The sequence below is a fragment of the Coregonus lavaretus genome, assembly GCF_964263955.1.
Source record: "Coregonus lavaretus genome assembly, chromosome: 3".
NCBI classification, from domain to species: domain Eukaryota; kingdom Metazoa; phylum Chordata; class Actinopteri; order Salmoniformes; family Salmonidae; genus Coregonus; species Coregonus lavaretus.
In genome coordinates, this window is record NC_139990.1 from 46,202,237 (window position 1) to 46,346,415 (window position 144,179).

At 44.2% G+C, this 144,179-nt stretch overlaps 3 protein-coding genes, 1 long non-coding RNA gene and 2 pseudogenes across 7 annotated transcripts; 4 read left to right on the plus strand and 2 right to left on the minus strand.

The window, feature by feature from the left end:
* Positions 1 to 1,763: 1,763 nt before the first annotated feature.
* LOC311110079 lies at positions 1,764 to 4,332 on the minus strand. The gene is made up of 3 exons (XR_014610673.1): positions 4,263 to 4,332; positions 3,485 to 3,595; positions 1,764 to 2,158 (listed from the first exon to the last, which is right to left on the minus strand). It is a non-coding gene; the product is annotated as an uncharacterized lncRNA (long non-coding RNA).
* Positions 4,333 to 21,523: 17,191 nt separating this feature from the next.
* Positions 21,524 to 27,939, minus strand: LOC311116198 (lipid scramblase CLPTM1L-like). The gene is made up of 17 exons (XM_084157387.1): positions 27,436 to 27,939; positions 27,132 to 27,223; positions 26,730 to 26,910; positions 26,462 to 26,601; positions 26,143 to 26,221; positions 25,905 to 26,022; positions 25,702 to 25,796; positions 25,528 to 25,612; positions 25,062 to 25,165; positions 24,745 to 24,810; positions 24,494 to 24,544; positions 24,315 to 24,397; positions 24,181 to 24,215; positions 23,570 to 23,625; positions 23,436 to 23,480; positions 23,060 to 23,175; positions 21,524 to 22,651 (listed from the first exon to the last, which is right to left on the minus strand). The coding sequence occupies exons 1-17, from the start codon at positions 27,691 to 27,693 to the stop codon at positions 22,573 to 22,575; spliced, it is 1,683 nt and encodes a 560-aa protein (XP_084013513.1). The 5' UTR covers positions 27,694 to 27,939; the 3' UTR covers positions 21,524 to 22,572.
* A 186-nt stretch (positions 27,940 to 28,125) lies between these two features.
* LOC311116209 (magnesium transporter MRS2 homolog, mitochondrial-like) lies at positions 28,126 to 41,502 on the plus strand (the record flags this gene model as incomplete). Of its 2 annotated transcripts, XM_084157388.1 has the most annotated exons (11): positions 28,126 to 28,800; positions 28,922 to 28,986; positions 29,285 to 29,321; positions 29,505 to 29,617; positions 29,840 to 30,016; positions 32,999 to 33,129; positions 33,599 to 33,715; positions 34,062 to 34,214; positions 38,980 to 39,097; positions 39,306 to 39,419; positions 39,640 to 41,502. In XM_084157388.1, 11 exons carry the CDS (start codon positions 28,611 to 28,613, stop codon positions 39,706 to 39,708), a joined length of 1,284 nt encoding a protein of 427 aa, XP_084013514.1. In that variant the 3' UTR covers positions 39,709 to 41,502. The 2 variants fall into 2 exon arrangements, with proteins under 2 accessions (XP_084013514.1, XP_084013515.1); XM_084157389.1 differs by lacking the exons at positions 38,980 to 39,097; positions 39,306 to 39,419; positions 39,640 to 41,502 and adding an exon at positions 35,325 to 35,915 and having other exon boundaries at positions 28,611 to 28,800.
* LOC311117997 (cyclic AMP-responsive element-binding protein 3-like) lies at positions 30,552 to 31,944 on the plus strand (annotated as a pseudogene). Its single transcript has one exon. The product of its transcript is annotated as a cyclic AMP-responsive element-binding protein 3-like (transcript).
* Positions 41,503 to 42,731: 1,229 nt separating the features above from the next.
* Positions 42,732 to 60,194, plus strand: LOC311119447 (syndecan-2-like). Its single transcript, XM_084157745.1, has 5 exons — positions 42,732 to 43,114; positions 55,755 to 55,857; positions 56,456 to 56,613; positions 56,799 to 56,958; positions 57,913 to 60,194. The coding sequence occupies exons 1-5, from the start codon at positions 43,055 to 43,057 to the stop codon at positions 58,074 to 58,076; spliced, it is 645 nt and encodes a 214-aa protein (XP_084013871.1). The 5' UTR covers positions 42,732 to 43,054; the 3' UTR covers positions 58,077 to 60,194.
* A 1,144-nt stretch (positions 60,195 to 61,338) lies between these two features.
* Positions 61,339 to 89,366, plus strand: LOC311121573 (carboxypeptidase Q-like; annotated as a pseudogene). The gene is made up of 5 exons (XR_014615267.1): positions 61,339 to 61,430; positions 62,156 to 62,592; positions 63,165 to 63,371; positions 63,717 to 63,924; positions 88,616 to 89,366. The product of XR_014615267.1 is annotated as a carboxypeptidase Q-like (transcript).
* Positions 89,367 to 144,179: the final 54,813 nt, after the last annotated feature.

Genomic DNA, 144,179 nt, shown 5'->3' on the forward strand with positions numbered 1-144,179 from the left:
TAATGCCCCCCGTGTAGCTCAGTTGGTAGAGCATGGCGTTTGCAACGCCAGGGTTGTGGGTTCGATTCCCACGGGGGGCCAGTATGAAAATGTATGCACTAACTGTAAGTCGATCTGGATAAGAGTGTCTGCTAAATATTTAAAGTACAGTTGATTCCTGATAAGTGCACATTGTATACAGTGGGGGAAAAAGTATTTAGTCAGCCACCAATAGTGCAAGTTCTCCCACTTAAAAAGATGAGAGAGGCCTGTAATTTTCATCATAAGTACACGTCAACTATGATAGACAAAATGAGAGAAAAAATCCAGAAAATCACATTGTAGGATTTGTAATGAATTTATTTGCAAATTATGATGGAAAATAAGTATTTGGTCAATAACAAAAGTTTCTCAATACTTTGTTATATACCCTTTGTTGACAATGACACAGGTCAAACGTTTTCTGTAAGTCTTCACAAGGTTTTCACACACTGTTGCTGGTATTTTGGCCCATTCCTCCATGCAGATCTCCTCTAGAGCAGTGATGTTTTGGGGCTGTCGCTGGGCAACACAGACTTTCAACTCCCTCCAAAGATTTTCTATGGGGTTGAGATCTGGAGACTGGCTAGGCCACTCCAGGACCTTGAAATGCTTCTTACGAAGCCACTCTTTCGTTGCCCGGGCGGTGTGTTTGGGATCATTGTCATGCTGAAAGACCCAGCCACGTTTCATCTTCAATGCCCTTGCTGATGGAAGGAGGTTTTCACTCAAAATCTCACGATACATGGCCCCATTCATTCTTTCCTTTACACAGATCAGTCGTCCTGGTCCCTTTGCAGAAAAACAGCCCCAAAGCATGATGTTTCCACCCCCATGCTTCACAGTAGGTATGGTGTTCTTTGGATGCAACTCAGCATTCTTTGTCCTCCAAACACGACGAGTTTAGTTTTTACCAAAAAGTTCTATTTTGGTTTCATCTGACCATATGACATTCTCCCAATCCTCTTCTGGATCATCCAAATGCACTCTAGCAAACGTCAGACGGGCCTGGACATGTACTGGCTTAAGCAGGGGGACACGTCTGGCACTGCAGGATTTGAGTCCCTGGCGGCGTAGTGTGTTACTGATGGTAGGCTTTGTTACTTTGGTCCCAGCTCTCTGCAGGTCATTCACTAGGTCCCCCTGTGTGGTTCTGGGATTTTTGCTCACCGTTCTTGTGATCATTTTGACCCCACGGGGTGAGATCTTGCGTGGAGCCCCAGATCGAGGGAGATTATCAGTGGTCTTGTATGTCTTTCATTTCCTAATAATTTCTCCCACAGTTGATTTCTTAAAACCAAGCTGCTTACCTATTGCAGATTCAGTCTTCCCAGCCTGGTGCAGGTCTACAATTTTGTTTCTGGTGTCCTTTGACAGCTCTTTGGTCTTGGCCATAGTGGAGTTTGGAGTGTGACTGTTTGAGGTTGTGGACAGGTGTCTTTTATACTGATAACAAGTTCAAACAGGTGCCATTAATACAGGTAACGAGTGGAGGACAGAGGAGCCTCTTAAAGAAGAAGTTACAGGTCTGTGAGAGCCAGAAATCTTGCTTGTTTGTAGGTGACCAAATACTTATTTTCCATCATAATTTGCAAATAAATTCATAAAAAATCCTACAATGTGATTTTCTGGATTTTCTTTCTCAATTTGTCTGTCATAGTTGACATGTACCTATGATGAAAATTACAGGCCTCTCTCATCTTTTTAAGTGGGAGAACTTGCACAATTGGTGGCTGACTAAATACTTTTTTTCCCCACTGTAAGTGCAAAATCTCCATTAATGCATTGTAGCTCAATAGTCCCATTTCAAATACATCCTGGATACATACAGTATGTGCATGTTCTGGTTAGCTCTCACATAATATTACATTATAACATGTTACCATACTTATAATTTAAGTCTATCTGTAATATTTGCTGAGGAGAGAAAGGACACCAAGTGGTAGAAGCAGGAGAGCTGTGTGGATGTGGATGGTAGCCCCACTGCTGGGTTTGGCAGTAGCCACAGCGGCATTGATACACCGATCAGTAATGCAGCAGGTCACTCGGATGCCTTTTCCGGATTCACTCAAACCAGCACCAGCCTTCTCTTGCGTACAGTGTTCAGAACTGACACACTGTTGCATGACTTTCTTCTCACCTATCAACAGAAAACAACATACAGTGAGCTCCAAGTAATCCTGAATGAATCGTGAATAATGATGTGTGAGAAAGTTAGACCCACAAATATAATACCCCCAAGACATGGTAATCTCTCACCATTACAATAACAGGGGAAGTTAGCATTTTTTTTGTGCGTCTAACTTTCTCACTCATCATTGCTCACGATTCATTCAGGACTATTCGTAATCATGGTAGCATCCACATTAATGTAGAAGTGTTTAGAAACATATTATATTCTTATTTACAATAAAAGTGACTCCAAAATGACACAATACATTATTTACCATTCATTTCTATTGGGCATAAATAATCAGAAACACAACCAAAACAAACAGCAAATGCATCCAACTAATTTGTAGAGTCACAAGCTTGATGTTGTCATTGCGTGCTATGAATATGGGACCAAATACTTAACTTTTGACTACTTTAATACACGTACAGTACCAGTCAAAAGTTTGGACACACCTATTTATTCAAGGGTTTTTCTTTATTTTTACTATTTTCTACTTTGTAGAATAATAGTGAAGACATCAAAACGATGAAATAACACATATGGAATCAAAGCTGTCATCAACGCAAAGGGTTGCTATTTGAAGAATCTCAAATATAAAATATATTTTTGATTTGTTTAACACTTTTTTGGTTACTACATGATTCCATATGTGTTATTTCATAGTTTTGATGTCTTCACTATTATTCTACAATGTAGAAAATAGTAAAAATAAAGAAAAACCCTTGAATGAGTAGGTGTGTCCAAACTTTTGACTGGTAGTGTACGTGAATTTGTCCAAATACTTTTGGTCCCCTAAAATAGGGGACTATGTACACAGCTGACAGTCTGCACTTTAAACTCATAGCCATTGTATCTTTTCAAATCCAAATTGCTGGAGTACAGAGCCAAAACAACAAACATTGGTCACTGTACCGATACTTTTGGAGCTCACTGTATGTCTTTTCCTCATGTAAGTCACTCAATCAAGTCCTGTCCAATAGATAGACTATTACTTTAGCTTGTACAAACTAACATTAAGTAGATTTTAGATTAGAGCTATTCAAGGCTTAGTAAATATAGGTTAATAATGAATCAGTTATTATGTATTACATTACAGATTTTCTGGAAAGTCACTGGTGCCCTGTTTTTTCTATGATTGCAGTGTATTAACACATTAGGGTTAGAACACAAGTTTAACATGTTCCACAATCAGTTCAAAATGTTTTATAAAATTATGATATTGATTAGAATGACTCTTGGTTACTACCAGTTTCCAAGCTAATCAATTATTATTCCTCCCATTATCCTTACCCTCATTATTCTCAGTGATCATACACGTAGCATTCTGAGTCAGGCATATTTCCTTATTACAGTCAGCATTGGAGGTGGTTGAATTGCAGACATAGCATTTCAGTGCATCGACTGAAATGACATACAAATTAAATGACAAACTGCAACACACATTTAAAAAATGACAAACAAATGAATTGACAATGTGCAAAACGTATAGCATTTCAGTGCATTAATGACAGGCGGCAGGTAGCTTAGTGGGTAAGAGCGTTGTGCCAGTAACCGAAAGGTTGCTGGTTCTAATCCCCGAGCCAACTAGGTGAAAAATCGGTCGATGTGCCCTTAAGCAAGGCACTTAACCCTAATTGCTCCTGTAAGTCGCTCTGGATAAGAGCGTCTGCTAAATTACTAAAATGTAAATTAAATGACGAACTACAAAGAGCAACACGGAGAGCATTTCATAAATGACAAACAAATAAAATGACAAATTGAAAGGATAACATGCATAGTATTTCAGTGCATCTACTGAAATGACAAACATATAATGTGAAATAATTACAGTGTGAGGAGTCATCAACATCATTATTCAAAAGACACATCCATCCATACAATGACAGTTCTGATACCTGACTTTCTGACATGTCAATAAGATCATGAATGTGGTAAAGCAAAAAAATATATAGAATTACCAAATATGCAAATAAGTAATACATTTTATAAATGTATTTATCACTTAAATAATCAAAAGTCCAATTCATACTGAAACATAACTTTATTATATCATCATTATTATAATTACCTGAGGAAAGGGATAGACTGAGTAGTAGCATAAAGGAGAGTCCTCATGTTTCTGTCCTGTCTTGTGTGGGCTCTTTGGGCATATGTGTTTGAAATAACGTTTTCTCATAAGGTCCACCCATAAGACATGCATACTGTCCAGGGTTGGGCGGAATGTTCTGGTAGCCTAAATCATACATTTTCTCAAGAGGAATCTGTTTATTTCATGAGTTGGATGATTAATTGTAAAACAGGCAAAAAAGATAACGTACTACACAGGGTGGAGCTGTATTGACTCATCAAACATGGCATTTTGACACTAAGATTCTGATGAAATGTGGGATGATTCAGTTCTGAGTGCGGGTTCAGTTCTGGAAAAAATAGTTTTCTGTGGAAAGAAACCAAGGAGAACATTTGGCAGTTTAGGAGATTTCAAATAGATTAGAATAGGAGCGAACAGCTTCCATTCCCAGTGAAAGGTGACTTCAGAGCTGTGTGGCTCAGCTCTGCCCTGGGTACCAGTCTGTTTAGCTAACATTCCACACCTTGTAGGGCTATTTTCAAGTTTCAAGTTTCATTTGTCACAAGCACAAGTACAATGAAATGGTTAACATGCAAGCACTTCCCAACAGTGCAGTATTCAATATCAAAATAGTACAACAACAAAAAAACTGGAGAAATAAGAGAGAGAGAGAGAAAAAACAGGAGAATGTAAGCTCTATACAGGGGTCAGTGCACTAGCTTGGACCCCCTTGTGGCCCCCCTGAATGCGGAGTCTGAAATAATTATCACAGATTTTGTATTTTATTTTTTACATCCGTTATTAGACATTGGCAAAGCAGAACACTAAAGTAACCCAACACATTTTCTAGTGTGACTCCTTCAAGCAGAACACAACAGTATCGTACCACGTGGATCTGCAAGTTTTTTTCTATTCAGAAGTTGAAAGAAATTTGGCGCGAATAATATCATTCAAGCAAGAAGAACGAAATAAAGAGGTGAGCAAAATGTTTAATATGTTGTATTTGTAACATAGTTAACTATTAAATGCATTACAGAAGTGTAACGGTAGATCAGCTAATGTTAACCTGGCCTTTTGTTACTTTCTTTGTGAATTAATTAATGAATTGGATTGAATCCTTGCCTATGTATTCGTTTGCATTGTTTTTGGTTTAGTTTTGTAGCTAATTCTAACAGTCAGGTGTCGGAAATGTATGGCAATATGAAAAATGATATAATATTTGATCATAAACGCATGGTGCTGAGTGCTTTTACTTAAACCACTCTCAGTAAACGGATTGTAACGTTAAAATGTTAGACATGAAAGATAGCTACCTAGCATGTCAGTTATTTTCAGTAAATGAATGAATAAGCTTGGTCCCCATTGCTTTTGCTCTATAGTTCTCACCAACATGAAGAGAAAAAAGGACATAATGTTTCTTCCAAAGAAAAGACAAGGCAGGAAGTCAGACAGAGCCAGAGGGTTCAGGTGTGGAGAGAGCAGAGAGCCTGCAGAGAGAGAGCAGGAAGACTTGTCCATTGAAGAGACAGAGTGAAGGCATAGTAGAGCAGGAAAGTGAAAGATGGAGAGGCTGAGGGGGACATAGAGGCTGAGAGTGAGACACCAACAGAGGAGCCATGTGCGTCAACAAGCAGTGGACCATCAGGTTTGTGATGTTGAATACATCTGTGGTTACTTGTAAAGCAGTGCAATTAGTCCGTTTATATATGTATAGAAATGTGTCGGTTTATGATTGAAATGAATGATCTCATTTAACATGCTATTGGGCTTGTGATATAGATATCAGATGGATTTCAGAAGTTGTCTGGCTAAGGTATGTGTCTAAAGTTACCCAAATAGATAGTTTTAATTATAGTTACATTTCTCAAAGAGAAGTCCCTGTTTCCATTTGCTAGAATGTATGAATCAAATATTGAGGACTTGGGGCATGAACTACATCAGTTCAGAAGAATTTTACAAAGGAAAATACAGAGTGGCATGCAGAGACCCTCCAGTGTAGTAGAGCTAGCATTATTCATTGAGCCTTATAAATACGTTTTCTTTGAGCTCTTTAAACTGCAAAATAGCTGTTTCAATCCCTGTTAGTACCGCTTCTTGTGAACAGAGTTTTTCTGCACTAAAGCTGGTGAAAACGTATCTTAGGTCCACAATGTCAGATGAGAGATTAAGCAATTTAGGTGTATTAAGTATTGAGTCAAGGAGGGCAAAGGCCTTGAATCTAGATGAATTTGCTGATCTTTTTGCAAGAAACCACAAAAACCGTAGAATACAGTTGATGTAACTGATAATGAATATGTAATGCAAATGTAAAAATGTAATGTAAATGCAAATAATAAATAGTTGAATGATTATAAACATGGTCATTTGTCTATTAATGCCTGCAATGCAGTGAAGAAAACGACATGACAACAATAATGTGTAATGTAACTGGCCCCTCTAACAGTACAACTGGCCCCAGCCTGGCCCCTCCCAGTTGGAATGGTCTAGACCCGCCACTGGGTCAGTGCCAGTACCAGATTTACAATGAGCAGGGATACTGGAGTGATAGAGGTAGATATGTACATGTAGGCATGGATTAGCATTGCAGCATAAGTGATGGGTTGGTGTGTGTGTGGTGGTGACTGTATGTGTGTGGGTGTTAGTGTGAGTTGGTGGGTGTGTGGTGGTGAGTGTATGTGTGTGGGTGTTAGTGTGAGTTGGTGGGTGTGTGGTGGTGAGTGTGGGTGTTAGTGTGAGTTGGTGGGTGTGTGGTGGTGAGTGTGGGTGTGGGTGTTAGTGTGAGTTGGTGGGTGTGTGGTGGTGAGTGTATGTGTGTGGGTGTTAGTGTGAGTTGGTGGGTGTGTGGTGGTGAGTGTATGTGTGTGGGTGTTAGTGTGAGTTGGTGGGTGTGTGGTGGTGAGTGTATGTGTGTGGGTGTTAGTGTGAGTTGGTGGGTGTGTGGTGGTGAGTGTATGTGTGTGGGTGTTAGTGTGAGTTGGTGGGTGTGTGGTGGTGAGTGTATGTGTGTGGGTGTTAGTGTGAGTCGGTGGGTGTGTGTTGGTGAGTGTTTGTGTGTGGGTGTTAGTGTGAGTTGGTGGGTGGGTGTGTGGTGGTGAGTATGTGTGTGGGTGTTAGTGTGAGTTGGTGGGTGTGTGGTGGTGAGTGTATGTGTGTGGGTGCTAGTGTGAATTGGTGGGTGTGTGGTGGTGAGTGTATGTGTGTGGGTGTTAGTGTGAGTTGGTGGGTGTGTGAAAGATTGTTAGTGTAGGCGTGATATCCATGGAAACAGGGCTAAATACTTCTGGTAATATATCCATGGAAACAGGGCTAAATACTTCTGGTAATATATCCATGGAAACAGGGCTAAATACTTCTGGTAATATATCCATGGAAACAGGGCTAAATACTTCTGGTAATATATCCATGGAAACAGGGCTAAATACTTCTGGTAATATATCCATGGAAACAGGGCTAAATACTTCTGGTAATATATCCATGGAAACAGGGCTAAATACAGTGAGGGAAAAAAGTATTTGATCCCCTGCTGATTTTGTATGTTTTCCCACTGACAAAGAAATGATCAGTCTATAATTTGAATGGTAGGTTTATTTGAACAGTGAGAGACAGAATAACAACAAAAAAATCCAGAAAAACGCATGTCAAAAATGTTATAAATTGATTTGCATTTTAATGAGGGAAATAAGTATTTGACCCCTCTGCAAAACATCACTTAGTACTTGGTGGCAAAACCCTTGTTGGCAATCACAGAGGTCAGACGTTTCTTGTAGTTGGCCACCAGGTTTGCACACATCTCAGGAGGGATTTTGTCCCACTCCTCTTTGCAGATCTTCTCCAAGTCATTAAGGTTTCGAGGCTGACGTTTGGCAACTCGAACCTTCAGCTCCCTCCACAGATTTTCTATGGGATTAAGGTCTGGAGACTGGCTAGGCCACTCCAGGACCTTAATGTGCTTCTTCTTGAGCCACTCCTTTGTTGCCTTGGCCGTGTGTTTTGGGTCATTGTCATGCTGGAATACCCATCCACGACCCATTTTCAATGCCCTGGCTGAGGGAAGGAGTTTCTCACCCAAGTTTGACGGTACATGGTCCCGTCCATCGTCCCTTTGATGCTGTGAAGTTGTCCTGTCCCCTTAGCAGAAAAACACCCCCAAAGCATAATGTTTCCACCACCATGTTTGACGGTGGGGATGGTGTTCTTGGGGTCATAGGCATTATTCCTCCTCCAAACACAGCGAGTTGAGTTGATGCCAAAGAGCTCCATTTTGGTCTCATCTGACCACAACACTTTCACCCAGTTCTCTGAATCATTCAGATGTTCATTGGCAAACTTCAGACGGGCATGTATATGTGCTTTCTTGAGCAGGGGGACCTTGCGGGCGCTGCAAGATTTCAGTCCTTCACGGCGTAGTGTGTTATCAATTGTTTTCTTGGTGACTATGGTCCCAGCTGCCTTGAGATCATTGACAAGATCCTCCCGTGTAGTTCTGGGCTGATTCCTCACCGTTCTCATGATCATTGCAACTCCACGAGGTGAGATCTTGCATGGAGCCCCAGGCCGAGGGAGATTGACAGTTATTTTGTGTTTCTTCTATTTGCGAATAATCGCACCAACTGTTGTCACCTTCTCACCAAGCTGATTGGCGATGGTCTTGTAGCCCATTCCAGCCTTGTGTAGGTCTACAATCTTGTCCCTGACATCCTTGGAGAGCTCTTTGGTCTTGGCCATGGTGGAGAGTTTGGAATCTGATTGATTGATTGCTTCTGTGGACAGGTGTCTTTTATATAGGTAACAAACTGAGATTAGGAGCACTCCCTTTAAGAGTGTGCTCCTAATCTCAGCTCGTTACCTGTATAAAAGACACCTGGGAGCCAGAAATCTTTCTGATTGAGAGGGGTCAAACTCACACTGTTCAAATAAACCTACCATTAAAATTATAGACTGATCATTTCTTTGTCAGTGGGCAAACGTACAAAATCAGCAGGGGATCAAATACTTTTTTCCCTCACTGTACTTCTGGTAATATATCCATGGAAACAGGGCTAAATACTTCTGGTAATATATCCATGGAAACAGGGCTAAATACTTCTGGTAATATACTTCTGGTAATATATCCATGTAAACAGGGCTAAATACTTCTGGTTATATATCCATGTAAACAGGGCTAAATACTTCTGGTAATATACTTCTGGTAATATATCCATGTAAACAGGGCTAAATACTTCTGGTAATATATCCATGTAAACAGGGCTAAATACTTCTGGTAATATATCCATGTAAACAGGGCTAAATACTTCTGGTAATATATCCATGTAAACAGGGCTAAATACTTCTGGTAATATACTTCTGGTAATATATCCATGTAAACAGGGCTAAATACTTCTGGTAATATATCCATGGAAACAGGGCTAAATACTTCTGGTAATATATCCATGTAAACAGGGCTAAATACTTCTGGTAATATATCCATGGAAACAGGGCTAAATACTTCTGGTAATATATCCATGTAAACAGGGCTAAATACTTCTGGTAATATACTTCTGGTAATATATCCATGTAAACAGGGCTAAATACTTCTGGTAATATACTTCTGGTAATATATCCATGTAAACAGGGCTAAATACTCAGTTCATCACAAGAAGTGTTTCATTTCCCCCAACGCGTTCAAATGTCACAGCCGTTTGAGACTGAAAAGCCCTATACGGATTGACCAACTATGGTTTGCATGCCCTGCCGAAGCACCCTATCATGCGGAATAGGTGGTTGGAGTTCGTTGGTCACAGGGTGTTGTTGAGTATATCAGTAGCTAGACCATAGACTGACTGCTGGTTATGTATATTTTGATATTCATTATGACTATCATTGCTAGCATAGCTGGCGTTAGTTAGCCTACCTCAATACAACTCGGATTTGGCTTGGAAACACAATAACATTTCAAAAGAAGGCAAATAATTTGTAGGAAAACCTTTTGTCATGATTGTGATGTCGCCAGATTGACTTTAGATGCAGTACAACTTCAGCCAGCTAACTAAGATTGAGGGGACCACCATATTTTACCTAGCTAACATTAGCATTGCGACCTATTTTTGACAAACTTCGCTAGTAACAGTAATGGCAACATTGCCATCTCTCTGAGGTAAATTTGACTACATAATATGGCAAAGTTGTTTCCTACTAATTATTTGCCTACTTTAGCAATGTCATCGTATTTCCATGCCACTCTAAATTAGTGCAATTTAGACGAAACAGTCACATTAGCCTCCAAGGTGTAACCCATGTCTAAGGCACAAATAAATATTGGATGCAGCTATGGTGGTACTAGCTAACTCATGTCTGACTACAACAGTGTACTAACTAGCAGCAACAAACTCAAACATTTACATTTACGTCATTTAGCAGACGCTCTTATCCAGAGCGACTTACAAATAGGTGAATTCACCTTATAGCCAGTGGGGTAACCACTTTACAATGTGTTTTTTTTTTGGGAGGGGGGGGGGGTTGGAGTAAAATGGGGGGGGGGGGGGGGGGGGGGGGGGAGTAAAGGGGGGGGGGGGGGTAGAAGGATTACTTTATCCTACTTTATCCTAATCCTTATCCAAACCAACTCAGGGCCATAGCAAAACTTCACAGTTGGTTGCATAGTGTAATGGCATCACTGGACTGAATCTAATCCAATCTGGAGCCAGTCAGTCTACATCTGTAAAGCATAGAATTAGCTTCCAAACGGGATTAGATTATTTCTCGAGCTATGTTTATAATTGAGAGATTATGACAATTGTTGACCCTGTTTTTCTGTTAGACAAAGTGCCCAGTTGGGTGCCAGATTTATGCCCTGGTCATGAACGGACGCCAGGATTTACCAGAAGGCACAAAGGTGGGTATCATAACATGTCCTGCAATGTGATTGCAATGGTTTAGCGACCTCCAAAAAAAGTTGTATTCACTGTTCACTTTCTATTTACCACAGCTTGTCAGGCCAGACCTCAGAATAAAAGTGTGTCATGCAACACAAGTACCCTTGTGACACCTCCTCCGTTGTTGCCAGTGTCCCTTGACTCATGAAAAGGAACACGCCATCATGAGGCCTCTGATAGTGAACCGAGTTACTGCACTTCTTCTTCTTCTTCTTCAATTAGGTTTAACGGCAGTTGGCATCCAATTTGTTGCATTACCGCCACCTACTAGACTGGAGTTCAACTCCCTTATCTTTCCTTGAAAAATAAAATAAACCAAAGCAAAGAAATATCCTACCATCTAACACTACACTCACACCTTCAACACTACAACTAATAATTAACCCCACCTCACTCCTACCTCATGCCCTCAACCTGAATTGATGAGACATCACCACTTAACACTCCCTGTAACTCTTCTGCTGTCAAGTCTCGCACACCCAAATATCTCTCTGCAGCTGCCACCACCACCTCAATTTTCTTCGATTTGCGTTCCATCCCTGCAGTACAATTAATAACCATTGCTATAACCGCTAAAAATCCAATCTTGCTGAACCATATATCACCATTTATCCCTCTGTACTGGTACATCTCTACTACTCACACAATTTCTCTCAGGATCCCTCCCCCTTGACCCATCTTTCTCTACTTTCTTCACTGCCTCCGCATATGACAACTTTTTCTCTACTCTTACCCTGGATACCTCAACCTGCTTCTCTCGCACTGGACATGTCTGATCCCCAGCCCCATGGCCACCCCTACAATTAGCACATACCACCACTTTCCCCACTGCTTCACACTCCTTTGTCTCATGCCCTTCTGCACACTTCTCACACCTTGGAATCTCCCTCCTACACACTGCTGCCACATGCCCATAAGTTTGACACCTGTAACATCTTAAGGTATTCGGCACATATGCTCGCACTGGATAACTTATATATCCTAACCTCACTTTCTCAGGCAAAGACTCAGCTTCAAAACTCAAAAGAACAGACAATGACTCTTCTGTTTCCCCACTCTCGCCACCCTGTTTACGTCGCACCAAACGACGAGCATCACACACACCGGGAATCATCTCCTTCAGTTGGTCAACTTTTACATTCACTGCTACTCCAGTAATCACTCCTCTCAATGGCGCCCTTTTCTTAAGAGCGAAACAATTCACAATTCTTTCCCCGATTTGTTTAACTCTGAGCGCCTTCTCCTTCTACCCAACAGAAACATAAACAATTATCACTAGACCACTTCTGGTTAACCTCACCGATTCCACTTTACCCAACGCTCTTTTCACCCATCTTGAAACCACAATTGGATCAGCCAAAAGGCAAGGATCAATTTTTTCCACAAACTTCACTCCTACTGTCACAGACTCATCTTTATCCTGACCCGCTGTGCAATTTTCGGCCTCCGAGTACTTCACCACACCTACCACCTCCGATACATCACCCTCATTCACTTCCATTTCTCCTCCTGTCTTCAGCTCACTTTGCTTACATTTCCTACCACTCTTCTTTAACAAACCTTCTCCCTTTTTCCCGCCATTTTTAACTGACTCAAACTCACAATCTTCCTCCATCTCTCTCTTAGACCTCCTCTGCCTCTCTTTTTCCCTCCATTCCTCCTCATTCATCCAAGTATACGTCTCCTTATGATAATACTGCATTTCTCCAAACCTATATCTGTTTCTTGCCTTCTCTAAGGACTCCATTTTCCCCCTCCTTTCCCTTCCGGCATCTATTCTATCCTCGGCCTTGACCTCTTCATTTCTCTCCTCTTCTGATCCGCTGTCCTCCTCTCCTGAATCACCATCGTCTTCTGATCCCTCATCCGAGCTGTTATCCTCACTATCATCGGGACTTACTCCCTTTCCAACTGCTCATCTTTTCGCTGAAGACGCCATGCTCCACCCCTCAGTCGGTCAAGCCGTCTTTTGACCAACGTTCTCAATTTTAGTTATACGCACGAGCGCCCTTTACTCATGAGGGCACTGCTGGTTCCAAAACGAACCCCTCTTTTGAAAAGGGTTCTTCAAAGCACCCCTTAAGTCTACAACCTACGTCCATCTCATTCAAGTTACTGCACTGATGACACAGACGTCTTCATCAACAACGACAGGTAATGTGTGTTATGTGAAAAGTTGTATTAAAAAATACCCAGCTTGATAAACTAGTAGCCTAATTCAACAGCCAAGCAAATACTACTAGTAGAATAATTCTGGTTGTGAAGTGCATTAGTAAAAAGCTTTGTCCTTTCTTTAGAACAAAATGCAATTTACCACTTGGCTGTCTATTATATCTCCCTGTCACAGGCCCTCCCAGTCAACAGCACCTCATAACATTAGCCTGCCGAAGTTCTTTGAGAGATGTCCAGTTTGCAGCTGAACATGCAGCATATACAGTGGTGGAAAAAGTATCCAATTGTCATACTTGAGTCAAAGTAAAGATATGTTAATAGAAAATGACTCAAGTAAAAGTGAAAGTCACCCAGGAAAATTCTACTTGAGTAAAAGCTAAAAGTATTTGGTTTTAAATATACACTACCGGTCAAAGGTTTGGACACACCTACTCATTCAAGGGTTTTTCTTTATTTTTTACTATTTTCTACATTGTAAAATAATAATGAAGACATCAAAACTATGAAATAACACATATGGAATCATGTAGTAACCACAAAAGTGTTAAACATATCAAAATATATTTTATATTTGAGATTCTTCAAATAGCCACCCTTTGCCTTGATGACAGATTTGCACACTCTTGGCAGTAATAAACGGAAATATATTTTTTAAAAGGATATGTATATGTATTTATATGTATGTATGTGTATATGTCGTGAAGTTTACATACACTTAGGTTGGAGTCATTAAAACTCGTTTTTCAACCACTCCACAAATTTCTTGTTAACAAACTATAGTTTTGGCAAGTCGGTTAGGACATCTACTTTGTGCATGACACAAGTAATTCTTCCAACAATTGTTTACAGACAGATTATTTCACTTATAATTCACTGTATCACAATTCCAGTGGATCAGAAGTTTACATACACTAAGTTAACTGTGCCTTTAAACAGCTTGGAAAATTCCAGAAAATTATGTCATGGCTTTAGAAACTTCTGATAGGCTAATTGACATCATTTGAGTCAATTGGAGGTGTACCTGTGGATGTATTTCAAGGCCTACCTTCAAACTCAGTGCCTCTTTGCTTGACATCATGGGAAAATCAAAAGAAATCAGCCAAGACCTCAGAAAGAAAATTGTAGACCTCCACCAGTTCATCCTTGGGAGCAATTTCCAAACGCCTGAAGGTACCATGTTCATCTGTACAAACAATAGTACGCAAGTATAAACACCATGGGACCACGCAGCCATCATACCGCTCAGGAAGGAGACGCATTCTGTCTCCTAGAGATGAACGTACTTTGGTGCGAAAAGTGCAAATCAATCCCAGAACAACAGCAAAGGACCTTGTGAAGATGCTGGAGGAAACAGGTACAAAAGTATCTATATCCATAGTAAAACGAGTCCTATATCGACATAACCTGAAAGGACGCTCAGCAAGGAAGAAGCCACTGCTCCAAAACCGCCATAAAAAAGCCAGACTATGGTTTGCAACTGCACATGGGAACAAATATTGTACTTTTTGGAGAAATGTCCTCTGGTCTGATTAAACAAAATAGAACTGTTTGGCCATAATGACCATCGTTATGTTTGGAGGAAAAAGGGGGTCTTGCAAGCCAAAGAACACCATCCCAACCGTGAAGCACAGGGGTGGCAGCATCATGCTGTGGGGGTGCTTTGCTGCAGGAGGGACTGGTGCACTTCACAAAATAGATGGCATCATGAGGAAGGAAAATTATGTGGATATATTGAAGCAACATCTCAAGACATCAGTCAGGAAGTTAAAGCTTGGTCGCAAATGGGTCTTCCAAATGGACAATGACCCCAAGCATACTTCCAAAGTTGTGGCAAAATGGCTTAAGGACAACAAAGTCAAGGTATTGGAGTGGCCATCATAAAGCCCTGACCTCATTCCTATAGAAAATGTGTGGGCAGAACTGAAAAAGCGTGTGCGAGCAAGGAGGCCTACAAACCTGACTCAGTTACACCAGCTCTGTCAGGAGGAATGGGCCAAAATTCACCCAACTTATTGTGGGAAGCTTGTGGAAGGCTACCCGAAACGTTTGACCCAAGTTAAACAATTTAAAGGCAATGCTACCAAATACTAATTAAGTGTATGTAAACTTCTGACCCACTGGGAATGTGATGAAAGAAGCTGAAATAAATCATTCTCTCTACTATTATTCTGACATTTCACATTCTTAAAATAAAGTGGTGATCCTAACTGACCTAAAACAGGGAATATTTACTAGGATTAAATGTCAGGAATTGTGAAAATTGAGTTTAAATGTATTTGGCTAAGGTGTATGTAAACTTCCGACTTCAACTGTGTATATATATATTTATTTATTTGCAAGGGAAAAAAACATGGGGGATTGGAAGTGATGCAGACAATTACATTGATGGAAGTTACAATCTATCTACAATATTAAAGCTGATCTACCCCCAAATGTATTTATTTTTTAAACCACAAAAAATAAAAAAAAGATAAGTGGTCTAAAATAGAAATAGAGAACTACAGATACCAAAAAAAACGACTAACCTCTATGGGATCGGTATCCCGTATACGGGACGGTTGAGCTAACGTGCACTAATGTGATTAGCATGACTGTTGTAAGTAACAGCAAACTTTCCAGGACATAGACATGTCTTATATGGGCAGAAAGCTTACATTCTTGTTAATCTAACTGCACTGTCCAATTTACAGTAGCTATTACAGTGGAAAATACTATACTATTGTTTGAGTAGAGTGCACAACAACAAAAAACGTATCACGGCAACTGGTTTGATACATTCACCTCTGAAGGTAAATAATGTACTTACATTCAGTAATCTTGCTCTGATTTGTCATCCTAAGGGTCCCAGAGATAAAATGTAGCATAGTTTGTAGGAACTGGGTTCTACAGTTTGAACACCTGCTGTCTCTGGCTCCAAAGTACATAACTATAGAGAACATACAAAAATGATAAGGTAATACAAAATGTAAGTTTACACACTCCCAGGAATGTCATACATTCATGGGGGGGGCTCTGGTAAAGACCTCACCTCCAGCCTCACCTCTTGCCTGCTCATCAACAGTCGTCGATGGGGAGAACAGAATTAGGTAGGTTTAGTCTGACCTGTTCAAACTTCAACATAGTATATGTTTGTGTGTCAAATATCACCTATCCCTAACTGCCATTGGTAATAGACCAGTGACTGTGTGTATGTGTTCACAGATGCATGAGATGCAGAGAGACCTGGCACTCAACACATCCACTCAACACATCCACAATGAGGTGATTACTAATAATACAGTACAGCACAAATGTCCAGTAATAGCAACACCCTTTTCATTCCATGTGTCACTGATGAACTGTTTGTGTGTCAGATATTACCTATCCTAACTGCCATTGGTAATAGAACAGTGACTATGTGTGTATGTATTCACAAAAACATGTATGGAGCCAGCACATGGAGACTTGCAAGATGATGTGATGAATTCCAGACTGACAGACAAGCTACTGATGTCTCTGAATGGAGAGAGACCTGGCACGCAGCATAAAAAATGTACTAGACACAACTTTTACTTGTATTGTCTTTTTTATTATTGAATTGAATGGTATCAGTCAATGTGAGGAAGGAGACCCCTGTGTATCCTGCGCCAGGATCAGGTTGTATACAGGACACCACATAGGAAGGTATGACCACTCTGACATGTTTGCCAAGGTAGCCCCATTACCACCAGACAAAATGCAGATAGGCACAGTATCTGTATCGGCTGGGAAGGACAATGAAAGATGATAGGTGCACATTGTTATATTAGCAGAACACTGCTTCTAATTTATTATATTATAAAAGGGTTGTTTATTCTACATGGACCTGTTACTACATTTGAAACACTTAGTTTAGAAAATCTACATAAATTCAGCAATTGCATTCTTCTCATTTACTTTGTAGGCTACTGACCTATTGAAAGCTTCCTCCGGAATCTCACCATACATCTGCCTGTAGTTTTTAAACTCAACCTGCAGGAGGTTTGGTGTTGTGATTGAGTGGTGGGAAACCACTGCAAGCAAGTTTCTGACAGACGGGTGTGTCTTGGTGTTGGACACACCCAAGAAACATCAAACCACACCCCCACGCCAACTCACATTTGGCTTCTGTTATGGCCGCCAGCATTTCTTGAGGAGCAAGCCAAAAAACTAGGCCAAATCAGCTGGTGCAGTTCCCCTTTAACAGACTTATAGCCAGGGGATAGAAGCTGTTTAGGAGTCTGTTGGTCTAAGCCTTGATGCACCGGTACCGCCTGCCTGACGGGAGCATGGAGAACAGTCCATGTCTCGGGTGGCTGGAGTCTTTGGCAATTTTTGGGCCTTTCTCAGACACCGCCTGGCATGTTCGTCCTGGATGGCTGGGAGCTCACGCCTGGTGATGCACTGGGCCGTCAGCAGCACCCTTTGTAGGGCCTTCCGGTCGAGGGCAATGTAGTTTATGAAAGTTCGATACCAGCTGCCCTTCATAGAGCAACCTGTCATCAGCATCTGGCTCAGAGGAGCATTCCTTGGAGACGAGGCCATACCCCAAACGATTTAAAGAGGCGCTGCCATGCCTTCTTCAAGGCTGTTCTAGTGTGAGAGGACCATGTTAAGTATTCAGTGATGTGGACACAGAGGAACTTGAAGCTCTTGACCCTCTCGGCTGCGTCCCTGTGGATGGGGGTGTGCACCCCCCTCTGTTTCCTGTAGTCCACAATCAGCTCCTTGGTCTTACTGATGTTGAGGGAGAGGTTGTTGTCCTGGCACCACACTGCCAGTTCTCTGACCTTCCTGTAGGCTGTCTCATCGCCGTTGGTGATCAGGCCTACCACCGTTGTGTCATCAAACTTGAAGATGGAATTGGAGTCGTGGCCACACAGTCGTGGGTAAACAGGGAGTACAGTCGTGGTCAAAAGTTTTGAGAATGATTGTATTGGTCTTCACAAAGTTCACTGCTTCAGTGTTATGAGATATTTTTGTCAGATGTAGTGTAATTACAAGCATTAGTGTCAAAGGCTTTTATTGACAATTATATTAAGTTTATGCAAAGAGTCAACATATGCAGTGTTGACCCTTCTTTTTCAAAACCTCTGCAATCCACCCTGGCATGCTGCCAATTAACTTACATTTTACATTACATTTTAGTCATTTAGCAGACGCTCTTATCCAGAGCGACTTACAGTTAGTGAGTGCATACATTATGAGTGCATTATCATACTGGCCCCCCGTGGGAATCGAACCCACAACCCTAGCGCTGCAAACGCCGTGCTCTACCAACATCCCTGCCGGCCATTCCCTCCCCTACCCTGGACGACGCTGGGCCAATTGTGCGCCGCCCCATGGGTCTTCTGGGCCACATCCTGACTGATGGCAGCCCATTCTTGCATAATCAATGCTTGGAGTTTGTGGGTTTTTGTTTGTCCACCCACCTCTTGAGGATCGACCACAAGTTCTCAATGGGATTAATGTCTGGGGAGTTTCCTGGTCATGGACCCAGAATTTCGATGTTTTGTTCCCCGAGCCACTTAGTTATTATTTTTGCCTTATGGCAAGGTGCTCCATCATGCTGGAAAAGGCATTGGTCGTCACCAAACTGTTCTTGGACGGTTGGGAGAAGTTGCTCTCAGAGGATGTGTTGGTGCCATTCTTTATTCATGGCTGTGTTCTTAGGCAAAAATGTGAGTGAGCCCACTCCCTTGGCTGAGAAGCAACCCCACACATGAATGGTCTCAGGATGCTTTACTGTTGGCTTGACACAGGACTGATGGTAGCGCTCACCTTGTCTTCTCCGGACAAGGTGTTTTCCGGATGCCCCAAACAATCAGAAAGGGGATTCATCAGAGAAAATTACTTTACCCCAGTCCTCAGCAATCCAATCCCTGTACCTTTTGTAGAATATCAGTCTGTCCCTGATGTTTTTCCTGGAGAGAAGTGGCTTCTTTGCTGCCCTTCTTGACACCAGGCCATCCTCCAAAAGTCTTCGCCTCACTGTGCGTGCAGATGCACTCACACCTGCCTGCTGCTATTCCTGAGCAAGCTCTGCACAGGTGGTGCCCCGATCCCGCAGCTGAATCAACTTTAGGAGACGGTCCTGGCGCTTGCTGGACTTTCTTGGGCACCCTGACACCTTCTTCACAACAATTGAACCTCTCTCCTTGAAGTTCTTGATAATCCGATAAATGATTGATTTAGGTGCAATCTTACTAGCAGCAATATCCTTGCCTGTGAAGCCCTTTTTGTGCATAGCAATGATGACGGCATGTGTTTCCTTGCAGGTAACCATGGTTAACAGAGGAAGAACAATGATTTCAAGCACCACCCTCCTTTTAAAGCTTCCAGTCTGTTATTCTAACTCAATCAGCATGACAGAGTGATCTCCAGCCGACTGTACAGGAGGGGGCTAATCACACACCCCTGAGGGGCCCCCGTGTTGAGGGTCAGCGTGGCATAGGTGTTGTTTTCTACTCTCACCACTTGGGGTCGGTCGTCAGAAAGTCCAGGATCCAGTTGTAGAGGAAGTTGTTCAGTCCCAGGGTCCCGAGCTTGGTAACAAACTTGGATGGCACTATGGTGTTGAACGCTGAGCTGTAGTTGATGAACAGCATTCTCACATAGGTATTCCTCTTGTCCAGGTGGGAGAGGGCAGTGTGGAGTGCAATTGAGATTGCATCGTCTGTAAATCTGTTGTGGCGGTATGCAAATTGGAGTGGGTCTAGGGTGTTTGGGATGATTGAGTTGATGTGTGCCATGACCAGCCTTTCAAAGCACTTCATGATTACAGATGTGAATGCTACGGGTCGGTAGTCATTGTGGCATGTAGCCTTAGAGTTCTTGGGAACCGGAATGATGTTGGTCAGCTTAAGACGTGCAGATTACATACTGGGACAAGGAGAGGTTAAAAATGACCGTGAAGATGCCTGGCTGCTGATCTGCGCATGCTGTGAGAACATGCCCTAGAATACCGTCCAGCCACGCAGCCTTGCGAAGAAAAACGTACTAGAGTCGGCCTCAGAGCGAGATCACCAAGTCCTCTGGGACGGCAGGGGTCCTCATGCATGGCTCGTTGAGCAGATCATGGCTAGGTCTTCCTTTGTAATCAGCAATGGACTGTAGGCACTGCCACATGCGTTGAGCGTCGAGGCCTGTGTAATAGGATGCCACCTTGTTCATATATTGTCTTTTTGCCTGTATGATGGCTATGCGGAGGTCGTAGTGGGACTTCTTGTACTTGTTCCTGTCCTCAGGTGTAGCCTCAGGGTTAACTGTGATAGCCCTGTGAGTGGTAACTCTGTCGTTTAGCTTAGCGGGTACCTCTGTGTTAGTCCAGGGCTTTTCATTGGGAAAGCAGCGAACCTTCACTGTGGGGACAATGTCGGTGATGCATTTTCTGATGAAGGTGGTTAGCTCAGAGATGCTATCGGTGGAGTCCCTGAACATATTCCAGTCAGTGCTAGCAGAGCAGTCCTGCAGCATAGCCTCTGCTTCGGTGGACCATTTAGCTACGGAGCGTATCATAGGTACTTCCTGTTTGAGCTTCTGTTTGGAAGCAGGAATATAGAGTCGTGACCTGATTTGCTGAAGGGGTGACGAGGGAGGGCCCTGTATGCTTGCTTGTGGGTTGAGTAACAGTGATCTAGGACTTTATCGCCCCTAGTGGCGAAGGAGACGTGTTGGTAGAAGTTGGGCATCACGTATCTTAGTGACTCAGAATTGAAGTCACCGGCAACAAGAAAAGCAGCCTCCGGTTGCAAGGTTTCCTGCTTGTTTATAGCCTCGTACAGTTTGTTGTACTGAGGTGGAATATACAGCAGTCATGATAACAGATGATTCACAGCCTACTCTGTGTCATTGTGAAACAGTGGGGCTACTTGTTTTATTATCAGTAGAAATTGAGCATACACACAAATTTCAAATGAAGAACTGTGAATCACACCAATCAGACAAACTCCACTCCAACTGAAGCCAACTGAACTCAAGATATAATTTGTTTGTAAGTTTGTCTCTGTAAGGACTAGTAACTTAACTTGTTGCTAGAATAAAATATAATCACCTTTGCGTTTCAGAAAAGCGCTATAGAAGACATGTATTAATATTATTAAATATTGTCGTAAGGTTTCATTTAGTTGGAAACAGAAGTCCATCCTGGTATCTTAAGTTACTTCAGATTCCAGCCAAGGGTCATGCTGGTTAACAAGCTGGCTTTTAATGTTCAGTCATGACAATGCAGCAGAGATACAGGTAAATCATTTAATTGTAATAATTTAATCAAAGAGGAAAGGCATTTCCTAAACCCTAGTAGACAAATGTGATTCAAAAACATCACGCTAGCCTTCCTACATTTTTTAAAGACCTTACAGTATCTTCATTATTTAAAAGTACAGTTGATTCCTGATAAGTGCGCATTGTAGAAGTGCAAAAACTCCATTAGTGCATTGTAGCTCAATAGTCCCATTTCAAATACATCATGGATACATACAGGATATGTGCATGTTCCAGTTAGCTCTCACATATTACAGTCCAAAGCCATTGAATTTATCAGGAGTTCACTGTACTTCATGTTACTCCATATTTTGTACATGTTTCTATTTCCCCCTTTTAGTACCCATCTGTCCATGTACTATTCTCAAACAGAAAGTAGCAGACTGAAAGAACAAGCAGAAAACCGTACAGCAAGGAGCTGACAACACCGCCTCCTTGTGGACAATATGGAGCAGTGCAGGCAGGGCGAGGGGTAGCTTCCTGTTTCAGTAGTCTACATACTGGTTATATCTGGTATTATGGAGCAGTGCAGGCAGGGCGAGGGGTAGCTTTATGCTTCAGTAGGCTACATACTGGTATTATGGAGCAGTGCAGGCAAGCCGAGGGGTAGCTTCCTGTTTCAAGTTTTAATGTCATGTCCACAAGTACAGTGAAATGCCTTTCTTGCAAGCTCCAAACCCAACAATGCAGTATTAATATGTATCACTAAAAATAAACCAAGGTTCATGCTTCAGTAGGCTACATACAGTCAGTCATAACACATGGAAATATCAGTGGTTAATGATGAACAACACAGGGTTGACAGAAAATAAGCTGTATTCTCTACTTACAAAACTAATGATAAACTTTCCTAAAGGCTTATAATAACCCGCTGCACCCTCAGAGATTCTCCCATGCTGTTTACAACCCCACCATGTGCAGGTATGTTTCCTTCATTCAACTCTGTTTTCTGGTGTTAACCTCAGTCATCATTGGGCTTTGAGTTTCCTGTGGTTGTGGTGGCATGATCCATACTCACGACATCTGGTCTTGTTTGTTGAGTAAAGCCTAGAGGGGGTGGGGGGCAGATAGATAAGTAAATGAATGAGATCACATATTGTCAAAGACTCCAGCCACCCTAGTCATAGACTGTTCTCTCTGCTACCGCACGGCAAGCGGTACCTGAGCGCCAAGTCTAGGTCCAAAAGGCTTCTTAACAGCTTCTACCCCCAAGCCATAAGACTCCTGAACAGCTAATCATGACTACCCGGACTAAATAAATAAAAATTGTAGTCATTTAGCAGACGATCTTATCCAGAGCAACTTACATGAGCAATTAGGGTTAAGTGCCTTGCTCAAGGGCACATCGACAGATGTTTCACCTAGTCGGCTCGGAGATTCAAACCAGTGACCTTTCGGTTACTGGCCCAACGCTCTTAACCTCCAGGCTACCTGCTGCCACCATGTCCCACCCACCTCCTCTGGTAAAGGTAGACAAGAAACAGAATCTCATCCCTGAAGCAGCCCAGCTGGTTGGATGGGTGTGTGCTGAAGACACAGGCGAAGGCATCGTTGACAAATGTATTGACTGCCTGAAGAGAAGAAAGGCACATGAGTGTTTTATTCTAACTCTGAATGAACCCCCAACGACATCCTATTCCCTACATAGTGCACTACTTTTGACCATGGTCCACAGGGTGCACTATGGAATAGAGGGCCATTTCAGATGCATCCACAGTGTCAATGTGAAGAAGAACCGAGAACTTGATGACACTAGATTGACTTTAGGTAAGCAGCTGTTAATCAGCTATAAAACAATATATACCATAAAACGTTTACTGTTGCTACTCACTTTATACATCAATACGTTCCATTGCAAATGGCCCACGGACTTCAACTGAAGAAGAAAGAAAATTTGAAGAATTGTGTCAAAATATAACATTTTACTCAGGGCCCATTATGCTCTAAATTTCAAGTAGGACAAACCTTGAAGTTAATGAACAGCTGAGGAGCCATAGAGAGGAATCCAAAAGCATAAATCCCTGCAGGAGGAAGCCCAGTTTCAGTTGGAAATATTGATATTACACACTAATACAAAATGTAGGATCTTAATTTGACCTATATTGTCACAGCAAAATAATCCTGCAGCAACAGGATTTGAACATTTAGTCCATGTTGCTTGATCGGTGGTTAGGCTATTAGCTGGCCAAAGGTAGACTACATGAAAAGTGCAATAATGTTAATATAACCGTGTGTTAGTGAGGGTTTTCAGTGAATTTATGTAAATCATGAAGCTTATCTGCATTTTGCGCGGTGTAGGAAAATTCTCAGCAACAAAATAGTGATCAAATTAAGATCCTACATCTGTAGCTGCTAATAAAAAACATTGGCTGTGAAAAAGTAGCCTTGTGAAACCAGCCTGATATCTCGATAGCTCACATTCTGTTTCACTTCACAGTGAAACAAATAGTGAGTGCAGCGTTCAGTCTGCTTGACCAGGCTAGTGTTAAAGATCTATATAAAATATGTGTAATAAATTGATATTATATTCAAAACATAACCCCCAAGGAGGCTTGATAGAGTTTGTGTAAACTTACCACTGACAAGGCTGTTGATTAACCATGAATAGTAGCTGTCAAAATACATGTGAATATTAGATACGTTGATGATAAATGTCCTCAAACCTATTTATTTATATTTTAAATACAATTAAATTCCAGAATTGTCTTACCTTTTATACCTCAGGTATACCAGAGAGAATATGGATCCACTAATAGACAGAGGGTACACTAAATAAGACAGGCATTTCATTGCCTAGAAAAGGGAGCGCTGCATTAGAAAATACTTGTCTGCTTGATTTATTGTATTAGTGTTAAGAGGAACCAAACATACAACTAATTCTGCACTTACCTGTGTGTCATGTTGTGTAGTCTTTCTCTCTGATTCATCAAATTTACCAACCTGAAGACAACCAGTTTCAAGGAATAAAGGAATAATTCAGAGTTTACACAACTGTTTTTTACACAGATCAATTTATTTCTATATATTTTTTCTATAACAGATTCTTAATTAAAACCAACATACACTCATTGGCCCTCCATGAATGCAACGTGAATAAACCATTATGAATAAACCATTTATATACATTTTTAAATACTTACATGAACTATAGACCTAGAGGTTCTCCACTGTAGCTGTATTTTAGAAACCTTTTTGACCTTCCATACCTATAGGGGGAGAAGAAGGAATTCATGAGCTCTGGTAAGACATTCATGTCTCAAACCTCACTAACCAGTGGGTTGTCTTATAAAGTTCTGCCATGTACAATATAAACTACTACTATACATTAAGAACAGCAGGCAGGCAACACTGAACCTTCTGCCATCCCCGGCTATGGTTGGCAAAAAGCACCAAAAAGCATTGATTATTTTTATTGATATTCTAAATCCTTTCCAAACTGCTGATTCGTGGCAGATACCTCAATTATGATTCCTATTCCAACAGGAATTAGAACTAGCAAGCTGCTTCGTTCCTCCAGCATTTTCAGGAAAATCACTATGGTGCTAAAGCATCTCCACAGCACTGGAACAGAACAGCATAGAGAAACAGATAGAGCTGGGTTAGTTCTGAGGTAGATGGGAGTAGATCAGTAGATTAGTGTTCGTGGGCGGATGGTGGGATTATCCAGAGGCCCTGCTTGGATAACTATCTGTATGGTAATGATACCCAAATCCCCACAAAGACCAAAGATCTGTCCCAAATGGTACCCTATTTCCTATGCAGTGCACTATAAAGGGAATAGGGTGCCATTTGGAACGCATATCAAGCCTTACACCTCATCTTCCCTAACTCAGTTAGGAAATTGGCATGAAAACTTAGATGCATAAATAAGAACATGAAATGCATTATTATAAAGATGTATTTTACCCCTCCCTCACTCTTACCTGCTTTTCGAGACATGCCCACCATGTTTTTCTTCTTCCTCCAAAAGCTTATGTCATTTTTAAAGGCCAGTAATTCAAATATGAACTGAAAAATTAGACACATAAATGAAAAGTGTAGATGGATGACATGATCTTTGTGATAGAATTAATGTATTCTAATAGAAAATCACTTACATGGAATGCAGTCACCAGGGTAGTCAATGCTAACAGGTACAAGTTGTTGTCCACAAGAACACCTTTGATTTCATCTATATTCACCTCAGTGAACCCTGTAATAAATGAAGCAAAAAAGTTATTTTACAAGAAGTTGACAAACGTACAGTATCTCAGTAGTTTAAAAGGAGGGTTAAAGTTCAGGACTAAAGTAATAAACTAACCAAAATGTTTCAGTGAAAACATTACATCCTGCATGTGGATCCAGAAACGGAATTGCCTCAGCGATAGGCCTTCGTAGGATATTGTAAGAGGTAGTTTGGTTGTGGAGCCGTTAATCTCCTACAAACACACATTGTAAAAACAAGTATCCTCCAAGTCCTCTTTTTGAGGTATGTTTTAATGTTCTTGAAATTAGTATTTATAACTGTAATATATTTTACAAGAAGAGTAACATCTCACCATCATATCCTTTACCCTGACGCTGAGTTCATCAATGTGTAAAAATGGGAGATATACCATCCTGTTCTCATCCTGAAATCTAAAACACGAGACAAAATATCTGAGATACAAAACATCAATATTTCTCACCATCTCTGTAGCTAGCTCTGCATAATGTGAGTGATGCTGTGCTATAAGTTTAGGTCTAATAGTGCACACCCACTCCCCAAATAAACACACTCACACAATACAAACATTTTATATGAGAGACTTACACTCTCATGTAGTGCCGGACGTCACCACACTCACACAATACAAACATTTTATATGAGAGACTTACACTCTCATGTAGCGCCGGACATCACTTGGCAAGGTCCCTCTGTTGAAGGTGAAGTCCTCTGACATCATGTTTAGGGTTAGACGGGACCTCCAGTGAGAGATGGGTCTGTCTACAACTCGAGGAGCAGTGACAGCATGTTTCTGAGAAACGCAAGAACAGGACAAGCCATGAAAGAGAATCAAATGGGTCAACCAAACAGAGCAGTTAAAGCTGATATTTTCCCAGTCCAGACTGAAACATAGACAGAGGAATTGTTTTGTTGTCTTACTTTGAGGACCTTTTTAGCAGAGCTGAGATTTCCTTTGGACAGCATGTAGGTGCTGAGCTGGGCAACATGATGGACCTGCCGGTTATCCTGCAAGGGAGACACTCCAAACTTGTGTACATAAACCAATGTGTGCAGAGTCCCGTTGTTACGTGTTGCCAGTGGCAGGGATACATTCACCACCCTTGAATCAAGAAAAGCAATGGTGACAGGTGAGAGATATCGGCTTCTGTCCCAAATGACACCATATTGTCTATATAGTGCACTACTTTTGACCAGGGACCATAGGGAAAAGGGTGCCATTTGGGCTACAATCATAACCTTATCTTTATAGGGAACGTGACTAAAAGTGACATGCTATTTCTATGCCACATGACTGCAGATTTAAATGGGACTTCGGCCTACCTTTCAAAATTAGAATGTATGTCAAAGTCATCTATCTGGATGATGAGGTTGAGTTCACTGTCGTCAGGCCTCAAACTGGAGAAAATGCTGAGCTGTTAAAATAAATGAGACTTCTCATAGATTCAATTCAATTGATCTTTATGGGCCATGAAAGACACTTCTTGTGCACCATGGTCACTAATCAAATTGTGATGCATGAATTCTCTGACCAAATACAATAGCTAAAGATGATTAATTGTACTAAAAACCTACCCTACATCTAGGTTTTCACTGCAGTATGTGTAAGACCAAGGCCACTAATTACCTGGAGACGGGGTCTTTCTGCAAGGTAGGAAGAAATGCAGTCTCCTTTACCTCTCTCACAAGGCTTGGTGTATACGAAGCCATAGATCACCCAGCAGGTGTGTGACATATACACGACGAACACTCCTAGTAATATCTTTGTCAGAGAAGTCCTTTTGAATTGGTCCTTTGAACTCGTCGGCTTTGAATAGCACGAAGGGAACATACTGGTATGAAATGTAAAAATAATTAAAAAACGACAAAAACGAATAGTGGACATTGACAGCTAAAGCGAACGGTATAGTTCCATAAAAGTGCGTCACCAATGGTCAATGATATCATCAGAAAATATACAATTTCTCAAATCAGGCGCATCATGCCGCAAATGCACCTTCCAGCAACCCAGAACTGTAGCCAGGCAGCTCTGGAAGACGCAGATTGTTCAGTGGCATTGACGCTGAAGACGCCATGATAACGCCTCCTCGTTCTACGTCATGTGAAATACAATGTGAAAACACAGCCCCTCAATTTAATTTATCTCTTCATCATAGGGAAATGAAATTTCGTGGATAAATTGGAAAATGTTTTGTTTCTTTGACTGTGAACATTAACGGAAATCTCAAGTAGGATTTTCTTTCTTTGAAGAACTTCATTGGTTGAAATGGATTCAACCTCTAGTTCAGGGTCATGCACGTGTTACTGTAACGCCAAAACACCGCGATGCCTGCTGGTTGTAGTTGCACAGAGCTAGATACCCCTGTCTGAAGGAGGAATAACGTTTCTTGGATTCAGCTATACCAGCTGTAAGCCTACTATTATTTGCTATTTTACTCACACCTGGCTCTTTTTGCGACTGTACGGCAGGTTGAGAAGTTCGTTCTAGAAGCACGAACTAGTCTCCTGTTAGCAGCATAAAAGTTTGTTAGCAGTTAGCTAACTTGCTAGCTAGCGCCTTGTTTGCGTGCTAACTAGGTAACGTTAGTTAAATAAATGTGCTCGCAACGGTTGCATGATTTTGCAGAACAAACCACTGGCTTTGTCCAGTACTACGTAGCCAGGTGATCAATTCACTAACTAACGTTACCTAGCCTATGTTAGTTATTCAGTTCCGGATGCAACTGATCAGCTGGCTGGACTAGCTAAGTAGCTAAATAACTAAGGACACTTTGCTAAAATGTTGTGGTGGTGAACAAAGCAATGGAAGCTTGTTTCAAGTCGTTCGCGATGGGTGGTCTTCGGAGATCTCTGGAAATTAAATTCAGGGTCCTCACCTGCTGTTTGACCTGCAGAACAGTGAGTTGTTCCAGATCACCTTTAAAGTGCCAACTCTCCAAGCATCTGCCGGTGACTAGAGGGAAAGCAACACTGTTGCAATCATGTCCGTCTGGTAGGTACTGTTATATTTTTACTGTTATGGTCTGTGATTGAAGGAGCCCTAGGTGGCTAGACCTAGCTGCAACACACATGTTGTTGTTGGCTAATGGATTATTATTTTGTTTAATTGGCAGCATATTTCATTCGCCATAGAGTAACTGAGGCGTCCCTCTCCAGTGTGGCTCCTGCTTTTGTTGTGGTAAGTGAGAAGTTTTGGTTGTGTCAATCATATCCAATTTGAAATTGTTATTCTCTCCAAAATGTTTTGTCTGTCGGCAGTATATGGGATATGATCACTTTTGTTCAAATGTTTATCAACATTGACAATGCCAACATTCTACAAAAAGGTTGCTTCTGCAAAATGCAAGAAAAGTAAACCAATGTGTCATTTCAATTGTGACTGTCTATATTGTTCACCTGAGGGAGCGTGTGGAATGTACCTAGAAGCTATACAGCAAGATACTGGCTGTAGCTACAACTGTGCTTTTTTGTCATAGATGAAATTTGACAAAGATGGGAATGTAACCTCGTTTGGTAAGTAATGGAACATCTATTGGCCTCATTAGTTTGCCCATTATTTGTTTTTCTTTAGTTTTCTGTTCTCACAAGCACTACATCAAATGCAATTGTTTATTGTACTTTGTTACTGACAAGTTATTTGTCCTTCCTATACGTTTTGAGTCTGACCTCTGACCCCTGATCTGATTCCTATCTCAGAGAAGAAAAAGCTGGAGCTGTATCAAGAGCTGAGTCTGCAGGCCAGAGACCTCAGGTTCCAACACCTCACCAGCATCAACGCTAGGAACAACAACATCATCATTCGCATGGAGGTAGCTACGTACTGTTTTTGTTTCGTGTTACATCGTTATGCTGAAGGTACTGTTAGCCAAACTGTTGCGTTTGTCACCTTTCGTGACAGCTAGCCTCAAATTATCCTCTAACTTTTAGAGAATGAAAAAATTAAGTAAAAAATTGCACACTAGAAAAGACAGGTGACCAACCTTAACTTGTTTTTGCACCTGAACCGAGTCTATCTGTTCTTGTGTCTTCAGGCCTTGAAGGCAGTAGTGACCCCCAATAGCCTGTTGGTGTTGGATTTCCGAGGTCTGGCATTGGAGAGATGGCTGGTCCTGGAGTTGGCTCCACAGTTGAACGGGGATCATGGAGCTATGGCCACTCATTCACTGCCATTTGAGTTCAGAGCCCTTGAAGCTATTCTGCAGCATAGGGTAAGACACACGCTACTCAATCACTCATTTACTATTCATTTATCACAACAATTGTTCACACTTTATTTGGATTGTTCCATGTAGATGATCTACACATGGTTATACTATCAACAAACTATCTGTTGATAAGCAACTGCTTGCTAGGGTCAGGGTAAGGGTTGAGTTTAGCGTTCGGATCAATCACATTTATTTATAAAGCCCTTTTTACATCAGCAGATGCCACAAAGTACATGTACAGAGACCTAGCCTAAAACCCCAAACAGCAAGCAATGCAGATGTAGAGGCACGGTGGCTAGGAAAAACTCCCTAGAAAGGCAGGAACCTAGGAAGAAACCTAGAGAGGAACCAGGCTCTGAGGGGTGTCCAGTCCTCTTCTGGCTGTGACGGGTGGAGATTATAAGAGTACATGGCCATTAAGGCCAGATTGTTCTTCAAGATGTTCAAACGTTCATAGATTAACAGCAGAGTCAAATAATGATCAGTGGTTGTACAGGGTGCAACAGGTCAGTACCTCAGGATAAGGGTTAGTGGATAGACGGAGGACTTCCTGTCCAGCTTGCTTGAGGGAGAAAACAACATGGCCACCTCCTGTCTCTCCCACTCTCCACTGGGCAACGATAGCGACATCTCTGACGACAGCAGCACTGGCGGCATGGTCGGCCAGAACTTCCTGGCCTGCCCCAGCTCCCAGGGGAGTGACAGTGACCCTGCGCCCAGCCCAGGGTACTCCAACAATCCCTTGATTGCTCCAGGCTGAGAACACTGAGGCCCTGAACGTGCAGACAGACCACAGCTACTCTCTGTTCCAGGGAGAGGACATGGATGCTCTCCAGAGCATGAGGGCAGAGAAGCCTGACATGGATGTCTTTATTGATCTGGATGACCTGGACAGTGAGGGGATGGAAATGGAACAGGATTATTCCAGTGAAGAACTACCCTGCACTCTCTCCATAGAGGACTCTACACAGGACAACAAAGCGGATCTGTTCCAGTTCAAGGAGATCGTCCTGACTGATGAGGAAAAGAGACTTCTTGCTAAAGAAGGAGCAACCATACCGTCTTGCATGCCTCTTACTAAGACTGAGGAGAGGACACTGAAGAGGGTGAGGAGGAAGATCCGAAACAAGCAGTCAGCCCAGGAGAGTAGGAAGAAGAATAAGGTGTACGTGGACGGCCTGGAGAACAGGGTTTCCATCTGCACTGCTCACAACCAGGATCTGCAGAAGAAGGTCCAACTGCTGCAGAAACAAAACATGTCTCTGATAGAGCAGCTGAGGAAACTACAGTCCATGATGAAGATGTCTACCATGAAGACAACCACCACCAGCACCTGTGTCATGGTGTTCCTGCCGTCTTTCTGCCTGATCATCTTCCCCTCTGTCAACCCATTTGGCCGCAGCCCTGGACAGAAGGAGATATACACCCCCTCCTCTGTTGTCTCCAGGACCCTGCGCTCTGTTGCTGTTGATGACACCCCAGACCCTCTACCCCTGGCTTACTCTGAGCCTGGGGAGGAAGTGGATGACGCTGAGCCTCCCCCTCTCAGTTTCCTCCTAGTGGCCAAGGTAGAGAACACCATGGCCGTGTTCACTGGCGGCCAGAACCACACACCAGACTACCAGAAGGTGGAGCAGTCTGATTCTGAGAGTGAGTTCAACAGCAACTCGTCTGCAGACTTCCCCAATCCTGGACAGGCCAAGCTGAAGCCAGGGGGCCGAACCCGGGGCTGGGGGCCTGCAGGAGGGATCCAGTGGGAACGCCTGTGGCCTATGAGGTTCCAGGGACCAAGGAGAACTGGATCGACAGGAAGCCAACATCCATCATTATACAGCAACACCGCTCGGACGAGATGTAAACAGAAGAGCCGGTGGTGAATGAACTAACTAATGGAGGGAGAGGGTTAATCAAAGGTTTCAGTCATTATTGATAGTGTTCATTGAAACTTGGTGGATGAAGAGAAAAGGGTATTGGGACGTTTTGTTATTCCAGTATCCTCTGTCTCTACCTGTTCCTTCTCCTCGTGATACTACTGTTCCTCTTGGAGCACTTTGTTCTAATGCCTTGTTCAAGTGCTAGAATGGACTACTGAGATTTCCATTGTTATGCATTATCATCGCCCTCTCATCAAGGGGGGGAAAGCGCTATGAAAGTGAGTAGTAATGTGTTGACCTCATGATTGCTGAAGACTTTTTAAAACCTGAATTCTCTATTGAAAAACAAAACTGACAACAGTCAATTCTGTCCACCTGTGTGGCGCATCTCCAGTAGGTGTTGCTATGTACCTTGCTAGCGAATTACCAGTTCCTTTCATAGTGTATAGTTAACTTCTCTGGTAGTTTTCAGTCAGCATCCATAGTGAAAATGTATTCTCATGATGCTGGATCAAAACTGTTGATCTTTATACATTGCTTTAGCCATTGCAGGACATTTGGCCATTGCAGATTTTGTGTAAAGAACTAAATAATGTATTTCCCTTGTAACAAGGGTATTCGTGCTTTCTTTTGGTTTTGGGACAAATTTAAATATGACATAGTGCTCTGTAATTAATCCCCATTTTCAGGAGACAGTGGCTGAACCATTTTTCACTAGTTTAGACCTTTTTGGGAGCTGTTTCAGTCCTTTATCCAGTGGTTCACACTCAAGACCTGTTTTTACCCCTGTAAACCTCTGGACACCTTTCAAGTCTGTCATGTGGAGAGGTGAACCCAGTGGTGGTTGTGGTTGTCCCACTGGCTACCCTAAGTTGAATGCACCAATTTGTAAGTCGCTCTGGATAAGAGCGTCTGCTAAATGACTTAAATGTAAAATAGTTAGTTGATATGTTGTTGACAGTTATTGAACATCTACAAACCATCTACTTGGGACTATCCAAAAAAAGTGTTAACCGGCAATTCTAAATGGATTGGGGTATATGATGTAATATGTGATGGCATGTCCAACTGGTATTTGTTTATGCATGTATATGTCTTTGTTTCTGTAAAGGTAAACATCCTTCAGGCTCGGCTGAATGAGGTTCACCCTGTCATCCTGGACATTCTAGAGTCTCTTGTGGATCCTAAACTACTCTCTGCAGATCGCAGCAAACTGCATATACTTCTTCAGAACCGCAAGAAGTGAGTGGAAAAGCACTGACAGTCACATCATGATAACCAGCATTCCCGTTTTTGCGTGTAACGTTTGATTTATCTTATCAAGGCAGATCCTATGTTACGGGCGTTGGGCCAGTAACTGAAAGGTTGCTGGTTCGAATCCCCGAGCCGACTAGGTGAAAAATCCATTGAGTTCCATTGAGCAAGGCACTTAACCCTAATTGCTCCTGTAAGTTGCTCTGGATAAGAGCATCTGCTAAATGACTAAAATGTATTGTAGGTGTAGAAAAGATTGACACCTATGGTCATAATTGGGCCAGGGCTGTTGTATGGATCTAGACATCCTGTACTAGAAGGTGTGGCTGGTTTGGCTCTGTGTAGTCAATCTCATGAACTTTCTCCATCCCGATTTGGGAGTCTTCCAACCAGGATTTCTGGGAATTTTGGGGAAAGTTACCAGAATTGTTCAACCCTACCTGTGTTTTCTGCCCAGCCTGTCAGAGCTGGAGACAGACATCAAGGTCTTCAAGGACAGTCTGTTGAAGATCCTAGACGAAGAGGAGATGATCGAGGAGCTTTGTGTCACCAAGTGGACGGATCCACGTGTGTTGTAGGTGAAATGGCAACATGCATATTTTGTAGACACATGGTACTTAATGAGATTATTTGTGTTCATTGTACACGTTTTTCATTATGCCGGGAGTGAGCTGACAACGGGAGGGTTGCTGTCAGGGGCCAACCTTTAGCTAAACCCTCTGAACTGCTCATTGGGCGCTGCACTGTGGCTGGCCTCTGGTCCAGCCTCTACAACCTAATGTGTGTATGTGAGGGGTTGGTACAGCAGAAGACACATTTCTCTCTTGTATGGATTAATAAAGTCTTCTTTTTTTTCTTAAGAGTTGTTGGATGAAGTCTTTATTGGTCTCTCTTGTTGTTGTGTGTGTCTCTGGAGGCAGTGAGGAGAGCAGTCTGGGCATTGATCATGCTGAGGAGATGGAGCTTCTCCTGGAGAACTACTTCATGCAGGCTGAGGAGCTGGGCAACACGACCAGGGAGCTCAAGGGCCTGATAGACGACTCTGAGAGTGTTATCTTCATCAACCTGGACAGGTATTGATGACTAAACCCGGTCTGCATCCCAAATCGCACCCTATTCCCTATATAGTGCAGTACTTTTGACCAGGACCCATATGTCTCAAAAGTAGTCCATTATGTAGGGAATAGGGCCGAGGACCCCTTTTGTGATAGCAAATTCATCAGGGACCCCTCATAATCAGAAAACAACTAGAGTGAGATAAAAATAGCATACAAGGAGTTTTACTTTGACTTCGGCAGCGCATGGCCGGACGAACCACGTCTCAGGCCCTGGGAAGGAACATTTTAAAGGCCCGTCTATAGGCATCGGAAAGAACATTTAGCCGTTTTCAAGCTAATTTCCTGTAATTCTGCACATTTTGTCACAGGGCAGAGATATTTTTTGTTGTTGCAGCTTTAACACTAATGTCCTGCAATTGTATATGTTTTTCCACGAGGCAGAGAGAAAACGTTGACGTTTTAAAGCTTAAATTAGTGCATTTGGGGAAAACAAGACGTATTGAGCTCCAAATGTATAATTGGTGGAGTACTGTGGACACCAATATCCTTGTGAGCCTCCCAGGCCCATGTTGCTCAGGGTTAAGAACAAAAATTGTAGATTAATAATATTACATTTTCTTGTATTACACACTAAACTTACAATATCGGTCAAAAGTTTTAGAACACCTACTCTTTATTTTTACAATTTTCTACATTGTAGAATAATAGTGAAGACGTCAAAACTATGAAATAACACATGGAATCATGTAGTAACCAAAAAAGTGTTAAACAAATCAAAATATATTTTATATTTGAGATTCTTCAAATAGCCACCCTTTGCTTTGATGACAGCTTTGCACACTCTGGCATTCTCTCAACCAGCTTCATGAGGTAGTCACCTGGAATTAACAGGTGTGCCTTCTTAAAAGTTAATTTGTGGGATTTCTTTCCTTCTTAATGCGTTTGAGCCAATCAGTTGTGTTGTGACAAGGTAGGGGGGTATACAGAAGATAGCCCTATTTGGTAAAAGACCAAGTCCATATTATGGCAAGAACAGCTCAAATAAGCAAAGAGAAACGACAGTCCATCATTACTTTAAGACATGAAGGTCAGTCAAAATGTCAATAACTTTTAACGTTTCTTCAGGTGCAGTCGCAAAAAAAAGCGCTATGATGAAACTGGCTCTCATGAGGACCGCCACAGGAATGGAAGACCCAGAGTTACCTCTGCTGTAGAGGATAAATTCATTAGTTACCAGCCTCAGAAATTGCAGCCCAAATAAATGCTTCACAGAGTTCAAGTAACAGACACATCTCAACATCAACTGTTCAGAGGGGACTGTGTGAATCAGGCCTTCATGGTCGAATTGCTGCAAAGAAACCACTACTAAAGGACACCAATAATAAAAAAGAGACTTGCTTGGGCCAAGAAACATGAGCAATGGACATTAGACCGGTGGAAATGTGTCCTTTGGTCTGGAGTCCAAATTGGCGATTTTTGGTTCCAATCGCCGTGTCTTTGTGAGACGTGGTGTGGGTGAACGGATCATCTCTGCATGTGTATTTCCCACTGTAAAGCATGGAGGAGGAGGTGTTATGGTGTGGGGGTGCTTTGCTGGTGACACTGTCTGTGATTTATTTAGAATTCAAGGCACACTTAACCAGCATGGCTACCACAGCATTCTGTAGCGATACACCATCCCATCTGGTTTGGGCTTAGTGGGACTATGATTTGTTTTTCAACAGGACAATGACCCAACACACCTCCAGGCTGTCGAAGTGCTATTTTACCAAGAAGGAGAGTGATGGAGTGCTGCATCAGATGACCTGGCCTCCACAATCCCCCGACCTCAACCAAAATGAGATGGTTTGGGATGAGTCGGACCGCAGAGTGAAGGAAAAGCAGTCAACAAGTGCTCAGCATACAGTGAGGGAAAAAAGTATTTGATCCCCTGCTGATTTTGTACGTTTGCCCACTGACAAAGACATGATCAGTCTATAATTTTAATGGTAGATTTATTTGAACAGTGAGAGACAGAATAACAACAACAAAAATCCAGAAAAACGCATGTCAAAAATGTTATAAATTGATTTGCATTTTAATGAGGGAAATAAGTATTTGACCCCTCTGCAAAACATGACTTAGTACTTGGTGGCAAAACCCTTGTTGGCAATCACAGAGGTCAGACGTTTCTTGTAGTTGGCCACCAGGTTTGCACACATCTCAGGAGGGATTTTGTCCCACTCCTCTTTGCAGATTTTCTCCAAGTCATTAAGGTTTCGAGGCTGACGTTTGACAACTCGAACCTTCAGCTACCTCCACAGATTTTCTATGGGATTAAGGTCTGGAGACTGGCTAGGCCACTCCAGGACCTTAATGTGGTTCATCTTGAGCCACTCCTTTGTTGACTTGGCCGTGTGTTTTGGGTCATTGTCATGCTGGAATACCCATCCACGACCCATTTTCAATGCCCTGGCTGAGGGAAGGAGGTTCTCACCCAAGATTTGACGGTACATGGCCCCGTCCATCGTCCCTTTGATGCGGTGAAGTTGTCCTGTCCCCTTAGCAGAAAAACACCCCCAAAGCATAATGTTTCCACCTCCATGTTTGACGGTGGGGATGGTGTTCTTGGGTTCAAAGGCAGCATTCCTCCTCCTCCAAACACGGCGAGTTGAGTTGATGCCAAAGAGCTCGATTTTTGTCTCATCTGACCACAACACTTCCACCCAGTTCTCCTCTGAATCATTCAGATGTTCATTGGCAAACTTCAGACGGGCCTGTATATGTGCCTTCTTGAGCAGGGGGACCTTGCGGGCGCTGCAGGATTTCAGTCCTTCACGGCGTAGTGTGTTACCAATTGTTTTCTTGGTGACTATGGTCCCAGCTGCCTTGAGATCATTGACAAGATCCTCCTGTGTAGTTATGGGCTGATTCCTCACCGTTCTCATGATCATTGCAACTCCACGAGGTGAGATCTTGCATGGAGCCCCAGGCCGAGGGAGATTGACAGATCTTTTGTGTTTCTTCCATTTGCGAATAATCGCACCAACTGTTGTCACCTTCTCACCAAGCTGCTTGGCGATGGTCTTGTAGCCCATTCCAGCCTTGTGTAGGTCTACAATCTTGTCCCTGACATCCCTGGAGAGCTCTTTGGTCTTGGGCATGGTGGAGAGTTTGGAATCTGATTGATTGATTGCTTCTGTGGACAGGTGTCTTTTATACAGGTAACAAACTGAGATTAGGAGCACTCCCTTTAAGAGTGTGTTCCTAATCTCAGCTCGTTACCTGTATAAAAGACACCTGGGAGCCAGAAATCTTTCTGATTGAGAGGGGGTCAAATACTTATTTCCCTCATTAAAATGCAAATCAATTTATAACATTTTTGACATGTGTTTTTCTGGATTTTTTTGTTGTTATTCTGTCTCACTGTTCAAATAAATCTACCATTAAAATTATAGACTGATCATTTCTTTGTCAGTGGGCAAACGTACAAAATCAGCAGGGGATCAAATACTTTTTTCCTTCACTGTATGTGGGAACTCCTTCAAGACAGTTGGAAAAGCGTTCCAGGTGAAGCTGGTTGAGAGAATGCCAAGAGTGTGCAAAGCAGTCATCAAGGCAAAGGGTGGCTATTTGAAGAATTTCAAATATAATTAGATTTGTTGAACACTTTTTTTTGGTTACAACATGATTCCATATGTGTTATTTCATAGTTTTGATGTCTTCACTATTATTCTACAATGTGGAAAATAGTAAAAATAAAGAAAAACCTTTGAATGAGTAGGTGTTCTAAAACTTTTAACCGGTTGTGTATTTCACGGATTCCTTGGCCAAAATGTGTTTAACCTGTTGTTGTAAGTAATATTTATTACATTTTTTATGTGCGAACCCTTGGAATAGAGTGGTATTTGGGACGCAGATTATGTATAGTGCAGGGAATGGGCAACTTTGATGGGGGTGGGGGCCACAAAAAAATCTGAATTCATCATGAGGGGTTGCAGTGACTCGCGGGTCTGCGTACCCACCTCCATACCCACACATGCAGTCAGAGCCGGGCCTAGTCTTTTGGGGGCCCTCCCTCCTTGCGAGCAAAACATTTTAGCGGCCCCCCTCTTGACAGCAGAGGGGGAAAAATATGTTTTAGAGTTAATTTCCTGCAATTTTACACATTTTGCCATCCAGCATAGAGAAAATATTGCAGTTTTACAGCAAATTTCCTGCAATTCTACATACACACACATGCAGTCAGAGCCGGCCCTACTCTTTTGGGGGCCCTAAGTGGAATTTTGTGTAGATAGCTGGCCGCTAGACTAACTTACCAATCTAAAAAATGTTAGCTGATATGGGCTAATTGAGTGACTGTCAGTGACTGACATAACAAGAGAAACTGCTGATTGCACTACCAAATATCGAATTTGCACCTTGTGTATTCTAATATTGTAACTCTCAACAGTAAGTTGAGACTCTCCCCCCCCAAAATTGAGCCGCAGGCCTACAAAAGGGGGGCCGCCAGTTAAGCATCTCTGATATAGTGTAATCATCATGCTGCGCCCATACAAAATATGCTGGCAGAATGATCTGTATTGCTGATTTAACTGGCTTTTGGTAGACTTAATTTGTCCTGATGTCATTTGCTGTTCTTAGCTGCATTTAATGCTATCAGGGGAACTAGCCTATTTTTCCAACTGCTGAACATGGTGTTTTCCTTTTCTCCTGTTAATTGGCTTGAACAGCTCTGTTAGTCAGGCCTGGTTTGTCACCATACATTTCCCTCTGTCCCCATGGGCCATGGCACACCCAGTCACCGGAACGTGATGATGCGTCTGAACCTGCAGCTCACCATGGGGACCTTCTCACTCTCCCTATTTGGCCTGATGGGCGTCGCCTTCGGGATGAACTTGGAATCCACGTTTGAGGAGGTCAATGATATGCGTTGATGATAAAGCTTTAATCTTTTAAATTACACGAGACAATTTAACATTGAGTTTGTTAACCTGGCAGCAATGTAATATTGCTGAATGGCAGATTAACCTGAGGTGAAGGATGACTGGCTCAGTGTGTGGTCCATAGAGATATAACTCTGTTCTATCAAGTGTTATATCTATGGTGTCGTGTTTGTTCCCCCAGGACCCCAAGGTGTTCTGGCTGGTGACAGGCTTCATGTTCCTGGGTAGTGGACTAATCTGGAGGAGACTGCTCTCGTTCCTTGGTCGACACCTGGAGCCTACCGTCCCACCACAGGTAATTGAATTGTTCATTTCATGATTTATTTGGATAGGAATGAGTATCTGATGCATACTAGTGTGTAACGTGTATAGCTCACTAATTGTCAATACCAGTCCCTGGGTACTGCATATGTGGCTGACTTCTTGATCATGCTTAGCTCAGTGTTTTGTCTTGAGATTGTTCTGATGATTTCCATGACTTGTGTTGTTATAAAAACCCTCTTTCTCCTCCCTAGATCCCAACAGTTTGGAAGAGAAACCAAATAAACTCAAAAGGAGCAGAGGTGAAGAGTGGACTAAGATGATAGTTCCTTGTTGCACCACCTCTCTGCTGAGGAATCTGGACTGTTTGACTGTTTTCATACTACAGTGTGATTTTCCTCTCATTAAAAAGTAATTGCAGAGGAGTGCTTTTTCCCCCCTTCATAATCTCAGTATCAATGTTTTTTATCAATGTCTTTTTAAAACTGTTGTAAGCAGTGTTCATGTATTTATTATCATGGATATATTATTAGCTAGCACACAGTATACCTCCAGCTGTATTCAAGGATACTGCACCAATTTCTACTGTCCAAAAACATGGTCCCAATCCCCCACAATACTACTGTTCACAAAAGGTTTTCCCTGACTATACAGCTAATAAATAAAGGTATTGAGTACTGAAAAATCTCAAACTTTGAAAGAACTAAAACCAAAGATACACCATATATACAAAAGTATGTGGACAGCTCTTCAAATTAGTAGATTCGGCTACTTCAGCCACACCCATTGCTGACAAGTGTATAACATCGAGCACACACCCATGCAATCTCCACAGACAAACATTGGAAGTAGAATGGCCTTACTGAAGAGCTCAGTGACTTTTAACGTGGCACCGTCATAGGATGCCAACTTCCCAACAAGTCAGTTTGTGAAATGTCTGCCCTGCTGGAGCATCCCCGGTCAACTGGCTCAACCACAACAACGTCTCAACCACGAAGTGCTAGGCTACACAAACTCACATAACTGGACCACTGAGTGCTGAAGCACGTAAAAATTGCAAAACTCACTACCGAGTTCCAAACTGCCTCTGGAAGCAACGTCAGCACAAGAACTGTTCGGTAGCTTCATGAAATGGGTTTCCATGGCCGAGCCTGGAGTGGTGTAAACTCGTCGCCAGAGGAGTGGAGGCTGTTATAGCAGCAAAGGGCGGACCAACTCCATATTAATGCCCATGATTTTGGAATGAGATGTTCGACGAGCAGGTGTCCACATACCTTTGGTCATATATTGTAACTCAGGTTTGTATGTGCCAGTCACATACAGTAATGTAGTATGTATTTATTAGTTGTATCATTCACAACATGATCCCTGCCATGCTGTTTGTCACAACTGTCTTTCAATAGGCCTACTCCTGCATAAAGAAGGAACATATCTTCTAATGATGTCTCAATGTGATACCGTACACCTTTATCATTAAGAGTCGAATGGAGGGTAAAATAGCCAATATGTCCATATGTGAAATATTTAATACAAATTCTGGAAATATAGTGTCATGTGGGATGTTGGCAGGCATTGTGGGTCTACACTAGTGGTTTTATGAATGTTTATAATGTGTTATGTAGATGTGTGCAAGTCGAGAAATGTTTGTCTTATTATTGTATACTCATCAACTACAGCACTTAATATTGTAATGTCCACAGAATTGACATGAACCATAATGTCAGTCGGTGGGGGTGAATACTTTTACTCAACAACATCAGCCCAACATCACTCATCAGAAGAATCAAAAAAGAACATCTCCAGTCAGATTACCTGCTGAAAGTATTAGCTAGGTTGTATCTTAAATTGTCTTTCTGAAATTCCTCACATCCTCTCGCCTCGCTTCCTTCTCAACCGTATTGAAGGAGAAGGTCCAAGATCCCTCCACTCAGACCTTCTCCAATGTGTTTTGAGAATTCGAGGAGAGAGGATGAGAGGAAAGATGAATCCAGAAAGAGCCCTAATCATGCAGATTCCTTCATTCTCTGCTTTACTACTCCTCATTACAGCTTTGCATACATTATACAATTGACCTTCCATAGTACATGATTGGACCTTTATTTGTTGGTCTAAACCAAACCTGGGTCCACGTTTTGGTTTTTGCGTTAGCTCTACACACAGCTGATTCAAATAACCAACTCATCATTAAGCTTTGATTATTTGAATCAGCTGTGTAGTGCTAGGGCAAAAACCAAAACGTGCACCCGGTGGGGGCCCCAGGACCGAGTTTGGGTAACCCTGATCTAAACAGATAATGTGACAGCGGTCATGTTATTCGGTGCCATTTGTGTGTTTTCAAAAAACATCAACCTTTTTGATGCATCATAAAAATGCCTTTGAGCTGTTATGTGTTATTTAATAAAAATCTAAATTACATGGACTTTGATAATGACATTGTCATTCAGGCACATAACTTTAGTGTATGTACGAACCAACTTTCCCCAATAGGGGGAAGCAAAACTGAACTAACCAGACAAAATATTAGATCTAATTTGCCACACCGTGAGCAAGGTATAATCAAAGTATTATTATTTGCATGATACGCTTTATTTTGTTGTTTGATCCCGTCATATTATTACATTTGTATTCATATATTGATGTTTTATTTAAGTAAAGTTTATATCTAAGTATAGACAACAGTGCATCTAAACCACGTGTCAAACTCATTCCATGGAGGGCCGAGTGTCTGCTGGTTGCATTGACATTTTACATTTTAGTCATTTAGCAGACGCTCTTATCCAGAGCGACTTACAGTTAGTGAGTGCATACATTTTTCATTGATGAAGGTCACTAATTAGTAAAGAACTCCCCTCACCTGTCTAGGACTTAATTGAAAGGAAAAACCTAAGACCAGCAGACACTAGGCCCTCCATGGAATGAGTTTGACACCCCTGTTCTAAACAGTTGAGTGGCGCCATCTCTTCATCTGCACTGATGTACAAACAGGGCTCCTCTCCAACCCTGCTCCTGAAGAGCTACCATCCTGTACATTTTAATTTCAACCCCAGTTGTTACTAACCTGACTCAGTTTATCAACCAGCTAATTATTAGAATCAATCATGTATTGTGAGGTGTCATGCTATCCCTGAATGCTGCATTGTGTCAGAAGTGAGATGGGGCTATCATATCCGGATGGTTCATAACCTGTGTAGGCATACAGCCTATCATAACTCATTCACTTGTGGTTATGTCAATTTGCCAATTTAAATGATCACTGCACTCTCAAGTGAAGGATGCTTCTTTATGGTGCGAGTATCTGTCAATCAATTTTAGAAGACACTTTCCTAACTACCTTGTTTCCACCCCTGCGCGAGTTTGTAAATGAATGTTCCGTTCCAAGCTGGGCGCATCAGTACGTGTAATGGTTCCTGAGCAATAGCGCGTGCTTCCGCTGCTCCCTTTCAGTAGAAAAGTACTTGGAAAACGGGAAAGAAACTATTTTATTCGGAGAGAAACATCGAGTGGGGAATCTTGGTTTTCTCGTTTTGGAATAATTCGATTGGGAGAGTATAATCTGTGGGCGAGAGAGTGGGGTGTACAACTGTGAAGATAATTTTTATATTTTCTATGAGCGCTAGCTAATATATCTATTTTTCACCCTCGCCACGGTTTGTTCTTTCCAAAGGAATAATGACGAACACTTGGATGCTCTTGATTTTCGCGGTGGCGACCTGTTTTATGAGTAAAACGGTGAGTAAAGTTGTCAAGACATAAAGTAATATTAAAATGTTTTGTTATACCTCGCGCGGTAAGGAGCTGCTGAAATGTTTTCTAAACGGGCTTTAGTTTCGATGTGGGCTACTTTGCATGCTTGCCTCACTCGCGTTCTTCATAACCTCTGCGAGTTTTAGCTACTTTTACAAGTAAAAAAGTCAATGTAACTATTCCCTTATTTATAATTTATTCCCATTTTCTTTCCCTTGTGCGCTTCCCATATGACTGAAGTCTTATCATATTGTGGCCCCAATTATAAGGATACCTTTTACAGTTGCCAGAAAAGCACGTGTAGAATTAATATTTTTATGAAGCCAAATTCATCATCGAAGAGATTTTTTTTACACAGCTTGATTTCAGTGGTCAAATAGGATTTTCAAGAGGTGGTGTGGAACTATAGTCGTCTCTGTTCCTTGGTCAAAACAGATTAAATGGTTCCATTTAACCAGGCTCAAAACACAGGCATTTCAGTGTTGCCTTATAACAAGTGTCCAATAACAACCTATTGAAAGACACGTTGAGCAACTACTGAATTGTCCAGCAATGGAGATGATATGAGTTTGTTTGTATACTGCTCTATAGGGACATTTCCCCACCCGTCTTCCACTACTGTAGACAGGGCTCTATCGTTGGCACGGTGATGCCGTTGCCTAACTAACATGGCTATTGCTATGAAGCAGCAGTTTTGCACTTGGCTGCAAGGCACATCTGTGTTAATTAGCCCCAGCCTCCCAACCTGGATTGTTTTATAAACCAAAAAGAAATAAAGGCGAGGGCCCTCATCTCTGATTTAAAGTGGAATGGGGGTGCAGGGTTCTATAGTTGTAGTAGTTGTGAGGGTATCAACCTAGGGGCGTTCTACTAAATTGAAGGTGGGTGGATGAATGAAGTTATTTTGGGGGATGTGTGTGTTGTAACTGTGGTGAAGACTGCAAGCCCGACGCTCCCTTCTAACATTAGGTCAGACTCCACTCCTTTAGAGCTGTTGACTGCATTTGGTCCATTCAGCATTTCAGACACCACCATCACTCATCCCCTTCCATTTTTCTTCAGAAAACATAAACACCGTCGCTTTCCTCTTCATTCATTACATATTGGACTGGACTCTTCCCTGCATCAATATCCATCTTTTTGTTAACGCGGGAACAGTTACAGTAATATTTAGCTAAAACTAGAGCAATAGTTTAACTGAGATGTCGTAACCGTCATATCATCACCAACGGTTTGTCACTGAAAGTGCTTAATGTACTATACCACTGTCGCCATGACATCTGGCCTGATTGGTATTAAAGTCAACAGTGAATAAACGTCTGCTGTTAGGTGTAACTGAAGTGACATCACTTGTCATATCATCACCAACGATGTGTCACTGAAAGTGCGTCATACAGATGTACCACATAATAATAATAATAATATGCCATTTAGCAGACGCTTTTATCCAAAGCGACTTAGTCATGTGTGCTTACATTTTTACGTATGGGTGGTCCCGGGGATCGAACCCACTACCCTGGCGTTACAACATCAAATACTAAGGCATGGTTGGGAATAACTTCAACAGTATAGAAACATCTGGAGTTAGATGTACTTAACTGTCATTGATCAGAGCTCTAGAAATATGCATGGAAAACCTGAATGAGAAAAGTAATGAAATAGTAGCCTGACAAATAGGATTTATTGTGAGGATGGAAAATGGTCATGTACAGCAGCTTCAGTACTGACTGTTACTCTCATTCCTCCCCTGCCTCAGTTAGCTTAGCAAATGTAACGTTCTCAGTGAAAACCTGGGGGTGGTTACAGCAAGGCCCTAGGCGGCTGGGTTGTGTGGAGAAAACCTTGTGAGGTAGACACACCTTCTGCTCTGCATCTATGAAGCCCTGAAGTTGTGGAAACTGGATAATGAAACTGTGTAGGTTGTTTGACTCAGATCTGAAGGTCAATAATAAGATGTTAGTTTTTAACCTTTCTGTGGTCCTCTGTAGCTCAGCTGGTAGAGCACGGCGCTTGTAACGCCAAGGTAGTGGGTTCGATCCCCGGGACCACCCATACACAAAAAATGTATGCACCCACGACTGTAAGTCGCTTTGGATAAAAGCGTCTGCTAAATGGCTTATTATTATTGACAAATGTAGCCAATGCATGTAGATTTAGTAAATGCTTTGACTTCTCCCAGTTAATTTTTTTGTTTTGATTTGATTGTACATGGAATTATTTGATCATTGCTACTCTGATCATACATCCTAGAGTGAAAGTTAACCTTAACGTAACATGTTCTAGAAAAGCGTGGACAGTGGTCAAACACAAGATGTTCCATGACGTTGTGTACTATCGACAGCTTGCTGTGGTGTGTTGTTGTGTTGTTGTGGTGTTATGCCAGCCGACATTGTTTACACAGTTGAAAAGCATCAGAGAGAGTACCCCTCTGTCTACTCTTTGCTGATAGATGTGACTGGTGCTAAATGTCCCTTGCCTTGAGTTATTTCCATATGGCCATAACACTTTCCGAAAAACAAAAACACCCACTCCAGATGTTTTTGTACAGTATGTTTCTAGCAGATGTGCTCTTCTCAATAGACAGTGTTATTTTTAGAGACAACTGAAAGCCCTATTTGAGTCAGAGGTGAAGGTCTGAATGTAATGGATATGAAAGACAGAGTGATCTGGACTCTTAATCCACATGTGTTATGTCATTCTGACCCTCTTGGGTTGATTGATACACAGAAGGACAGACTGATAATATCGTTATCACAGCTTGTCAATACAAAACAGGAACTAATCAGTTTTATTTCCTTTGGAACTGCGGTCTCACACATGATCTAAGATGTTCCAGTGGTGTTATTTTCTGTATGTGACTTCATTTGGGAATATTTTAAATAAACAAGTTAATTGTTTCCTGTCAGGAGGGAGGCCCTCACCAGTGTTAGTCATGCATGCAATACACAGGGTACAGCATGTTCTGTAGAGCTGTGATCAGTGCTGAATGGATAGGACTGGTCTGTCTGTCTGGGATTCATGTAGCTTCTGGGTTCTGTCCTCTCTGACAGTATGTTTACTCACTTCTACCCTGCCTGTCTGACAGTCTGTTTACTCACCTCTACCCTGCCTGTCTGACAGTCTGTTTACTCACCTCTACCCTGCCTGTCTGACAGTCTGTTTACTCACCTCTACCCTGCCTGTCTGACAGTCTGGTTACTCACCTCTACCCTGCCTGTCTGACAGTCTGGTTACTCACCTCTACCCTGCCTGTCTGACAGTCTGTTTACTCACCTCTACCCTGCCTGTCTGACAGTCTGGTTACTCACCTCTACCCTGCCTGTCTGACAGTCTGGTTACTCACCTCTACCCTGCCTGTCTTACAAACAGTAGAGCTATAAAGATACACAGCTCTGAGCTCAAAATACTACAAACCCATGGTCTGGGGAGGGCTGCAACCCAACACGTATAAATCAAAGAATTCAACAGTAAATGTGGGATCCTTTTATAGATCCAGAGGGAGCCTGATTTGGCCCACAGCCATCAGAAATGAAGGGGAAACAAGTCAAGATTTATTTTAGTCATTTAGCAGACTCTTTTATCCAGAGTGACTTACAGGAACAATTAGGGTTAAGTGCCTTATTGTTTCTAAAGCTTGTACCTGTGTACAAAACATTAGGAGCACCTGCCCCCCCTCCTTCCCCTCAGAACAGTCTCAATTCGTCAAGGTGTCGAAAGCGTTCCACAGGGATGCTGGCCCATGTTGACTCCAATGCCTCCAACACTTGTGTCAAGTTGGCTGGATGTCCTTTGGGTGGTGGACCATTGTTGATGATACACACGGGAAACTGTTGAGTGTTAAAAACCCAGCAGCGTTACAGTTCTTGACACGATCAAACCAGTACGCCTGGCACCTACTACCATACCCCGTTCAAAGGCACTTCAATATTTTGTCTTGCCCATTCACCCTCTGAATGGTACACATACACAATCCATGTCTCAATTGTCTCAAGGCTTAAAAATCCTCCTTTAACCTGTCTCCTCCCCTTCATCTACACTGATTTTGAAGTGGATTTAACAGGCGACATCAATAAGGGATCATAGCTTTAAACCTCGATTCACCTGGTCAGACTGTCATGGAAAGAGGTGTTCATAATGTTTTGGACACTCAGTATATGTCTGCTGTTTTTTAGTAAACTCGGTTAATAAAATAGTCTGTCCACATGAGATCATTTTTATAGTGAAAACTCCAACTCTATTTCAGGTGCTCAGTTGTCTGCTCTCATTTGGTGTTGATGAGTTGTTCATGATCTAGTTCCTAATTGTTTTAACCCAGTTGTGTGTTGGGGCCAGGTGTGGAGTATGGGCCAGCTGTCTGTCTCATGCTTCAGGACAAATTCTTCTAGCTCTTGAGTGATTGTAGTTGTAGATCTTCTTGGCATCATCAAGGCCCGAATAACCTTTTTGAATAAAATAAGCATTAGTGTTGAACAGGAATATGAAGGCTATCAAATATATACTGTAACAACTGTGTAGTTTATACTTTGGACATAGGCCTCCATCCTCCTACTGGGATGCCAGAGCATTTTTATGTGAGGCATATCATTACAACTGCTATTCACATTGGTATAATTTTCACATCGTAATATTACAAGTCATATGTATTTACAGAATCTTACCTGGATATGGTCGCATCATGTTGACCTTCAGAGGGAATGCCTTGTCTCCCAGAAAGACATATGGGCTCGGTGTTTGGGTCACCGCCATGGACTCTGGCCTTGCTGTCGGCAGATGGCCTGCAATGAGTTGGGAGCTGAACTTGCTTCGCGAGAAGATTCCCACATCTTCCTCCCTCCCAAATGCACCCACGTTGACCATGTTGAAGCGGTACTTTGAATCGCGGACTGCCAGCAGGACCATTGAGAAATATCCCTTGTAGTTGTAGTACTCGCTACCAGAGTTTGCTGGAGCTCGGATCCGAATATGTTTCCCGTCGACTGCTCCTACACAAAACTGATAATTCCAACGATCCCAAAACTCAGGCGATTTCGGCCCATTTTGCTACAGAGAGATAAGCAACCGACTGTCTTCGGGACATGCCAGATAGCCTGGCACAAACTGTCGAATTTCCTAGCTTATAACTCGCAGCGATGCTTTTGCTGTGTGCCGCCACTCGCCAAAAACATCCGAAAGTATTGAAAATGTCTTCCCTCGTCAATGCTTTGACTAGGTCAGACGAGACGTATTCTCAATTGTCCCCCACTTGCAATGTTCAGTGGACCAACATGCAATTTTCTCAGTGAGAAATAAAAACAGATTAGTAGTAAGACCAGGTTAAGCTCTTCCAATTTGGAGGCAGACATGTTTGCTTCTGCAGCTAGTTAAATCCTGAAAGTAAGTTTGTATCTGGAGTGCTAAGGTGTGTGTGTGTGTGTGTGTGTGTATATATATATATATATATATATATATATATATATATATATATATATATATATATATATATATATATATATATATATATATATATATATATATATATATATTTTTTTATCCTTAAAGTAGAGTTGCAAGCATAGAACACCAGACATGTAGCTAGCTAGTATTTGTAACCAGGCATATACACCAGATCCGGAAGTACTCTGGCTCCCCAAGCCCGCTAGTGGATCTACACTACACAAGGCGGACTTCCTCTCTGGGTAGAACGCAACAACGTGTCCGCTGCCCCCCAAATAACGACTCCACCTACGAACATGCACGTGCGTAGATCTACACACGTGAACAGTGTAGAGGCCGTAAAGCTGTGTGTGTGTGTGGTGGCATCACGTCAACCAATACAGCAAACTGAGACAGATCCGTAGCTTCTCTCTCTGACCAAGCCTGGGGTATAGTTTAAGAACTTGTGAAAAGCTATAATTATGACATGATGTCCCAGATGTGCTCAATTGGATTCAGGTCTGGGGAACGGGCGGGCCAGTCCATAGCATCAATGCCTTCCTCTTGCAGGAACTGCTGACACACTCCAGCCACATGAGGTCTAGCATTGTCTTGCATTAGGAGGAACCCAGGGCCAACCGCACCAGCATATGGTCTCACAAGGGGTCTGAAGATCTCATCTCGGTACCTAATGGCAGTCAGGCTACCTCTGGCGAGCACATGGAGGGCTGTGCGGCCCCCCCAAATAAATGCCACACCATGACTGACCCACCGCCAAACCGGTCATGCTGGAGGATGTTGCAGGCAGCAGAACGTTCTCCACGGCGTCTCCAGACTCTGTCACGTGCTCAGTGTGAACCTGCTTTCATCTGTGAAGAGCACAGGGCGCCATTGGCGAATTTGCCAATCTTGGTGTTCTCTGGCAAATGCCAAACGTCCTGCACGGTGTTGGGCTGTAAGCACAACCCCCACCTGTGGACGTCGGGCCCTCATACCACCCTCATGGAGTCTGTTTCTGATCGTTTGAGCAGACACATGCACATTTGTGGCCTGCTGGAGGTCATTTTGCAGGGCTCTGGCAGTGCTCCTCCTGCTCCTCCTTGCACAAAGGCGGAGGTAGCGGTCCTGCTGCTGGGTTGTTGCCCTCCTACGGCCTCCTCCACGTCTCCTGATGTACTGGCCTGTCTCCTGGTAGCGCCTCCATGCTCTGGACACTACGCTGACAGACACAGCAAACCTTCTTGCCACAGCTCGCATTGATGTGCCATCCTGGATGAGCTGCACTACCTGAGCCACTTGTGTGGGTTGTAGACTCCGTCTCATGCTACCACTAGAGTGAAAGCACCGCCAGCATTCAAAAGTGACCAAAACATCAGCCAGGAAGCATAGGAACTGAGAAGTGGTCTGTGGTCACCACCTGCAAAACCAGTCCTTTATTGGGGGTGTCTTGCTAATTGCCTATAATTTCCACCTGTTGTCTATTCCATTTGCACAACAGCACGTGACATTTATTGTCAATCAGTGTTGCTTCCTAAGTGGACAGTTTGATTTCACAGAAGTGTGATTGACTGAGTTACATTGTGTTGTTTAAGTGTTCCCTTAATTTTTTTGAGCAGTGTATTATCTGCTTTACAGTAGCTATATTTTGCACAACTGAACTTTGCTTTTCCTTGGCCACTCCTGAAACTATCCCGCACAAGTCCCCTGTTTTTATGTCTTGGCTCAGGTAATCGCTAGACTATGACAAGTGTCAAACCGTGATTACCAGGATGGAAAACGGAGGCAGAAAATAATGGGTTTTGTTATAAATGATTGTTAGATTTTCTGTTCCCAACTCTTTCATGAACTCTGTCCTCTGAAAACTTCCTAGAATAATAAGATATAAAATTACACCTTTAAAAAAAATCTATTGCCAAGTGTTGAATTAGATATGAAAGTATTATAAAAAAAATTAATTAATTGTTTTATATGTGCAGGACATAGTGGTAATTCCGGAGAGCTACTGCCTAAATCCCGCAATGCAGCTTTGATTGAATATAGTCCTTAACATTAAGGTCAGAGTTGAAGGAGTGGGATCAGCCAGCCCTCACACAGGGTCCCACACCACAGTAAGCTACTTCATACTCACATACTACGGTAGTATTCAATTATGTCCAAGGACCAAAGTTAATGTATTTTGTATTTATTTAATCTGTCTTTGCCTGTCCAGAGGCAAAGACAGCAGTGACAGGCCTTGGTGTATAAGAAGCTCTGACGAGTAGTGGCAAGGTCTCTTTTTTGAAAGACGACACTTGACAAAGTCAAATTTTGTGAACACTGAAACTAGCACGTAATCTCACCATAATTGGGTTTTGTCACTCTCTATAATTTTATAACCACGTACGCTACACCTAGTTCCTCCATTCAGGCTTGTACAGTCCATTTAAAAAAAATCCCCAGAATTTCTCTGACGCCAGTAGTCCGCTCCCCGCCCCCTCCAAGAAGACGTACAGTATTACTGGAAAACCCAGGCCAGTATAATATCCTCTCCTCTCCCCAGCCCCATTGCCTTAGTACAACACCTGTGTTTATGCAATCATATTAAGAATACCAGACATGCCTCTGGTCTGAATGGGCTGTATTCATCCAGTCTCTGCAGCAGCTCTGGTGGAGCCCTGGCACCGTCTAGTAGTTAGTTAATGCTCTTCCTGTGTACTCCTGAGGGGCTGCGAATGTCAGCAGCTGGTTGGACAGCTACTACATCATCAAGGGCTGCGTCCCAAATGGCACCCTATTCTCTATGTAGTGCACTACTTCTGACCAGGGCCCATCCAAAGTAGTGCGCTAAATGGAGAATGGAGCCATTTGGGACGTAGCCTAGAGCTGCTGTGCCCTGCAAGGAGTTGAGCTGAGCCCTTGGCAGATGTGGGTTAATATTGTAACCCACACCTGTAACATCTGTGCTGCTTCCCAGCACTGCGGAAGGAAGCTGGTTACTAGAGAGCTCCTGTATGTACCGTAGGTCCACATGCTGGGTTATTGTCTTGGTAGTCCTGTTTGGTTGCATTCATGGTGTTGGTGTTATTGGGTGATACTGGCAGAGATGGTATATCTTTGTTGTGGAAGGTAATGAACATGTTCCTCAAGCTGCTTGAAACTGCTTCTCAAATAAAATGTACCTCCAAACAACTAATATAACTCCTGGGTTGTGTTCCTGTGATGTAACATCTTCATGAACCTCTGTCAACTTGTTAAAAATGTGTTTGTTGTCCTGTTTGACAGTCTCAGATGTATGATTTAACTGGATAATTGAACCCCCCCCCCCCCCCCATCACTATTAGCTTTGATCGCTAATAGTGATAGAAAATCAAAGGTTATAATAACCCACTGATTTGACAGTTGCAGGAAGTTCCTTTTCAAGATTTCTGATGTTTGATTTGTGTTGTGGGGAGAAATGTCTGCAACCTTCTGGACTGGAGACTGTTTTCCAGGTTAAGAGTATAGTACTGACGCTATCTGGGCAGTGTTGCCGGTAGCGCTGGATGTAATTTAATGTGTGAATGTAAGCAGCACGGAATGTCCTGTTTTCCTCTAGCTGTCTGACTGGGGTATGCTGAGAAACAACACAGCCTTCAGGGCATGGAGGAGGACTTTCAAAGGAAATCCTATGTCCATATTGAGATTACATTCCTATCAGGTAGTCATCCTAGATCTGCCTGGAATGTGTAAAAAATAAATAAGAAACCTCCATAAGTCCAGTGTTATTAGCCATATCTTGGCAGGTTCTCTCTTCCCATCATTACAGCTGACAACTATACCTGTGGAGGAGGGTGATGTGATTAGCTGACACGTCCCCAGTATTTGTTGCTGTGATAGCCACTAACGACAATACCTTAATGATTCTAACCTTTAGATTCTAACCTTTACTAAAGGTCTCACATACAGAGAAGGGACATGTTTTGTTGATGTGAAATGTTTTCCATCAAGATGTCTTTTGTGCCAGAATTAACAGGCTATCTCATTATTTGAACACTTATTTTAGCACACACAATGTTCCGTGAGCAAGAGGCCAGTGACCGTGTAGTGTGGCTGGGCTGGCTGGAAGGAGCTAGCTAGTGAGCAGAGGGAGTATTTCCTTTTCAGTTGTAGACTTGGCACAGCCTGAAAGCTCAGTCCTGAGCTCCTCGGCTCCCTGCACAATACTTCACTTGTGCTGCTACTTAGAACCAGGAATGTGAGGCTCACCTTCATATGTCTGACAGCCGTTTGTTTTGGAATGATAGATATTATTCACCACCACATCATACTGCTGCAAACACCGTTCTCTCATCGCCTCTTCTATCTCTCCCTCTCTCTGAAGAGTTAAGAGGCAGACCCATATGATGCTGTGTTGAAACCCCCATAAACCACTGCTTTAGATAGCAGTTAGGCCTATTCATAAGAAGGTTGTAGGGCTTGTGAAAGTAATTGATCCTCACCTCTAGAACAGTGTATTTTGTCAAGGCATATATGCTACATGTGGTCTAGGTGCAAAAATGTTGTTCAGAGACTAATCCTAGAGAAATAGCATCCTTTGGTGTGTGTGTGTGTGTGTGTGTGTGTGTACACATAGTCCTACTGTATGTACATATTGCCTATCTGAACAAATAGGCCTCTGGAAAACAGACCCTGACACAATCTTACCCTATTCTTAGATACATCCTAACCTAACACTACTATCTAATAAGAATCTGGAACACAGGAAGCAAGGGGCTTTCAGTAGCCAGTCTTACTCTGTACCGTACCAGGACCTGGGTCCTGGACTAATCTTAACCAACAAAGGCCATTGGAGGAAATGGTCAGGGCTGCTTAATGTTTCAGAGTCTCTATTGACGTTGTACTTCATGACGCACTGGCTAGGAATTCAGACTATTAGTAGACTACTACTGTATGGTCACCGGCTGACCCTGAGAGTCTCCATCGTTCTCACAATGTTATCTCTATAGGTTATCTCTATTGGATGTTTTGGGTCAACTTGACTTAATTAGTCATAACACTTAGCTGATTAGCCTCTGAAGCAGTCAAGCAGACCTGGGTCAAATACTTTTAAATACCGGGAAGTGTTTTCAGGGCCGGCAAATGGAAGTAGTGTACAGTAGGTATCAAGTCATTCATGACTCCAGTCATACTCTTCATACCATAGTGTACAGTAGGTATCCGTCATACTCTTCATAGTGTACATGTGGTCTTCTAGGATTAGTCACCACTGAGCGTTGACACGTCACAATGTAACATACAGCGTCGGGTCTTTTTTTTCTCATATTTTCTTGAATACTATTGAACCATTACATGGTAATCAACGCTTGAATAGAAACGTAGCTTACACCCCAGATTTTGGTGCCAACAGTCACTACAGTCCCATTTTTAGTTTTCATTGCAGCCTCGATTGAATGCCACGGTTATGCAAACTGTGTACGGAACACCGTTAGGTAGCACAATGTGATCTTCTAGCATTAGTTGACATGGGAGCCCTTATACATCGTTTTACTGGATTACTTTCAGAGGCTGACTTTGATCATGACTTCCTCTGCCTTATGTTCTGCCTGCTGCGTTCTCTATAGTATGTTGCATAGCAATCAAAAGATGATCCACTGTGTGTGAGTTTTGAAAGACCACTGGAGCACAACACAATGGCACACCAAAGATGTGTTTTTGTACAGACAACAATTACATCCTAAAGGAAATGTTAGTCAGAGGTTGAGTTTTTGTGGCTTTGAACTGTTTCCCTCAGTGATCCCAGTCGGAGGCCAAAAGGAAAGGTCTATATCTAGCTGGGTATACCCTATTTTCAGCCAGCGCCATTGTGCTCTTTGAAGCCTCTTTCTCCTTCAGTGAGTCTGAAATGACATGTCCTCTTATTGTGTACTAGGCTCTGCTTCCTTTGAAGCACGAGTCCTTCCTCTTTATTACATCATCCTTGTCTGGCACTCTTCTTTTTCTCTCCTTCACCAACAAAGACTTGAAAATTGAACCAGACTCCTTAGCGTCAACATTTATCAGCTGAGCAAAAAGGCAGACAAGACGCGCGCGCGCACACACACACTGAGGGTGCAGCCTTAGTACCTTTGTCAGACATATTGCTTTTGTGGGGATTTTGGGAAGCACAATTGTGTGGAAACATCACACGTCTTGGTGAGCATCAGTGGCTGTGACTGGTGGTTTCCATGAGCCCTGCCAGGCTATTTGAAGAGGTAGCACCAGGCTACTGTGGTGGGGCAGAGATTTAAAGGAATGCAGGGGGTTGGGAGGGATGACTAGAAGCACCCAGGGTTCAGAGAGTCAGACAAGACACTGCTCCATCTGCTCTGAGAGCAGCCTCCTGCCCTGAAAAGTAGTTTCTGTTAATTAATTCATTCATTCATTCATTCATTCATCCATCCATTCTCACTCTCGCACAACAACAACAAGTTGCCTTGGGATTGGATAAGCCAGTCAGACAATGACACCTTCCTGTTTAGCCTGCTCCCCACATGCAGAGGGATTACAGGAAGGCTGATACATTGCCTTTGGGTTCTACTTCAGAAAATGGGAAGATTTGATCCAGGCCTTCATAGCTTCTAAGTGGTATTTCAGGTAATGGGGAGGCTCATTGTGAGACGCCTGCTTCTGTTCAGTTTGTTTCCCAGGGAACTGTGATAAGGAAAAGTTGTATTTCTTCAAAAATATGTCTTTATTTTGTTCTTCCAAAACATTTAAGATCTCTTGATTTTCTTAGAATGGTTCTTTCTATTTCTTTGCTCTTGCACTTCTAATGCCTGTATAAAATAAACCATGGATATCCTCCACGGTGAAAAGTGTTTGATTCATGCCCTTAAGATTATACAATCTACACTGGGAATAGTTTGTGTCATGGGGTCAGTTAGAGTATTATTATTATGGATCCTGGATGCTGATCAAGCTGTGGTATATCAGACAATATATCATGGGTATGACGCAAACACTCTTGTTTACTGTTCTATTTATGTTTAACTACTTTATAATAGCAATAAGGCATCTTGGGGGTTTGTGGTATATGGCCAATATGCTAAGGGCTGTATCCAGGCTGTACTCCGCATTGCGTCGTGCATAGCTGTGGTCTATTGGACATATACCACACCCCCTTCGGGCCTTATTGTCTAAATAGCATGTGGGTACCAGTAGAATTCAATTTCTATGGTGGAGACACTTTCATTAATCTCTTGCTCTCTATTGACAGATATTCATCTCGGCGCAGTCGGATTACCTGTACCTGGATGACCAGTCAGGAGACTCTGTAGATGACGACGGTTACAACTCTGGATCAGGTTCCGGTGATATAAGTAAGCAATGGTTACATTCTTATAAAATATTTCACTGTTACTTCCTAATGTAATTAACATAGCAACCTGATAATGCCATTTAAGAGTTCTAGCTGTATGTAAAGCTATAATTGTACTGGCTCTACGAAGGTCATAGACGGTGCACAGAAACCTTTGACTTTGGTTAGACTACTAGGGCACACTGGTACCGCAGGATCACAATGGACCTACGGAGGCGGTGAAAGCACAGATGTTTCACATGCGGCCAAGTGCAGTCGACCAAGACTGTGTTAATTACCCAGCATATGTCATATAGAGACGCCTTCTATAATGAATGAGTCATTATTTCATATACCCTAACCTGAACAGTGATACTGTACCATAGACTGTATAATGTACTGTACAATAACACTCAAACAGATCTGGCTTCCACTCTATTTCTGAGTCTGTATGGCAGGGGTTGTGTGATTATTGGTCAACTCTTTATGAATGAAAAGTGCCTCTATCATTAGTATTGAATCCATTAGCACTGGCATTGTTGTTAGTTTATCATGTTACCCCTGCCTGCAAACCAAACTTCCTTCTGGAGTCGATACATTTTGATTATTTTCCTCCTCAGCTATCGGTGAAGTCACTGAGCCAGTGGTCAAAGTGAAAACGGTGTTCGCTGCTCCTGAAGCAGAGCCAACCCAAGACTCTCTACCAGACCCTTCAACCACCGTGGAGATGTTTGCATTCACTGACCAGAGCACAGAAATAGCTGAGACAGAGACAGAGGTATGCCTCTCTTTATAGCTGACTTTAGTGTGGGCTTTTGAGCCGGTAGTGTGGTTGTTTCATTTTACCTCATCCTTGCCTCGCACCCCCGACATGGCAAGGACTTAATAGTATCCCTGTGATTTCATAGTTGTTGTGAAAATTCTAAATCTGTCTCTCTCTCTCCCTCTGTCTGTGTGTGTCAGACCCAGGTCCCTGAACAGTCTCTGGACGTGACAGAGGAGACTGTTATCAGCAGTGAAGCTCCTCCCAGCACCACCAGTGCTTCCAGGTTGCTGTATGAGGCAGACACACCTTACGATGTGCAATCCGAAAACCTTTTCCAGAGGACGGAGGTGCTAGCAGGTATGTTCTATTTTTTTTATCCTTTATTTATTCAGGAGATCGTGTTGATATTAGCATATCTCTTTTTCAAATGAGACCTGAGCATAATGAAAGCAATAAAATATAATGAGACAACATGTATAAGTTAAACATCACATAAAAAAGCGATCCACAATATGATAATGATTAATCAAAACAGTAATCTGAAATCTATCAGTTCCAATTGAAGAGGTCATTTTTCAATACAGCCTACTATCAGAGATTAGATCTGAAACATGGCCTCTGTTTGAAATATGGGTAACTCTAGACTTTGCTTTCAGAATCAATAAAAACAGACTCATAGCCATGGAGTTTGATAGCAGAGGGAAGGAGACTGAGTCAATCAACCAACAACACTTCGGGATTGTTTTACAATGAAAAGCACGTTATGAATGAAATGTATAATTGTGACTCCTCCTGAGTCAGCTCCGTCTCATATTTGATTAGTCCATTGATCTTAGCTGCAGTATACTGCATCAAGCTATCAGGGTGCCGTTTCCCATTAATTTCTCAACGTGAGTTGTTGCCAAACGTTTGCTACAAAAGGCACAAAGCAATCATAGTTCCCTCCTTAATTATTCATAAAAGTTAACAGAAGGCAATGGGGTTACATTTACTTTACATTTTCGTCATTTCGCAGACACTCTTATCCTGCGTGACTTACAATTAGTGCATTCATCTTAATATAGCTAGGTGAGAGAACACATCACAAACGTATCTTTTAATGGGGTTGGGGTAATTACCTTGCCCCACACACAATCTGTTAAAGGTATATCATATCTGACGTTTAGACTGTTAACACTTTACTTTCTAGCAAGGTTCCACTGTTGTGTTGTCAACGCCAATCACTTGTATTGCTAATGTATTGAATTATTGTGATTGATAAGCATCTTCTGACGTGGTTCTTCTCCCCCCCCCCCCCCTCCACGGGTCCAGCGGTGATAGCCGGCGGGGTTATAGGTTTGCTGTTCGCCGTCTTCCTCATCCTCCTCCTGGTCTACAGAATGAGGAAGAAGGACGAGGGAAGCTACGTCCTTGGAGAATGCAAGGCCCCTAGCTCAGCCTATCAGAAAGCCCCCACCAAGGAGTTCTATGCCTGAAGCACAACCACCCCGTCACTATGAAGAGAAACCTCTGGCGCAACAGAAAGACAAAAGGCTGTGTCCCAAATGGCACTCTATTCCCTCTATAGTGTACTTACTACTTTTGACCAGGATCTGTGAACCATATAGGGAATAGGGTGCCATTTGGGACACATGGAAAACATTTACATTTTAGTCATTTAGCAGATGGTCTTATCCAGAGCGACTTAAAGTTAGTGAGTGCATACATTTTCATACTGGCCCCCCGTGGGAAACGAACCCACAACCTTGGCGTTGCAAGCGCCATGCTCTACCAACTGAGCTACAGGGGACTATACGTACAGCAGGGTCCTCCTCGCATGCTGTTGGTTGAAATGGTATTGAATGAGGAAGTGTTTCAAGGAGCTTTTTCATTAAGCAAATATATATACTTTTTTTTTCCTAAATGAGGCCAAACAGGGCTATTGTAAACATTTCATGTTTTGGATCATTAGAACTGTTGGAGAATGTATTTGTCATGTGAGAAGGTGAAATATATTCATATGATTGTCATGGACTACTTTCTACCTGTAGCGGTACATATTTGTAAGGAAGGAAAAACAACTTTTTTTAAAGGTTGCTGAAATAAAAATACAGAGACAACAGAATATAATTCTCCTATCTATTCTATTTTTGATTTTTTTCATAGCATGTCAAGTGTTTTTTCATTAACTTATGTTTTTCATGTTGAGGTTATGTAATGTTTCTAGTCTCATAAAGCAATCTGGTTTAATTTAAAAAATGTTATTTTTCTTGTCATTGTGTGAAGTGAATTACAGGATTCCATAACTACCCAATGTCATCTGGCCAAAGCAAAGCACATTCCTTTCTAGTAAAAAATTACTGATATAAAGCATTGTTTCCCAACTCCAGTCCTCAAGTACGCCCAACAGTACACACTTTTGTTGTCGCCCCTGACAAACTTGCCTGATTCAACTTATTGAGGGCCTGATGATTAGTTGACAAGTTCAATCTGGTGAGTTTGTCCGGGGCTACAACAAAAATGTGTACTGTTGGAGGTACTTGAGGAGTTGGGAAACACTGATTTGAAATGGTACTCTTTGGGGCAGGGGTGTCAAACTCAATCATGGAGGGCCTAGTGTCTGGGTTTTGTTTTTTTCCTTTCAATTAAGACCTAGACAACCAGGTGAGGGGAGTTCTTTACTAATTAGTGACCTTAATTCATCAAGTACAAGGGAGGAGCGAAAACCTGCAGACACTCGGCCCTCCGTGGAATGAGTTTGACACGTGGATTATATCACAGGAGGTTGGTCGCACCTTAATTGTGGTAATGACTGGAGTTGAATCAGTGGAGCGGTATCAAACGCATGGTTTCCAGGTGTTTGATGCCATTCCATTTGCGCCGTTCCGGCCATTATTATGAGCCGTTCTCCCCTCAGCGGCCTCCACTGCTATATGTACTGTGTTCCAGTTTTTGTTACCCAAAATATAGAGGAACCTTTTCAGTAGATTTCACTACTAGGTCCCTGAATTTTCTCCTCAGATCACAATGGTATTTTAGACTTGGGTGTTTATAAACAAACCTGCAACTATTCTGACCAATTTATGATATAAAAGCTGATTTTCGTTTATATAATCTGCAGCTTTTAAATTATGACTTGCTAGATATGGGGAACTAATGCAAATGAACAGTCACATCTGCGCTCAACTCTTTTCAGTTGACTTTGTAATGACTTTAGTACAGTGATTTACTATAGCCACAGATGGGACACCGGACGCATCTGATATATCCGTTTAAACTTTGACTGAAAATCTATCAGAGATTTGAAAGGCCAGGGCGCTTTCCCAAATGGCACCGTAGTCCCTATATAGTGCACTACTTTTGACAAGAGCCGTATGAGCCCTGATCAAAAGCAGTGCACTAAATAGGGAATAGGGTGTCATTTGGGACGTAGTCCCAGTGAACAGGACATGGTGTACCTTATTACTTCTCTGTTCCCTCTCTAAGGAATTATGAATGTCTACTATAGAACAGAATGGTCCTCTTCCCTAAAAAAAGAACCTCTGATGACTGGGTTGGTGTATTTTTCTCATGGTATGTAATGAATGAATAAAGGTACTAACTGTAAGACTTTCCTTGGACTCGGAACAGTATTTTTGCCATTATGACATGTAACACAATGTCTCATTTACTTTGTTACCTTTAGTCCTGACTATTTTAAAGGTAGACTCAGCGATATGATGCAGATGCATAAAGTAAAACCGCATAGTGTGTGAATTTCCGCAACAACTAAGAGCGTGGGCGCGCGAGGCTAAACTTCCCAGCTGTTTTTGGTGCCCTGGCTACCACATTGTAAGAGCGTGCGGTGACGCGAACCAATGCACATGCGCAAATACTGTGTGCGTGACTGAGAGCAAAGTCTTGCATCTTGCTCATTGAAATATCTGCGGTGCTGCTCGTACAACAATTTCGCTGACTCTACCTTTAAGGCAATGGTGTATCTGTAATGTTAATGTACTATAATTTATACGTATTAATTTATATATATAGAACATATTAGAAGTAATATGTTAGTTCAAGTATCTTAATGTATATTCACAAATGTTTTAAGCCTTTTGAAGTGCCTACCATTCTGAAAGTCTTTTTTTACTGTTAGGGACAAAGGATATATTTTCAGTGGCATGTTGAAGTAGTAGTCACGATCATAAGCGCAGACTGATGGCAACTTAGTGTTACAAAAGCAGTGTTGTATGTTATCATGGGAGACACTACTGAATAAAAAATGTGGCTTAATATTAAATAGTGATCACATGTGGTTTCTTCTCTCTGGGTTGATTGTATTTCTGATAAGACTCCAACATATTCTTTGGAATGTTGACACATGCACTGTTTGTTACAAAGTAAATGTAAGAATATAACTTGCAGCACAAATACCATATCTATGGTATCTCAGATTTCAATGTGCAAGCTGAAATAAAATGTAAAATAAAAAATAGCTTTTGTTAGTTTGCGACCTCTGATCAAAACACATACTAAACAAACAGGCTGCTGTGAGCCAAATGGCTAGAGTAAAGCCACATGTCCGCAAGTAAACATCACCCAGAGTAGTAATTAGTTAAAGCAGACTGTATTATTATTGCGATTTTTTAAATCACAATTTGGTAAAGAAACAAAAACAAAACGGGATGTTCGTCAATGAAAGTGAAAACGCATGACTGTCCCTACTGCTTTGCCGTAGTCATTCAAATATCACGGAAGTGGTTTTGAAATTGATAAGAAATAGCTAGTTGGCTAGAAGGAATTAAATATATGTTGTGAATTATTCCATCTGTCAAGACGGTCAGCAATTGACCAACTATCTGCAGAGGAAGGTTTGTTCTTTGTTTTAACGTCCTAATTTAAAAGTCCTTTCATGTTTCGCTAGTTGGGAATCACAACGACTGACAATTATATTTCGCTAGATATATGGATGCTTGTGGCTTGCTTCCTTGTTGTCTAACTGCATTTCACTGCGTCAATTAGCAGACTAACTCTATGACTGCTATGGCCCGACTGGAGCTCCGACGTCACATTTTTTTAAATAAAAAAAACGAATGATTTCAGCACCCAAAGAATAATAATAATAATATGCCATTTAGCAGACGCTTTTATCCAAAGCGACTTATAGTCATGCGCGCATACATTTTTTTTTGTGTATGGGTGGTCCCGGGGATCGAACCCACTACCTTGGCGTTACAAGCGCCGTGCTCTACCAGCTGAGCTACAGAGGACCACCTCTGTGGTGTAATTGTAGGAATTGTAACTGTGGTGTAATTGCAGGAATAGCCTGCAATTACACAGAACAATGTCTCTGAAATAAGTAATTTAAATTACGTCGGAGCTCAACTCCATCGTAAATCGTGGAGTTGAATTTAATCAGCTATGCCTCAATAGGTTTCTGTTGCCGATAATGAAGTAAACACTGGCACGTGTAGCGTGCTGTCATATTTTAAGCAAGTTAGGGTCATGTAGTGTAGTCTGACCATTAGCGAAAATAGCCTGTTCTCACGAGGAAAATATTTGTAAAAAACCTTAATATGTTCTTGTCTGCCTCCAGATGCAGGACCGACAGATAAAACAATGGCCTTTTTTCACTGACTCTTTTGGCCACATTTCTCCATTGTAGCTGTTTGCAACACAGTACTGGTGGAAAGCCATTTCCAGAGACCACTAAAGAAATTGCCAGCTATGCAAAGGTAGCCCAGAGCATCATAGACTTGGCTGTGTATGGCAAAGCCTAGAACCGCTTCTATGAGAGACTGGCAGACTTCACAGATACAATAGGGAACCGTGTCAGTGGCTCTAAGAACCTGGACCTGGCTATCAAGTATATGTTCAACGCCCTGAGGAAGGATGGGTTGGAGAACGTACATCTAGAACCAGTGAAGATTCCACACTGGGTCAGGGGAGAGGAGAGAGCTGTGATGCTGCAGCCCCGGAACCACACCATGGCCATCCTAGGACTGGGGAGTAGTGTGGCTACACCCAAAGGAGGTAGGCCTATGGGCAATTCCATGGTAACGAAATTACACTGAGACTCGATTTTTCACAAAAAAATGTATACCAAACAAAAACCATTGATTTCAAAGTTTAACAAACTCTATGCACAAGGACTACTTTAACAATTTCCACAGAACATTTAACAAAAATACATTTACAGGAAGAACTGTGCAGATACAACGTTTGGTAACAGAATGAAACTGAGGATGATTTTACTGTAATTCTGTTACCAAACTTTGCATCTGCACAGTTTTTCAGTAATTTTTTGTTTTTTACAGTGTAAATCGTTCAAAGTAGGCATTGTGCATAGAGTTGTATGGTTTGTTAAACTTTTAAATCAATGTTTGTTGTTCTCAGCGTAAATCAGTTACCGTGGAATTGCCCCTATGTTCTGTAGCGATGAGTTGTATCACTCAAGCCTAGACAATGCTGATGGAATTGCCACTATTTGCTAGGCCCCAACTCAAGCCAAGGTGTAGATATTTAGATTAGTCTTCGATTGGTGCACTAATGAATGATCATGCATGTCTTTTTTTTTGTTGCTTTCGGTCTCCTCTTCGGTTCAGGCATTAAAGCAGAGGTGCTGGTGGTGGAGTCTTTTGAAGAGCTGAAGAAAAGGCAGAAGGAAGCCAGTGGGAAGATCGTGGTGTATAACCAGCCCTTTGTCAGCTATGAGGAGACTGTGCAGTACAGGGAGTCTGGGGCATCCAAGGCAGCCAAAGTAGGAGCTGTGGCTACTCTCATCCGTCCGTCACACCCTTCTCCATCAACAGGTACTGGATGGGTCACAATGATCCAATGTATCCCTTCCTTTATAATGCCAATTAGTTGAATGCTTGGCTATGGCTGGTACTGCATGTTGCCATCTCTCTTCCTGTCTAGTCTGACTGCATGTTGCCATCTCTCTTCCTGTCTAGTCTGACTGCATGTCATTTTTTCCTCACATTTCTAGCTATTGATATATTCCATATAGTTGTATTCCTCTAGTACACCTTTTAATATTGTTTTATATTGACTTTTTGAAAGTGTTATCGTAAGTCATATTTATGGGAATCCAAAAGTAGTACCGTGCCCTATTTCTGCTGATAATTTCTAACATGGGTCTCTCTGTGTTGCAGTCCTCACACAGGCTGGCAAGACTACGAGGAGGGAGTGCAGAAGATCCCTACCGTCTGTATCACAGTGGAAGACGCCATGATGATGGCCAGGATGGCTAAGCGAGGACAGAGGATCGTGGTCCGACTCACCATGAACGCCCAGACCTTCCCTGACGCTGACTCTTTCAACACTGTGGCTGAGATCATTGGCAGCAAGCACCCAGAACAGGTAAGCTATGAGAAATGTCCCATTGGGTCTAAACCATTTGTATAAATGGCTATCCCCTTCTTATACAAATGTTTATTTGATCTGTGAAACGTTACAGGGGATCCCCCCCCCCCAAATACATAATAATAATATGCACTTGTCTTCCTACTAGCACTGAGTTTGCTGATGACTACTTTGTTGAGGGAAAATGTACTTGCTACAATTGTGATGTGTTGTTGTCTCACCAAACTTTCTTAAAATGAATTAGAGCTGGGCGATAAGGACAAACATCCATATCACGATAAATTGCCTGAATTTATGCGATAACAATAAATAGAATGATAGGTTTATAACATTAATGGGCACCACAGTTTATAACATTAATGGGCACCACAGTTTATAACATTAATGGGTACCACAGTTTATAACATTAATGGGCACCACAGTTTATAACATTAATGGGCACCACAGTTTATAACATGGTTGTAGCCATCAATTGTCCCATTAATAATCACCCATATTAGCAAACTTATTTCATTTCAAACTTCACATAGGCTACGTATCGTAATGAACGATATCAGCAAAAATGCCTTGGGTAAGTGGTCTGTATCTAAGATGAATGCACTAATGTAAGTCGCTCTGAATAAGAGCGTCTGCTAAATGACTAAAAATGTAAACACTGTAAAATATACTTAAAGGGCCTCCCGAGTGGCGTAGCGGTCTAAGGCACTGCATCGCAGTGCTTGAGGCGTCACTACAGGCCCGGGTTCGATCCCAGGCTGTGCCACAACTGGCCGTGACCAGGAGTCCCAAAGGGCGGCGCACAATTGGCCCAGTGTTGTCCTGGTTAGGGGAGGGTTTGGCCGGGGGAGCTTTACTTGGCTCATCGTGCTCTAGCGACTCCTGTGGCAGGCCGGGCGCCTGCAGGCTAACTTTGGTCGTCAGTTGAACAGTGTTTCCTCCGACACATTGGTGCAGCTAGCTTCTGGGTTAAGCGGGCGGGTGTTAAGAGGCGCGGTTTGGCAGGTCATGTTTTGGGGGACCCATGACTCAACCATCGCCTCTCCCGAGCCCGTTGGGGAGTTGCAGCGATGAGACAAGATCGAAATTGGGGAGAAAAAGGGGGTAAAATACAAATTTTAAAAAAGGTACTAAAGCATGGGTCTACTTTTTGCATTCCAATCCTCTCCTATTTTGCCATTTGTCACGTTGAGATAATACAGAACTGTATGGGGTCTTGGTAAGACCGATGTTCCCCCTGTACGTCCAGTCCAATAAATCCGTAGACAAGGCATCACTTTCCACCAACAGATGCACTGAGGTATGACCATGACCAGGGTAGTCTGTCAGAGGTAGGGAGAGATCTGGAGACTAATTTAACATGGGTTTGACACATGCTCTGTGTGTGCTATAAGGGCAGCGTGAAGGCCTGAATCTCCTCTCCCTTGGGAGCCAATTAGAAGGCAGGAACGGCACGGGATGTCAGTCATAGGAGGGTCATTCTGTAAGGTTCTGTCCAGTTACACAGCATTTGTCCAAGCACACTGTGAGCCGTGTCCATGGAGTTGTCTGGACACTTGTTGTGTCGCTAATGACAACTTATTCCCTATATAGTGCACTACCTTTGACCAGGGTCCATAGGGCTCTGTTCTAAAGAGGTGCACTATGTAGGGAATGGGGTGCCATTTGGGCTCTTTGCAGAGATTTGCAGTTTCATCCTGACTCCGCTATAGCTAACGCTCTTCTGTCTATCTAAGCTTCTAATCTGTTAGCAAGAGGTCTATGAATTTGTTCCGGTAGGATGTTTCTTTGTTTGATTTGACAAGGAGATTCGTCACGTTCTCTGACAGTTTTGTAAGCATTAATCTATTCTGAAATTAGTACTACACCTAAGGGGATCCCACATTGTATCTCATGCTCCTATTATTCAATCCCCTCAGATCTACAGCAGTGACTAGAGAGTAGGGGATGTACTAGGGGTTGATTTAGGAGTTTCGAACTAGCAAGCATCCCTCAACACTTCTATAGCAGATCCAGCCCTCTGAGACTATTCTGTAGTCACTAGCATCCCTCAACACTTCTATGGCAGATCCAGCCCTCTGAGACTATTCTGTAGTCACTAGCATCCCTCAACACTTCTATGGCAGATCCAGCCCTCTGAGACTATTCTGTAGTCACTAGCATCCCTCAACACTTCTATGGCAGATCCAGCCCTCTGAGACTATTCTGTAGTCACTAGCATCCCTCAACACTTCTATGGCAGATCCAGCCCTCTGAGACTATTCTGTAGTGCCATGCCCTGTCAGTAATGCTTCTCTTCGGTGCTCTCCTCTGTTTGAGCTCGGTCCCAGATTGCGTTAGGAGGAAGGAACGTAGCTGTAGCTCTCTCTGCTGATTTAAGAGATTCCTACTTCTCTTTAGTCTGCCTTTTCTGTGATGTCATCTCTACAGAGGAAAAACACAACTGGGATCCCTAGGAAACACTGACACAATATGGGAACACCATTCTGTGTAATAAACCTCACTTCCCATTGTTCTGAACTTTGACTAGGCCTAACACGTTTTCCAATAGAACACTTGGGAGAAACGGTATTGTCTGTGTACTCCGCTCTACTACAGGGCTTGTGCTGATGCGTCATTCTGTTCTGAAGAAGATATCATCTCCGTATCGAAGGTGACTCATTTAGCGACCGCAAAAACAAGCTAAGCCAAGCATACCAGTACCACTTTAATTGATTGAAACATTGTGACAGTAATCCCAGTATGAGTCACAGTGACAGTACACTGAATGGGTGTTTTACTGTATTTAGCTGCTGTGTGTCAGATGTCAATGATGCGTTAGCACAGCAGTGTGAGTGACTGGGTGTGTCCTGTCCTGACTCCGAGTCATCCAGTCATGGGGCAGGGAGGAGCACTCCAATCATGTGCTTCTTGGTAATTGATGTCATGAACAAAATATTCTAAAGAAGAGACCGTTCTGTTCTCTTAAAACAGTTCAGAGTTCTGACCTACATTGCCTAATAAGGAAGTAGCCTTGCATGAGCCTTGGTTTTTGAGAGCCGTAATGGCTCATAGAAGCAGGAGCCTATCACTTCTTTCTGTAGTGAGGCAGCTTGATGTACCAGTACACCCCCTGGACAGGACACTAGTCTATCTCCTGTTTCTGTAGTGAGGCAGCTTGATGTACCAGTACACCTCCTGGACAGGACACTAGTCTATCTCCTGTTTCTGTAGTGAGGCAGCTTGATGTACCAGTACACCCCCTGGACAGGACACTAGTCTATCTCCTGTTTCTATAGTGAGGCAGCTTGATGTACCAGTACACCCCCCCAATCTATCTCCTTAATGCTGAGTGCCAAGCAGAGATGCATTGGGTCCCAGTCTTTGATATGACTCAGTGGGGGATGGAACTCAGGGCAGACACTAACCACTGAGTGGGTGAAAAAAAATAGGACTTAACATTGACTTCTCAAGTCATTTTATGTAGTTTACATGGATGCTTAGATGAGTTGTCAAGGTGGAGCCCTAAAAATGTCTTATGTAGCGTCTCCTCTCCCGATGAAGAGGAATAGAAATCAGTGTCTATGGTAGGGAGGGAGGGACACACTGTCCTCCAAAATATATTTGCTTTGGTTTGGGAGAACGTACCCATTATGTCCTGTAGTATAAGTTGCATAACCTGTTTGAACTTTGCTGTTGACTGTGATTTGGTCTATTCCATCATCAACAGTCTGTTTGACAATTCCCTAAATGGATATAACCTAGAATATGCAGAATGGGCTAGTACAGATCTTGGGTTCCAGTGGTATTGCAATGGAGGGCTTTATAATGGAGACCTATGTAAGGGAAATGTAGGCTTTCACTTTATTCCAGGAAAATATGAGGCCTATATAACATACCTTTTACCCATACCTAATGCATTTGTAGACCCTCACACACTTCAACCACACTTGTCTTGTCCACTTTACTTATTTGAGCCCACATGGCAGTCAAATGCGTTACTGAAGTAGCTAGCCTACATGGGTCTTTACAAGGTTAAAGAAGGATTCAGTCTGACTTGTCACTGTGTCACACAGCCAGGCCTGGTGCTGCTAGTGATGGTGAGAACTGAGGATGTTCCTTCCCTCATTGTTCCAATATTCACGTCCCACAGACGTGTGATGTGACAGACGGACGCCTTCCTTCGTCTGCTGTAATTACAGAGGGGAGAGGGACATATCCTCCTCCGCAGTCTCTACCGACTCCACTGCCATGTTTAATCTGGCTGAGTTATCACAGCTCCAGCTAGCTAAACCCAGAGCAGAGCTAGAAGCCCTGTGGATATACCTTCCTTGGCTCGAAGGGAGATCTAGACAGTCGGCTGCAGGCACGACTCGTTTACAAGTGGCAGGCTATCACAGATAAGTCTGGGGTATATCCTGAGGAGATTGCTACTGAATCCCCACTACCCACATACTCTCCATTCATCTCCTTCTGCCAGAAGCACTTCGCAGAAGGACAAGTAAAGGCCAATGACAGTTTTAAAGCAATCAAGTTGTGACTCGTAAGATACGTTCTCCTTACTGAGTCTTATCAGTAATAGAACTACGTGACTTAACTTCTGTTCCTTCAGTTTGACCTTTCTCAGACCAGCTGTTGTTTTTTGAGCTAGTTATCTGTTGTCCTTCAAGCCCATTTCTTCTGGAGTTTGAAGCAGGGGTTTCTGGGTCAGAGGAGTGGCTGTGCTATAATGATGCGTACACAGACTCTACACTAAAGCCTCGCCCTCCTTTTTTCCTCCTGTTCCGCCTCTCCTTCCAGCCTTTCCCCTCCAGCCCCCACCTAAGGTTCAACAGAACATTTAAAATCTGTTCAGGTAGTAACTCCCAATTTCATAAAAATGTCTCCCTGCTGAACACTGATCTGATCGCAGCCCTGCTCTCTCTCGAAACCCTACACACCAAGAACCCTGTATTCTCTTTACAGAGTTTGAGACTGAACTTAACTCCCCTCATAGAGACACTCAACTCTGATTGCCCTTATCTCCAATGTGTTATCTCCAATGCCCCCCCTCAGGAGACTGAAAAGATTTGGCATGGGTCCTCAGATCCTCAAAAAATTCTACAGCTGCACCATCGAGAGCATCCTGACTGGTTGCATCACCGCCTGGTATGGCAACTGCTTGGCCTCCGACCGTAAGGCAATACAGAGGGTAGTGCGTACGGCCCAGTACATTACTGGGGCCAAGCTTCCTGCCACCCAGGACCTATATACCAGGCGGTGTCAGAGGAAGGCCCTCAAAATTGTCAAAGACTCCAGCCACCCTAGTCATAGACTGTTCTCTCTGCTACCGCACGGCAAGCGGTACCGGAGTGCCAAGTCTAGGTCCAAAAGACTTCTCAACAGCTTCTACCCCCAAGCCATAAGACTCCTAAACAGCTAATCATGGCTACCCGGACTATTTGCACTGCCCCCCCCCACCCCATCTTTTTACGCTGCTGCTACTCTGTTAATTATTTATGCATAGTCACTTTAACTCTACCCACATGTACATATTACTTCAACTACCTCAACTAGCCGGTGCCCCAGCACATTGACTCTGCACCGGTACCCCCCTGTATATATAGCCTCCCTACTGTTATTTTATTTTACTTCTGCTCTTTTTTAATTAAAAATAAATGCACTGTTGGTTAAGGGCTGTAAGTAAGCATTTCACTGTAATGTCTGCACCTGTTGTATTCGGCGCATGTGGCCAATAAGAATTGATTTGATTTGATTTAGAGATGCTTTTAACTTTTTTATTTCTTTACAAATAAAGCAAATGCGGCCGTGTCAACGGAATTTCACGGTGAGAAAGTTCAAAGGCAGCCAGAAAAGCCATTGCAACAAAAAAAGAGAGAGCTTCTGTCAATAGTGCAGAATGTGCTTTTTCTGACTGGAAAGCGCCATTCTAGTTTTAATGTGTGTGTTTTTAAGGCTGTCTTATAAAATCAGTTTGTCCCCTTTTTAGTTGTGTGGTCTATTCTGTTGAGGTCATGTCATAATAGGTCACAGAATGAGCTTTGGTCTGAATACCTGCCACAACTGTGCTTAGCTTCAGTGACCACACCTGTACTTGGTCTGCTCATAGTTGGCTCCTCGCTCAACAGACACATGCCATCCATAATGTAAATAGCTCCCCTTGCTAAAATGTTGTATGCAGTGTTGCTAACTGTAGGCTATGAACATGCCTCATTCATTTGTCCTGATCTGGAGTCTACAGTGCTGTATGCAGGGTATGGTTAGGACTAGAAGTTGTTGTCCTCTATCTAATCCCAGTTTGTGTAGCCTATTCACCAGGGCTGAGGTCAATTCGAATTGAAGGCAGTCAATTCAGGAAGTAAACTTGAATAAAAATTTAAAATGTGGAAAAACGGCATCTATTTTCAATGACTTCTCCATAAACTGAGAAGTAGAAGCTATTTATAAAAATAAAAAAAGTTTTCGAATTTTAAATTAAAATCCCTTTCTGAATTGACTGCCTTCAATTTCGATTAATCACAGCCCTGCTATTCACTCACTCAGTCATTTGTCTTTGACAAAATAGCCTTCAGAAAGGTCTGTATTGTGATTTAATCTGTCACTCAGGCTCTTTTGTCCCGGCAGAACAAATCGATCCTCGGCTGCTCTCTCCTCAGTGTGAAGGCAGCAGCAGTTTGACTGGCAACAGATTCAGACTAGAGTACAATTACCAGGGTATGTCAAGGTAATTATCTTCTCACTGATGGCTAAATTGAAGCCTTAGATTTTGACATTTAGCTGTTCTCTTCTCTTTGCTGAGAATATATCATTATTCCATATACATGTTGGCCTAATGTAATTATGTAACAAAACATATCATGCATAGGCTATATTTTATTAAAACGAGATCCACTTTCCCTATATGGCCCAAAGTGCTGCATTAACAGAATATTTGGGGCCATTTGTTTGTACCTGGCAATTTCTGTGTTATTTGTCATATATATTTTTTTCTCTAATAATAGTTGTTGGCTACGGCACACAGTATGTGACATTAATAGGGCTAATAGTAGGAGATTACCTCTGTTCGTTGGCTGCTAGGCTACATAGAAATGGAATCACTAGAATGGGAAGAGGTTCTATGTCCTTTCTAATGATTCCATTCCTTGGTAGGCTACTGTCCTCTGGGACTCGCCTTGTCATAAACCTTCATTAACTCCACTGTGTTAAACAGCCTCTGCCCTGTAATAACTCTTCATTAACCCCACTGTGTTAAACAGCCTCTGCCCTGTAATAACTCTTCAATAACCCCACTGTGTTGAACAGCCTCTGCCCTGTAATAACTCTTCATTAACCCCACTGTGTTGAACAGCCTCTGTCCTGTCAGAACCTTTCATTAACTCCACTGTGTTGAACAGCCTCTGTCCTGTTAGAACCTTTCATTAACTCCACTGTGTTGAACAGCCTCTGTCCTGTCAGAACCTTTCATTAACTCCACTGTGTTGAACAGCCTCTACCCTGTAATAACTCTTCATTAACCCCACTGTGTTGAACAGCCTCTGCCCTGTAATAACTCTTCATTAACCCCACTGTGTTGAACAGCCTCTGCACTCTCATTAACCCCACTGTGTTGAACAGCCTCTGTCCTGTTAGAACCTTTCATTAACTCCACTGTGTTGAACAGCCTCTGTCCTGTCAGAACCTTTCATTAACTCCACTGTGTTGAACAGCCTGCCTATCAATAATAGCCTTGATACTTTACTAGAAATGGCACAATGTTAGCACAACTAGCGAGAATCGTGAGGCCACTTGTCTTTCAGAAAGGACAGACCCTGCATCCTTGGAGGGTGTTTATGGATTCTAGGGACTAGTCCCAAAAGGGCAAACCCTGCCAATCTGACACTCTATTCATTGCATGCTCCATCAAATCCTCAAAGTATTTGAAAAAGCACATTTAGCTATTTTGACCCTGGGTCTGCTTTCGATCTGCCTGTCGTATCCCTCCTTTCCTAGAGATCCTAGTAACTGTAAATCTGTAAAGTCCCTCGCTGCTGCCATCTGGGTTTTGTTCTGTTCTTGAGGGTGAGTCTGCATCCTAAATGGCCTCATAATCCCTATGTAGTGCACTACCTATGGGCCCTGGTCAAAAGTAGTGCAGTATATAGGGAAATAGGGTGCAATTTGGGACGCAACCTGAGCACCCGGCCACGCAGAGGCAGAGGGCCGCCAGTCGCTCATCTTGATCAATGAACCGCAGAGAGGTGGTTTCCGACCGTGCGTACTACCATTTATTTCTCCATCTTTATGGCAGCTGAGCCAAGACACAGCACAGCCCCTCAGCATCACCATCCTTTCTTGTCCTTCAAGCGTATTTAGGTGCATCATGTGTTGGATGACTGGGTCTCGTTCCGAGGCCCGGTTCTCTCGTTTTAAACATTGATGTCCTCCTTAAAGTATAAAGTGGTTGTAACCCCCGTGGGTTTAGCTGAGGTTGTAACCCCCGTGGGTTTAGCTGAGGTTGTAACCCCCGTGGGTTTAGCTGAGGTTGTAACCCCCGTGGGTTTAGCTGAGGTTGTTGCTGGCTGCTGATTGATGGGTCGGAGCCAGCTGGGGGAAACCACAGTTTATGCTCTCCTCTCTCTGCATTCATCAGTCATGTGATGGTTAGATTCCTGCATGAACACAAACAACTAGCAGTTTAGAGGAGGAATGGACTTAGATGGATGTACAATGTGTAAGTGTCTATAGGGTATGCCAAAACATTCAAGCAATAAAGGTGCTCAAAGTTGTCCTATTTTGCATACCCCACCATACCATGAGACCTACATGTCTTCATCATTGGAAAGGATAAACGGTTGAGATTGACATAATTTAAAAGCTTACAAACAAGGTTGTCAAACTATTTTGTCCATGTGGGTTTGAGTGAGAAAGAGACAGAGGAGAACCAATCAGTAAAAAAGCACATCCCCTTCATTATCAACGCATCGTCCCGACAACATCAACATAGCCTTTCCAGACTCTGAAGTCAGGAGGACTCAGCCACACTAAGAATGACCCACTGGGTTGACTGGAAACGTTGGTGTTGGCCAATCTATATGCTAGCTAGCTATGTGCTTTAGCTGACATGGGTCTCTCTCCTGAGAGGAGCAAATATTCATTGTGTCGGCTCTGAGTCAGCCTGGTCAGGTCCATGGAATGTGTTTTGCGTAACTCCAGGGAACATATTTTATGAGCAAACATAACCTTGAGGCTGGGTCTGCGTCACAGTGTCACAAATGACACCCTATTCCCTTTTATAGTGCACTACTTTTGACCAGGGCCCATAGGGATCTGTTCAAAAGTAGTGCACTATTTGGTGAATAGGGTGCTATTTGGGATTCAAGCTGGCTATTTCCTGAATGGGGTCGAGAGGAGAGGAGCCTCTTCAAACATCAGTCAGCCTATTGGTTACCATTCTCTGTAGACAATGACACAGTGGTAACATCTATCAACTGTTGCTGTAAAAAAGTGATAAAAGCAAGTGCTTCCTGTTTCCCTGTGGTATGATGAATTGGTGTATAAATTCCTTGTCTAGGCATTTGAAGGTTTATAATAAATAATAATATGTGCTAGACTCTTCGACTGAGCTGTGATTTAGATTTCTCTAATGTCGGACCGAATGCCTTTTTCACAGCAAGTCGGTTTTCACTTAGTAATGGCACTGAATCATGCAGAAAACCATACAAGGGTGATGTACAGCACATCAGCACAACTTTAGAAAACCGGTGCTGGGCAAAAAATATACTGTAGATAAAGTATGAGATATGAGCCGTGTATGCTAATTAGACCGGAGTTAAATTCACACCCAAAACATCAGCCTACAAAGTCTGAGTAGCAGCTGTGATGTGTTGAGTAGCCCGCTACAGAAAGCCTAGCTCAGCGTCCTCGACTCTGCTTTAAAATGTCACATTTTATTACGGCAATATGGGGAATAAAACCCCCAAAAATCACAAGGTTATAAAGCACAAGACCCATACAGTGGCTTGCGAAATTATTCACCCCCCCTTGGCATTTTTCCTATATTGTTGCCTTACAACCTGGAATTAAAATTGATTTTGGGGGGTTTTGTATCATTTGATTTACACAACATGCCTACCACTTTGAAGATGCAAAGTCAATACTTTGTAGAGCCACCTTTTGCAGCAATTACAGCTGTAAGTCTCTTGGGGTATATCTCTATAAGCTTGGCCCATCTAGCCACACAGGGATATTTTCAAGGCAAAACTGCTCCAGCTCCTTCAAGTTGGATGGGTTCCGCTGGTGTACAGCAATCTTTAAGTCATACCACAGATTCTCAATTGGATTGAGGTCTGGGCTTTGACTAGGCCATTCCAAGACATTTAAATGTTTCCCCTTAAACCACTTGAGTGTTGCTGTAGCAGTATGCTTAGGGTCATTGTCCTGCTGGAAGGTGAACCTCCGTCCCAGTCTCAAATCTCTGGAAGACTGAAACGGGTTTCCCTCAAGAATTTCCCTGTATTTAGCGCCATCCGTCATTCCTTCAATTCTGACCAGTTTCCCAGTCCCTGCCGATGAAAAACTTCCCCACAGCATGATGCTGCCACCACCATGCTTCACTGTGGGGATGGTGTTTTCTGGGTGATGAGAGGTGTTGGGTTTGCGCGAGAAATAGCGTTTTCCTTGATGGCCAAAAAGCTCAATTTTAGTCTCATCTGACCAGAGTACCTTCTTCCATATGTTTGGGGAGTCTCCCACATGCCTTTTGGCGAACACCAAACGTGTTTGCTTATTTTTTTCTTTAAGCAATGGCTTTTTTCTGGCCACTCTTCTGTAAAGCCTGGGCTCCCGAGTGGCGCAGCGGTCTAAGGCACTGCATCTCAGTGCTTGAGGCGTCACTACAGACCCCCTGGTTCGATTCCAGGCTGTATCACAACCGGCCGTGATTGGGAGTCCCATATGGCGGCGCACAATTGGCCCAGCGTCGTCTGGGTTTGGCCGGTGTAGGCCGTCATTGTAAATAAGAATTTGTTCTTAACTGACTTGCCAAGTTAAATAAAGATAAAATAAAAAATAAAAAGCCCAGCTCTGTGGCGTGTACAGCTTAAAGTGGTCCTATGGACAAATACTCCAATCTCCGCTGTGGAGCTTTGCAGCTCCTTCAGGTATATCTTTTGTCTCTTTGTTGCCTCTCTGATTAATGTCCTCCTTGCCAGGTCCGTGAGTTTTGGTGGGCGGCCCTCTCTTGGCAGGTTTGTTGTGGTGCCATATTCTTTCCATTTTTTTATAATGGATTTAATGGGGCTCCGTGGGATGTTCAAAGTTTCAGATATTTTTTTATAACCCAACCCTGACCTGTTTGGAGAGCTCCTTGGTCTTCATGGTGCCGCTTGCTTGGTGGTGCCCCTTGCTTTGTGGTGTTGCAGACTCTGGGGCCTTTCAGAACAGGTGTATATATACTGAGATCATGTGACAGATCATATGACACTTAGATTGCACACAGGTGGACTTTATTTAACTAATTATGTGACTCCTGAAGGTAATTGGTTGCACCAGATCTTATTTAGGGGCTTCATAGCAAAGGGGGTGAATACATATGCACACACCACTTTTCCGTTATTTATTTTTTAGACTTCTTTGAAACAAGTAATTTTTTTTCATTTCACTTCACCAGTTTGGACTATTTTTGTGTATGTCCATTACATGAAATCCAAATAAAAATAAATTTAAATTACAGGTTGTAATGCAACAAAATAGGAAAAACGCCAAGGGGGATGAATATTTTTGCAAGGCCCTGCACATATTTCTGTGAAAGCAGCTGCTGCTCTTATCTGTGGAGCAGATAAGAGGTTAGATCTTGGCGTATTCACAGGAAATGAAACCGGTGGGATTCTTGACCTTATTTCCTGTCTTTCGTTGGACTGTATGATTCAGTTTCAGTCTCGAGGTCCAGGGTCTGTTTTTAGACACATGACTACCACCAAAATGGCGCTTTGTGGTTCCGTTTAGCTCAATTTCTTCTTGTGCCAATAAAATGCAGTCAGAGCTTGAATAAATAGGCCTCTGCCCACTTAGTTGAGGACCCATGAGTCATGACACATCAAGGCTGTAGTATAACTTCTCATGATAATGGATTGCATGTAGCGCTTTTCTTTAATCCCAGTGCTTTACATTGGATGGGAATTGCACACTACAACACTGCTGTAAACTAGCCTAACAATCTAATTTGGACAATGAGTTGGGTACCACGTGGTATGAATGTGGGGAAATGGAAAAGCATTTGTTGTAGAATAAAAATGGAGCCCATGATGTGTCTCTCCATTGTCTCCATGATGTGCCCTGCCTGTGTTGGGCTGTCACCCATCAGTAGGCTGTAGATTCCCAGAGTCGAACCAACACAATGTGCAGCTGCATCTCTACTGTGGGGGGGGGAAATCGGATTCACTGGCTGACAGTTCCTGGGGGCCGCAACAAATAAAATGCTTACCAAACATAATGTAAATCACATTGCTACAAATAGATAAGGAAGTAGATGGAAACCTAGATCTAACCTCTGTATTTTATTTTAGAGCCTAAAGCTAATCCTTGAAAGAGAATGCATTTGTAATGAATTGTAGTTTTAATTGTAGTAATCTGTTCAAGGTCTGTCAACTTTTAGACTGATTTTTTTGGGATAAACATAGGGCAAGAGAAGGAGACTGTGAAATCTCCTGATTTACTGTGTAGATACGATCTATTTTTAACCTATTTATTTAACCTAAAATGTTCTTATCTAGCTCTGTTTGTAGTTGTTTATTTAACCTAAAACGTTATTCTCTGTTTGTAGTTGTCACACACTTTCACACTGTCCACATAAACTTCTGCTACTCTGTTTCTTATCCATCCTGATTGCCTAGTCACTTTTACCCCTACCTTCATGTATATATTACCTCAACTACCTCGTACCCCTGCACATTGACTCGGTACCGGTACTCCTTGTATATAGCCTAGTTATTGTTATCTATTGTATTACTATTTTTATTTGCAAATTCTTACTTTTTAACTCTGCAATTATTAGGTGTCGCATTTCATGGTAAATCTACACCTGTTGTATTCAGAGCATGTGACAAATACACTTTTATTTGGCCAAAAGGCCAGGGTGATGAGATTTATTGATTTTTGGAAGCATGGAAGGTTGTACACTAGTTCCTGTGTTCCAGGAAATGACAGGGTTTATCATAAGTGAGCCTGTGTGTCTGTCTGGGGGAGTATTTATGTACCCCCCCAGTCACATGACATTTCTAATAATATTAGAAAGCAATCGGTCTCTAGAGTTACGAACGTTAAAGAAGCCTATATGGAACTTTTCCCGTTTGTCTTATTGGACAAAGGGGCACACTTATCAACATCCATGACTAAAAGCATAGCGTTTGCAACTGGCAACTACATTTCCATAGTGCATCTTTAACTGAGCTGTGTTCAACTTTGAAATAGACTAAAGTTTTGGTTGCAGCAGCAGTTCTCAAGCACTGTAATGACTTGGCTCACACGTCTGTTTACACGAATCAACTAATGGCACCTAATTTATGGCTCAACCGAGATGATTAGGCCATTTTGTTGTGTTAAACAAGAGGTAGCCTGTTTGTCCAAATCATTTGAATCTTATAGGAGTTGCTAGGCTAATATCCCTCACTGCTCATTCTACCTTAACCATGCAACATCTGGAATACTGGGTGTTGAACCATTGCATAGACGTTATAGTAGTGAATAAAACCTCTGCCTTATTCTCATTAGTGGTATTAAAGTATTGAACTCGAAAGTGAAGTACTAGTGTGACCCCATAATGTATTTCACAGGCTAACTCACACTCGGTTATTCCTTGGCAACCTATGGCTTGTTCTCATCAAAGCATGGAGAAAGTCTGCTTCTGGTTTGACTTTATTATATTCAGGGTGGTTGTTTTTGACCGGAGAAGATCTTTGGCTATATATGCAAAAATGGTTGTACGAATCACAGATTGTCCCTTTTTTATTTAATCCCATGATTCTGTACCGCTCTACTGTGCCAGTGATGCATTATATACAGTGCATTCGGAAAGTATTTAGACCCCTTGACTTTTTCCACATTTTGCTACGTTACAAACTTATTCTAAAATTGATTAAATTGTTTTCTTTCCTCATCAATCTACCCACAAATACCCCATAATGACAAAGCAAAAACAGGTTTTATACATTTTTGCAAATTTATAAAAAAAATAAACTGAAATATCACATTTACATAAGTATTCAGACCCTTTACTCAGTACTTTGTTGAAGCACCTTTGGCAGCGATTACAGCCTGAAGTTTTCTTGGTTATGACGCTACAAGCTTTGCACACCTGTATTTGGGGAGTTTCTCCCATTCTTCTCTGCAGATCCTCTCAAGCTCTGTCAGGTTGGATAGGCAGCACCACTGCATAGCTATTTTCAGGTCTCTCCAGAGATGTTCGATCGGGTTCAAGTCAGGGCTCTGTCTGGGCCACTCAAGGTGCCTTTTGGCAAACTCCAAGTGGGCTGTCATGTGCCTTTTACTGGAGTGGCTTCCGTCTGGCCAACCTACCATAAAGGCCTGATTGGTGGAGTGGTGCAGAGATGGTTGTCCTTCTGGAAGGTTCTCCCATCTCCACAGAAGAACTCTGGAGCTCTGTCAGAGTGACCATCGGGTTCTTGGTCATCTCCCTGACCAAGGCCCTTCTCCCCCAATTGCTCAGTTTGGCCGGGCGGCCAGCTCTAGGAAGAGTCTTGGTGGTTCCAAACTTCTTCCATTTAAGAATGATGGAGGCCGCTGTGTTCTTGGAGACTTTCAATGCTGCAGAAATCCTGTCTCGGAGCTCTACGGACAATTCCTTCAACCTCATGGCTTGGTTTTTGCTCTGACATGCACTGTCAACTGTGGAACCTTTATATAGACAGTTGTATGCCTTTCCAAATCTTGTCCAATCAATTGAATTTATCACAGGTGGACTCCTATCAAGTTGTAGAAATATATCAGGGATGATCAATGGAAACAGGATGCACCTGAGCTCAATTTTGAGTCTCATAGCAAAGGGTCTGAATACTTATGTAAATAAGGTATTTCTGTTTTAAATTTGTAATACATTTGCGTACATTTCTAAAAACCTGTTTTCTCGTTGTCATTATGGGGTGTTGTGTGTAGATTAATGAGGACATTTTTTATTTAATTAATTTTAGAATAAGGCTGTAATGTAACAATGTGGAAAAAGTCAAGGGGTCTGAATACTTTCCGAATGCACTGTATCTATGAAACTTAATATAACGTAACCTAAAGCAGATTGTGTGAGAAAGGTCCTGTGAAGGGCCAGAACAATTTAACAAGTTGTCTGAATCCCATTATTTACACTGCTAACCCCAGCAGACACCTCTACTCTGACTGCAACTGCTGGCGGGCTCTGCCTGCCAAAAATACCCAGAGAAGCTGCAATTAAAATGTGATTCATATGTTACGCCTTTGTGCATTAAAGTTTTTTTTTTAGCTAATGTTGAATCCCTCGCCCACTTTAAAGTGCTTGCATCCAGGGAAGTCCACCAGTCAAGCAAATGAGTCTCTGTTTCAGTCCAGCAAGATGGGAGTCTGATAGTGACTAGGGAGGTACGCTGGGAATCAAGTTGAGGACTTTAGTTTCTCTGACAAACACTGAAGATTTGGACTTTAGTTTGACTACACAATCTAGGTCTAAGGGACCACACACACAACGCACCGAATGATGATCTGTCGTTCATCTGCTGTTCGTTCGGCGTGGTGTGTTTTAGGGACCACCCGCTGGTGGACGTCTGACTGCCGACATTTCTGCGCGATTCTACATGTAGAATCGGTTAGCAAATTATGGCCAGCACTCTGTTCAAAGCTGCTATGTACTCTGGGCTGGCAAACACTACCAGTGTGTCCAAGCTTTAAGATTATGCTCTTCTGCTACAAATGTCATATAGGCTACTGTTGTCTTACCTACTTCTATAAGGTTCATGGGGCCAGATTCCCAGACTCATAGTATAGATTAGATATCAAGAACCTGACATCGGCAAAGGAGTCTGCGATGAAAGTTGCCTGAAGAGGGACATCCATGTTTAATTTTACTTTGCTTAGTTTCTCTGCTTGGTTTCCTGAATATGTTTTCATCAAAATCATCTCTGCTCAAACCATAAAGAACATCAGAGTTCCCTCAGTGCTCGGGATCAAGCAACCTTTGTTCTCTGTTGCCGTAGCAACTATACCTGAGTCTGTTCCTGAATAAACAGAAGAAGAAACATGCAACAGAATTATTTTCTTAGATGTAGAAAACCAAGGCTAATCCCTGGACATTGGAAGATATGTTGCACACAAGGAGGTTATTTTCCCCCATGTCATTTATCAAAACCTCTCCTTTCTCCTCCTTCCTTTCTGGCATTCATTTATTTTCTCCTCATCTGAAAGGTAGAAATACCGATTGCGTGGTTCAATGGCCTTCACTCACTCAGTGCTGTTAATGCTGGAGGTCTATGCGCCCCAGATGTGTGACTTTGGGAGAAAGGCTCTGGGGCTGAGGATGTGCGGGGAATAGAGTGTAGTTCATAATAACTCACAAATGGAGAAGACGATGGGGTAGATATGATTGGATGATTTATCTGACTGATCGTAGATCTATTTTAGACAGTTCACTGGCGCAATTCAACAGCTTAGATTTTAAGGCTCTTCTCTTTTTCAATTTGTCACAGAGCATAAAAACTGTATTTTCAAAGGAGAAAGTTGTTCCATTTTGATTTAGCCAAATCTTTCAACCTTGGTGTCTGAAGATTCTGAAACAGCAGCTTCGATGATTAGTCTGAAGGGTTTTCTGACGGCATGCTTCTGTTGGCATGGTAACCAAGCCAACTTCGAGGTATTGGTGAAACTGTCAAAATTAAATGTATTTAAGGAATAAGATATTAGGCCTAAGCATTTGATTTCATGCTCTAGTTTTGGGAGGTTCATGGCAAAACCATCAGTGCAAAGTGGTGAAGGTTATTAATGTTGAAGAGGATCATATTTACTCTTCATGATTTAGGGGTTTGGGACTCGATGTCAGGCCTAGTTTCTTTTGATTGGGATTTTACTCATTCAACTATTATTTTGTGGCGTAACGATGGGAGCTGTTGAATCATTTCCTATTGGAGGTCAATCTGGTTATTTTTAGCCACGATCGGTATGTCTATATTATATTCCTACCAAAATCCATGCCAATGACTCTGCATACTCCTGTGTTGTCTCTAGGACAAGAGACAGGTTGAAGTCTTGAAATACTCTTCATGGAAGAAGGGGATATTTTTAACACATGGCACACACTGAGCGATGGGGGGTAGTTGGGTTTATTTTCAGTGTCTGCACAAAGGCGCCTCACCCAATCGGCCTCTCTGTATGGCACACTCCCATTTCTACCGACGACAGCCAACATCTGGAAAAGTTTGTTCTCAAACTTATTTTTCCTTCTAACCATTGTGAAGTGAATTTATTTTATTCATCAGCCTTTTTTGTGTTTCTTTCTATTTATGTTGTGAACACCTTTGACATCCTCCTTAGACATTTTACTATATCCCATAGAGCTCTGGGGAAAAGGAGTGCACTAGATACTGTAGGGAATAGGGTGCTATTTGGGATGCACACTTTGAGTAGGATGCTGACTGTTGACCCCTATGCAGCTACAGTACATTGTAGTCCGAGACAGCCATGGGTGAAATATTGCATTCTTTAGCTTGGAATTTCCGGTTCACCATTCTTGCTTTGAAACTAAACCTGTGACCTATAATGACTGTACTGATCTACAGTATTTAACGTATTACAGAGCCCAGGTCTGCTATCCCTTATTCAGGTGGTGCTGCTGTGTTTTTTAAAATATCTTTGGCATCCTCCTTCGACATTTTATCATTAGTAGGATTCTGCTGGTTGTTGACCCCTCAGTAACTATTGGCTACAGTACATTGTAGTCCAAGAGAGCCGAGGGTGAAACCTGGAATTTCCGGTTCACTTTGAAACAGGTATGTAATAGCACGTTTAAACTTTCTAATGTCGAAAGAACATGTCATACCATGTTTGGTAACACATCCGTTAAGGTATTATCACGTTTGGTAAAGGTTTGATGTGTTAGTTTTGTGTCAAACCGAGTAAGTGAAAGAACGTGATAAAAACTATTTTACAAGTCACATAGCTAGAGATTTTTCGTTTGTCTGAGTGAATGTACATAATTTTCTAATTTTAGTTTAATAAATAATCAATTTATTTGAGATTACTGAGTTCGTTTAGCAAATTATTACTTTTGTGTAAAATTCCCATGCTGGTAAAATGGCGGCTACTCTCGGTCAGCGTCGACGGACTTAAGTGAGGACAGTGCGGGTGCATCAGAGAGACAATTTCACGGTCGCACTACTGTTTTGAAGCTGAATGTAATGATTATCAGTTTTCTACATGTGTACTAATATTCAGACACATTCACTAGTTGCTGTCTTTATCAATAAATGTTGCTATGGTGTGAACAGGAAATACAATTGTTTTTTGATTGAAGTAATACAGTGAAGACAAGGTTCTTCAGGAAATTAGCACACAGTGCTGTCTAAAACAAACTGTAACCTTGTACTAAATGGATTTTGAGTCATGTATGCATTTATCTACTATAGGTTACTGTAGTAGCTAAATACAATATACTTATGCTAGCTAGCCAACGTTTAATTATTGCTGCGTTATGAAAGGAACTAGACACGGACACGAATGATCTGTTTAGTGTGTTAACACACTATTGGTAGTCTGTTGTAACCAAGTATTGGTGCTAAACTGTGTGTTATTGGATGCTAGCATGCTAGTTAGCTATGGTGTCATAGTTAGGCATCGTGGGCTGTTGTGGGTAGTTACTGTAGGTTGGCATTGTCTTCGGTGTAGCACGAAGCTAGCTAGCTAGCCGTTTTTCGAACAGAGTCAACACAGTAGCCATTGTGTGCTGTACTGTGGCAGCTAAATACAATATATTTGTGCTAAGCTAGCCAACGTTTAATTATTGCTGCGTTATGAAAGGAACTAGACACGGACACGAATTATCTGCTTAGTGTGTTAACACACTATTGGTGGTTTGTTGTGACCAAGTGTTGGTGCTAAACTGTGTGTTATTGGATGCTAGCATGCTAGTTAGCTATGGTGTCATAGTTAGCTAGCTGAATAAAGTGGGTTGAGTCTACTCCTTTAAACATTGAACCGCTGTGGTTCACAACAATTCTGATTTCTAAAGGTGGAAGTTGGGAGAGTTTTTTGCTCGGGTGGTTCAGTGAAACAATTATAGTTTCTGAGGTGGAAGTTTTTGTGAGGGAGGCCCTGCTCTCTCCTCTTCCAGATGTTTAGTTCATTTCATTCCAATCTCCTCTGCATTATTGTAGCCATTTGCTACAGCCTGTCAACTATGCCTCTGCCTATCCCTGTTCTCTCCTCTCTGCACAGGCTACACAAACGCCTCACACCGCGTGGCTGCTGCCTCTCTAACCTGGTGGTCCCTGCACGCACCCCACACCTGGAGTTCCAGGTCTCAGGCAGCCTCTGGAACTGCCGTTCTGCTGCCAACAAAGCTGACTTCATCCCAGCCTATGCTAACCTCCAGTCCCTCGACTTCCTGGCGCTGACGGAAACATGGATTACCACTGAAAACACTGCTACTCCTACTGCTCTCTCCTCGTCTGACCATGTGTTCTCGCATACCCCGAGAGCATCTGGTCAGAGGGGTGGTGGCACAGGAATCCTCATCTCTCCCAAGTGGACATTCTCAATTTTTCCCCTAACCCACCTGTCTATCTCCTCATTTGAATTCCATGCTGTCACAGTCACTAGCCCATTTAAGCTTAATATCCTTGTCATCTATCGCCCTCCAGGTTCCCTTGGAGAGTTCATCAATGAGCTTGACGCCTTGATAAGATCCTTTCCTGAGGATGGCTCACCCCTCACAGTTTTGGGGGATTTCAACCTCCCTATGTCCACATTTGACTCATTTCTCTCTGCCTCCTTCTTTCCACTCCTCTCCTCTTTTGACCTCACCCTCTCACCGTCCCCCCCTACTCACAAGGCAGGCAATACGCTTGACCTCATCTTTACTAGATGCTGCTCTTCTACTAATCTCACTGCAACTCCCCTCCATGTCTCCGAACACTACTTTGTTTCCTTTTCTCTCTCGCTCTCCTCCAACACTACTCACTCTGCCCCTACACAGATGGTAATGCGCCGCCGCAACCTTCGCTCTCTCTCTCCCACTACTCTCTCCTCTTCCATCCTATCATCTCTTCCCTCTGCTCAATCCTTCTCCCTCCAATCTCCAGATTCTGCCTCCTCAACCCTCCTCTCCTCCCTTTCTGCATCCTTTGACTCTCTGTGTCCCCTATCCTCCCGGCCGGCTCGGTCCTCCCCTCCAGCTCCGTGGCTCGATGACTCATTGCGAGCTCACAGAACAGAGCTCCGGGCAGCGGAGCGGAAATGGAAGAAAACTAAACTCCCTGCCGACCTGGCATCTTTTCACTCCCTCCTCTCTACATTTTCTTCATCTGTTTCTGCTGCTAAGGCCACTTTCTACCACTCTAAATTCCAAGCATCTGCCTCTAACCCTAGGAAGCTCTTTGCCACATTTTCCTCCCTCCTGAATCCCCCCCCCCCCCCCCCCCCCTCCTCTCTCTCTGTGGATGACTTCGTCAACCACTTTGAAAAGAAGGTTGACGACATCCGATCCTCGTTTGTTAAGTCTAATGACACTGCTGGTCATACTCACACTGCCCTACCCTATGCTTTGACTTCTTTCTCCCCTCTCTCTCCAGATAAAATCCTGCGACTTGTGACTGCAGGCCGCCCAACAACCTGCCCGCTTGACCCCATCCCCTCCTCTCTTCTCCAGACCATCTCCGGTGACCTTCTCCCCTACCTCACCTCGCTGATCAACTCATCCTTGACCGCTGGCCATGTCCCTTCCGTCTTCAAGAGAGCGAGAGTTGCTCCCCTTCTCAAAAAACCAACACTCGATCCCACTGATGTCAACAACTACAGACCAGTATCCCTTCTTTCTTTTCTTTCCAAAACTATTGAGCGTGCCGTCTTTAGCCAACTCTCTTGCTATCTCTCTCAGAATGACCTTCTTGATCCAAACCAGTCAGGTTTCAGGACTGGTCATTCAACTGAGACTGCTCTTCTCTGTGTCACGGAGGCTCTCCGCACTGCTAAAGCTAACTCTCTCTCCTCTGCTCTTGTCCTTCTAGACCTGTCTGCTGCCTTTGATACTGTGAACCATCAGATCCTCCTCTCTACCCTCTCCGAGCTGGGCATCTCCGGCGCGGCTCACTCCTGGATTGCGTCCTACCTGACCGGTCGCTCCTACCAAGTGGCGTGGCGAGAAGCTGTCTCCGCACCACGTGCTCTCACCACTGGTGTCCCCCAGGGCTCAGTTCTAGGCCCTCTCCTTTTCTCCCTATACACCAAGTCACTTGGCTCTGTCATATCCTCACATGGCCTCTCCTATCATTGCTACGCTGACGATACACAACTAATCTTCTCCTTTCCCCCTTCTGATAACCAGGTGGCGAATCGCATCTCTGCATGTCTGGCAGACATATCAGTATGGATGACGGATCACCACCTCAAGCTGAACCCTGGCAAGACGGAGCTGCTCTTCCTCCCGGGGAAGGACTGCCCGTTCCATGATCTCGCCATCACGGTTGACAACTCCGTTGTGTCCTCCTCCCAGAGTGCGAAGAGCCTTGGCGTGACCCTGGACAACACCCTGTCGTTCTCCGCTAACATCAAGGCGGTGACCCGCTCCTGCAGGTTCATGCTCTACAACATTCGGAGAGTACGACCCTGCCTTACACAGGAAGCGGCACAGGTCCTAATCCAGGCACTTGTCATCTCCCGTCTGGATTACTGCAACTCGCTGTTGGCTGGCCTCCCTGCCTGTGCCATTAAACCCCTACAACTCATCCAGAACGCCGCAGCCCGTCTGGTGTTCAACCTTCCCAAGTTCTCTCACGTCACCCCGCTCCTCCGCACACTCCACTGGCTTCCAGTTGAAGCTCGCATCCGTTACAAGACCATGGTGCTTGCCTATGGAGCAGTGAGGGGAACGGCACCTCTGTACCTTCGGGCTCTGATCAGTCCCTACACCCAAACAAGCATTGCGTTCATCCACCTCTGGCCTGCTGGCTCCCCTTCCTCTGCGGAAGCATAGTTCCCGCTCAGCCCAGTCAAAACTGTTCGCTGCTCTGGCACCCCAATGGTGGAACAAGCTCCCTCACGACGCCAGGACAGCGGAGTCACTCACCACCTTCCGGAGACACTTGAAACCCCACCTCTTTAAGGAATACCTGGCATAGGATAAAGTAATCCTTCTACCCCCCCTTACCCCACCCCCAAAAAAAATAAAAAATACATATTGTAAAGTGGTTATCCCACTGGCTATAAGGTGAATGCACCAATTTGTAAGTCGCTCTGGAAAAGAGCGTCTGCTAAATGACGTAAATGTAAAATGTAAATGTAAAAGGTTTGCTTATAGCTATTGACCCTTTGTTCCAAACCTTTTTTGCCTGTCTGGGAGATAAGCTGAGGATGCTTCCTCTACCGACCCTCTGCAGAAGTGCTTTTGACCTTTTTAAAGAGGAAGTAGCACATTATTAGTAGACCAATTGGACATTCAGTTCCACCTGGTCATTTTTGTGGGATTGATCAGTTTCTCAAATAACATTATATATAGAAGTGAAATATGCTGTGTACACCGATTTTAAAAAGAACTAGCGTTGCTATGTAGGCAAACAAATCATTTGGTATGACAGGGAAGAGGAAGTGTGTTATGAAACACATCCCCAATATCGTATTTGCTGATATGTGCTATGACAGCAGAAACTTGTCTATAGACTAAATAAAGGCAGTGTGTGTGTGTGTGTGTGTGTGTGAGTCTCAGCCTACCAGCATGTGTTTACTCTAACCTACGTCAATAACATGGCTTTCATCTGACAGTTGTTTTGGCGTCCCTTGAGATCGTAAAGAAACAATGAAGCTCATTAGGAACCAGTAGAGGGAAATTATGTTTTAGAAGATAATCCTCTAAAATGCACGTTTTTCACAGTATTCATAAAGTGTCTCAGAGTAGGCTAGATGTACTGATCTAGGATCAGGTCCCCCGTCCCGTCCATATAATCTTATTCATTATGATCTAAAAGACTAAACTGATCCTAGATCAGCACTCATACAATACTCTGAGATGCTTTATGACTACAGGCCCAGACCTCTACAGTAATCGGATGTTGATGAGTATGAAAACATGTATGCACTCACTAACTGTAAATCGCTCTGGATAAAAGCGTCTGCTAAAGGACTAAAATGTAAAATGAGTCCACTTCTCCCTCCATCAGTCCAGCTAATAGATTGGCCTCTGACTGTACTCCCCTTAACCCAGAAGCAGTGTTACCACACCTGTATAAATACTTTTTATTAAAAGCTCACCCCTCTACTGTAAAGGAAATGTTTCAGGAATGACATCACCTTATGTCAGTGGAAAAGTAGCTATTCTGGGTGGATGAATGGTGTAACCTGTAGAAGGGCTGTTCACTGTGTGAGGGTTCAAAAAGCCACAATGTTAAACAAATGAATCACTGGACCAGCTGTCCAAACACCTCACTCTCATTTCACCAATGGCAAAACGTCTATGGTTGCGTCCCAAATGTCACCCTATTCCCCATATAGTGCACTACCTTTGACCCATATGGCTCTGGTCAAACTTAGTGCACTATATAGGGAATAGGATGCCATTTGGAATCCACACTAAATGTAATTTAGCTCCATCTAATGACCTTTCACTTCACACATTCCTTCATTTATCCAGTGAAATGTGGTGTTGCTTTTTCTCCCTGTTACAGTGGATTTGGGCACATGGTTGAGACTACAGTTTTTTCCCACATCAGTACCACCATAGCCAGAACATGGCAGGCTCTCTATCAGGAAGAATACAAGACAGAAATCTAGATGTTTAACAGGACATAAGTATCTCTCTATCAGGAAGAATACAAGACAGAAATCTAGATGTTTAACAGGACATGACAGGCTCTCTATCAGGAAGAGTACAAGACAGAAAGCAAGATGTTTAACAGAACATAACAGTCTCTCTCTATCAGGAAGAGTACAAGACAGAAATCTAGATGTTTAACAGGACATAACAGTCTCTCTCTGTCAGGAAGAATACAAGACAGAAAGCTAGATGTTTAACAGGACATGACAGGCTCTCTGTCAGGAAGAATACAAGACAGAAGGCTAGATGTTTAACAGAACATTATATTTCTTCCTAGCAGTACCATGGGAATGTTAGTGTCAGGAAGGGCTGCTATGTGGTGCTGTTTCCAAATGGAAACTGTGCAGGGACCTGATTGGCAAGCTAAAACTAACTGCTACCAGATGCACTTATACTGCTCTGGTTTCCCCTGCTCCTTCTTCCATTCACTTGCAAAATAAATGGGAAAGCATAACATAATGGGTTTGTAATGAACTCTGGGTTTAGCTTTGTCAACAGTGATCATGGTGAGAATGTGATTTGATTAGAATCTCATTGTCTTAGAAGTTAGAATACAGAATGTACTGCACGTTTGATCAGTCATAATGGTACGTTCAAGGACTCAGGGGCACACACACACACACACCATAGTTAATACATTGATGTAACTGACTCCTTACCTGTGCTGTTCTGTCTGTCCTCCAGGAGCCAGCCTGCATGTTGCAGACAGTAAGTACTTCTGGTTCCACCACACTAACGGGGACACCATGTCTGTTCAGAGCCCCATTGAAATGAACCTGTGTTCGGCCCTGTGGGCGGTCGTGGCCTACGTAGTGGCGGACCTGGAGGAGATGCTGCCCAGGTAGTCCACTTGGACTGTCCTGTGTCCCAAATGACACCCTATCCCCTATATTTTTTTTTTGAGGAATAAAAGTATTGCACTATAGGGAATATGCTGGTCCTCTGTAGCTCAGCTGGTAGAGCACGGCGCTTGTAACGCCAAGGTAGTGGGTTCGATCCCTGGGACCACCCATACACAAAAATATATGCACGCATGACTGTAAGTCGCTTTGGATAAAAGCGTCTGCTAAATGGCATATTATTATTATTATTATTATATTATTATTATTATTATATTATTATTATGCTGTCATGAAAATGCTTTACTGAGCATTTATTTTTGATTGATTGTATGTATACATGCTTTTATGTTGTTTGTCCTCCAGAAGGGCTTACTGCAGTAACCAATATCTGTGAAATTATACCCCACTGTGGTTAAGTGGCTAAGGAATAATTCATTGTGTGTATAAACCACACAATGTACATAATGGAATTAAGTATTTATGGCATTATTTGCAGTCAATTTTTTTATAATGAACGCCTAAGTACTGCATGTTTCATGTTGACTGTCATTATGTCCAATCTGTCAATAAAGCTGAGCATTTCTTAGACCATGGTACACGTGTATGTTATGAATACCTCATTCATAGATGGAAGAGACTAACAAGGACTTTTCTGGCGAACAGCCCAATTAGACTAAATCTAAAACTTGACCTTTAACCTAACCTTAACCTAATTTTTACCAATTTGGAAATTCAACATTGGTGTGCTGGTCAGGCACTTAGTTTTTTATGTGCTTGGGAAGTTTAGATACAGGAAGTGATGGGGATACTTCTCTGGTTCCCCCTGCTCCTACTTCCATTCACTTGCAAAATACATGGGAAAGCATAACATAATGGGTTTGTAATGAACTCTGGGTTTAGCTTTGTCAACAGTGATCATGGTGAGAATGTGATTTGATTAGAATCTCATTGTCTTAGAAGTTAGCATACAGTATGCACTGCACGTTTGATCAGTCATAATGGTACGTTCAAGGACTCAGAGGCACACACACATCATAGTTAATACATTGATGTAACTGACTCCTTACCTGTGTTGTTCTGTCTGTCCTCCAGGAGCCAGCCTGCATGTTGCAGACAGTAAGTACTTCTGGTTCCACCACACTAACGGGGACACCATGTCTGTTCAGAGCCCCATTGAAATGAACCTGTGTTCGGCTATGTACTGCATGTTTCATGTTACAGGAAGTGATGGGGGTCTGGTGCCAGACTGGCCTGGTGACAGACAGGATAAACCTGGTTTACAAGGTGATATCTTTATGACTTCCCTCTTCTCACCAGACCGGGCTATTCTATACTGAACAAAAATATAAACGCAACATGTAACGTGTTGGTCCCATATTTCATGAGCTGAAATAAAAGATCACTGAAATGTACCATACACACAAACAAGCTTATTTCTCTCATATTTGTGCACACATTTGTTTACATCCCTGATAGTGAGCATTTCTCCTTTGCCAAGAAAATCCATCCACCTGACAGGTGTGGCATATCAAGAAGCTGATCAAACAGAATGATCATTACACAGGTGCACCTTGTGCTGGGGACAATAAAAGGCCACTCTAAAATGTACTGTTTTGGCACACAACACAATGCCTCAGATGTCTCAAGTTTTGAGGGAGCGTGCAATTGGAATGTTGACTGCAGGAATGCCCACCAGAGCTGTTGCCAGAGAATTTGTTAATTTCTCTATCATAAGCCTCCTCCGTCGTTTTAGAGAATTTGGCAGTACGTCCAACCGGCTTCACAACCGCAGACCACATGTACCCACGCCAACCCAGGACCTCCACATTCGTCTTCTTCACCTGCGGGATTGTCTGAGACCAGCCACCCGGACAGCTGATGAAACGTGTGTTTGCACAACCAAAGAATTTCTGCGCAAACTGACAGAAACTGTCTCCGGGAAGCTCATCTGCATGCTCGTCGTCCTCACCAGGGTCTGGACCTGACTGTAGTTGGGCGTCGTAACTGACTGTAGGGGGCAAATGCTCACCTTTGATGGCCACTGGCACGCTGGAGAAGTGTGCTCTTCACGGATGAATCCCAGTTTCAACTGTACTGGGCAGATGGAGTATATGGTGTTGTGTGTGCGAGCGGTTTGCTGTTGTGAACAGTGCCCCATGGTGGCGGTGGGGTTATGGTATGGGCAGGGATATGCTATGGACAACAAAATTAATTGCATTTTATCTATGGCAATTTGAATGCACAGAGATACTGAATTTTTGTTCAGTGTAGATGTCAGTCCCTCCTCTCACCAGGCCAGACTATTATAGATGTCAGTCCCTCCTCTCACCAGACCAGACTATTATAGATGTCAGTCCCTCCTCTCACCAGACCAGACTATTATAGATGTCAGTATTATAGATGTCAGTCCCTCCTCTCACCAGACCAGACTATTATAGATGTCAGTCTCTCCTCTCACCAGACCAGACTATTATAGATATCAGTCTCTCCTCTCACCAGACCAGACTATTATAGATATCAGTGCCTCCTCTCACCAGACCAGACTATTATAGATGTCAGTCCCTCCTCTCACCAGACCAGACTATTATAGATGTCAGTATTATAGATGTCAGTCACTCGTCTCACCAGACCAGACTATTATAGACGTCAGTCCCTCCTCTCACCAGACCAGACTATTATAGATGTCAGTCCCTCCTCTCACCAGACCAGACTATTATAGATGTCAGTCCCTCCTCTCACCAGACCAGACTATTATAGATGTCAGTCCCTCCTCTCACCAGACCAGACTATTATAGATGTCAGTCCCTCCTCTCACCAGACCAGACTATTATAGATGTCAGTCCCTCCTCTCACCAGATCAGACTATTATAGATGTCAGCCCCTCCTCTCACCAGACCAGACTATTATAGATGTCAGTCCCTCCTCTCACCAGACCAGACTATTATAGACATCAGTCCCTCCTCTCACTAGACCAGACTATTATAGATGTCAGTCCCTCCTCTCACCAGACCAGACTATTATAGATGTCAGTGCCTCCTCTCACCAGACCTGACTATTATAGATGTCAGTCCCTCCTCTCACCAGACCAGACTATTATAGATATCAGTGCCTCCTCTCACCAGACCAGACTATTATAGACGTCAGTCCCTCCTCTCAGCAGACCAGACTATTATAGATGTCAGTCCCTCCTCTCACCAGACCAGACTATTATAGATATCAGTGCCTCCTCTCACCAGACCAGACTATTATAGATGTCAGTCCCTCCTCTCACCAGACCAGACTATTATAGATGTCAGTATTATAGATGTCAGTCCCTCCTCTCACCAGACCAGACTATTATAGATGTCAGTCCCTCCTCTCACCAGACCAGACTATTATAGATGTCAGTCCCTCCTCTCACCAGACCAGACTATTATAGATGTCAGTCCCTCCTCTCACCAGATCAGACTATTATAGATGTCAGCCCCTCCTCTCACCAGACCAGACTATTATAGATGTCAGTCCCTCCTCTCACCAGACCTGACTATTATAGATGTCAGTCCCTCCTCTCACCAGACCAGACTATTATAGATGTCAGTCCCTCCTCTCACCAGACCAGACTATTATAGATGTCAGTCCCTCCTCTCACCAGACCAGACTATTATAGATGTCAGTCCCTCCTCTCACCAGATCAGACTATTATAGATGTCAGCCCCTCCTCTCACCAGACCAGACTATTATAGATGTCAGTCCCTCCTCTCACCAGACCAGACTATTATAGATATCAGTCCCTCCTCTCACCAGACCAGACTATTATAGACGTCAGTCCCTCCTCTCAGCAGACCAGACTATTATAGATGTCAGTCCCTCCTCTCACCAGACCAGACTATTATAGATATCAGTGCCTCCTCTCACCAGACCAGACTATTATAGATGTCAGTCCCTCCTCTCACCAGACCAGACTATTATAGATGTCAGTATTATAGATGTCAGTCACTCGTCTCACCAGACCAGACTATTATAGATGTCAGTGCCTCCTCTCACCAGACCAGACTATTATAGATGTCAGTCCCTCCTCTCACAAGGCCAGACTATTATAGATGTCAGTCTCTCCTCTCACCAGACCAGACTATTATAGACGTCAGTCCCTCCTCTCACCAGACCAGACTATTATAGATGTCAGTCCCTCCTCTCACCAGACCAGACTATTATAGATGTCAGTCCCTCCTCTCACCAGACCAGACTATTATAGATGTCAGTCCCTCCTCTCACCAGATCAGACTATTATAGATGTCAGCCCCTCCTCTCACCAGACCAGACTATTATAGATGTCAGTCCCTCCTCTCACCAGACCAGACTATTATAGATATCAGTCCCTCCTCTCACCAGACCAGACTATTATAGACGTCAGTCCCTCCTCTCAGCAGACCAGACTATTATAGATGTCAGTCCCTCCTCTCACCAGACCAGACTATTATAGATATCAGTGCCTCCTCTCACCAGACCAGACTATTATAGATGTCAGTCCCTCCTCTCACCAGACCAGACTATTATAGATGTCAGTATTATAGATGTCAGTCACTCGTCTCACCAGACCAGACTATTATAGATGTCAGTGCCTCCTCTCACCAGACCAGACTATTATAGATGTCAATGCCTCCTCTCACAAGGCCAGACTATTATAGATGTCAGTCTCTCCTCTCACCAGACCAGACTATTATAGACGTCAGTCCCTCCTCTCACCAGACCAGACTATTATAGATATCAGTCCCTCCTCTCACCAGACCAGACTATTATAGACGTCAGTCCCTCCTCTCAGCAGACCAGACTATTATAGATGTCAGTCCCTCCTCTCACCAGACGAGACTATTATAGATGTCAGTCCCTCCTCTCACCAGACCAGACTATTATAGACGTCAGTTCCTCCTCTCACTAGACCAGACTATTATAGATGTCAGTCCCTCCTCTCACCAGATCAGACTATTATAGATGCCAGCCCCTCCTCTCACCAGACCAGACTATTATAGATGTCAGTCCCTCCTCTCACCAGACCAGACTATTATAGATATCAGTCCCTCCTCTCACCAGACCAGACTATTATAGACGTCAGTCCCTCCTCTCAGCAGACCAGACTATTATAGATGTCAGTCCCTCCTCTCACCAGACCAGACTATTATAGATATCAGTGCCTCCTCTCACCAGACCAGACTATTATAGATGTCAGTCCCTCCTCTCACCAGACCAGACTATTATAGATGTCAGTATTATAGATGTCAGTCACTCGTCTCACCAGACCAGGCTATTATAGATGTCAGTGCCTCCTCTCACCAGACCAGACTATTATAGATGTCAGTGCCTCCTCTCACAAGGCCAGACTATTATAGATGTCAGTCTCTCCTCTCACCAGACCAGACTATTATAGACGTCAGTCCCTCCTCTCACCAGACCAGACTATTATAGATGTCAGTCCCTCCTCTCACCAGACCAGAATATTATAGATGTCAGTCCCTCCTCTCACCAGACCAGACTATTATAGATGTCAGTCCCTCCTCTCACCAGATCAGACTATTATAGATGTCAGCCCCTCCTCTCACCAGACCAGACTATTATAGATGTCAGTCCCTCCTCTCACCAGACCAGACTATTATAGATATCAGTCCCTCCTCTCACCAGACCAGACTATTATAGACGTCAGTCCCTCCTCTCAGCAGACCAGACTATTATAGATGTCAGTCCCTCCTCTCACCAGACCAGACTATTATAGATATCAGTGCCTCCTCTCACCAGACCAGACTATTATAGATGTCAGTCCCTCCTCTCACCAGACCAGACTATTATAGATGTCAGTATTATAGATGTCAGTCACTCGTCTCACCAGACCAGACTATTATAGATGTCAGTGCCTCCTCTCACCAGACCAGACTATTATAGATGTCAGTGCCTCCTCTCACAAGGCCAGACTATTATAGATGTCAGTCTCTCCTCTCACCAGACCAGACTATTATAGACGTCAGTCCCTCCTCTCACCATACCAGACTATTATAGATATCAGTCCCTCCTCTCACCAGACCAGACTATTATAGACGTCAGTCCCTCCTCTCAGCAGACCAGACTATTATAGATGTCAGTCCCTCCTCTCACCAGACGAGACTATTATAGATGTCAGTCCCTCCTCTCACCAGACCAGACTATTATAGACGTCAGTTCCTCCTCTCACTAGACCAGACTATTATAGATGTCAGTCCCTCCTCTCACCAGGCCAGACTATTATAGATGTCAGTCCCTCCAACTCACCAGACCAGACTAGTATAGATGTCAGTACCTCCTCTCACCAGACCAGACTATTATAGATGTCAGGGCCTCCTCTCTCCAGACCAGACTATTATAGACATCAGTCCCTCCTCTCAGCAGACCAGAATATTATTGATGTCAGTCCCTCCTCTCACCAGACCAGACTATTATAGATGTCAGTCCATCCTCTCACCAGACCAGACCATTATAGATGTCAGTCCATCGTCTCACCAGGCCAGACTATTATAGACGTCAGTCCCTCCTCTCACCAGACCAGACTATTATAGATGTCAGTCCCTCCTCTCACCAGACCAGACTATTATAGATGTCAGTCCCTCCTCCCACCAGACCAGACTATTATAGACGTCAGTCCCTCCTCTCACCAGACCAGACTATTATAGACCTCAGTCCCTCCTCTCACCAGACCAGACTATTATAGACGTCAGTCCCTCCTCTCACCAGACCAGACTATTATAGACGTCAGTCCCTCCTCTCACCAGACCAGACTATTATAGACATCAGTCCCTCCAACTCACCAGACCAGACTATTATAGATGTCAGTCCCTCCTCTCACCAGACCAGACTATTATAGATGTCAGTCCTTCCTCTCACCAGACCAGACTATTATAGACATCAGTTCCTCCTCTCACCAGACCAGACTATTATAGATGTCAGTCCCTCCTCTCACCAGATCAGACTATTATAGATGTCAGTCCCTCCTCTCACCAGACCAGACTATTATAGATGTCAGTACCTCCTCTCACCAGACCAGACTATTATAGATGTCAGTGCCTCCTCTCTCCAGACCAGACTATTATAGATGTCAGTTTCTCCTCTCACCATGCCAGACTATTATAGATCTCAGTGCCTCCTCTCACCAGAACAGACTATTATAGATGTCAGTCCCTCCTCTCACCAGACCAGACTATTATAGATGTCAATCCCTCCTCTCACCAGACCAGACTATTATAGATGTCAGTCCCTCCTCTCACCAGATCAGACTATTATAGATGTCAGTCCCTCCAACTCACCAGACCAGACTATTATAGATGTCAGTACCTCCTCTCACCAGACCAGACTATTATAGATGTCAGTCCCTCCTCTCACCAGACCAGACCATTATAGATGTCAGTCCCTCGTCTCACCAGGCCAGACTATTATAGACGTCAGTCCCTCCTCTCACCAGACCAGACTATTATAGACGTCAGTCCCTCCTATCAACAGACCAGACTATTATAGATGTCAGTCCCTCCCTTCACCAGACCAGACTATTATAGAAGTCAGTCCCTCCTCTCACCAGACCAGACTATTATAGATATCAGTCCCTCCTCTCACCAGACCAGACTATTATAGATGTCAGTCCCTCCTCTCACCAGACCAGACTATTATAGACATCAGTCCCTCCTCTCACCAGACCAGACTATTATAGATGTCAGTCCCTCCTCTCACCAGACCAGACTATTATAGATGTCAGTCCCTCCTCCCACCAGACCAGACTATTATAGACATCAGTCCCTCCAACTCACCAGACCAGACTATTATAGATGTCAGTCCCTCCTCTCACCAGACCAGACTATTATAGATGTCAGTCCCTCCTCTCACCAGACCAGACTATTATAGATGTCAGTGCCTCACTCTCACCAGACCAGACTATTATAGATGTCAGTCCCTCCTCTCACCAGACAAGACTATTATAGATGTCAGTCCATCCTCTCACCAGACCAAACCATTATAGATGTCAGTCCCTCGTCTCACCAGGCCAGACTATTATAGACGTCAGTCCCTCCTCTCACCAGACCAGACTATTATAGATGTCAGTCCCTCCTCTGAACAGACCAGACTATTATAGATGTCAGTCCCTCCTCTCACCAGACCAGACTATTATAGATGTCAGTCCCTCCTCTCACCAGACCAGACTATTATAGACCTCAGTCCCTCCTCTCACCAGACCAGACTATTATAGATGTCAGTGCCTCCTCTCACCAGACCAGACTATTATAGATGTCAGTCCCTCCTCTCACCAGACCAGACTATTATAGATGTCAGTCCCTCCTCTCACCAGACCAGACTATTATAGATGTCAGTCCCTCCTCTCACCAGACCAGACTATTATAGATGTCAGTCCCTCCTCTCACCAGACCAGACAATTATAGATGTCAGTCCCTCCTCTCACCAGACCAGACTATTATAGCTGTCAGTCCCTCCTCTCACCAGAGCAGACTATTATAGATGTCAGTCCCTCCTCTCACCAGACCAGACTATTATAGATATCAGTGCCTCCTCTCTTCAGACCAGACTATTATAGATGTCAGTCCCTCCTCTCACCAGACCAGACTATTATAGATGTCAGTCCCTCCTCTCACCAGACCAGACTATTATAGATGTCAGTGCCTCCTCTCACCAGACCAGACTATTATAGATGTCAGTCCCTCCTCTCACCAGACCAGACTATTATAGATGTCAGTCCCTCCTCTCACCAGACCAGACTATTATAGATGTCAGTCCGTCCTTTCACCAGATCAGACTATTATAGATGTCAGTCCCTCCAACTCACCAGACCAGACTATTATAGATGTCAGTACCTCCTCTCACCAGACCAGACTATTATAGACATCAGTCCCTCAAACTCACCAGACCAGACTATTATAGATGTCAGTCCGTCCTCTCACCAGACCAGACTATTATAGATGTCAGTCCCTCCTCTCACCAGATCAGACTATTATAGATGTCAGTCCCTCCTCTCACCAGACCAGACTATTATAGATGTCAGTACCTCCTCTCAACAGACCAGACTATTATAGATGTCAGTGCCTCCTCTCTCCAGACCAGACTATTATAGATGTCAGTGCCTCCTCTCACCATGCCAGACTATTATAGATCTCAGTGCCTCCTCTCACCAGACCAGACTATTATAGATGTCAGTTCCTCCTCTCACCAGACCAGACTATTATAGATGTCAGTCCCTCCTCTGAACAGACCAGACTATTATAGATGTCAGTCCCTCCTCTCACCAGACCAGACTATTATAGATGTCAGTCCCTCCTCTCACCAGACCAGACTATTATAGACCTCAGTCCCTCCTCTCACCAGAACAGACTATTATAGATGTCAGTGCCTCCTCTCTCCAGACCAGACTATTATAGATGTCAGTCCCTCCTCTCACCAGACTATTATAGATGTCAGTCCCTCCTCTCACCATACCAGACTATTATAGATTTAGTCCCTCCTCTCACCAGACCAGACTATTATAGATGTCAGTGCCTCCTCTCACCAGACCAGACTATTATAGATGTCAGTTCCTCCTCTCACCAGACCAGACTATTATAGATGTCAGTCCCTCCTCTGAACAGACCAGACTATTATAGATGTCAGTCCCTCCTCTCACCAGACCAGACTATTATAGATGTCAGTCCCTCCTCTCACCAGACCAGACTATTATAGACCTCAGTCCCTCCTCTCACCAGACCAGACTATTATAGATGTCAGTGCCTCCTCTCACCAGACCAGACTATTATAGATGTCAGTCCCTCCTCTAACCAGACCAGACTATTATAGATGTCAGTCCCTCCTCTCACCAGACCAGACTATTATAGATGTCAGTCCCTCCTCTCACCAGACCAGACTATTATAGATGTCAGTCCCTCCTCTCACCAGACCAGACAATTATAGATGTCAGTCCCTCCTCTCACCAGACCAGACTATTATAGCTGTCAGTCCCTCCTCTCACCAGAGCAGACTATTATAGATGTCAGTCCCTCCTCTCACCAGACCAGACTATTATAGATATCAGTGCCTCCTCTCTTCAGACCAGACTATTATAGATGTCAGTCCCTCCTCTCACCAGACCAGACTATTATAGATGTCAGTCCCTCCTCTCACCAGACCAGACTATTATAGATGTCAGTGCCTCCTCTCACCAGACCAGACTATTATAGATGTCAGTCCCTCCTCTCACCAGACCAGACTATTATAGATGTCAGTCCCTCCTCTCACCAGACCAGACTATTATAGATGTCAGTCCGTCCTTTCACCAGATCAGACTATTATAGATGTCAGTCCCTCCAACTCACCAGACCAGACTATTATAGATGTCAGTACCTCCTCTCACCAGACCAGACTATTATAGACATCAGTCCCTCAAACTCACCAGACCAGACTATTATAGATGTCAGTCCGTCCTCTCACCAGACCAGACTATTATAGATGTCAGTCCCTCCTCTCACCAGATCAGACTATTATAGATGTCAGTCCCTCCTCTCACCAGACCAGAATATTATAGATGTCAGTCCCTCCTCTCACCAGACCAGACTATTATAGATGTCAGTCCCTCCTCTCACCAGATCAGACTATTATAGATGTCAGCCCCTCCTCTCACCAGACCAGACTATTATAGATGTCAGTCCCTCCTCTCACCAGACCAGACTATTATAGATATCAGTCCCTCCTCTCACCAGACCAGACTATTATAGACGTCAGTCCCTCCTCTCAGCAGACCAGACTATTATAGATGTCAGTCCCTCCTCTCACCAGACCAGACTATTATAGATATCAGTGCCTCCTCTCACCAGACCAGACTATTATAGATGTCAGTCCCTCCTCTCACCAGACCAGACTATTATAGATGTCAGTATTATAGATGTCAGTCACTCGTCTCACCAGACCAGACTATTATAGATGTCAGTGCCTCCTCTCACCAGACCAGACTATTATAGATGTCAGTGCCTCCTCTCACAAGGCCAGACTATTATAGATGTCAGTCTCTCCTCTCACCAGACCAGACTATTATAGACGTCAGTCCCTCCTCTCACCATACCAGACTATTATAGATATCAGTCCCTCCTCTCACCAGACCAGACTATTATAGACGTCAGTCCCTCCTCTCAGCAGACCAGACTATTATAGATGTCAGTCCCTCCTCTCACCAGACGAGACTATTATAGATGTCAGTCCCTCCTCTCACCAGACCAGACTATTATAGACGTCAGTTCCTCCTCTCACTAGACCAGACTATTATAGATGTCAGTCCCTCCTCTCACCAGGCCAGACTATTATAGATGTCAGTCCCTCCAACTCACCAGACCAGACTAGTATAGATGTCAGTACCTCCTCTCACCAGACCAGACTATTATAGATGTCAGGGCCTCCTCTCTCCAGACCAGACTATTATAGACATCAGTCCCTCCTCTCAGCAGACCAGAATATTATTGATGTCAGTCCCTCCTCTCACCAGACCAGACTATTATAGATGTCAGTCCATCCTCTCACCAGACCAGACCATTATAGATGTCAGTCCATCGTCTCACCAGGCCAGACTATTATAGACGTCAGTCCCTCCTCTCACCAGACCAGACTATTATAGATGTCAGTCCCTCCTCTCACCAGACCAGACTATTATAGATGTCAGTCCCTCCTCCCACCAGACCAGACTATTATAGACGTCAGTCCCTCCTCTCACCAGACCAGACTATTATAGACCTCAGTCCCTCCTCTCACCAGACCAGACTATTATAAACGTCAGTCCCTCCTCTCACCAGACCAGACTATTATAGACGTCAGTCCCTCCTCTCACCAGACCAGACTATTATAGACATCAGTCCCTCCAACTCACCAGACCAGACTATTATAGATGTCAGTCCCTCCTCTCACCAGACCAGACTATTATAGATGTCAGTCCTTCCTCTCACCAGACCAGACTATTATAGACATCAGTTCCTCCTCTCACCAGACCAGACTATTATAGATGTCAGTCCCTCCTCTCACCAGATCAGACTATTATAGATGTCAGTCCCTCCTCTCACCAGACCAGACTATTATAGATGTCAGTACCTCCTCTCACCAGACCAGACTATTATAGATGTCAGTGCCTCCTCTCTCCAGACCAGACTATTATAGATGTCAGTTTCTCCTCTCACCATGCCAGACTATTATAGATCTCAGTGCCTCCTCTCACCAGAACAGACTATTATAGATGTCAGTCCCTCCTCTCACCAGACCAGACTATTATAGATGTCAATCCCTCCTCTCACCAGACCAGACTATTATAGATGTCAGTCCCTCCTCTCACCAGATCAGACTATTATAGATGTCAGTCCCTCCAACTCACCAGACCAGACTATTATAGATGTCAGTACCTCCTCTCACCAGACCAGACTATTATAGATGTCAGTCCCTCCTCTCACCAGACCAGACCATTATAGATGTCAGTCCCTCGTCTCACCAGGCCAGACTATTATAGACGTCAGTCCCTCCTCTCACCAGACCAGACTATTATAGACGTCAGTCCCTCCTATCAACAGACCAGACTATTATAGATGTCAGTCCCTCCCTTCACCAGACCAGACTATTATAGAAGTCAGTCCCTCCTCTCACCAGACCAGACTATTATAGATATCAGTCCCTCCTCTCACCAGACCAGACTATTATAGATGTCAGTCCCTCCTCTCACCAGACCAGACTATTATAGACATCAGTCCCTCCTCTCACCAGACCAGACTATTATAGATGTCAGTCCCTCCTCTCACCAGACCAGACTATTATAGATGTCAGTCCCTCCTCCCACCAGACCAGACTATTATAGACATCAGTCCCTCCAACTCACCAGACCAGACTATTATAGATGTCAGTCCCTCCTCTCACCAGACCAGACTATTATAGATGTCAGTCCCTCCTCTCACCAGACCAGACTATTATAGATGTCAGTGCCTCACTCTCACCAGACCAGACTATTATAGATGTCAGTCCCTCCTCTCACCAGACAAGACTATTATAGATGTCAGTCCATCCTCTCACCAGACCAAACCATTATAGATGTCAGTCCCTCGTCTCACCAGGCCAGACTATTATAGACGTCAGTCCCTCCTCTCACCAGACCAGACTATTATAGATGTCAGTCCCTCCTCTGAACAGACCAGACTATTATAGATGTCAGTCCCTCCTCTCACCAGACCAGACTATTATAGATGTCAGTCCCTCCTCTCACCAGACCAGACTATTATAGACCTCAGTCCCTCCTCTCACCAGACCAGACTATTATAGATGTCAGTATTATAGATGTCAGTCACTCGTCTCACCAGACCAGACTATTATAGATGTCAGTGCCTCCTCTCACCAGACCAGACTATTATAGATGTCAATGCCTCCTCTCACAAGGCCAGACTATTATAGATGTCAGTCTCTCCTCTCACCAGACCAGACTATTATAGACGTCAGTCCCTCCTCTCACCAGACCAGACTATTATAGATATCAGTCCCTCCTCTCACCAGACCAGACTATTATAGACGTCAGTCCCTCCTCTCAGCAGACCAGACTATTATAGATGTCAGTCCCTCCTCTCACCAGACGAGACTATTATAGATGTCAGTCCCTCCTCTCACCAGACCAGACTATTATAGACGTCAGTTCCTCCTCTCACTAGACCAGACTATTATAGATGTCAGTCCCTCCTCTCACCAGATCAGACTATTATAGATGCCAGCCCCTCCTCTCACCAGACCAGACTATTATAGATGTCAGTCCCTCCTCTCACCAGACCAGACTATTATAGATATCAGTCCCTCCTCTCACCAGACCAGACTATTATAGACGTCAGTCCCTCCTCTCAGCAGACCAGACTATTATAGATGTCAGTCCCTCCTCTCACCAGACCAGACTATTATAGATATCAGTGCCTCCTCTCACCAGACCAGACTATTATAGATGTCAGTCCCTCCTCTCACCAGACCAGACTATTATAGATGTCAGTATTATAGATGTCAGTCACTCGTCTCACCAGACCAGGCTATTATAGATGTCAGTGCCTCCTCTCACCAGACCAGACTATTATAGATGTCAGTGCCTCCTCTCACAAGGCCAGACTATTATAGATGTCAGTCTCTCCTCTCACCAGACCAGACTATTATAGACGTCAGTCCCTCCTCTCACCAGACCAGACTATTATAGATGTCAGTCCCTCCTCTCACCAGACCAGAATATTATAGATGTCAGTCCCTCCTCTCACCAGACCAGACTATTATAGATGTCAGTCCCTCCTCTCACCAGATCAGACTATTATAGATGTCAGCCCCTCCTCTCACCAGACCAGACTATTATAGATGTCAGTCCCTCCTCTCACCAGACCAGACTATTATAGATATCAGTCCCTCCTCTCACCAGACCAGACTATTATAGACGTCAGTCCCTCCTCTCAGCAGACCAGACTATTATAGATGTCAGTCCCTCCTCTCACCAGACCAGACTATTATAGATATCAGTGCCTCCTCTCACCAGACCAGACTATTATAGATGTCAGTCCCTCCTCTCACCAGACCAGACTATTATAGATGTCAGTATTATAGATGTCAGTCACTCGTCTCACCAGACCAGACTATTATAGATGTCAGTGCCTCCTCTCACCAGACCAGACTATTATAGATGTCAGTGCCTCCTCTCACAAGGCCAGACTATTATAGATGTCAGTCTCTCCTCTCACCAGACCAGACTATTATAGACGTCAGTCCCTCCTCTCACCATACCAGACTATTATAGATATCAGTCCCTCCTCTCACCAGACCAGACTATTATAGACGTCAGTCCCTCCTCTCAGCAGACCAGACTATTATAGATGTCAGTCCCTCCTCTCACCAGACGAGACTATTATAGATGTCAGTCCCTCCTCTCACCAGACCAGACTATTATAGACGTCAGTTCCTCCTCTCACTAGACCAGACTATTATAGATGTCAGTCCCTCCTCTCACCAGGCCAGACTATTATAGATGTCAGTCCCTCCAACTCACCAGACCAGACTAGTATAGATGTCAGTACCTCCTCTCACCAGACCAGACTATTATAGATGTCAGGGCCTCCTCTCTCCAGACCAGACTATTATAGACATCAGTCCCTCCTCTCAGCAGACCAGAATATTATTGATGTCAGTCCCTCCTCTCACCAGACCAGACTATTATAGATGTCAGTCCATCCTCTCACCAGACCAGACCATTATAGATGTCAGTCCATCGTCTCACCAGGCCAGACTATTATAGACGTCAGTCCCTCCTCTCACCAGACCAGACTATTATAGATGTCAGTCCCTCCTCTCACCAGACCAGACTATTATAGATGTCAGTCCCTCCTCCCACCAGACCAGACTATTATAGACGTCAGTCCCTCCTCTCACCAGACCAGACTATTATAGACCTCAGTCCCTCCTCTCACCAGACCAGACTATTATAGACGTCAGTCCCTCCTCTCACCAGACCAGACTATTATAGACGTCAGTCCCTCCTCTCACCAGACCAGACTATTATAGACATCAGTCCCTCCAACTCACCAGACCAGACTATTATAGATGTCAGTCCCTCCTCTCACCAGACCAGACTATTATAGATGTCAGTCCTTCCTCTCACCAGACCAGACTATTATAGACATCAGTTCCTCCTCTCACCAGACCAGACTATTATAGATGTCAGTCCCTCCTCTCACCAGATCAGACTATTATAGATGTCAGTCCCTCCTCTCACCAGACCAGACTATTATAGATGTCAGTACCTCCTCTCACCAGACCAGACTATTATAGATGTCAGTGCCTCCTCTCTCCAGACCAGACTATTATAGATGTCAGTTTCTCCTCTCACCATGCCAGACTATTATAGATCTCAGTGCCTCCTCTCACCAGAACAGACTATTATAGATGTCAGTCCCTCCTCTCACCAGACCAGACTATTATAGATGTCAATCCCTCCTCTCACCAGACCAGACTATTATAGATGTCAGTCCCTCCTCTCACCAGATCAGACTATTATAGATGTCAGTCCCTCCAACTCACCAGACCAGACTATTATAGATGTCAGTACCTCCTCTCACCAGACCAGACTATTATAGATGTCAGTCCCTCCTCTCACCAGACCAGACCATTATAGATGTCAGTCCCTCGTCTCACCAGGCCAGACTATTATAGACGTCAGTCCCTCCTCTCACCAGACCAGACTATTATAGACGTCAGTCCCTCCTATCAACAGACCAGACTATTATAGATGTCAGTCCCTCCCTTCACCAGACCAGACTATTATAGAAGTCAGTCCCTCCTCTCACCAGACCAGACTATTATAGATATCAGTCCCTCCTCTCACCAGACCAGACTATTATAGATGTCAGTCCCTCCTCTCACCAGACCAGACTATTATAGACATCAGTCCCTCCTCTCACCAGACCAGACTATTATAGATGTCAGTCCCTCCTCTCACCAGACCAGACTATTATAGATGTCAGTCCCTCCTCCCACCAGACCAGACTATTATAGACATCAGTCCCTCCAACTCACCAGACCAGACTATTATAGATGTCAGTCCCTCCTCTCACCAGACCAGACTATTATAGATGTCAGTCCCTCCTCTCACCAGACCAGACTATTATAGATGTCAGTGCCTCACTCTCACCAGACCAGACTATTATAGATGTCAGTCCCTCCTCTCACCAGACAAGACTATTATAGATGTCAGTCCATCCTCTCACCAGACCAAACCATTATAGATGTCAGTCCCTCGTCTCACCAGGCCAGACTATTATAGACGTCAGTCCCTCCTCTCACCAGACCAGACTATTATAGATGTCAGTCCCTCCTCTGAACAGACCAGACTATTATAGATGTCAGTCCCTCCTCTCACCAGACCAGACTATTATAGATGTCAGTCCCTCCTCTCACCAGACCAGACTATTATAGACCTCAGTCCCTCCTCTCACCAGACCAGACTATTATAGATGTCAGTGCCTCCTCTCACCAGACCAGACTATTATAGATGTCAGTCCCTCCTCTCACCAGACCAGACTATTATAGATGTCAGTCCCTCCTCTCACCAGACCAGACTATTATAGATGTCAGTCCCTCCTCTCACCAGACCAGACTATTATAGATGTCAGTCCCTCCTCTCACCAGACCAGACAATTATAGATGTCAGTCCCTCCTCTCACCAGACCAGACTATTATAGCTGTCAGTCCCTCCTCTCACCAGAGCAGACTATTATAGATGTCAGTCCCTCCTCTCACCAGACCAGACTATTATAGATATCAGTGCCTCCTCTCTTCAGACCAGACTATTATAGATGTCAGTCCCTCCTCTCACCAGACCAGACTATTATAGATGTCAGTCCCTCCTCTCACCAGACCAGACTATTATAGATGTCAGTGCCTCCTCTCACCAGACCAGACTATTATAGATGTCAGTCCCTCCTCTCACCAGACCAGACTATTATAGATGTCAGTCCCTCCTCTCACCAGACCAGACTATTATAGATGTCAGTCCGTCCTTTCACCAGATCAGACTATTATAGATGTCAGTCCCTCCAACTCACCAGACCAGACTATTATAGATGTCAGTACCTCCTCTCACCAGACCAGACTATTATAGACATCAGTCCCTCAAACTCACCAGACCAGACTATTATAGATGTCAGTCCGTCCTCTCACCAGACCAGACTATTATAGATGTCAGTCCCTCCTCTCACCAGATCAGACTATTATAGATGTCAGTCCCTCCTCTCACCAGACCAGACTATTATAGATGTCAGTACCTCCTCTCAACAGACCAGACTATTATAGATGTCAGTGCCTCCTCTCTCCAGACCAGACTATTATAGATGTCAGTGCCTCCTCTCACCATGCCAGACTATTATAGATCTCAGTGCCTCCTCTCACCAGACCAGACTATTATAGATGTCAGTTCCTCCTCTCACCAGACCAGACTATTATAGATGTCAGTCCCTCCTCTGAACAGACCAGACTATTATAGATGTCAGTCCCTCCTCTCACCAGACCAGACTATTATAGATGTCAGTCCCTCCTCTCACCAGACCAGACTATTATAGACCTCAGTCCCTCCTCTCACCAGAACAGACTATTATAGATGTCAGTGCCTCCTCTCTCCAGACCAGACTATTATAGATGTCAGTCCCTCCTCTCACCAGACTATTATAGATGTCAGTCCCTCCTCTCACCATACCAGACTATTATAGATTTAGTCCCTCCTCTCACCAGACCAGACTATTATAGATGTCAGTGCCTCCTCTCACCAGACCAGACTATTATAGATGTCAGTTCCTCCTCTCACCAGACCAGACTATTATAGATGTCAGTCCCTCCTCTGAACAGACCAGACTATTATAGATGTCAGTCCCTCCTCTCACCAGACCAGACTATTATAGATGTCAGTCCCTCCTCTCACCAGACCAGACTATTATAGACCTCAGTCCCTCCTCTCACCAGACCAGACTATTATAGATGTCAGTGCCTCCTCTCACCAGACCAGACTATTATAGATGTCAGTCCCTCCTCTAACCAGACCAGACTATTATAGATGTCAGTCCCTCCTCTCACCAGACCAGACTATTATAGATGTCAGTCCCTCCTCTCACCAGACCAGACTATTATAGATGTCAGTCCCTCCTCTCACCAGACCAGACAATTATAGATGTCAGTCCCTCCTCTCACCAGACCAGACTATTATAGCTGTCAGTCCCTCCTCTCACCAGAGCAGACTATTATAGATGTCAGTCCCTCCTCTCACCAGACCAGACTATTATAGATATCAGTGCCTCCTCTCTTCAGACCAGACTATTATAGATGTCAGTCCCTCCTCTCACCAGACCAGACTATTATAGATGTCAGTCCCTCCTCTCACCAGACCAGACTATTATAGATGTCAGTGCCTCCTCTCACCAGACCAGACTATTATAGATGTCAGTCCCTCCTCTCACCAGACCAGACTATTATAGATGTCAGTCCCTCCTCTCACCAGACCAGACTATTATAGATGTCAGTCCGTCCTTTCACCAGATCAGACTATTATAGATGTCAGTCCCTCCAACTCACCAGACCAGACTATTATAGATGTCAGTACCTCCTCTCACCAGACCAGACTATTATAGACATCAGTCCCTCAAACTCACCAGACCAGACTATTATAGATGTCAGTCCGTCCTCTCACCAGACCAGACTATTATAGATGTCAGTCCCTCCTCTCACCAGATCAGACTATTATAGATGTCAGTCCCTCCTCTCACCAGACCAGAATATTATAGATGTCAGTCCCTCCTCTCACCAGACCAGACTATTATAGATGTCAGTCCCTCCTCTCACCAGATCAGACTATTATAGATGTCAGCCCCTCCTCTCACCAGACCAGACTATTATAGATGTCAGTCCCTCCTCTCACCAGACCAGACTATTATAGATATCAGTCCCTCCTCTCACCAGACCAGACTATTATAGACGTCAGTCCCTCCTCTCAGCAGACCAGACTATTATAGATGTCAGTCCCTCCTCTCACCAGACCAGACTATTATAGATATCAGTGCCTCCTCTCACCAGACCAGACTATTATAGATGTCAGTCCCTCCTCTCACCAGACCAGACTATTATAGATGTCAGTATTATAGATGTCAGTCACTCGTCTCACCAGACCAGACTATTATAGATGTCAGTGCCTCCTCTCACCAGACCAGACTATTATAGATGTCAGTGCCTCCTCTCACAAGGCCAGACTATTATAGATGTCAGTCTCTCCTCTCACCAGACCAGACTATTATAGACGTCAGTCCCTCCTCTCACCATACCAGACTATTATAGATATCAGTCCCTCCTCTCACCAGACCAGACTATTATAGACGTCAGTCCCTCCTCTCAGCAGACCAGACTATTATAGATGTCAGTCCCTCCTCTCACCAGACGAGACTATTATAGATGTCAGTCCCTCCTCTCACCAGACCAGACTATTATAGACGTCAGTTCCTCCTCTCACTAGACCAGACTATTATAGATGTCAGTCCCTCCTCTCACCAGGCCAGACTATTATAGATGTCAGTCCCTCCAACTCACCAGACCAGACTAGTATAGATGTCAGTACCTCCTCTCACCAGACCAGACTATTATAGATGTCAGGGCCTCCTCTCTCCAGACCAGACTATTATAGACATCAGTCCCTCCTCTCAGCAGACCAGAATATTATTGATGTCAGTCCCTCCTCTCACCAGACCAGACTATTATAGATGTCAGTCCATCCTCTCACCAGACCAGACCATTATAGATGTCAGTCCATCGTCTCACCAGGCCAGACTATTATAGACGTCAGTCCCTCCTCTCACCAGACCAGACTATTATAGATGTCAGTCCCTCCTCTCACCAGACCAGACTATTATAGATGTCAGTCCCTCCTCCCACCAGACCAGACTATTATAGACGTCAGTCCCTCCTCTCACCAGACCAGACTATTATAGACCTCAGTCCCTCCTCTCACCAGACCAGACTATTATAAACGTCAGTCCCTCCTCTCACCAGACCAGACTATTATAGACGTCAGTCCCTCCTCTCACCAGACCAGACTATTATAGACATCAGTCCCTCCAACTCACCAGACCAGACTATTATAGATGTCAGTCCCTCCTCTCACCAGACCAGACTATTATAGATGTCAGTCCTTCCTCTCACCAGACCAGACTATTATAGACATCAGTTCCTCCTCTCACCAGACCAGACTATTATAGATGTCAGTCCCTCCTCTCACCAGATCAGACTATTATAGATGTCAGTCCCTCCTCTCACCAGACCAGACTATTATAGATGTCAGTACCTCCTCTCACCAGACCAGACTATTATAGATGTCAGTGCCTCCTCTCTCCAGACCAGACTATTATAGATGTCAGTTTCTCCTCTCACCATGCCAGACTATTATAGATCTCAGTGCCTCCTCTCACCAGAACAGACTATTATAGATGTCAGTCCCTCCTCTCACCAGACCAGACTATTATAGATGTCAATCCCTCCTCTCACCAGACCAGACTATTATAGATGTCAGTCCCTCCTCTCACCAGATCAGACTATTATAGATGTCAGTCCCTCCAACTCACCAGACCAGACTATTATAGATGTCAGTACCTCCTCTCACCAGACCAGACTATTATAGATGTCAGTCCCTCCTCTCACCAGACCAGACCATTATAGATGTCAGTCCCTCGTCTCACCAGGCCAGACTATTATAGACGTCAGTCCCTCCTCTCACCAGACCAGACTATTATAGACGTCAGTCCCTCCTATCAACAGACCAGACTATTATAGATGTCAGTCCCTCCCTTCACCAGACCAGACTATTATAGAAGTCAGTCCCTCCTCTCACCAGACCAGACTATTATAGATATCAGTCCCTCCTCTCACCAGACCAGACTATTATAGATGTCAGTCCCTCCTCTCACCAGACCAGACTATTATAGACATCAGTCCCTCCTCTCACCAGACCAGACTATTATAGATGTCAGTCCCTCCTCTCACCAGACCAGACTATTATAGATGTCAGTCCCTCCTCCCACCAGACCAGACTATTATAGACATCAGTCCCTCCAACTCACCAGACCAGACTATTATAGATGTCAGTCCCTCCTCTCACCAGACCAGACTATTATAGATGTCAGTCCCTCCTCTCACCAGACCAGACTATTATAGATGTCAGTGCCTCACTCTCACCAGACCAGACTATTATAGATGTCAGTCCCTCCTCTCACCAGACAAGACTATTATAGATGTCAGTCCATCCTCTCACCAGACCAAACCATTATAGATGTCAGTCCCTCGTCTCACCAGGCCAGACTATTATAGACGTCAGTCCCTCCTCTCACCAGACCAGACTATTATAGATGTCAGTCCCTCCTCTGAACAGACCAGACTATTATAGATGTCAGTCCCTCCTCTCACCAGACCAGACTATTATAGATGTCAGTCCCTCCTCTCACCAGACCAGACTATTATAGACCTCAGTCCCTCCTCTCACCAGACCAGACTATTATAGATGTCAGTGCCTCCTCTCACCAGACCAGACTATTATAGATGTCAGTCCCTCCTCTCACCAGACCAGACTATTATAGATGTCAGTCCCTCCTCTCACCAGACCAGACTATTATAGATGTCAGTCCCTCCTCTCACCAGACCAGACTATTATAGATGTCAGTCCCTCCTCTCACCAGACCAGACAATTATAGATGTCAGTCCCTCCTCTCACCAGACCAGACTATTATAGCTGTCAGTCCCTCCTCTCACCAGAGCAGACTATTATAGATGTCAGTCCCTCCTCTCACCAGACCAGACTATTATAGATATCAGTGCCTCCTCTCTTCAGACCAGACTATTATAGATGTCAGTCCCTCCTCTCACCAGACCAGACTATTATAGATGTCAGTCCCTCCTCTCACCAGACCAGACTATTATAGATGTCAGTGCCTCCTCTCACCAGACCAGACTATTATAGATGTCAGTCCCTCCTCTCACCAGACCAGACTATTATAGATGTCAGTCCCTCCTCTCACCAGACCAGACTATTATAGATGTCAGTCCGTCCTTTCACCAGATCAGACTATTATAGATGTCAGTCCCTCCAACTCACCAGACCAGACTATTATAGATGTCAGTACCTCCTCTCACCAGACCAGACTATTATAGACATCAGTCCCTCAAACTCACCAGACCAGACTATTATAGATGTCAGTCCGTCCTCTCACCAGACCAGACTATTATAGATGTCAGTCCCTCCTCTCACCAGATCAGACTATTATAGATGTCAGTCCCTCCTCTCACCAGACCAGACTATTATAGATGTCAGTACCTCCTCTCAACAGACCAGACTATTATAGATGTCAGTGCCTCCTCTCTCCAGACCAGACTATTATAGATGTCAGTGCCTCCTCTCACCATGCCAGACTATTATAGATCTCAGTGCCTCCTCTCACCAGACCAGACTATTATAGATGTCAGTTCCTCCTCTCACCAGACCAGACTATTATAGATGTCAGTCCCTCCTCTGAACAGACCAGACTATTATAGATGTCAGTCCCTCCTCTCACCAGACCAGACTATTATAGATGTCAGTCCCTCCTCTCACCAGACCAGACTATTATAGACCTCAGTCCCTCCTCTCACCAGAACAGACTATTATAGATGTCAGTGCCTCCTCTCTCCAGACCAGACTATTATAGATGTCAGTCCCTCCTCTCACCAGACTATTATAGATGTCAGTCCCTCCTCTCACCATACCAGACTATTATAGATGTCAGTCCCTCCTCTCACCAGACCAGACTATTATAGATGTCAGTCCCTCCTCTCACCAGACCAGACTATTATAGATGTCAGTACCTCCTCTCACCAGACCAGACTATTATAGATGTCAGGGCCTCCTCTCTCCAGACCAGACTATTATAGACATCAGTCCCTCCTCTCAGCAGACCAGAATATTATTGATGTCAGTCCCTCCTCTCACCAGACCAGACTATTATAGATGTCAGTCCATCCTCTCACCAGACCAGACCATTATAGATGTCAGTCCATCGTCTCACCAGGCCAGACTATTATAGACGTCAGTCCCTCCTCTCACCAGACCAGACTATTATAGATGTCAGTCCCTCCTCTCACCAGACCAGACTATTATAGATGTCAGTCCCTCCTCCCACCAGACCAGACTATTATAGACGTCAGTCCCTCCTCTCACCAGACCAGACTATTATAGACCTCAGTCCCTCCTCTCACCAGACCAGACTATTATAAACGTCAGTCCCTCCTCTCACCAGACCAGACTATTATAGACGTCAGTCCCTCCTCTCACCAGACCAGACTATTATAGACATCAGTCCCTCCAACTCACCAGACCAGACTATTATAGATGTCAGTCCCTCCTCTCACCAGACCAGACTATTATAGATGTCAGTCCTTCCTCTCACCAGACCAGACTATTATAGACATCAGTTCCTCCTCTCACCAGACCAGACTATTATAGATGTCAGTCCCTCCTCTCACCAGATCAGACTATTATAGATGTCAGTCCCTCCTCTCACCAGACCAGACTATTATAGATGTCAGTACCTCCTCTCACCAGACCAGACTATTATAGATGTCAGTGCCTCCTCTCTCCAGACCAGACTATTATAGATGTCAGTTTCTCCTCTCACCATGCCAGACTATTATAGATCTCAGTGCCTCCTCTCACCAGAACAGACTATTATAGATGTCAGTCCCTCCTCTCACCAGACCAGACTATTATAGATGTCAATCCCTCCTCTCACCAGACCAGACTATTATAGATGTCAGTCCCTCCTCTCACCAGATCAGACTATTATAGATGTCAGTCCCTCCAACTCACCAGACCAGACTATTATAGATGTCAGTACCTCCTCTCACCAGACCAGACTATTATAGATGTCAGTCCCTCCTCTCACCAGACCAGACCATTATAGATGTCAGTCCCTCGTCTCACCAGGCCAGACTATTATAGACGTCAGTCCCTCCTCTCACCAGACCAGACTATTATAGACGTCAGTCCCTCCTATCAACAGACCAGACTATTATAGATGTCAGTCCCTCCCTTCACCAGACCAGACTATTATAGAAGTCAGTCCCTCCTCTCACCAGACCAGACTATTATAGATATCAGTCCCTCCTCTCACCAGACCAGACTATTATAGATGTCAGTCCCTCCTCTCACCAGACCAGACTATTATAGACATCAGTCCCTCCTCTCACCAGACCAGACTATTATAGATGTCAGTCCCTCCTCTCACCAGACCAGACTATTATAGATGTCAGTCCCTCCTCCCACCAGACCAGACTATTATAGACATCAGTCCCTCCAACTCACCAGACCAGACTATTATAGATGTCAGTCCCTCCTCTCACCAGACCAGACTATTATAGATGTCAGTCCCTCCTCTCACCAGACCAGACTATTATAGATGTCAGTGCCTCACTCTCACCAGACCAGACTATTATAGATGTCAGTCCCTCCTCTCACCAGACAAGACTATTATAGATGTCAGTCCATCCTCTCACCAGACCAAACCATTATAGATGTCAGTCCCTCGTCTCACCAGGCCAGACTATTATAGACGTCAGTCCCTCCTCTCACCAGACCAGACTATTATAGATGTCAGTCCCTCCTCTGAACAGACCAGACTATTATAGATGTCAGTCCCTCCTCTCACCAGACCAGACTATTATAGATGTCAGTCCCTCCTCTCACCAGACCAGACTATTATAGACCTCAGTCCCTCCTCTCACCAGACCAGACTATTATAGATGTCAGTGCCTCCTCTCACCAGACCAGACTATTATAGATGTCAGTCCCTCCTCTCACCAGACCAGACTATTATAGATGTCAGTCCCTCCTCTCACCAGACCAGACTATTATAGATGTCAGTCCCTCCTCTCACCAGACCAGACTATTATAGATGTCAGTCCCTCCTCTCACCAGACCAGACAATTATAGATGTCAGTCCCTCCTCTCACCAGACCAGACTATTATAGCTGTCAGTCCCTCCTCTCACCAGAGCAGACTATTATAGATGTCAGTCCCTCCTCTCACCAGACCAGACTATTATAGATATCAGTGCCTCCTCTCTTCAGACCAGACTATTATAGATGTCAGTCCCTCCTCTCACCAGACCAGACTATTATAGATGTCAGTCCCTCCTCTCACCAGACCAGACTATTATAGATGTCAGTGCCTCCTCTCACCAGACCAGACTATTATAGATGTCAGTCCCTCCTCTCACCAGACCAGACTATTATAGATGTCAGTCCCTCCTCTCACCAGACCAGACTATTATAGATGTCAGTCCGTCCTTTCACCAGATCAGACTATTATAGATGTCAGTCCCTCCAACTCACCAGACCAGACTATTATAGATGTCAGTACCTCCTCTCACCAGACCAGACTATTATAGACATCAGTCCCTCAAACTCACCAGACCAGACTATTATAGATGTCAGTCCGTCCTCTCACCAGACCAGACTATTATAGATGTCAGTCCCTCCTCTCACCAGATCAGACTATTATAGATGTCAGTCCCTCCTCTCACCAGACCAGACTATTATAGATGTCAGTACCTCCTCTCAACAGACCAGACTATTATAGATGTCAGTGCCTCCTCTCTCCAGACCAGACTATTATAGATGTCAGTGCCTCCTCTCACCATGCCAGACTATTATAGATCTCAGTGCCTCCTCTCACCAGACCAGACTATTATAGATGTCAGTTCCTCCTCTCACCAGACCAGACTATTATAGATGTCAGTCCCTCCTCTGAACAGACCAGACTATTATAGATGTCAGTCCCTCCTCTCACCAGACCAGACTATTATAGATGTCAGTCCCTCCTCTCACCAGACCAGACTATTATAGACCTCAGTCCCTCCTCTCACCAGAACAGACTATTATAGATGTCAGTGCCTCCTCTCTCCAGACCAGACTATTATAGATGTCAGTCCCTCCTCTCACCAGACTATTATAGATGTCAGTCCCTCCTCTCACCATACCAGACTATTATAGATTTAGTCCCTCCTCTCACCAGACCAGACTATTATAGATGTCAGTGCCTCCTCTCACCAGACCAGACTATTATAGATGTCAGTTCCTCCTCTCACCAGACCAGACTATTATAGATGTCAGTCCCTCCTCTGAACAGACCAGACTATTATAGATGTCAGTCCCTCCTCTCACCAGACCAGACTATTATAGATGTCAGTCCCTCCTCTCACCAGACCAGACTATTATAGACCTCAGTCCCTCCTCTCACCAGACCAGACTATTATAGATGTCAGTGCCTCCTCTCACCAGACCAGACTATTATAGATGTCAGTCCCTCCTCTAACCAGACCAGACTATTATAGATGTCAGTCCCTCCTCTCACCAGACCAGACTATTATAGATGTCAGTCCCTCCTCTCACCAGACCAGACTATTATAGATGTCAGTCCCTCCTCTCACCAGACCAGACAATTATAGATGTCAGTCCCTCCTCTCACCAGACCAGACTATTATAGCTGTCAGTCCCTCCTCTCACCAGAGCAGACTATTATAGATGTCAGTCCCTCCTCTCACCAGACCAGACTATTATAGATATCAGTGCCTCCTCTCTTCAGACCAGACTATTATAGATGTCAGTCCCTCCTCTCACCAGACCAGACTATTATAGATGTCAGTCCCTCCTCTCACCAGACCAGACTATTATAGATGTCAGTGCCTCCTCTCACCAGACCAGACTATTATAGATGTCAGTCCCTCCTCTCACCAGACCAGACTATTATAGATGTCAGTCCCTCCTCTCACCAGACCAGACTATTATAGATGTCAGTCCGTCCTTTCACCAGATCAGACTATTATAGATGTCAGTCCCTCCAACTCACCAGACCAGACTATTATAGATGTCAGTACCTCCTCTCACCAGACCAGACTATTATAGACATCAGTCCCTCAAACTCACCAGACCAGACTATTATAGATGTCAGTCCGTCCTCTCACCAGACCAGACTATTATAGATGTCAGTCCCTCCTCTCACCAGATCAGACTATTATAGATGTCAGTCCCTCCTCTCACCAGACCAGACTATTATAGATGTCAGTACCTCCTCTCACCAGACCAGACTATTATAGATGTCAGTGCCTCCTCTCTCCAGACCAGACTATTATAGATGTCAGTGCCTCCTCTCACCAGGCCAGACTATTATAGATCTCAGTGCCTCCTCTCACCAGAACAGACTATTATAGATGTCAGTGCCTCCTCTCTCCAGACCAGACTATTATAGATGTCAGTCCCTCCTCTCACCAGACTATTATAGATGTCAGTCCCTCCTCTCACCATACCAGACTATTATAGATTTATTCCCTCCTCTCACCAGACCAGACTATTATAGATGTCAGTGCCTCCTCTCACCAGACCAGACTATTATAGATGTCAGTTCCTCCTCTCACCAGACCAGACTATTATAGATGTCAGTGCCACGTCTGACCAGGCCAGACTATTATAGATGTCAGTACCTCCTCTCACCAGACCAGACTATTATAGATGTCAGTGCCTCCTCTCTCCAGACCAGACTATTATAGATGTCAGTCCCTCCTCTCACCAGATCAGACTATTATAGATGTCAGCCCCTCCTCTCACCAGACCAGACTATTATAGATGTCAGTCCCTCCTCTCACCAGACCAGACTATTATAGACATCAGTCCCTCCTCTCACTAGACCAGACTATTATAGATGTCAGTACCTCCTCTCACCAGACCAGACTATTATAGATGTCAGTGCCTCCTCTCTCCAGACCAGACTATTATAGATGTCAGTGCCTCCTCTCTCCAGACCAGACTATTATAGATGTCAGTGCCTCCTCTGACCAGGCCAGACTATTATAGATGTCAGTGCCTCCTCTCTCCAGACCAGACTATTATAGATGTCAGTACCTCCTCTCACCAGACCAGACTATTATAGATGTCAGTGCCTCCTCTCTCCAGACCAGACTATTATAGATGTCAGTGCCTCCTCTCACCAGGCCAGACTATTATAGATGTCAGTGCCTCCTCTCACCAGAACAGACTATTATAGATGTCAGTTCCTCCTCTCTCCAGACCAGACTATTATAGATGTCAGTCCCTCCTCTCACCAGACTATTATAGATGTCAGTCCCTCCTCTCACCAGACCAGACTATTATAGACGTCAGTTCCTCCTCTCACCAGACCAGACTATTATAGATGTCAGTCCCTCCTCTCACCAGACCAGACTATTATAGATGTCAGTCCCTCCTCTCACCAGACCAGACTATTATAGACATCAGTCCCTCCAACTCACCAGACCAGACTATTATAGATGTCAGTCCCTCCTCTCACCAGACCAGACTATTATAGATGTCAGTCCCTCCTCTCACCAGACCAGACTATTATAGACGTCAGTTCCTCCTCTCACCAGACCAGACTATTATAGATGTCAGTCCCTCCTCTCACCAGACCAGACTATTATAGATGTCAGTGCCTCCTCTCACCAGACCAAACTATTATAGATGTCAATCCCTCCTCTCACCAGACCAGACTATTATAGATATCAGTCCCTCCTCTCACCAGACCAGACTATTATAGATGTCAGTCCCTCCTCTCACCAGATCAGACTTTTATAGATGTCAGTCCCTCCAACTCACCAGACCAGACTATTATAGATGTCAGTGCCTCCTCTCACCAGACCAGACTATTATAGATGTCAGTCCCTCCTCTCACCAGACCAGACTATTATAGATGTCAGTCCCTCCTCTCACCAGACCAGACTATTATAGATGTCAGTCCCTCCTCTCAACAGACCAGACTATTATAGATGTCAGTTCCTCCTCTCACCAGACCAGACTATTATAGACGTCAGTCCCTCCTCTCACCTGACCAGACTATTATAGACCTCAGTTCCTCCTCTCACCAGACCAGACTATTATAGATGTCAGTCCCTCCTCTCACCAGACCAGACAATTATAGACATCAGTCCCTCCAACTCACCAGACCAGACTATTATAGATGTCAGTCCCTCCTCTCACCAGACCAGACTATTATAGATGTCAGTCCCTCCTCTCACCAGACCAGACTATTATAGACGTCAGTTCCTCCTCTCACCAGACCAGAATATTATAGATGTCAGTCCCTCCTCTCACCAGACCAGACTATTATAGATGTCAGTGCCTCCTCTCACCAGACCAGACTATTATAGATGTCAGTCCCTCCTCTCACCAGATCAGACTATTATAGATGTCAGTCCATCCTCTCACCAGACCAAACCATTATAGATGTCAGTCCCTCGTCTCACCAGGCCAGACTATTATAGACGTCAGTCCCTCCTCTCACCAGACCAGACTATTATAGATGTCAGTCCCTCCTCTCAACAGACCAGACTATTATAGATGTCAGTCCCTCCTCTCACCAGACCAGACTATTATAGATGTCAGTCCCTCCTCTCACCAGACCAGACTATTATAGACCTCAGTCCCTCCTCTCACCAGACCAGACTATTATAGATGTCAGTCCCTCCGACTCACCAGACCAGACTATTATAGATGTCAGTACCTCCTCTCACCAGACCAGACTATTATAGACATCAGTCCCTCCAACTCACCAGACCAGACTATTATAGATGTCAGTCCCTCCTCTCACCAGACCAGACTATTATAGATGTCAGTCCCTCCTCTCACCAGACCAGACTATTATAGATGTCAGTGCCTCCTCTCTCCAGACCAGACTATTATAGATGTCAGTCCCTCCTCTCACCAGACCAGACTATTATAGATGTCAGTCCCTCCTCTCACCAGATTAGACTATTATAGATGTCAGTCCCTCCAACTCACCAGACCAGACTATTATAGATGTCAGTACCTCCTCTCACCAGACCAGACTATTATAGACATCAGTCCCTCCAACTCACCAGACCAGACTATTATAGATGTCAGTCCCTCCTCTCACCAGATCAGACTATTATAGATTTCAGTCCCTCCTCTCACCAGACCAGACTATTATAGATGTCAGGACCTCCTCTCACCAGACCAGACTATTATAGATGTCAGTGCCTCCTCTCTCCAGACCAGACTATTATAGATGTCAGTGCCTCCTCTCACCAGGCAAGACTATTATAGATGTCAGTGCCTCCTCTCACCAGAACAGACTATTATAGATGTCAGTTCCTCCTCTCTCCAGACCAGACTATTATAGATGTCAGTCCCTCCTCTCACCAGACTAGTATAGATGTCAGTCCCTCCTCTCACCAGGCCAGACTATTATAGACGTCAGTCCCTCCTCTCACCAGACCAGACTATTATAGATGTCAGTCCCTCCTCTCACCAGACCAGACTATTATAGACGTCAGTCCCTCCTCTCACCAGACCAGACTATTATAGATGTCAGTCCCTCCTCTCACCAGACCAGACTATTATAGATGTCAGTGCCTCCTCTCACCAGACCAGACTATTATAGATGTCAGTCCCTCCTCTCACCAGAACAGACTATTATAGACATCAGTCCCTCCAACTCACCAGACCAGACTATTATAGATGTCAGTCCCTCCTCTCACCAGACCAGATTATTATAGATGTCAGTCCCTCCTCTCACCAGACCAGACTATTATAGACGTCAGTTCCTCCTCTCACCAGACCAGACTATTATAGATGTCAGTCCCTCCTCTCACCAGACCAGACTATTATAGATGTCAGTAACTCCTCTCACCAGACCAGACTATTATAGATGTCAGTCCCTCCTCTCACCAGATCAGACTATTATAGATGTCAGTCCCTCCAACTCACCAGACCAGACTATTATAGATGTCAGTACCTCCTCTCACCAGACCAGACTATTATAGATGTCAGTCCATCCTCTCACCAGACCAAACCATTATAGATGTCAGTCCCTCGTCTCACCAGGCCAGACTATTATAGACGTCAGTCCCTCCTCTCACCAGACCAGACTATTATAGATGTCAGTCCCTCCTCTCAACAGACCAGACTATTATAGATGTCAGTCCCTCCTCTCACCAGACCAGACTATTATAGATGTCAGTCCCTCCTCTCACCAGACCAGACTATTATAGACCTGTCCCTCCTCTCACCAGACCAGACTATTATAGATGTCAGTCCCTCCTCTCACCAGACCAGACTATTATAGACATCAGTCCCTCCTCTCACTAGACCAGACTATTATAGATGTCAGTGCCTCCTCTCTCCAGACCAGACTATTATAGATGTCAGTACCTCCTCTCACCAGACCAGACTATTATAGATGTCAGTGCCTCCTCTCTCCAGACCAGACTATTATAGATGTCAGTCCCTCCTCTCACCAGGCCAGACTATTATAGATGTCAGTGCCTCCTCTCACCAGAACAGACTATTATAGATGTCAGTGCCTCCTCTCTCCAGACCAGACTATTATAGATGTCAGTCCCTCCTCTCACCAGACTATTATAGATGTCAGTCCCTCCTCTCACCAGACCAGACTATTATAGACGTCAGTTCCTCCTCTCACCAAACCAGACTATTATAGATGTCAGTCCCTCCTCTCACCAGACCAGACTATTATAGATGTCAGTCCCTCCTCTCACCAGACCAGAATATTATAGACATCAGTCCCTCCAACTCACCAGACCAGACTATTATAGATGTCAGTCCCTCCTCTCACCAGACCAGACTATTATAGATGTCAGTCCCTCCTCTCACCAGACCAGACTTTTATAGATGTCAGTCCCTCCTCTCACCAGACCAGACTATTATAGATGTCAGTCCCTCCTCTCACCAGATTAGACTATTATAGATGTCAGTCCCTCCGACTCACCAGACCAGACTATTATAGATGTCAGTACCTCCTCTCACCAGACCAGACTATTATAGACATCAGTCCCTCCAACTCACCAGACCAGACTATTATAGATGTCAGTCCCTCCTCTCACCAGACCAGACTATTATAGATGTCAGTCCCTCCTCTCACCAGACCAGACTATTATAGATGTCAGTGCCTCCTCTCTCCAGACCAGACTATTATAGATGTCAGTCCCTCCTCTCACCAGACCAGACTATTATAGATGTCAGTCCCTCCTCTCACCAGATTAGACTATTATAGATGTCAGTCCCTCCAACTCACCAGACCAGACTATTATAGATGTCAGTACCTCCTCTCACCAGACCAGACTATTATAGACATCAGTCCTTCCAACTCACCAGACCAGACTATTATAGATGTCAGTCCCTCCTCTCACCAGACCAGACTATTATAGATGTCAGTCCCTCCTCTCACCAGACCAGACTATTATAGATGTCAGTACCTCCTCTCACCAGACCAGACTATTATAGACATCAGTCCCTCCAACTCACCAGACCAGACTATTATAGATGTCAGTCCCTCCTCTCACCAGACCAGACTATTATAGATGTCAGTCCCTCCTCTCACCAGACCAGACTATTATAGATGTCAGTGCCTCCTCTCTCCAGACCAGACTATTATAGATGTCAGTCCCTCCTCTCACCAGACCAGACTATTATAGATGTCAGTCCCTCCTCTCACCAGATTAGACTATTATAGATGTCAGTCCCTCCAACTCACCAGACCAGACTATTATAGATGTCAGTACCTCCTCTCACCAGACCAGACTATTATAGACATCAGTCCCTCCAACTCACCAGACCAGACTATTATAGATGTCAGTCCCTCCTCTCACCAGATCAGACTATTATAGATTTCAGTCCCTCCTCTCACCAGACCAGACTATTATAGATGTCAGTACCTCCTCTCACCAGACCAGACTATTATAGATGTCAGTGCCTCCTCTCTCCAGACCAGACTATTATAGATGTCAGTGCCTCCTCTCACCAGGCAAGACTATTATAGATGTCAGTGCCTCCTCTCACCAGAACAGACTATTATAGATGTCAGTTCCTCCTCTCTCCAGACCAGACTATTATAGATGTCAGTCCCTCCTCTCACCAGACTATTATAGATGTCAGTCCCTCCTCTCACCAGACCAGACTATTATAGACGTCAGTCCCCCCTCTCACCAAGCCAGACTATTATAGATGTCAGTCCCTCCTCTCACCAGATCAGACTTTTATAGATGTCAGTCCCTCCAACTCACCAGACCAGACTATTATAGATGTCAGTCCCTCCTCTCACCAGACCAGACTATTATAGATGTCAGTCCCTCCTCTCACCAGACCAGACCATTATAGATGTCAGTTCCTCGTCTCACCAGGCCAGACTATTATAGACGTCAGTCCCTCCTCTCACCAGACCAGACTATTATAGATGTCAGTCCCTCCTCTCACCAGACCAGACTATTATAGACGTCAGTCCCTCCTCTCACCAGACCAGACTATTATAGATGTCAGTCCCTCCTCTCACCAGACCAGACTATTATAGATGTCAGTGCCTCCTCTCACCAGACCAGACTATTATAGATGTCAGTCCCTCCTCTCACCAGAACAGACTATTATAGACATCAGTCCCTCCAACTCACCAGACCAGACTATTATAGATGTCAGTCCCTCCTCTCACCAGATCAGACTATTATAGATTTCAGTCCCTCCTCTCACCAGACCAGACTATTATAGATGTCAGTACCTCCTCTCACCAGACCAGACTATTATAGATGTCAGTGCCTCCTCTCTCCAGACCAGACTATTATAGATGTCAGTGCCTCCTCTCACCAGGCAAGACTATTATAGATGTCAGTGCCTCCTCTCACCAGAACAGACTATTATAGATGTCAGTTCCTCCTCTCTCCAGACCAGACTATTATAGATGTCAGTCCCTCCTCTCACCAGACTATTATAGATGTCAGTCCCTCCTCTCACCAGACCAGACTATTATAGACGTCAGTCCCCCCTCTCACCAAGCCAGACTATTATAGATGTCAGTCCCTCCTCTCACCAGATCAGACTTTTATAGATGTCAGTCCCTCCAACTCACCAGACCAGACTATTATAGATGTCAGTCCCTCCTCTCACCAGACCAGACTATTATAGATGTCAGTCCCTCCTCTCACCAGACCAGACCATTATAGATGTCAGTTCCTCGTCTCACCAGGCCAGACTATTATAGACGTCAGTCCCTCCTCTCACCAGACCAGACTATTATAGATGTCAGTCCCTCCTCTCACCAGACCAGACTATTATAGACGTCAGTCCCTCCTCTCACCAGACCAGACTATTATAGATGTCAGTCCCTCCTCTCACCAGACCAGACTATTATAGATGTCAGTGCCTCCTCTCACCAGACCAGACTATTATAGATGTCAGTCCCTCCTCTCACCAGAACAGACTATTATAGACATCAGTCCCTCCAACTCACCAGACCAGACTATTATAGATGTCAGTCCCTCCTCTCACCAGACCAGATTATTATAGATGTCAGTCCCTCCTCTCACCAGACCAGACTATTATAGACGTCAGTTCCTCCTCTCACCAGACCAGACTATTATAGATGTCAGTCCCTCCTCTCACCAGACCAGACTATTATAGATGTCAGTAACTCCTCTCACCAGACCAGACTATTATAGATGTCAGTCCCTCCTCTCACCAGATCAGACTATTATAGATGTCAGTCCCTCCAACTCACCAGACCAGACTATTATAGATGTCAGTACCTCCTCTCACCAGACCAGACTTTTATAGATGTCAGTCCATCCTCTCACCAGACCAAACCATTATAGATGTCAGTCCCTCGTCTCACCAGGCCAGACTATTATAGACGTCAGTCCCTCCTCTCACCAGACCAGACTATTATAGATGTCAGTCCCTCCTCTCAACAGACCAGACTATTATAGATGTCAGTCCCTCCTCTCACCAGACCAGACTATTATAGATGTCAGTCCCTCCTCTCACCAGACCAGACTATTATAGACCTGTCCCTCCTCTCACCAGACCAGACTATTATAGATGTCAGTCCCTCCTCTCACCAGACCAGACTATTATAGACATCAGTCCCTCCTCTCACTAGACCAGACTATTATAGATGTCAGTGCCTCCTCTCTCCAGACCAGACTATTATAGATGTCAGTACCTCCTCTCACCAGACCAGACTATTATAGATGTCAGTGCCTCCTCTCTCCAGACCAGACTATTATAGATGTCAGTCCCTCCTCTCACCAGGCCAGACTATTATAGATGTCAGTGCCTCCTCTCACCAGAACAGACTATTATAGATGTCAGTGCCTCCTCTCTCCAGACCAGACTATTATAGATGTCAGTCCCTCCTCTCACCAGACTATTATAGATGTCAGTCCCTCCTCTCACCAGACCAGACTATTATAGACGTCAGTTCCTCCTCTCACCAAACCAGACTATTATAGATGTCAGTCCCTCCTCTCACCAGACCAGACTATTATAGATGTCAGTCCCTCCTCTCACCAGACCAGACTATTATAGACATCAGTCCCTCCAACTCACCAGACCAGACTATTATAGATGTCAGTCCCTCCTCTCACCAGACCAGACTATTATAGATGTCAGTCCCTCCTCTCACCAGACCAGACTTTTATAGATGTCAGTCCCTCCTCTCACCAGACCAGACTATTATAGATGTCAGTCCCTCCTCTCACCAGATTAGACTATTATAGATGTCAGTCCCTCCGACTCACCAGACCAGACTATTATAGATGTCAGTACCTCCGCTCACCAGACCAGACTATTATAGACATCAGTCCCTCCAACTCACCAGACCAGACTATTATAGATGTCAGTCCCTCCTCTCACCAGACCAGACTATTATAGATGTCAGTCCCTCCTCTCACCAGACCAGACTATTATAGATGTCAGTGCCTCCTCTCTCCAGACCAGACTATTATAGATGTCAGTCCCTCCTCTCACCAGACCAGACTATTATAGATGTCAGTCCCTCCTCTCACCAGATTAGACTATTATAGATGTCAGTCCCTCCAACTCACCAGACCATACTATTATAGATGTCAGTACCTCCTCTCACCAGACCAGACTATTATAGACATCAGTCCTTCCAACTCACCAGACCAGACTATTATAGATGTCAGTCCCTCCTCTCACCAGACCAGACTATTATAGATGTCAGTCCCTCCTCTCACCAGACCAGACTATTATAGATGTCAGTACCTCCTCTCACCAGACCAGACTATTATAGACATCAGTCCCTCCAACTCACCAGACCAGACTATTATAGATGTCAGTCCCTCCTCTCACCAGATCAGACTATTATAGATGTCAGTCCCTCCTCTCACCAGACCAGACTATTATAGATGTCAGTACCTCCTCTCACCAGGCCAGACTATTATAGATGTCAGTGCCTCCTCTCACCAGACCAGACTATTATAGATGTCAGTAACTCCTCTCACCAGACCAGACTATTATAGATGTCAGTCCCTCCTCTCACCAGATCAGACTATTATAGATGTCAGTCCCTCCAACTCACCAGACCAGACTATTATAGATGTCAGTACCTCCTCTCACCAGACCAGACTATTATAGATGTCAGTCCATCCTCTCACCAGACCAAACCATTATAGATGTCAGTCCCTCGTCTCACCAGGCCAGACTATTATAGACGTCAGTCCCTCCTCTCACCAGACCAGACTATTATAGATGTCAGTCCCTCCTCTCAACAGACCAGACTATTATAGATGTCAGTCCCTCCTCTCACCAGACCAGACTATTATAGATGTCAGTCCCTCCTCTCACCAGACCAGACTATTATAGACCTGTCCCTCCTCTCACCAGACCAGACTATTATAGATGTCAGTCCCTCCTCTCACCAGACCAGACTATTATAGACATCAGTCCCTCCTCTCACTAGACCAGACTATTATAGATGTCAGTGCCTCCTCTCTCCAGACCAGACTATTATAGATGTCAGTACCTCCTCTCACCAGACCAGACTATTATAGATGTCAGTGCCTCCTCTCTCCAGACCAGACTATTATAGATGTCAGTCCCTCCTCTCACCAGGCCAGACTATTATAGATGTCAGTGCCTCCTCTCACCAGAACAGACTATTATAGATGTCAGTGCCTCCTCTCTCCAGACCAGACTATTATAGATGTCAGTCCCTCCTCTCACCAGACTATTATAGATGTCAGTCCCTCCTCTCACCAGACCAGACTATTATAGACGTCAGTTCCTCCTCTCACCAAACCAGACTATTATAGATGTCAGTCCCTCCTCTCACCAGACCAGACTATTATAGATGTCAGTCCCTCCTCTCACCAGACCAGACTATTATAGACATCAGTCCCTCCAACTCACCAGACCAGACTATTATAGATGTCAGTCCCTCCTCTCACCAGACCAGACTATTATAGATGTCAGTCCCTCCTCTCACCAGACCAGACTTTTATAGATGTCAGTCCCTCCTCTCACCAGACCAGACTATTATAGATGTCAGTTCCTCCTCTCACCAGATTAGACTATTATAGATGTCAGTCCCTCCGACTCACCAGACCAGACTATTATAGATGTCAGTACCTCCTCTCACCAGACCAGACTATTATAGACATCAGTCCCTCCAACTCACCAGACCAGACTATTATAGATGTCAGTCCCTCCTCTCACCAGACCAGACTATTATAGATGTCAGTCCCTCCTCTCACCAGACCAGACTATTATAGATGTCAGTGCCTCCTCTCTCCAGACCAGACTATTATAGATGTCAGTCCCTCCTCTCACCAGACCAGACTATTATAGATGTCAGTCCCTCCTCTCACCAGATTAGACTATTATAGATGTCAGTCCCTCCAACTCACCAGACCAGACTATTATAGATGTCAGTACCTCCTCTCACCAGACCAGACTATTATAGACATCAGTCCTTCCAACTCACCAGACCAGACTATTATAGATGTCAGTCCCTCCTCTCACCAGACCAGACTATTATAGATGTCAGTCCCTCCTCTCACCAGACCAGACTATTATAGATGTCAGTACCTCCTCTCACCAGACCAGACTATTATAGACATCAGTCCCTCCAACTCACCAGACCAGACTATTATAGATGTCAGTCCCTCCTCTCACCAGACCAGACTATTATAGATGTCAGTCCCTCCTCTCACCAGACCAGACTATTATAGATGTCAGTGCCTCCTCTCTCCAGACCAGACTATTATAGATGTCAGTCCCTCCTCTCACCAGACCAGACTATTATAGATGTCAGTCCCTCCTCTCACCAGATTAGACTATTATAGATGTCAGTCCCTCCAACTCACCAGACCAGACTATTATAGATGTCAGTACCTCCTCTCACCAGACCAGACTATTATAGACATCAGTCCCTCCAACTCACCAGACCAGACTATTATAGATGTCAGTCCCTCCTCTCACCAGATCAGACTATTATAGATTTCAGTCCCTCCTCTCACCAGACCAGACTATTATAGATGTCAGTACCTCCTCTCACCAGACCAGACTATTATAGATGTCAGTGCCTCCTCTCTCCAGACCAGACTATTATAGATGTCAGTGCCTCCTCTCACCAGGCAAGACTATTATAGATGTCAGTGCCTCCTCTCACCAGAACAGACTATTATAGATGTCAGTTCCTCCTCTCTCCAGACCAGACTATTATAGATGTCAGTCCCTCCTCTCACCAGACTATTATAGATGTCAGTCCCTCCTCTCACCAGACCAGACTATTATAGACGTCAGTCCCCCCTCTCACCAAGCCAGACTATTATAGATGTCAGTGCCTCCTCTCACCAGATCAGACTTTTATAGATGTCAGTCCCTCCAACTCACCAGACCAGACTATTATAGATGTCAGTCCCTCCTCTCACCAGACCAGACTATTATAGATGTCAGTCCCTCCTCTCACCAGACCAGACCATTATAGATGTCAGTTCCTCGTCTCACCAGGCCAGACTATTATAGACGTCAGTCCCTCCTCTCACCAGACCAGACTATTATAGATGTCAGTCCCTCCTCTCACCAGACCAGACTATTATAGACGTCAGTCCCTCCTCTCACCAGACCAGACTATTATAGATGTCAGTCCCTCCTCTCACCAGACCAGACTATTATAGATGTCAGTGCCTCCTCTCACCAGACCAGACTATTATAGATGTCAGTCCCTCCTCTCACCAGAACAGACTATTATAGACATCAGTCCCTCCAACTCACCAGACCAGACTATTATAGATGTCAGTCCCTCCTCTCACCAGACCAGATTATTATAGATGTCAGTCCCTCCTCTCACCAGACCAGACTATTATAGACGTCAGTTCCTCCTCTCACCAGACCAGACTATTATAGATGTCAGTCCCTCCTCTCACCAGACCAGACTATTATAGATGTCAGTAACTCCTCTCACCAGACCAGACTATTATAGATGTCAGTCCCTCCTCTCACCAGATCAGACTATTATAGATGTCAGTCCCTCCAACTCACCAGACCAGACTATTATAGATGTCAGTACCTCCTCTCACCAGACCAGACTATTATAGATGTCAGTCCATCCTCTCACCAGACCAAACCATTATAGATGTCAGTCCCTCGTCTCACCAGGCCAGACTATTATAGACGTCAGTCCCTCCTCTCACCAGACCAGACTATTATAGATGTCAGTCCCTCCTCTCAACAGACCAGACTATTATAGATGTCAGTCCCTCCTCTCACCAGACCAGACTATTATAGATGTCAGTCCCTCCTCTCACCAGACCAGACTATTATAGACCTGTCCCTCCTCTCACCAGACCAGACTATTATAGATGTCAGTCCCTCCTCTCACCAGACCAGACTATTATAGACATCAGTCCCTCCTCTCACTAGACCAGACTATTATAGATGTCAGTGCCTCCTCTCTCCAGACCAGACTATTATAGATGTCAGTACCTCCTCTCACCAGACCAGACTATTATAGATGTCAGTGCCTCCTCTCTCCAGACCAGACTATTATAGATGTCAGTCCCTCCTCTCACCAGGCCAGACTATTATAGATGTCAGTGCCTCCTCTCACCAGAACAGACTATTATAGATGTCAGTGCCTCCTCTCTCCAGACCAGACTATTATAGATGTCAGTCCCTCCTCTCACCAGACTATTATAGATGTCAGTCCCTCCTCTCACCAGACCAGACTATTATAGACGTCAGTTCCTCCTCTCACCAAACCAGACTATTATAGATGTCAGTCCCTCCTCTCACCAGACCAGACTATTATAGATGTCAGTCCCTCCTCTCACCAGACCAGACTATTATAGACATCAGTCCCTCCAACTCACCAGACCAGACTATTATAGATGTCAGTCCCTCCTCTCACCAGACCAGACTATTATAGATGTCAGTCCCTCCTCTCACCAGACCAGACTTTTATAGATGTCAGTCCCTCCTCTCACCAGACCAGACTATTATAGATGTCAGTCCCTCCTCTCACCAGATTAGACTATTATAGATGTCAGTCCCTCCGACTCACCAGACCAGACTATTATAGATGTCAGTACCTCCTCTCACCAGACCAGACTATTATAGACATCAGTCCCTCCAACTCACCAGACCAGACTATTATAGATGTCAGTCCCTCCTCTCACCAGACCAGACTATTATAGATGTCAGTCCCTCCTCTCACCAGACCAGACTATTATAGATGTCAGTGCCTCCATTCTCCAGACCAGACTATTATAGATGTCAGTCCCTCCTCTCACCAGACCAGACTATTATAGATGTCAGTCCCTCCTCTCACCAGATTAGACTATTATAGATGTCAGTCCCTCCAACTCACCAGACCAGACTATTATAGATGTCAGTACCTCCTCTCACCAGACCAGACTATTATAGACATCAGTCCTTCCAACTCACCAGACCAGACTATTATAGATGTCAGTCCCTCCTCTCACCAGACCAGACTATTATAGATGTCAGTCCCTCCTCTCACCAGACCAGACTATTATAGATGTCAGTACCTCCTCTCACCAGACCAGACTATTATAGACATCAGTCCCTCCAACTCACCAGACCAGACTATTATAGATGTCAGTCCCTCCTCTCACCAGATCAGACTATTATAGATGTCAGTCCCTCCTCTCACCAGACCAGACTATTATTGATGTCAGTACCTCCTCTCACCAGGCCAGACTATTATAGATGTCAGTGCCTCCTCTCACCAGAACAGACTATTATAGATGTCAGTGCCTCCTCTCTCGAGACCAGACTATTATAGATGTCAGTCCCTCCTCTCACCAGACTATTATAGATGTCAGTCCCTCCTCTCACCAGACCAGACTATTATAGACGTCAGTCCCCCCTCTCACCAAGCCAGACTATTATAGAGGTCAGTCCCTCCTCTCACCAGACCAGACTATTATAGATGTCAGTGCCTCCTCTCACCAGGCCAGACTATTATAGATGTCAGTCTCTCCTCTCACCAGACCAGACTATTATAGGTGTCAGTCCCTACTCTCACCAGACCAGACTATTATAGATGTCAGTCCCTTCTCTCAACAGACCAGACTATTATAGATGTCAGTCCCTCATCTCACCAGACCAGACTATTAAAGATGTCAGTCCCTCCTCTCACCAGACCAGACTATTATAGATGTTTGTCATTCCTCTCACCAGACCAGACTATTATAGATGTCAGTCTCTCCTCTTACCAGGCCAGACTATTATAGATGTCATTGACTCCTCTCACCAGAACAGGTTGAGTTTTGGGGATACCAGACTATTATAGCTGTCAGTCCCTCCTCTCACCAGACCTGACTATTATAGATGTCAGTCCCCCCTCTCACCAGACCAGACTATTATAGATGTCAGTGCCTCCTCTCACCAGGCCAGACTATTATAGATGTCAGTCTCTCCTCTCACCAGACCAGACTATTATAGGTGTCAGTCCCTACTCTCACCAGACCAGACTATTATAGATGTCAGTCCCTCCTCTCAACATACTATTATAGATGTCAGTCCCTCCTCTCACCAGACCTGACTATTATAGACATCAGTCCCTCCTTTCACCAGACCAGACTATTATAGATGTCGGTCCCTCCTCTCACCAGACCAGACTATTATAGATATCAGTGCCTCCTCTCACGAGACCAGACTATTATAGACGTCAGTCCCTCCTCTCACCAGACCAGACTATTATAGATGTCAGTCCCTCCTCTCACCAGACTATTATAGGTGTCAGTCCCTACTCTCACCAGACCAGACTATTATAGATGTCAGTCCCTTCTCTCAACAGACCAGACTATTATAGATGTCAGTCCCTCATCTCACCAGACCAGACTATTATAGATGTCAGTTCCTCCTCTCACCAGACCAGACTATTATAGATGTTTGTCATTCCTCTCACCAGACCAGACTATTATAGATGTCAGTCTCTCCTCTTACCAGGCCAGACTATTATAGATGTCATTGACTCCTCTCACCAGAACAGGTTGAGTTGTGGGGATACCAGACTATTATAGCTGTCAGTCCCTCCTCTCACCAGACCTGACTATTATAGATGTCAGTCCCCCCTCTCACCAGACCAGACTATTATAGATGTCAGTGCCTCCTCTCACCAGGCCAGACTATTATAGATGTCAGTCCCTCCTCTCACCAGACCTGACTATTATAGACGTCAGTCCCTCCTCTCACCAGACCAGACTATTATAGATATCAGTGCCTCCTCTCACGAGACCAGACTATTATAGATGTCAGTCCCTCCTCTCACCACCCAGACTATTATAGATGTCAGTCCCTCCTCTCACCAGACCAGACTATTATAGATGTCAGTCCCTCCTCTCACTAGACCAGACTATTATAGATGTCAGTCCCTCCTCTCACCAGACCAGACTATTATAGACGTCAGTCCCTCCTCTCACCAGGCCAGACTATTATAGACGTCAGTCCCTCCTCTCACCAGACCAGACTATTATAGATATCAGTCCCTCCTCTCACCAGACCAGACTATTATAGACGTCAGTCCCTCCTCTCAGCAGACCAGACTATTATAGATGTCAGTCCCTCCTCTCACCAGACCAGACTATTATAGATATCAGTGCCTCCTCTCACCAGACCAGACTATTATAGATGTCAGTCCCTCCTCTCACCAGACCAGACTATTATAGATGTCAGTATTATAGATGTCAGTCACTCGTCTCACCAGACCAGACTATTATAGATGTCAGTGCCTCCTCTCACCAGACCAGACTATTATAGATGTCAGTGCCTCCTCTCACAAGGCCAGACTATTATAGATGTCAGTCTCTCCTCTCACCAGACCAGACTATTATAGACGTCAGTCCCTCCTCTCACCATACCAGACTATTATAGATATCAGTCCCTCCTCTCACCAGACAAGACTATTATAGACGTCAGTCCCTCCTCTCAGCAGACCAGACTATTATAGATGTCAGTCCCTCCTCTCACCAGACGAGACTATTATAGATGTCAGTCCCTCCTCTCACCAGACCAGACTATTATAGACGTCAGTTCCTCCTCTCACTAGACCAGACTATTATAGATGTCAGTCCCTCCTCTCACCAGGCCAGACTATTATAGATGTCAGTCCCTCCAACTCACCAGACCAGACTAGTATAGATGTCAGTACCTCCTCTCACCAGACCAGACTATTATAGATGTCAGGGCCTCCTCTCTCCAGACCAGACTATTATAGACATCAGTCCCTCCTCTCAGCAGACCAGAATATTATTGATGTCAGTCCCTCCTCTCACCAGACCAGACTATTATAGATGTCAGTCCATCCTCTCACCAGACCAGACCATTATAGATGTCAGTCCATCGTCTCACCAGGCCAGACTATTATAGACGTCAGTCCCTCCTCTCACCAGACCAGACTATTATAGATGTCAGTCCCTCCTCTCACCAGACCAGACTATTATAGATGTCAGTCCCTCCTCCCACCAGACCAGACTATTATAGACGTCAGTCCCTCCTCTCACCAGACCAGACTATTATAGACCTCAGTCCCTCCTCTCACCAGACCAGACTATTATAGACGTCAGTCCCTCCTCTCACCAGACCAGACTATTATAGACGTCAGTCCCTCCTCTCACCAGACCAGACTATTATAGACATCAGTCCCTCCAACTCACCAGACCAGACTATTATAGATGTCAGTCCCTCCTCTCACCAGACCAGACTATTATAGATGTCAGTCCTTCCTCTCACCAGACCAGACTATTATAGACATCAGTTCCTCCTCTCACCAGACCAGACTATTATAGATGTCAGTCACTCCTCTCACCAGACCAGACTATTATAGACATCAGTCCCTCCAACTCACCAGACCAGACTATTATAGATGTCAGTCCCTCCTCTCACCAGACCAGACTATTATAGATGTCAGCGCTCCTCTCACCAGACCAGACTATTATAGACTTCAGTCCCTCCTCTCACCAGACCAGACTATTATAGACATCAGTTCCTCCTCTCACCAGACCAGACTATTATAGATGTCAGTCCCTCCTCTCACCAGACCAGACTATTATAGATGTCAATCCCTCCTCTCACCAGACCAGACTATTATAGATGTCAGTCCCTCCTCTCACCAGATCAGACTATTATAGATGTCAGTCCCTCCAACTCACCAGACCAGACTATTATAGATGTCAGTACCTCCTCTCACCAGACCAGACTATTATAGATGTCAGTCCCTCCTCTCACCAGACCAGACCATTATAGATGTCAGTCCCTCGTCTCACCAGGCCAGACTATTATAGACGTCAGTCCCTCCTCTCACCAGACCAGACTATTATAGACGTCAGTCCCTCCTCTCAACAGACCAGACTATTATAGATGTCAGTCCCTCCCCTCACCAGACCAGACTATTATAGAATTCAGTCCCTCCTCTCACCAGACCAGACTATTATAGACGTCAGTCCCTCCTCTCACCAGACCAGACTATTATAGATATCAGTCCCTCCTCTCACCAGACCAGACTATTATAGATGTCAGTCCCTCCTCTCACCAGACCAGACTATTATAGACGTCAGTCCCTCCTCTCACCAGACCAGACTATTATAGATGTCAGTCCCTCCTCTCACCAGACCAGACTATTATAGATGTCAGTCCCTCCTCCCACCAGACCAGACTATTATAGACATCAGTCCCTCCAACTCACCAGACCAGACTATTATAGATGTCAGTCCCTCCTCTCACCAGACCAGACTATTATAGATGTCAGTCCCTCCTCTCACCAGACCAGACTATTATAGACGTCAGTTCCTCCTCTCACCAGACCAGACTATTATAGACGTCAGTTCCTCCTCTCACCAGACCAGACTATTATAGATGTCAGTCCCTCCTCTCACCAGACCAGACTATTATAGATGTCAGTGCCTCACTCTCACCAGACCAGACTATTATAGATGTCAGTCCCTCCTCTCACCAGACAAGACTATTATAGATGTCAGTCCATCCTCTCACCAGACCAAACCATTATAGATGTCAGTCCCTCGTCTCACCAGGCCAGACTATTATAGACGTCAGTCCCTCCTCTCACCAGACCAGACTATTATAGATGTCAGTCCCTCCTCTCAACAGACCAGACTATTATAGATGTCAGTCCCTCCTCTCACCAGACCAGACTATTATAAATGTCAGTCCCTCCTCTCACCAGACCAGACTATTATAGACCTCAGTCCCTCCTCTCACCAGACCAGACTATTATAGATGTCAGTGCCTCCTCTCACCAGACCAGACTATTATAGATGTCAGTCCCTCCTCTCACCAGACCAGACTATTATAGGTGTCAGTCCCTCCTCTCACCAGACCAGACTATTATAGATGTCAGTCCCTCCTCTCACCAGACCAGACTATTATAGATGTCAGTCCCTCCTCTCACCAGACCAGACTATTATAGATGTCAGTCCCTCCTCTCACCAGACCAGACTATTATAGACATCAGTCCCTCCAACTCACCAGACCAGACTATTATAGATGTCAGTCCCTCCTCTCACCAGACCAGACAATTATAGATGTCAGTCCCTCCTCTCACCAGACCAGACTATTATAGCTGTCAGTCCCTCCTCTCACCAGAGCAGACTATTATAGATGTCAGTCCCTCCTCTCACCAGACCAGACTATTATAGATATCAGTGCCTCCTCTCTTCAGACCAGACTATTATAGATGTCAGTCCCTCCTCTCACCAGACCAGACTATTATAGATATCAGTCCCTCCTCTCACCAGACCAGACTATTATAGATGTCAGTGCCTCCTCTCACCAGACCAGACTATTATAGATGTCAGTCCCTCCTCTCACCAGACCAGACTATTATAGATGTCAGTGCCTCACTCTCACCAGACCAGACTTTTATAGATGTCAGTCCCTCCTCTCACCAGACAAGACTATTATAGATGTCAGTCCATCCTCTCACCAGACCAAACCATTATAGATGTCAGTCCCTCGTCTCACCAGGCCAGACTATTATAGACGTCAGTCCCTCCTCTCACCAGACCAGACTATTATAGATGTCAGTCCCTCCTCTCAACAGACCAGACTATTATAGATGTCAGTCCCTCCTCTCACCAGACCAGACTATTATAAATGTCAGTCCCTCCTCTCACCAGACCAGACTATTATAGACCTCAGTCCCTCCTCTCACCAGACCAGACTATTATAGATGTCAGTGCCTCCTCTCACCAGACCAGACTATTATAGATGTCAGTCCCTCCTCTCACCAGACCAGACTATTATAGGTGTCAGTCCCTCCTCTCACCAGACCAGACTATTATAGATGTCAGTCCCTCCTCTCACCAGACCAGACTATTATAGATGTCAGTCCCTCCTCTCACCAGACCAGACTATTATAGATGTCAGTCCCTCCTCTCACCAGACCAGACTATTATAGACATCAGTCCCTACAACTCACCAGACCAGACTATTATAGATGTCAGTCCCTCCTCTCACCAGACCAGACAATTATAGATGTCAGTCCCTCCTCTCACCAGACCAGACTATTATAGCTGTCAGTCCCTCCTCTCACCAGAGCAGACTATTATAGATGTCAGTCCCTCCTCTCACCAGACCAGACTATTATATATATCAGTGCCTCCTCTCTTCAGACCAGACTATTATAGATGTCAGTCCCTCCTCTCACCAGACCAGACTATTATAGATGTCAGTCCCTCCTCTCACCAGACCAGACTATTATAGATGTCAGTGCCTCCTCTCACCAGACCAGACTATTATAGATGTCAGTCCCTCCTCTCACCAGACCAGACTATTATAGATGTCAGTCCCTCCTCTCACCAGACCAGACTATTATAGATGTCAGTCCGTCCTTTCACCAGATCAGACTATTATAGATGTCAGTCCCTCCAACTCACCAGACCAGACTATTATAGATGTCAGTACCTCCTCTCACCAGACCAGACTATTATAGACATCAGTCCCTCAAACTCACCAGACCAGACTATTATAGATGTCAGTCCGTCCTCTCACCAGACCAGACTATTATAGATGTCAGTCCCTCCTCTCACCAGATCAGACTATTATAGATGTCAGTCCCTCCTCTCACCAGACCAGACTATTATAGATGTCAGTACCTCCTCTCACCAGACCAGACTATTATAGATGTCAGTGCCTCCTCTCTCCAGACCAGACTATTATAGATGTCAGTGCCTCCTCTCACCAGGCCAGACTATTATAGATCTCAGTGCCTCCTCTCACCAGAACAGACTATTATAGATGTCAGTGCCTCCTCTCTCCAGACCAGACTATTATAGATGTCAGTCCCTCCTCTCACCATACCAGACTATTATAGATTTAGTCCCTCCTCTCACCAGACCAGACTATTATAGATGTCAGTGCCTCCTCTCACCAGACCAGACTATTATAGATGTCAGTTCCTCCTCTCACCAGACCAGACTATTATAGATGTCAGTGCCACCTCTGACCAGGCCAGACTATTATAGATGTCAGTACCTCCTCTCACCAGACCAGACTATTATAGATGTCAGTGCCTCCTCTATCCAGACCAGACTATTATAGATGTCAGTCCCTCCTCTCACCAGATCAGACTATTATAGATGTAAGCCCCTCCTCTCACCAGACCAGACTATTATAGATGTCAGTCCCTCCTCTCACCAGACCAGACTATTATAGACATCAGTCCCTCCTCTCACTAGACCAGACTATTATAGATGTCAGTCCCTCCTCTCACCAGACCAGACTATTATAGATGTCAGTCCCTCCTCTCACCAGACCAGACTATTATAGACATCAGTCCCTCCAACTCACCAGACCAGACTATTATAGATGTCAGTCCCTCCTCTCACCAGACCAGACTATTATAGATGTCAGTCCCTCCTCTCACCAGACCAGACTATTATAGACGTCAGTTCCTCCTCTCACCAGACCAGACTATTATAGACATCAGTTCCTCCTCTCACCAGACCAGACTATTATAGATGTCAGTCCCTCCTCTCACCAGACCAGACTATTATAGATGTCAATCCCTCCTCTCACCAGACCAGACTATTATAGATGTCAGTCCCTCCTCTCACCAGATCAGACTATTATAGATGTCAGTCCCTCCAACTCACCAGACCAGACTATTATAGATGTCAGTACCTCCTCTCACCAGACCAGACTATTATAGATGTCAGTCCCTCCTCTCACCAGACCAGACCATTATAGATGTCAGTCCCTCGTCTCACCAGGCCAGACTATTATAGACGTCAGTCCCTCCTCTCACCAGACCAGACTATTATAGACGTCAGTCCCTCCTCTCAACAGACCAGACTATTATAGATGTCAGTCCCTCCCCTCACCAGACCAGACTATTATAGAATTCAGTCCCTCCTCTCACCAGACCAGACTATTATAGACCTCAGTCCCTCCTCTCACCAGACCAGACTATTATAGATATCAGTCCCTCCTCTCACCAGACCAGACTATTATAGATGTCAGTCCCTCCTCTCACCAGACCAGACTATTATAGACGTCAGTCCCTCCTCTCACCAGACCAGACTATTATAGATGTCAGTCCCTCCTCTCACCAGACCAGACTATTATAGATGTCAGTCCCTCCTCCCACCAGACCAGACTATTATAGACATCAGTCCCTCCAACTCACCAGACCAGACTATTATAGATGTCAGTCCCTCCTCTCACCAGACCAGACTATTATAGATGTCAGTCCCTCCTCTCACCAGACCAGACTATTATAGACGTCAGTTCCTCCTCTCACCAGACCAGACTATTATAGACGTCAGTTCCTCCTCTCACCAGACCAGACTATTATAGATGTCAGTCCCTCCTCTCACCAGACCAGACTATTATAGATGTCAGTGCCTCACTCTCACCAGACCAGACTATTATAGATGTCAGTCCCTCCTCTCACCAGACAAGACTATTATAGATGTCAGTCCATCCTCTCACCAGACCAAACCATTATAGATGTCAGTCCCTCGTCTCACCAGGCCAGACTATTATAGACGTCAGTCCCTCCTCTCACCAGACCAGACTATTATAGATGTCAGTCCCTCCTCTCAACAGACCAGACTATTATAGATGTCAGTCCCTCCTCTCACCAGACCAGACTATTATAAATGTCAGTCCCTCCTCTCACCAGACCAGACTATTATAGACCTCAGTCCCTCCTCTCACCAGACCAGACTATTATAGATGTCAGTGCCTCCTCTCACCAGACCAGACTATTATAGATGTCAGTCCCTCCTCTCACCAGACCAGACTATTATAGGTGTCAGTCCCTCCTCTCACCAGACCAGACTATTATAGATGTCAGTCCCTCCTCTCACCAGACCAGACTATTATAGATGTCAGTCCCTCCTCTCACCAGACCAGACTATTATAGATGTCAGTCCCTCCTCTCACCAGACCAGACTATTATAGACATCAGTCCCTCCAACTCACCAGACCAGACTATTATAGATGTCAGTCCCTCCTCTCACCAGACCAGACAATTATAGATGTCAGTCCCTCCTCTCACCAGACCAGACTATTATAGCTGTCAGTCCCTCCTCTCACCAGAGCAGACTATTATAGATGTCAGTCCCTCCTCTCACCAGACCAGACTATTATAGATATCAGTGCCTCCTCTCTTCAGACCAGACTATTATAGATGTCAGTCCCTCCTCTCACCAGACCAGACTATTATAGATATCAGTCCCTCCTCTCACCAGACCAGACTATTATAGATGTCAGTGCCTCCTCTCACCAGACCAGACTATTATAGATGTCAGTCCCTCCTCTCACCAGACCAGACTATTATAGATGTCAGTGCCTCACTCTCACCAGACCAGACTTTTATAGATGTCAGTCCCTCCTCTCACCAGACAAGACTATTATAGATGTCAGTCCATCCTCTCACCAGACCAAACCATTATAGATGTCAGTCCCTCGTCTCACCAGGCCAGACTATTATAGACGTCAGTCCCTCCTCTCACCAGACCAGACTATTATAGATGTCAGTCCCTCCTCTCAACAGACCAGACTATTATAGATGTCAGTCCCTCCTCTCACCAGACCAGACTATTATAAATGTCAGTCCCTCCTCTCACCAGACCAGACTATTATAGACCTCAGTCCCTCCTCTCACCAGACCAGACTATTATAGATGTCAGTGCCTCCTCTCACCAGACCAGACTATTATAGATGTCAGTCCCTCCTCTCACCAGACCAGACTATTATAGGTGTCAGTCCCTCCTCTCACCAGACCAGACTATTATAGATGTCAGTCCCTCCTCTCACCAGACCAGACTATTATAGATGTCAGTCCCTCCTCTCACCAGACCAGACTATTATAGATGTCAGTCCCTCCTCTCACCAGACCAGACTATTATAGACATCAGTCCCTACAACTCACCAGACCAGACTATTATAGATGTCAGTCCCTCCTCTCACCAGACCAGACAATTATAGATGTCAGTCCCTCCTCTCACCAGACCAGACTATTATAGCTGTCAGTCCCTCCTCTCACCAGAGCAGACTATTATAGATGTCAGTCCCTCCTCTCACCAGACCAGACTATTATAGATATCAGTGCCTCCTCTCTTCAGACCAGACTATTATAGATGTCAGTCCCTCCTCTCACCAGACCAGACTATTATAGATGTCAGTCCCTCCTCTCACCAGACCAGACTATTATAGATGTCAGTGCCTCCTCTCACCAGACCAGACTATTATAGATGTCAGTCCCTCCTCTCACCAGACCAGACTATTATAGATGTCAGTCCCTCCTCTCACCAGACCAGACTATTATAGATGTCAGTCCGTCCTTTCACCAGATCAGACTATTATAGATGTCAGTCCCTCCAACTCACCAGACCAGACTATTATAGATGTCAGTACCTCCTCTCACCAGACCAGACTATTATAGACATCAGTCCCTCAAACTCACCAGACCAGACTATTATAGATGTCAGTCCGTCCTCTCACCAGACCAGACTATTATAGATGTCAGTCCCTCCTCTCACCAGATCAGACTATTATAGATGTCAGTCCCTCCTCTCACCAGACCAGACTATTATAGATGTCAGTACCTCCTCTCACCAGACCAGACTATTATAGATGTCAGTGCCTCCTCTCTCCAGACCAGACTATTATAGATGTCAGTGCCTCCTCTCACCAGGCCAGACTATTATAGATCTCAGTGCCTCCTCTCACCAGAACAGACTATTATAGATGTCAGTGCCTCCTCTCTCCAGACCAGACTATTATAGATGTCAGTCCCTCCTCTCACCATACCAGACTATTATAGATTTAGTCCCTCCTCTCACCAGACCAGACTATTATAGATGTCAGTGCCTCCTCTCACCAGACCAGACTATTATAGATGTCAGTTCCTCCTCTCACCAGACCAGACTATTATAGATGTCAGTGCCACCTCTGACCAGGCCAGACTATTATAGATGTCAGGACCTCCTCTCACCAGACCAGACTATTATAGATGTCAGTGCCTCCTCTATCCAGACCAGACTATTATAGATGTCAGTCCCTCCTCTCACCAGATCAGACTATTATAGATGTAAGCCCCTCCTCTCACCAGACCAGACTATTATAGATGTCAGTCCCTCCTCTCACCAGACCAGACTATTATAGACATCAGTCCCTCCTCTCACTAGACCAGACTATTATAGATGTCAGTCCCTCCTCTCACCAGACCAGACTATTATAGATGTCAGTCCCTCCTCTCACCAGACCAGACTATTATAGACATCAGTCCCTCCAACTCACCAGACCAGACTATTATAGATGTCAGTCCCTCCTCTCACCAGACCAGACTATTATAGATGTCAGTCCCTCCTCTCACCAGACCAGACTATTATAGACGTCAGTTCCTCCTCTCACCAGACCAGACTATTATAGATGTCAGTCCCTCCTCTCACCAGACCAGACTATTATAGATGTCAGTGCCTCCTCTCTCCAGACCAGACTATTATAGATGTCAGTGCCTCCTCTCACCAGGCCAGACTATTATAGATCTCAGTGCCTCCTCTCACCAGAACAGACTATTATAGATGTCAGTGCCTCCTCTCTCCAGACCAGACTATTATAGATGTCAGTCCCTCCTCTCACCATACCAGACTATTATAGATTTAGTCCCTCCTCTCACCAGACCAGACTATTATAGATGTCAGTGCCTCCTCTCACCAGACCAGACTATTATAGATGTCAGTTCCTCCTCTCACCAGACCAGACTATTATAGATGTCAGTGCCACCTCTGACCAGGCCAGAGTATTATAGATGTCAGTACCTCCTCTCACCAGACCAGACTATTATAGATGTCAGTGCCTCCTCTATCCAGACCAGACTATTATAGATGTCAGTCCCTCCTCTCACCAGATCAGACTATTATAGATGTAAGCCCCTCCTCTCACCAGACCAGACTATTATAGATGTCAGTCCCTCCTCTCACCAGACCAGACTATTATAGACATCAGTCCCTCCTCTCACTAGACCAGACTATTATAGATGTCAGTCCCTCCTCTCACCAGACCAGACTATTATAGATGTCAGTCCCTCCTCTCACCAGACCAGACTATTATAGACATCAGTCCCTCCAACTCACCAGACCAGACTATTATAGATGTCAGTCCCTCCTCTCACCAGACCAGACTATTATAGATGTCAGTCCCTCCTCTCACCAGACCAGACTATTATAGACGTCAGTTCCTCCTCTCACCAGACCAGACTATTATAGATGTCAGTCCCTCCTCTCACCAGACCAGACTATTATAGATGTCAGTGCCTCCTCTCACCAGACCAAACTATTATAGATGTCAATCCCTCCTCTCACCAGACCAGACTATTATAGATATCAGTCCCTCCTCTCACCAGACCAGACTATTATAGCTGTCAGTCCCTCCTCTCACCAGAGCAGACTATTATAGATGTCAGTCCCTCCTCTCACCAGACCAGACTATTATAGATATCAGTGCCTCCTCTCTTCAGACCAGACTATTATAGATGTCAGTCCCTCCTCTCACCAGACCAGACTATTATAGATGTCAGTCCCTCCTCTCACCAGACCAGACTATTATAGATGTCAGTGCCTCCTCTCACCAGACCAGACTATTATAGATGTCAGTCCCTCCTCTCACCAGACCAGACTATTATAGATGTCAGTCCCTCCTCTCACCAGACCAGACTATTATAGATGTCAGTCCGTCCTTTCACCAGATCAGACTATTATAGATGTCAGTCCCTCCAACTCACCAGACCAGACTATTATAGATGTCAGTACCTCCTCTCACCAGACCAGACTATTATAGACATCAGTCCCTCAAACTCACCAGACCAGACTATTATAGATGTCAGTCCGTCCTCTCACCAGACCAGACTATTATAGATGTCAGTCCCTCCTCTCACCAGATCAGACTATTATAGATGTCAGTCCCTCCTCTCACCAGACCAGACTATTATAGATGTCAGTACCTCCTCTCACCAGACCAGACTATTATAGATGTCAGTGCCTCCTCTCTCCAGACCAGACTATTATAGATGTCAGTGCCTCCTCTCACCAGGCCAGACTATTATAGATCTCAGTGCCTCCTCTCACCAGAACAGACTATTATAGATGTCAGTGCCTCCTCTCTCCAGACCAGACTATTATAGATGTCAGTCCCTCCTCTCACCATACCAGACTATTATAGATTTAGTCCCTCCTCTCACCAGACCAGACTATTATAGATGTCAGTGCCTCCTCTCACCAGACCAGACTATTATAGATGTCAGTTCCTCCTCTCACCAGACCAGACTATTATAGATGTCAGTGCCACCTCTGACCAGGCCAGACTATTATAGATGTCAGTACCTCCTCTCACCAGACCAGACTATTATAGATGTCAGTGCCTCCTCTATCCAGACCAGACTATTATAGATGTCAGTCCCTCCTCTCACCAGATCAGACTATTATAGATGTAAGCCCCTCCTCTCACCAGACCAGACTATTATAGATGTCAGTCCCTCCTCTCACCAGACCAGACTATTATAGACATCAGTCCCTCCTCTCACTAGACCAGACTATTATAGATGTCAGTCCCTCCTCTCACCAGACCAGACTATTATAGATGTCAGTCCCTCCTCTCACCAGACCAGACTATTATAGACATCAGTCCCTCCAACTCACCAGACCAGACTATTATAGATGTCAGTCCCTCCTCTCACCAGACCAGACTATTATAGATGTCAGTCCCTCCTCTCACCAGACCAGACTATTATAGACGTCAGTTCCTCCTCTCACCAGACCAGACTATTATAGATGTCAGTCCCTCCTCTCACCAGACCAGACTATTATAGATGTCAGTGCCTCCTCTCTCCAGACCAGACTATTATAGATGTCAGTGCCTCCTCTCTCCAGACCAGACTATTATAGATGTCAGTGCCTCCTCTCACCAGGCCAGACTATTATAGATCTCAGTGCCTCCTCTCACCAGAACAGACTATT

Coding starts and splice junctions, on each gene's coding strand:
- LOC311116198 (XM_084157387.1), bottom strand. CDS start 27,693: ATGTCCACTATTCGTTTTTGTCGTTTTTTAATTATTTTTACATTTCAT. Junction 25,797..25,904: donor GTTTTCACTGAAACATTTTG/GTTAGTTTATTA, acceptor CATTTATTACAG/GGTTCACTGAGGTGAATATA. Junction 24,545..24,744: donor CCTCTAGGTCTATAGTTCAT/GTAAGTATTTAA, acceptor GGTTGTCTTCAG/GTTGGTAAATTTGATGAATC.
- LOC311119447 (XM_084157745.1), top strand. CDS start 43,055: ATGACGAACACTTGGATGCTCTTGATTTTCGCGGTGGCGACCTGTTTT. Junction 43,115..55,754: donor CCTGTTTTATGAGTAAAACG/GTGAGTAAAGTT, acceptor CTCTATTGACAG/ATATTCATCTCGGCGCAGTC. Junction 56,959..57,912: donor GAGGACGGAGGTGCTAGCAG/GTATGTTCTATT, acceptor CCACGGGTCCAG/CGGTGATAGCCGGCGGGGTT.